The sequence below is a fragment of the Eretmochelys imbricata genome, chromosome 1, assembly GCF_965152235.1.
Source record: "Eretmochelys imbricata isolate rEreImb1 chromosome 1, rEreImb1.hap1, whole genome shotgun sequence".
Classification (NCBI taxonomy): domain Eukaryota; kingdom Metazoa; phylum Chordata; order Testudines; family Cheloniidae; genus Eretmochelys; species Eretmochelys imbricata.
The window spans coordinates 205,704,431-205,848,609 of record NC_135572.1 but is presented as its reverse complement, the minus strand read 5'-3'; the positions used below and the strand labels follow the sequence as shown (position 1 = coordinate 205,848,609).

At 44.7% G+C, this 144,179-nt stretch overlaps 2 protein-coding genes and 1 long non-coding RNA gene across 11 annotated transcripts; 1 reads left to right on the top strand and 2 right to left on the bottom strand.

The window, feature by feature from the left end:
• Nucleotides 1-29,753: 29,753 nt before the first annotated feature.
• On the bottom strand, nt 29,754-66,372 carry MAB21L3 (mab-21 like 3). 4 transcript variants are annotated; one of them, XM_077822720.1, is made up of 8 exons: nt 66,202-66,372; nt 53,257-53,433; nt 49,899-50,039; nt 46,262-46,333; nt 43,024-43,315; nt 39,920-40,101; nt 38,431-38,625; nt 29,754-37,468 (listed from the first exon to the last, which is right to left on the bottom strand). In XM_077822720.1, exons 2-8 carry the CDS (start codon nt 53,302-53,304, stop codon nt 37,235-37,237), a joined length of 1,164 nt encoding a protein of 387 aa, XP_077678846.1. In that variant the 5' UTR covers nt 53,305-53,433; nt 66,202-66,372; the 3' UTR covers nt 29,754-37,234. The 4 variants fall into 4 exon arrangements, with proteins under 4 accessions (XP_077678846.1, XP_077678835.1, XP_077678864.1 ...); XM_077822709.1 differs by lacking the exon at nt 66,202-66,372 and adding an exon at nt 53,806-53,981; XM_077822738.1 differs by lacking the exon at nt 66,202-66,372 and having other exon boundaries at nt 29,754-34,518; nt 53,257-53,981.
• Nucleotides 55,371-88,481, top strand: LOC144268129 (uncharacterized). Its single transcript, XR_013346710.1, has 2 exons — nt 55,371-55,629; nt 88,366-88,481. It is a non-coding gene; the product is annotated as an uncharacterized LOC144268129 (long non-coding RNA).
• On the bottom strand, nt 82,860-125,055 carry SLC22A15 (solute carrier family 22 member 15). Of its 6 annotated transcripts, none has more exons than XM_077822655.1 (12): nt 124,826-125,055; nt 115,662-115,874; nt 109,516-109,648; nt 108,034-108,198; nt 106,502-106,631; nt 104,632-104,847; nt 101,240-101,380; nt 100,040-100,125; nt 97,266-97,386; nt 96,370-96,442; nt 89,065-89,253; nt 82,860-84,233 (listed from the first exon to the last, which is right to left on the bottom strand). In XM_077822655.1, exons 1-12 carry the CDS (start codon nt 124,910-124,912, stop codon nt 84,147-84,149), a joined length of 1,641 nt encoding a protein of 546 aa, XP_077678781.1. In that variant the 5' UTR covers nt 124,913-125,055; the 3' UTR covers nt 82,860-84,146. The 6 variants fall into 6 exon arrangements, with proteins under 6 accessions (XP_077678781.1, XP_077678790.1, XP_077678815.1 ...); XM_077822664.1 differs by having other exon boundaries at nt 89,128-89,253; nt 124,826-125,030; XM_077822674.1 differs by lacking the exons at nt 82,860-84,233; nt 89,065-89,253 and adding an exon at nt 94,357-94,878 and having other exon boundaries at nt 124,826-125,030.
• Between the last annotated feature and the right edge of the window lie 19,124 nt (nt 125,056-144,179).

Sequence of the window (144,179 nt, the reverse complement as noted above, 5' to 3'; positions counted from 1 at the left end):
AATAAACCCAGTGACACACTAGTTTAATTAATAAAAAAAAAAAAAAAGGAGAGTCTTTGGGGTTGGGCTGAAGAATGTAACAGACCAAGAAGGCACAAATGTCCATCCCAAATGAGCTGGTACAGTATGTTCTCCGCAGAAGTTAGATCTGCCTTGACAAGGGAGGCACCCTGCAGGTGCAGGTGCGGTCAGGTCATATACAAAAGGCCAGTCACTCCTATTAAGAGAGCTAGACTAAAGGAGAGAAAAGCCATGCCTCAGGTTAGAACTGGTTGGAACATTGTGAACTTTTCACGAGACAAAAAAACAAACAAACTGTTCAGGAAAACCATGGGGCTCCCCTACCGCTTCCATCCAGCTGGTGCTCAGGTAGAAAAAGCAGCTTTGAAGATGATGTCTGGGATTACATTTCCCAAAGGGTGGCTTTCTTTCTGCAGGCACCACTTGTGCCTGCAAGACTGTGTGCGGGCATTTTTTGCACCTGCAATTGAATTTCTGGCATACATTTAAGCTATCTGATTGTGAGTGCCAATTCAGGCATGAGTAGCACAAGAATGCCGCTTTCTACCTGGAGCTTGGTTTTGTGGTTTTTAAAGAAGGGAGAGTTGAAACTCTTAAAGTTTATCAAATGTCACCAAATGAAATTAATAGGCAGAAGGTTTAAAAACAAACAAAAGGAAGTATTTTTTTCACACAACGCACAGTCAACCTGTGGAACTTCTTGCCAGATGATGTTGTGAAGGCCAAGACTATACCAGGGTTCAAAAAAGAACTAGATAAATTCATGGAGGATAGGTCCATCAATGGCTATTAGCCAGGATGGGCAGGGATGGTGTCCCTAGACTCTGTTTGCCAGAAGCTGGGAATGGGTGACAGGGGATGGATCACTTGATGATTGCCTGTTCTGTTCATTCCCTCTGGAGCACCTGGCACTGGCCCCTGTCAGAAGACAGGACACTGGGCTAGGTAGACCTTTGGTCTGACCCACTATGGCCGATCTTATGTTCTTATCCCTTGGAATCAAGAAATTCCATCAGCTTCTGCCTGAGAGGATTTTTGTAATTAGGGAGGCAATTAATTAAAACAACGTGGCTTCCTCAGATGGTGCATAATGTATGGATTTATGTACAGTATATCCTAAATATAAATCCCAGACAGCCAAAGACATGGCCCAGTGTTGCTGAGTCTCATGCATTTATTGGAAATCTTGTGATATTTGGTGTTTTTTTCCCAAGCTCAAGCTCCTGGTGTCATGTGATTAGATGAAAATCTCAGCTTTTAGGGTTTTAAAAAAGTTTCTAGTGCAAATGGTTTCAGAGAAACGCTTGAAAACAGGACCCAGATGTACCCCAAAGGCTCCAGAACCAGAAAGCAAAGAAGAAAAAAAGCCACCTAAATCTCATGGTTTTTTAAGCCAATCTTGTGAGTTTTGGGGCTTGGCTCATGACTTCTGAGCACTTCAGAAGGGTGGGAGGGGCAGTACTGATAGTAACAGGCAGGCCATGGTGGGAGGGACCAGAGGGAGAGGCGATTAAGGCGATGTATTTGCATTGGCTTGTAATTTACCTCTGGTCATTTTCTTGCAAAGCAGCCATGCTAACTCTGACCCCATTAGCACCTCGGAGCTGGAGGCCCTTGAGCACGGTTTACAAATATAGGTTTCAGAGTGATAGCCGTGTTAGTCTGTATCAGCAGAAAGAAGGAGAAGTCCTTGTGGCACCTTAGAGACTAACCAATTTATGTGAGCATAAACTTTCGTGGGCTAAAGCCCACTTAATCAGATGCATGGAGTGGAAAATATAGTAGGTATATACATATTAGTTTACAGGGACCCTAAATAAATTAGTTGAGAGAATAAGAGAGAGATAGAAAAAAAGTGATTGTTGCAAGACTAGGATCTAATGTAACTGGGCTAAACTTCTACTGCCCTCGTGCGGCCATTTCAAGCACCAATTTACAGCTGCAGTAATGCAAAACCATAATCCAGCTTCTCCCCTCAGCTTTCTTTACTTCCTGCTTAACTTGTTTCCTCACACAATAAATAGCTTCATTTCCATTCCCTAGTGTCTAGTTCTGCTTATCTTATTCTCAGGCAGTTTTGTTCTGACGTCAGTACTTGAAACCGCTGGCAACGGAGTTTCTGGCTAAGTGGATTATGGAAGAGCAAAGTAACTCAGGCTTTAACAAAGGGAAATGTCTCCAAACAGTGCTGAGGATTTCCACAGCTGCAGGAGTTTGGCTAGGAATGAACTCCACATATCCCCCCTACACTTCCACTTGCTGTTCTCATTTTACAGCATGAAGAAGATCAGGGGACCCATCCCTGCCTGCTCCCCCCACTCTCTAGTTTCAAGGGGGACATCCTCCTCCCCCCCACAAAGTGGCACTCGTTTGACAAACTCTTCCTTTGATCTACCTCAAGGTGAGCCTGCTGGCCATCTTGGCTTCTGACAATGAAATCAACGGTTGCATGTTCTACAGGAGTTCCTGCATGTTCATGCAGAAGTAAAGAGGCCTTAGTTGATATTAGCTTAATATTCCTACCCAAACCCTCAATCTTCTCTTGCTCCCATGTTATGGCCGGAGGGCAGAAGGAAGAGGCAGACAGAAGAGGAGACTTGGTTAGGTTAGGTCTGGTTAGGTCTGAGCTACAAGACACCACACCCCAGCTTTGCTCCTGCAGCCCCTTCCCCAAGTCACTTGGAACCAGCTGGCCGGGAGTTCTGTTTTACCAAACCAGAGGTGGCTTGTCAGGCTGAGGATGGTAAAGGCTCCCACAGCTAGAGGATACTGAATGATGGCTGCAGAAAGGCAAGCTTATAACGGAAATTCAGCGGCAATCTTATGACAGAGTGACTCCATGGCTGTAATAGTTCACGGGTACAGAGGAGCACTCAGCTTTGCTAACGAGTCAACAATGACACAAGAGGACAAGGGAATTCCCCATGGTCTAAATGTGATGTTCATTTTCCTCCTTTAGCTTTCTGTGTAAGAAATGTCACATTTGTCCTTTTAAAAATTAATTTCCCCAAAGAAACAAAATAAAAGGTAAGTGACCTGGCCCCCAGCTTGATACTTGGCAACACTCCAGCAACCTTTCAACACTTTATGAATGATATATTCTGAGATATGCTCCTTTCTCACTTCCCTGCCCGAAGGTTTAGTTGGCTCTAGCTTCCAACTACTGACTCTGGCTCCCCCGACGCCTGCTCTGACCAGTGGGCCTGAAACTGCTACCTGCTCCCCCTTATTAACAGGCTCTTAGACCTGCTATATGCAGCGCATATGTTCAAAGTTAGATCTACGCCAGACCTATAACCTGGTGTGTATGTGTAAGGGACATGAGTGGAAGACTGCCTGTCATACCTGATACGGCCACTACGGCTACTTAGTCATGCCATTCAGCCTACGCAACACTCCAGCAACCTTTCAACGCTTTATGAACGATATATTCTGAGATATGCTGGATCACTTTATTGCCTACCTTGAGGACATTCTGATTTTCTCCAAAGACCTGGCTCTTTATGACAAGCACATGCTTAGTGTTTTTGAAAGACTATGCCAGAATCATCTATATGCCAAGCCAGAAAAAATGCAAGTTTGACAGGGACACCCTGGAATTTCTTGGATATATTATCTCATCCAAGGGACTGGGAATGGTCCCCTGCAAGGTGATGACCATCACCAATAGGGTGGCACTGAAGAATGTCTGCAGAATCCAATGCCTCTTGGGTTTTGCTAATTTTAGTAAATGACTTATCCCAGGATTCTCTGCTTTGGCCACTCCTCTCACTGCTTTGCTGTGAATGGGAGTCCAGTTTCCATGGTCCCCAAAAGCACAGGCTGCCTTTGATCATTTGAAACAGATTCATCGCCGTTCCCATCTCAACCCGCAGAGAGTCTGCCAGACCATTTACGGTGGAGGCAGATGCTTCAAACTTCACCCGGGGAGGGGGGTGTGGGGGGGAGAGAGATCAGCGCCAATCCTTTCCCAACCCGCTGCTCCCAATGATCAGCTTCACCTGTGTGCTTTTTATGTGTGAACACTCACTCCCACAGAGAGGAATTATGACATCTTGGACAAGGAACTGCTGGCCATCAAAGCAGCCTTTGAAGAATGGCACCATCTTCCAGGGAAGGAGTGGGACTAGGTTCCCAGTCCACATTCTGATGGATCACAAACATTTGCAATACCTAAAAAAGACCAGACACCTTAACCAGCAGTAGGTATGTGTCACATGATTCAAGTTTGTGGTTATCTACCAGCTGGGGACAAGAAACAGGAAGGTGGATGCATTGTTGTAAGAGGATGAGTACTACAAACCTGGTGAGGAGACTATGGCCATAATTCTCAAGAGGAGCTCAGCCAGCAGCCGCGCCCTGCTGCTTCCTCCTCCCTCGCACTGCATGGACACAGAGTGCTGTTGCCGGAGAGAGTGCTGCCCCCTTGTGGCTGGACGTCCCCACCAGAGGCCTCCCAACAAATCTGGGGAGGAGGCATGTGACCCCGCCCAGAACCTTTCATTTCTGCCTCCCACTAGGCACCAAACAACCACCAAACTTGCTAGCCATTTGCACCAAAGAGATGATTTGGCAGGGCACTTATAAGCCACATCATTTAAGGTTATGACTAGCTCAGGAGAACGCTTTGCACCAAGTTAAGGGGAAGCTTTTAGCAAACCCTGAGTTCTAAAGGTGCTTGTGTGGGAGGGAGGATTAGGAGGGTGGAGGAAGAAGAAGCAGATACCCCAACAGGCGAACCCAAACATCTGATTGACGGGAATATGAGATGGAACAGAATGGGTTTTCCCTTCAAGAGAGTACTTGTCTCCCTCCTGGGGGACCAAACCTCATCCTCCCACACAACAGGTGGGGACATACAAGGTGCTAGAGACAAGGAAAGAGGTGGTTTTAGGGCCCACACAGAGACCTAAGAAACCAGCAAGGGCAGCTACATGGTCCCCACCAGGCAAGAGCGCTCGTTTCTCACTTCCCTGCCCAAAGGTTTAGTTGCAGCAACAGCTGCATAGCAAGGCAGGTATTGCTTCACTCATGCACACAATTTACTCCTTGGGCCATCAAGTGGCTGGACTGCACAGCATGCCCCTTGGAGTCAGGAGGGCAGCAAAGATCATGTGCTTGGTTCCTGGGAGAGCACAGGGCCCTGTCTTAAGCATCTTCTCCTGCTGGAGCAGTGCCCTGGGAATCAAGCTCTCAAACACTGGAGCAAGGCTCTGGGGTGTGAGCACTCGGCCCCTCTTGGAGGGAAGGGCTCTAGGGTCAGTGGGGTCACACCCTCCAGCATGGGAAGACTCTGCAATCCACAAGTGGTGTCACAGAGCACTCATCCTCCTGGCAGGGGAAGATTCTGGTCCGAGTTCAGCTCTTGGCAGTGGAGATAGCTCTGCACTCACCCCCTGTGGGAAGGGAAGACTCTGCTTGCTGCGTTATTGTAATGCAGAGAGACTGCCACCATCTGAGGGTGGGATGAAGACATAATCACTATTGGGAGACACTGCCACCTAGTGGTGAGTTTGAGACACAAACACACAAACTACCATCCCATGCGGGATTAGACACTTTCAGCATTTCTCAAATGCAGCCACAGCCTCCTGAGCTGTGATGGCGGCGGGCAGGGGGAAGCAGTGGCCCCTCCCCCTCCCTGGTGCTCCTGGATACGCCGCCTTGGTGTTGGTTGCTGGGTCCACCAGCAGGGGTTGGACCCTGCCCCACTCTGGAGACACTCAGGCACAACACTCAAGGAGCAGCTGGTGAGTTCCCCACCTTCCAAGGAGCAGTGGTACTCAGGCTTTGGGCTTCAGTCCTGGGGTGGCGGGCTCTGGCTGTGGGGCTTCAGACTCCAGCAGTGGGCTGTAGCTGCATGGTGGCAGGCCCCAGGCTCTGTCCTTCGGCCACGGGGCTTCAGGCTCTAGCCCCCTACTGCCCAGCCCCAGCTGCCCCCCCAACCCCCCATCCAGGGCTTAATTTGTCCCCAAACTTGCTAGGGGTGAGTAAGTCTGCTGTGAAAAGTGATACCTGTATGCAGTGATGAGCTGCCAAAATCTGAAGAACCAGTTCATAGATATTAAGATCAGAAGGGACCATTATGATCATCCAGTCTGACCCCCCGCACAACGCAGGCCACAGAATCTCACCCTCCCATTCCTGAGATAAACCTCTCACCTATGTCTGAGCTACTGAAGTCCTCATATCATGGTTTAAAGACTTCAAGGAGCAGAGAATCCTCCAGCAAGTGACCCGTGCCACAGAGGAAGGCAAAAAACTTCCAGGGCCTCTTCCAATCTGCCCTGGAGGAAAATTCCTTCCCGACCCCAAATACGGCGATCAGCTGAATCCTGAGCATATGGGCGAGATTCACCAGCCAGATACCCAGGAAAGAATTCTCTGTAGTAACTCAGATCCCACCCCATCTAACATCCCATCACAGGCCATTGGGCCTATTTACCATTGGGCCTATTAACCAGTCACTCCGGGTCTTCGGCGGCACTTCGGTGGCACGTCCTTCACTCGGTCCGGGTCTTTGGCAGCACCGAAGTACCTGTCGCCGAAGTGCCGCCGAAGACCCAGAGCGCTGCCGGATGAGTGAAAATTGAAAAGGGGAGCCTCCCTAGCCGGGAGCTCAGGTGGGCTGGACAGGACGGTCCTGCGGGCCGGAGTTTGCCCACCCCTTTAACAACTGGTTCTAAACCGGCTTCAAAATTTAACAACCGGTTTGTGCAAACCGGCTCCAGCTCACAACTGCTTGTATGTTTGTTAGTATCACTTTTCAGAACAGACTTGCCAGCTAGCAATAAATAAATTACAATGATTTGGACGTGTAGATGTGCATATGTATTTGTTTTTCCCTACAGCTAATTAAGTATTTTAGGAAAAAGTGTGAGAGCGGCCACCAGCAAGAGTTGGTGGCTACACTCTGAAGCCACCAAATAATTGGTCCAGAGAACCCCTGGATTAGATACAGAACAGCAGTGCAGAGTCACTCTCCCCATCTGGGTGGATTAGAGTAAACAGCAAGGCAGAAACTGCCCTCCTGAGACAACCACAAACACAGGGAGGATGGCCTCCCCATGGCGGATTAGAGACGTTACTGCCATGCAGAAGATGCACCTGCTTAGAAGGTTAGGCACAAAGCACTAATGCAGAGATAGGGCCACCCCTTGGTGAGACAATGACATTACAGTAACACAGAAACTGCCAACAAAATGCTGGATTAGATGTGTCACTGCAATGAAGAGACATTGCCACCCTGTGGTGAGTTAGCAAGATAACAGCTATTCATACACTGTCGTTCTGTCACCACCCTTCCTGTCTGGCTAGATCCATGACAACAGTGTGGGGCTTAGAGAAATCACAGTAGTGCAAATACTCCTCCTGTGTTGTTGGATAGAGACATAAGAATGAGGCAAGTACACCATCCTCCCCCTCCCAGTTTTAGGTTAGAGACATAACAGCAATGCAGATAATGCTCCCCTCATGAGAGCATTGTGTTTGCAACCAGTTTAAGAGCTGCTTGCCAAAAACCAAATGAAGGGCACTCGTATTAGAGACATGCATGGTTAGGGCTCCCAGCAGTTCTGTATTATAAGGGATGTCCCTTATTTGTATAAAAAATTGCCTGTCCCTTATTAAATCAGTGCAGATGTCTTTTATCCCACATGTCAAGCAGGGGCTAGTAGCGCCAGAGTGGTCCAGAGAGTTGCTCTGGCAACTGAAGTCGGGGAGAAAACAGTACACCACTTTGCAAAGTGCCGCTGGGTTGATACTCACTCCCTTGTCGCAGACTTCAGGGTCACCCATCCCAGACATCTCTGGTGCTCCTGCTTCTGGCAGCTTCCCAGGTTTTGTCAGCTCTGCTCCCTTCCCAGGGCTGCTTCCCTGTGCACCTGGCCCCTTACTCCAGGGACCCACCACCGGACTCCACTCCACTCCACTCTGGCTTCCCTTCCCCATGCAGAGCATGTCTCAATCACTCCTCCCTCCACCTCTCATTTCCTGCCCTTCATAGGCCCAGGTGCAGCCTAGCCCCCTTTAATTGGCTGGATTGGGCTCACCTGCTCTGACATACAGCACAGGGTCCAGCTCGACTTACAGGGACCAGGTTTTTTCTCTCTGTTCTTTTTACGCAACATTCTTTTTAACACTCCAGGACCCCAACGTTCCCCCAGACCAACCAAAACATTCCTCTTAGTGTTTTAACATACCACGGTTCTCCCAGTCCCAGGAACCCTAGCACAGTCCCTCCATCACAATCCCATGGCTCCCGTCACCCCGAGTCTAATACAGTGGGGGCAAAATCACATCCCCAGCCTCACCGGGCACATGCAACATGCAGTCTTATCTTTGCTGCCTGGATTCAAGGTCCCTGCATGCTTAGGCCTTTCTGTCTCTGCGCACAGAGTTTCTACCTCAGCCTCAAGTTCATGAACCATGAAGAGTAAACGTCCTTTTTCCTCCTGGGTGTACAGAGGATCTGTGGCAAGTTGTTCTTTCTTGAACTTGAAGTATTGTAATTCATGGTCTGCTGCTTCTAATCACTCTTTAAGTTCCCTGGCCCTCCGGACAGGAGACATAAAACAGGTACCCGCTATCTCCTTCCCCATACCAGAGCCCTAGTTTCACTGCTGGCCCTTCATCTGGGCATCTATTTGTTGGTGTGGGCTGTTTGAATCCCCATGCTAGTTTGCTTAATGGGACGTCCAATCTAGGTCCTCTCAGCCCACTGCCTTCATCCCCTCTCAAATATTCACAGGAAGGCCTCAAGGTTCTGGTCTGAGCTTTGCTAGGCCCGGAGCCAGTCACCTCACTGACTGCGTGTCCTGGTGCCTGTTGGCCCAATCATTTCTGCAGCCACTCGTAGGGTTGGAAGTGGACTTCTTGCCACCTCTGTTGTGCTGCAAATTGGGCCTCCTGCTGCTTTTCCATTAACAGCACGAGCAGGGCCCCAAGTCTGCTGTTGCTGCTGCTGCCCAGTCACTAACAGGTGCATTACCTCCCCATTCTGTCCTTTACCTCCCAGACTAGATGACGTCAGCTCAGCTTTCTTCTCCACACTTCCCTTATGTCAGGGCCAGTCTCTCCACCCATATGTCACAGCGCAGGGCTTCTCCCTGGCTTCCAAGCACATGCTGCCACACCTACCTACGCTGCCACACCTATCTCTTCTTTAGGGAGATTTATTTTCTTAAACCAGGCAAGTAAACAAAGAGAAACTTAAAAAGAAAAGGAGTACTTGTGGCACCTTAGAGACTAACCAATTTATTTGAGCATGAGCTTTCGTGAGCTACAGCTCACTTCATCCGAAAGCTCATGCTCAAATAAATTGGTTAGTCTCTAAGGTGCCACAAGTACTCCTTTTCTTTTTGCGAATACAGACTAACACGGCTGTTACTCTGAAAAGAGAAACTTGTAATTCAGTCCTTTTTCTCTCAGGCTTCAGGATCACTCCTTTCCCCCATCCATGGCTCTGCTGCTCCTGCTCCTGGCAGCTTCCAAGTGTTAGTCAACGCCGCCGTCTTCCTGGAGGAGCAGACCCAGGGCTGCTTCCCTGTACACCACACCTGGCCCCTTGCTCCAGGGACCCACCACTTGAGTTGACTCGACTGCCCTGCACTGTGGCTTTTACTCACAGGGACCAGCTTCCCTGTGACACTGTTTTACTCACGGGAAGCCTTTGCCAATTAGACATTCAAAGTGGAATGTCAATCCAAATATCACAGCCAAAGCATGGGTTTTTCCTGGCTTGTGCACCCTAAAGCCAGGTATACGTCTGTAGCCCAGCGATCACATTGCTTTATCTTTGGCAAAGAAAAATGTTTGTGATAAACACGTGATGTATTGCGTCACCCTTTGAAAGACATGGGTGTGTTATCAATCCAGAGGAGCCCTTGTGGAAAGGCAGTAACGAGACCCATACGTATACCAGATAGACAACCTTGGCTTGTGTTTATGAGGCAGTGGGTACTGCTTGAAGGCATTTGGAAATCAGACATGACATATTTAGATGATGGCTTGAAAAACACTTTTTAAAAAACGATTTATTTCAAAAGTTTTAACAAGTTTACAAATCCTTGCCTTGTAAATATCAGAAACAAAACAATCATTACAGCAGTTAGCTTTTGCTTAAAGAGGCATTACACAGGAATATAGGCATCAGAAGATCTTTCTATTAGACAGGGTGTTATATTACATAGTGAGTGTCATTTCTAGTGATTTTATTATGTTGAGTGAAATCTCAATATACACAGGTTTAACAGACCAGGCATATCTAGCGAATGTTAATATTAAAGATAAAATTGGATAGGTGTGCTGGGTTGTTTTTTTTTTCTTTGCAGGTGAATGTACTTTTCCTGAGTATTGAATAAAAGGCAACCAGATATCTAAGTATCTATCTGTCCTCTCTTTATTTTCCTGGGTTTCTCCCTTTTTTTTTTTTTTTTTGAACCTTTTGTCTCGCTATGGACTATTTTTCTTTTCCCAGTGAGAGGCTATCACTAGCCAAGCAGTTACCCAGGAAATTAATTCTTCATTTCCTTTTGTGTGATCATGTCCAATGGCAAACCCCAGGAGGATTACCATGGGATCATTTGGTAATAAATGTCCACTGATGTGTGATATTTGGTTACAGATTGCATCCCGATACTCTCTGACTGGACATGTCCACCAAATATGCACAAAATAGCCTCTTTCACCGTATATCCCCATTCAGTCTCTCAATATTATTTAATCTGATGGGTGTAAGGTAACACTGAAACAGTATCTTAAAAAAAACGAACAATTTTTTTATTGTGCTACAGACTCAGGTTGTTGATCATCTTTTCCAGATCATACCCCACCCATACTTTGGTACAATTTGTCTATCCACATCCTTTCCCCCAACATGTCATATATGGACATTTTTTGTTAGGAAAGCGATCTGCAAACATTGATATAAATTAGCTATAATTTTTTTGGTTTCTCAGTTGACTAGGTGCCATTTTTTTAGTAGAATGAGCTTTCTGTAGAGAACAGATTTTATAGTAATAAATAGAAACGTAATGCCTTACTTGAATGTACTGGTACTAGGGGAGAGTCAAAGTTCATTTTGATTTCTAAGTTAGAAAAATTTCTTTACTGGGTAGTTGGCCAACGATGTGTATTCCATGGCTCTGCCAATCTTCGAGGCTCTCTGCTTCGCACTTTGAGTTAAGATCGGAATTATTTGCAATCTGTGTCACTGGGGAGGGAAAAGCATTGATCTATCTGTAGTTCTATCCCAAACTCACAGAGCAGCCTTTGTTAAAGGATCTGGGTAAATTTCTGGAGGTGAGATTTTTTATTTATCTATGGTAGCCTTGTGATATTTACAGTGCCGCAATTTTCTTGTTCAATCAAGACCCAGTGTTTGTCTGGGTTAGGGCGCTCCCAGTCCACTACTGCTTTGAGCTGGCTGGCTTGATAGTACCATAGAACAGCTAGTCCACCCTGTTTAATGGATCTGTAAAAAGTATCTGCATACACTCTTGGTCTCGTCTTATTCCATACAAATTCTAACATCCTCTGTATTCCTGCTATGGTTTTATATGGGATAATCACAGAAAGATTTTGAAACAAGAACAAGATCCTTGGCAGAATGGTCATTTTGAATGTGGCTTTTCCTCCTACTCGAGACATTACATATTTCCCCTCGCACTCCTAGTCTTTTTTCATTTGCTGAAACAGCGGATTGCCATTTAAATCATAGAACTCTTCTAGGATGTTTGAGAATTGAATTCCCAGATATCTTATAGAATGTGTTGCCCATTTGTATCCAAATGTTTTCTGGATGAATGCCTTCTCAGAGGCCAGCAAATGTATAGCTGGCATTTTAGATTTTGCAAAATTTATTGTACATCCAGGCACATTCCCGAAGTCCTGGATTTTCTTAGCAACTAACTCTAAGGAAATATTTGGTTTAGATAAAAATATTACATCATCTGCATATAATGCTCTTTTCTGATGTGTTCCTGCAAGTTTTATTCCTGTGATGGATCCATGGCTCCTTATCCTCTGAGGCCATTGCCAGTGCAAAAAGTAGAGAAGATATTGGACATCCCTGCCTAATCCCTCTTTAAAAAGAAAAGGAGTACTTGTGGCACCTTGGAGACTAACAAATTTATTTGAGCATAAGCTTTTGTGGGCTACAGCTCACTTCATCGGATGCATGCAGTGAGACGATTTTATATACACAGAGAACATGAAACAATGGGTGTTACCATACACAGTATAACGAGAGTGATCAGGTAAGGTGAGCTATTACCAGCAGGAGAGAAAAAACAACAACCCCTTTTGTAGTGATAATCAAGATGGGCCATTTCCAGCACTTGACAAGAACGTGTGAGGAACAGTAGGGGGAAAATAGTTTTACTTTGTGTAATGACACATCCACTCCCAGTCTTTATTCAAGCCTAAGTTAATGGTGTCCAGTTTGCAAATTAATTCCAGTTCAGAAGTCTCTCGTTGGAGTCTGTTTTTGAAGTTTTTTTGGTTGAAGAATTGCAACTTTTAGGTCTGTAATCGAGTGACCAGAGAGATTGAAGTGTTCTCCGACTGGTTTTTTGAATGTTATAATTCTTGACGTCTGATTTGTGTCCATTTATTCTTTTACGTAGCGACTGTCCAGTTTGACCAATGTACATGGCAGAGGGGCATTGCTGGCATATGATGGCATATATCACATTGGTGGATGTGCAGGTGAACGAGCCTCTGATAGTGTGGCTGATGTGATTAGGCCCTATGATGGTGTCCCCTGAATAGATATGTGGACACAGTTGGCAACGGGCTTTGTTGCAAGGATAGGTTCCTGGGTTAGTGTTTTTGTTGTGTGGTTGCTGGTGAGTATTTGCTTCAGGTTGGGGGGCTGTCTGTAAGCAAGGACTGGCCTGTCTCCCAAGATCTGTGATGAGTCGTCCTTCAGGATAGGTTGGAGATCCTTGATGATGCGCTGGAGACGTTTTAGTTGGGGGCTGAAGGTGACGGCTAGTGGTGTTCTGTTACTTTCTTTGTTGGGCCTGTCCTGTAGTAGGTGACTTCTGGGTACTCTTCTGGTTCTGTCAATCTGTTTCTTCACTTCAGCAGGTGGGTATTGTAGTTGTAAGAATGCTTGATAGAGATCTTGTAGGTGTTTGTCTCTGTCTGAGGGGTTGGAGCAAAAGCGGTTGTATCGTAGATCTTGGCTGTAGACAATGGATCGTGTGGTGTGGTCTGGATGAAAGCTGGAGGCATGTAGGTAAGTATAGTGGTCAGTCGCAATATTACAACAAAAAATCTTCAAAAACAGGCTCCAACGAGAGACTATTGAATTGGAATTAATTTGCAAACTGGACACCATTAACTTAGGCTTGAATAAAGACTGGGAGTGGATGTGTCATTACACAAAGTAAAACTATTTCCCCCCCCCGCACTGTTCTTCACACGTTCTTGTCAACTGCTGGAAATGGCCCATTTTGACTATCACTACAAAAGGGTTTTTTTTTTCCTCTCCTGCTGGTAATAGCTCACCTTAACTGCTAACTCTCTTTATAGTGTGTATGGTAACACCCATTGTTTCAGGTTCTCTGTGTATATAAAATCGTCCTACTGTATTTTCCACTGCATGCATCCGATGAAGTGAGCTGTAGCCCACAAAAGCTTATGCTCAAATAAATTGGTTAGTCTCTAAGGTGCCACAAGTCCTCCTGTTCTTTTTGCGGATACAGACTAACATGGCTGCTACTCTGAAATCGAATCCCTCTTTGTAGGTCAAATAGGAGAGGTTTAACCCTATTAACTGGCACAGCTGCTTTTGAGCGGTGTGAAGAGCAGTTATCCACAGAAGGAACTGTGGGGAGGGGATCAAAATCCATATGGGACAGAACCTGAAACAGAATGTTCCATTCTATTCCATCAAAGGCTTCCTCTGCATCCAGTGATAACCAAAGAAATTGATTATTTTTTTTCCATCTGGCATTACAGAGGATTCCAAGTACTCTCTGAATATTGTCTAACATTTTTCTATCCTTAATTAATCCAGTTTGATCTGGATTTATATAAACTGAGAGCACAGACTGCAGTTGGCTAGCTAGAATTTTAGCTAAAATCTTTTATGTTGTGAGTCTTCTCCATCTTTAGAAACAACAACCACAGTAGTTGTGGAAGTGCTTTCCCTAACAGAATAGTGTTGAAGGTTCCTCTCAAGGGACCCACTAATACCTCCTTAAATACCTTGCAAATTCAGCTGGAAAGCCATCAGGTCCTGGAGTTTTACCACTTTTCACACTTGCTGTTGCCTCTCTGCTTTCGTCTTCAGTTATTTATCTGAAGTTTCTTTATCAATTTTGCTTGTCTTTGGCAAGCCTGCTATTTCCAGATAGTTTTGAATAACTTCAGAGCTTGGACTACCTGCAGTGTAGAGGTTTTTATAATAAGCAGCAAAAATGGCACATATTTCATTAAGGTGTGAAATAATTGTTTGCTGATTATTCTTGACTGGTGATTGCTCTTGATTCCTTTTGTGCTTTCGAGCCAATAGCCTATCACTTCTATTTCCTTTTTCATACAACTGTTTTGTATATCAAAGGGCTTTTTCAAGTGGCATCTGTGGTCAACATATTCAGTTTCCCCCTAATATTAATTAACTGTTGACATGTTTTTTTAACCTGTGTTTTTATTATTGTCTGGTATCCTTTTTATCTCCTGTTCTAGTCCTATTTATTCTGTTTCCATTGAAGGGCTCTGCTTATTAACTGACCCCTATATCCTGCTTTAGCTGCCTCCCAGAGCAAGGCTCTTTTTATACTGTCTGTACCATTTATTGTCAAGTATTGAGCAATGTCCTATTTAACTGCTGCAACCTGAGCTTTGTCTTGGAGAAACAAACAGTTCATTTACTAAAAAAGTGATCTTTGGGACTGTAACTGTGACTTTGCGGGTCACAACTGAGAATGCCAAATTCAGGATGAACTGCTCAGAAATAGGGCAAACACAACCCAAAACTGGTGGTTATTTCTCCATAAGATATACCAAACCAGCCACAAAAGTAAACTCCTGTTTCACCACACTGGCTAACAAGAAAACATAAAGGCGGTTTCCTCAGGCATTCTAGTTCTTAGATCACCACAAAAAACACTGGATTCAGAGCTGAGTGGTTCTTTACAACCAGACTCATCAAATAATAGGTTCTTCTGATCCTAAAGGACCAGCCACACACCCAGGTCAATATATAACTGAGATCTTACCCAAAGAATCATGCGGGTGCCAATCCTTTAATATCTAAAATCTAAAGATTTATTTATAAGAAGAAAGAAAAAGGTGAGAGTTAAAATTGGTTAAATGGAATCAATTACATACAGTAATGGCAAAGTTCTTGGTTCAGGCTTGTAGCAGTGATGGAATATATTGCTGGCTTAAGTCAAGTCTCTGAAGTACATCTACAGCTGGGATGGGTCATTCAATCCTTTGTTCAGAGCTTCAGTTTGTAGCAAGATTCCTCCAGAGGTAAGAAGCAGGATTGAAGACAAAATGGAGGTGTTTCCAGGGCCTTTTATAGCTTTTGCCATGTGGAGGGCATCTCAATGTTCTTAGTGTGGAAAATTCTAGCAACAAGATGGAGTTTGGAGTCACATGTCCATGCATTTCACCTAGTCACAGCAGGAAATTTCATTAATTGTAGATAGGCGTCTCCCATTGTCCATTGTCAGTTAAATGTTCTTTCCGCGGGCCACTCAATTTGAATAGTCCCTCCAAGATGCGCTGGCTAATTACTGGGCGTTACCCCAGGAGCAAACATTTGAAATCCAAGTTTAGAGCTTACTTATAACTTCACATACAAAAATGATGCATGCATACAGATAGCATAATCATAACCAGAAAAGTGTAACCTTTTCATGGACACCTCACTCGACAACCTTTGTACAATATTTGCTGCAAATATATAACAGTGGTTGCAACAATGATCTATATCAGAGGTGGGCAAACTATGGCCCGTGGACCACATCCGGCCCACGGGTCCATCCTGCCCGGTCCTTGAGCTTCTGGCCAGGGAGGCTAGCCCCTCTCCCCTGCAGCCTCAGCTCGCCATGCAGCCAGCGCTGTGGGCGGCGGGTTCTGTGAGCTCCTGCCAGGCAGCGCGGCTGTGAGAGCCACCAGGGCTCTAGACTGTGTGGAGGCATGGCTGGCTCTGGCCGGGCAGCGCAGCTGCCAGTTCTGGTGCTCTGAGAGGCATGGTAAGGGGGCGGGAAGCTGGGGGGTTGGATAAGGGGTAGGGGGTCCTGGGGGATAGTCAGGGGACAGAGAGCAGAGGACGGTTGGATAGGCGTGGGAATCCCAGGGGGCCTGTCAGGGGGTGGGGGTGTGGATAGGGGTCAGGGCAGTCAGGGAACAAGGAGCAGGTGGGGTTGGATAGGGGGTGGGGTCTGGGGGTGGTGGTTAGGGGCAGGGGGTCCCAGGAGGGGGTGGTCAGGGGACAAGGAGCAGGGGCGGTTGGATGGGTCGGGAGTTCTGACGGGGGTGGATGGGGGCGGGAGCCAGGCTGTTTGGGGAGGCACAGCCTTCCCTACCCGACCCTTCATACAGTTTCGGAACCCTGATGTGGCCCTCAGGCCAAAAAGTTTGCCCACCCCTGATCTGTATGGTTATACTGTAATCTGATAACGTCACAGGGACCCATCCCAGCTATCAAAATACACTGTACCCATAAAGGCTCTTTCACATCCCTTCTCTCCTTTCTCCAGTATCCTTCATCCTTGGAATTCCCCCCTATGTTCCCCCTTTATTGTCCTTTATTCCCTCTACATTTTGAGATACAGAACACAGCTATTACAGATCACCCCAGTTAAAGCAAATTTCATACGGTTTTCTTTATGACGTTAATATAGCTACTGGTCAACTCTTCATTCCTAGTGACTCCTTTCTGGCTAGTCTTTAGGTTACTCCTCAGGTATCATAGAATCATAGAATATTAGGGTTGAAAGAGACCTCAGGAGGTCATCTAGTCCAACCCCCTGCTCAAAGCAGGACCAACACCAACTAAATCATCCCAGCCAGGGCTTTGTCAAGCTGGGCCTTAAAAACCTCTAAGGATGGAGATTCCACCACCTCCCTAGGTAACCCATTCCAGTCCTTCACCACCCTCCTAGTGAAATAGTGTTTCCTAATATCCAACCTAAACCTCCCCCTCTGCAACTTGAGACCACTGCTCCTTGTTCTGTCATCTGCCACCACTGAGAACAGCCTAGATCCATCCTCTTTGGAACCCCCCTTCAGGTAGTTGAAGGCTGCTATCAAATCCCCCCTCACTCTTCTCTCCTGCAGACTAAATAACCCCAGTTCCCTCAGCCTCTCCTCATAAGTCACGTGCCCCAGCCCCCTAATCATTTTCGTTGCCCTCTGCTGGACTCTCTCCAATTTGTCCACATCCCTTCTGTAGTGGGGGTCCCAAAGCTGGATGCAATATTCCAGGTGTGGCCTCACCAGTGCTGAATAGAGGGGAATAATCACTTCCCTCAATCCGCTGGCAACGCTCCTACTAATACAGCCCAATATGCCGTTAGCCTTCTTAGCAACAAGGGCACACTGTTGACTCATATCCTGCTTCTCGTCCACTGTAATCCCCAGGGCCACTGTATCTAAGGTCTCTTGTTCAGCTTCACTTCTGCCATTGCCAGTACAGTTTCTAGTCTTTTGTCTTTTCTTTCTTACCTTCTTTTTCCTGGGTTTCACTGTTTGCCACACAAACGTTTTTCAGAAGCCTATTTGAAGTCACGACTTCTGGAGGGTCTTTTTGTAGAGCCGAGGTTTGAATTTCTCTCCCAAGTGAGTGGACTGGACTTTTTCCATGTTTAAAGTCTCTTACTGTAGAATACTGATTTTGGAAGCCGAATGAGAGTTTCAGTGGGAATCCCCATCTGTAGCAGATATCTGCCCTCCCATGTGTTGCTGTAATTTACTCTAGCTCTCTTCTCTTTTTTAAAGTTAGGGCAAAGAGGTCAGGGAAAATGTACCACTTGTGGCCTTTGCGTATGAGCTCTGAATGCTCTCTGGCTTTTTTCATAATTTGATTTTTCTGCGTGTATTTGTGAAATTTCACAGTTGGGTTTATAACGATGATGACGACGACGCGGCCCAGGTAGGGGAAGCAGTGCCCTGTGTGCTTTCTGCACTTTTACCTCTTCCAGGGAGCTCAGATGTAACAACTCCACAATTAAAGTGTTTACACATCAGTTTGGGAATCCTCCTTCAGCGTTTTCAGGCCATCCCCTGATTCTGATGTTGTTCCTTCTCGGATTGTTTTCTTGATTATCGAGTTTAAGCTACATCTCTCTCTCCTTGCTCCATCAGCGCCACACAGCTGTTTCTCTCTCACTTGCTTCTCTTAGGCTGGTCTCTAGCAGTGACTCGCTCTTCCAAATCAGCACTTTCCTTCTTTACTGTGAGAAGTTTGGTCGTCAGCTCATCTCGCATGGCCTTCAACTCAGAGGTCATCTCCAGAATGTCTGCTTGTAGCCATTTGATTTGCCAAACGTTTCTGCCTGATTTGGCTGCCTTGTGTTCATGTGGGGTCCGAGAGGTCTCTCCATGCTGTGAGCCAGAAACACTCTTCTTAGTGAGGTATCTTTAAATTTCTGGGTTTTCTTGGAGAATCCATCCTCTGCAACTCTGCATTCTATTTTTTGGGAGAGTTTAATAGGTTTAGAGGAGGGGTGGCCAACCTGAGCCTGAGGAAGGAGCCAGAATTTACCAGTGTACATTGCCAAAGAGCCACAGTAATACGTCAGCAGCCCCCTCATCAGCGCCTCCCACCCACCAGCAGCCCCACTGATCAGCGCCTCCCTCTCCATCCCCACACCTCCCAATCAGCTGTTTTGTGTCATGCAGGACGCTCTGGGGGGGAGAGAGGGCACAGCAGGCTGAGAGGAGGGGGCGGGAAGGGGTGGAGTAGGGGCAGGGCCTGTGGCAGAGCCAGGGGCTGAGCAGTGAGCACCCCCTCCGGCACATTGGAAAGTTGGCACCTGTAGCTCTAGCTCTGGAGTTGGTGCCCATACAAGGAGCCACATATTAACTTCTGAAGAGCCGCAAGTGGCTCCGGAGCCACAGGTTGGCCACCCGTGGGTTTAGGGGGTCAGTGGAGGCAGATTGCTTTGCTATCCCTTTGGAGCTCAGACTTCAGGCAGCCATGTTATTCTGGCCCCCTGCTGCTCCACTGAAAATCAAGAAAACACTTTTTTTATTTTAACAACAGACCGCAGCATTGGCAAGGAACAGGATGTGGAGGACACACCCCTTAAGGTGAAAGTCCAAACAACTGGAGATTGTATGCAAATAATTTAACTTCCTCGTTTGCATATGTCATTATGTTTTTCAGCTCCCTCCCCCTTTTAAAATTTCTTCTGCAGTTTTAATGGGCGTCACCTTCCCCTCCCCACATTTCTTTGTGTTCCTGTCATGCTGCATCTCCCGCTTTTGTGTGAAACACCCACACCCACTCAGCGATCCTCATTGCACTCCAGCTGCTGCTGTTTGTATTTGCTGAGCCCCAAGCGGGGCTCTTTCCCTTCCCGTTCCACATCTGTGGCTCTTGGCTCTTTCGTGCTGCAGGGACCTTGCTGCCATTGTTCTATGCTTCTCTAAGGCCAGGGCCGTCCTTACCCATACGCAAAGTATGCAGCTCCGTAGGACACCAGGAAATTTGGGGCACCAAATTTCCTGGTGCCCTGTGCAACTGCATGCTGCTCCAGCCCCTGCCCTGCTCTTCCCCATGGCCTCCGTCCCAGCCCCGCTCCTGCCTCTTCCCCAAAGCCCCTTCCCTTCCCACTCCAGCCCTGCCTCTTCCCGCCCCTGAGGACTACAGCAGGGTCGGGCCTGCACTCACCAGCGGCGGGAAGTGCAACAACCTGGCCCCAGATGCGCCGCTGGTGAGTGCTGGGTGGCGGATCCCCCCTACCCCCCAAGCCAGCCCCTGTCCATCGTGCGAGGCCTACGCTTGGGATCATTGTCTGTCCACAAGGGCGATCTAGGCAGCTAGTAGAGAGCCCTTCAGCAAGCACACAATGTTGGGGTGTCCCAAGAGACTGAAAGAAAAGGAGTACTTGTGGCACCTTAGAGACTAACGAATTTATTTGAGCATGAGCTTTCGTGAGCTACAGCTCACTTCATCAGATGCATACCGTGGAAACTGCAGCAGACTCTATATATACACAGAGAATATGAAACAATGTGCGGGGCACCAGAGCACACAGCGACAGGGCCGGATTAACTTTTTGTGGGGATATATTTGTGGGCTCCCATGGGGCATGGTGCAGGGGGGTGGGATGCTCAGTCTCGGGAGTGAAGGGTGGGGCTGGGAGCAATGATGAGGCACAGCACGGCGGGAGCAGCCCTGCTCTGCGCAGCCCAGCAGGAGGGCACTGTTTATGAACCTGCAGCTGCCAGACGCACGCAGGCCTGCTCAGCCCTGTGCTGCCAGCATGTCCTTTCCCCAGCACCCCCTCGCCCAGAGACCTTCACTACAGATTTCTATGCCCAGCCCCCACCCCTCCCAGAGACCTCCCCTGCTGGCCTCCCACCACAACTGCACAGCACTCTGCACACCACACCGCTTGCCCAGTGCCCCCAGCCATAGACCTTCCCACTGCCCACCACCTTCCTCACAGTCCCACCATGACAGCTGCACAGCACCCCATATTCATGAGGGGATTCTGCACCAAAAAATTAAAAATTCTGTGCACAATATTTTAAAATTCTGCAAATTTTATTTGTCAATAAATAAATGTGGAGGCTCCAACGTGGCAGTGGGGAGCACAGGCCACTGGTTGCATGCAGGTGGGAGATTACCCTGCAGCCTCCCCCACCCCACCCCGGGACAGGGACTCGGCAGTGAGGCTGCACCTGACTCTGACACAGTGCAAGGGCCAGGCCTGCTCCAAAAATATCTTGGGGCCCTGCCCCCTGTGCCAGGCGCACCATGTGTGTGTGAACAGGCTCAGCCCAGCAGCAGGATCCAAGAGCAGAGGGACTTAGTGTGGGGAGATCCAGGTGGGGGTAAGAGAGTTCTCTGTGGGGCAGTCTGGGTGCAGGCGGCTTAGTGGGGGATCTGGATGCACAGAAGCTCATGGAGGGTTCCCGGTGCAGGGGCAATGGGACTCTGCAGGGGATCCAGATGAAGGTGTGTGGGGCTCAGCGCATGGGGCTAGGTGCAGGGGAGGTAGGGTTCATGTGAGTGGGGGTCCAGGTGCAGGTGATTGGGGCTCAGTGGGGAGGGTGTCTGGGGGGGCTCACCGGGATGGTACAGATGCGGGGAGGTGGGGCTTGTCAGGGTGAGGGTTCGATGGGCCTGCTTAACAGGAGCCCCAGCTTCTGCCAAGGGGATGCCACATGCTGGGCTCCAGCTTCCCCCCTGCCCCCGCTTCCCCCATCCCCTTCTCTTCCCCACCCCACCCCCTTCCTTCCCCACTGCCTCTTTCCTCCTAGCCCCAGCCTGTCCCTGCCCTTCCCTTCCCCACCATAGGCACTCTCTGTTGTACAGAAAACAAGATGGCTCCCAGCAGGCAGAAAGGGAGCTCAACCAGCACTAGGACTGTCATAAATATAAAGGGAAGGGTAAACCCCTTTGAAATCCCTCCTGGCCAGGGGAAAGCTCCTCTCACCTGTAAAGGGTTAAGAAGCTAAAGGTAACCTCGCTGGCACCTGACCAAAATGACCAATGAGGAGACAAGATACTTTCAAAAGCTGGGAGGAGGGAGAGAAACAAAGGGTCTGTGTGTCTGTCTTATGCTGGTTTCTGCCGGGGATAGACCAGGAATGGAGTCTTAGAACTTTTAGTAAGTAATCTAGCTAGGTATGTGTTAGATTATGATTTCTTTAAATGGCTGAGAAAAGAATTGTGCTGAATAGAATAACTATTTCTGTCTGTGTATCTTTTTTGTAACTTAAGGTTTTGCCTAGAGGGGTTCTCTATGTTTTTGAATCTAATTACCCTGTAAGGTATCTACCATCCTGATTTTACAGGGGGGATTTCTTTATTTCTATTTACTTCTATTTTTATTAAAAGTCTTCTTGTAAGAAAACTGAATGCTTTTTCATTGTTCTCAGATCCAAGGGTTTGGGTCTGTGATCACCTATGCAAATTGGTGAGGCTTTTTATCCAACATTTCCCAGGAAAGGGGGGGTGCAAGTGTTGGGAGGATTGTTCATTGTTCTTAAGATCCAAGGGTCTGAGTCTGTAGTCACCTAGGCAAATTGGTGAGGCTTTTTACCAAACCTTGTCCAGGAAGTGGGGTACAAGGTTTTGGGAAGTATTTTGGGGGGAAAGACGCGTCCAAACAGCTCTTCCCCAGTAACCAGTATTAGTTTGGTGGTGGTAGCAGCCAATCCAAGGACAAAGGGTGGAATATTTTGTACCTTGGGGAAGTTTTGACCTAAGCTGGTAAAGATAAGCTTAGGAGGTTTTTCATGCAGGTCCCCACATCTGTACCCTAGAGTTCAGAGTGGGGGAGGAACCTTGACAAGGACCCAGAAGGTGGCATCCTCTGAGCAGCACCCTCTTTTTTCAGGTGGGCAGCTCTGTGCTTGGAAGAATCCATTACCAGAGCCTTGGTGGGGGATTACTAGGTGAATGGGATGCCCTGGGCAGATGTTTTGAAGATCTTTCCATCTAAGGATAGGACTTCTGGGGCATTATGATAGGTCTTCCGGGGACCCTTATTTCTGGCAGCAGTAGGTTCTGTAGCACTAGATGTGTTTAATAGTTTTCAGTCAACTCAGGCAGAGGAGGCTAACGATGAAATTATGGTACAGAAATTTGAGGAGTATTGGGCTCCATGCAAAAATAAAACATCAGAGAGATGTTTTGATACGATATTCCTGCTGAATAAACTCTGAGAAGACTGAAAGTCCTGAATACTTCAAGGATAATAAATAGTCAGGAATGGATGTCTTTAAGGATTGAAGGTCACACTGAGCTGCCAAAGCAAAAAACCTTTCCCTTTGGATCTACTTGTGACTCTTGTAGAAGCCTTTCTGCTTTGAATCAAAGTATCAGAACAGCTCCTGTCTAAAGCACTTAACCAGCTAGCATCCAGGCGGTCAGATACAGAGACAAGGGGGTACAGGTGTAGGATCAGGCTCGGATTCTGTGACATAATGTTCAGGAGATCCGGAAGAGCAATGGGCAACTGAATCGATAGATGCATCTGTTCTGAATACTGGAACGGACACACCCACGCTGATGCTATCAGCATTAGTAGGGCTTTGTTCCATCTGACTTTTCTGAGGCCCTCTGGGGATTAATGGGATTGGCAGGAAGACATACATCAGGTCTGTATTCCACTAGCTCAAGAATGCATCTGTAAGGGAGCCTGGGCTCATGCTGTTTCAGAACAAAAATGTGTGGCTCTTGTGCAAATTGGTGGCTGTATGTCGGGGGACCAGTACCCCCCATCACCCTGGGGTGGGATACGTGTGTGGTAGCCCCACGGTTAAGTCAATATGGTTGTGCTCAGCCACTGGGCTGCATAGTCCAATGGCCAGAGTCAACAGGACTCCCCTTAACTGCAGGGGAGTGTGGCCCAATGGCTGGAGCCAATACAACCACCCTAGACTGTAGGGAGGTGTGACCTAGTGGCTGGAATCAATATAATCATCCTTGGACGCAGGGTAGGGTGGCGTAGCAGCCCAAGTCAATACAGCCACCCTTGGAGGCAGGGCAGGGTGACCTAGTGGCTGGTGCCTGGGAGCTGTCACCGGGGGGAAGGAGCGGTGGCCCCGGTAGGGCGGCCCGGGGCCACCCGACTCTATCGGGCCCTGACCCAGGGCCCTAACAGCAGTTGAGCAGCCCACCACTGGGTAGGCAGGGAATCCCACCGAAACATGCTGACCTCCTGAGGGTGGGAGGTACCACTCCCTTACCCTTCCTGGGACACTTCCTACCGGCTTTCCTACAGCAGAGGTATCAGGGCCTCCAGGCTCCTCAGTGCCGGATGCTCCCTGGGGTTCTACTGGTGGCAGGCCTCCGGTTTGGGTCTCAGGGTCTTTGGCTCCTATTGGTAAGGGCTCTAATGGCTCCTGGGCTGGAGCCCCTACCAAGCATCCTTCCTCCTCAGCAGAGTGCCCAGACTGAGCTATGCTGCTCCCTTTTATGCTGCAGCAGCAGTTGGAGCATGCCCAGCAGGGTCAAGGGGGTGTGGCTTTGGCTGCTGAGAGCACTGCTTTAACCCCTTTTGCTCCAGTGCGGGGCCAGTCTACCCGGTCACACTGTAGTAGGAAGAGAGCCTGAGACATAAGCTCTTGTATCAGAGGCCTGGTATGAGGCAGGACCTGCTCACACAATCTGGCAAGAACAGGGCTGAAATTGCAGAAATACACATTCCTAAGACGTGCTAGTCACAGGTGCTTGTGCAAACGCGTCCCGATATCAAGTGGTATCAGAACATCCCGGTATCAAGGATGGTACAAAAACATTCCCCAAGGATAACAGGATCACACTGATCTCTCCTAAATGGTAAGATCAGGGTGACAGTACGTAATAAAGATGTTTTGATCAAACCAACATGTACAAGGTGATGGGTGATCACTAGCATTGTCGGGAAGCAGTAACTAACTATGTCAAACGGGCAATACTAACTTGTTTGTATCAGCTGGAACAAAGCTCTGTCCTTGTCTCCGTGCGTCCCGCGTTTCCTGGTGGATTTCGCTAGCCTCAGAGGCTCACTGTGACCCTCCACGTAACCCTTCTCTCTCTAGAGCAGTGGTTCCCAAATTTTAACAACCTGTGAACCCCTTTCATTAAAATGTCAAGTTTCACGAACCCTCTCCTAAAAATGAATATTTCCAGAAATTTTCTCCTTTACCTGAGTATAAATTATAAAAGCAGTGATCTTGGAAATATAAAATTTGTTTTTATGACATGCTTATTACACACTATTTATTAATTATGTATAATTACAGTATTTTTATTACATTATGAAAATGGCAACACTCTTCCAAGATCTCACTTTCGTAGTGTGTATCATTTTGAATAAGCCTGTTAGAAGACAAGGTTCCTATGTTTCATCAAGGAGTATCGGATGTGAAACAGCAGGACTGTATTTAAGAAGCCAACTCAAATAGTTCCTCCTACACAAGCATTCAAGTCTTGAGCAGTCCAGGCAAACAACACACGTTACAACAAAGCTTAAACTTGTTCTTCATAATAATTTTAAAAACAATACTAGCTGCCTATTTAATTTTAAAAGCAGAAAAATATCCACCTCCCTTTTTATTTTGTATAAGGACTCTTGAAGTTTAAATCTCCTCAGTGTGATAGATATGCTTGCTTTGAGCTGCTTAGCTCTTGGAAATTCAGGGCCTCTGGGCTGCTGGCCCCATGCTGCCTGCAGTCCCTAGAGACAGCTCTGTCTGCCATTAGGGAATTTTTTCCCGAGAACCCCTGTAACATTTCGCGAACCCTCAGGGGTTCACGAACCCCAGTTTGGGAACCACTGTTCTCGAGGCAAGGGTCACAGCTTACTGAGCCATTTTCATCATAAGCCAGCAAGGGAGATAAGGAGAAGCAACCCTCCCTCACACAGTCTTTGTTGTCTCCCAGCCTCAGTGATTAATCAGGGAAGGGAGGGGAGAGCCCGGGCCCGCCCTCTACTCCGGGCTCCAGCCCAGGGACCCTAATAGTAGCAGCTATGGTAGCTGACTTTTTGGAAATAGGATGTGTACAATTCTCTGGGCCACTTCCCCACGGCAGCCGCCACTCAATATCTTCTTCACCGTTACCTCAGGGCCTCCTTCCTTGTGCCGGATATGGATTTGTACTGCTTAGTTCCTCCAACAGCACGGCTTCCTCCTACAGCTCCTGATGCGTGCACCTCACTGACTAACTGGGAGGCTTTTAACTAGTTCTAGCCAGCCCTTGATTGGCTTCAGGTGTCCCAATCAACCTAGCTATCTCCACTGCTTTCTAGAAGGATCTTAATTGGCCCCAGGTGTCTTGATTAACCTGGAGCAACTGCCATTTGGTTACCATGGTACCAGGGATTTGTTTAGCCTGGGGCTAACATACTTATTCCTCGCTACTTTACTATAGCCATCTGGCCTTGCCCCGTCACACAGGGTATAAAGATGCATCTCAGAAGGAGTATCTTTGTCCAGCCAAGGGGGGAATGGAAAGTCCCGCCATTCACTGAGCTGCGTCCGCTGTCACTGGCATTAGGACCTGCAAAGTTCATGCTGTGGCTGCCTGGTTGACAAACTAATTTCAGCTGCCCCGGAAGAGGCCAAAGATAAAGTCTGGATGTAGCAAAAGTACAAGGGGCCACGTGGCCCAAAAACCCAAGACAGACTTTCACTGAAGTCCTTGAGTGTTCATGTAGATTTGAAATGAGTGCATTACACTGCAAAATCTGTCCTGTGGAAAATAAGCTCTCACGGGCCTTGAACTGCACCTATGAACAGTTTGAGGGGGAGTGAGAGTTGACTTGTCCTGATTGATCTGGAGGCCTGAAATGGCAAAGAGGTGGAGAACCATTCATACTGCATTGTGTTAACTAATATATGCTAGCTAGCATGTATATATATCGTATTAATAATATATATTATTTGTTCATATAAGGGATGTGAACATTGGTTAAAAAAATTAATTGGTTAAACTATTAAAATTATATAATTTAACCGGTTAACCGAGGTCACTCTGGCGGGCTGATGCAGGACAGCAGGGGCTGCGGTCCTGCTGGCCTGGCATGGCCGGGCCTGGGGCAGCTCCAGCCCACTCAGCATGGCTCAGCAAGGGCTAGGGCCACTCCGGCCAGGCTGAGGCTGAGGTCCTGCCAGTCTGGCCTGGTGCGGCTGGGGCTGGGGTCCCACTAGCCGGCCGGCCCGACTCGGCCGGGGCTGCTAAGGCTGGGGAGCTTTTGGCCAGCCGCCAGGGTTAACGGTTAAGGTCCGGTTAACGGTAAGCCTAATGCTTAACCATTTAACCTTTTACATCACACACACACACAGAGTTAATAATAGTTATATAGCCCAAAGTGGCCTATACCTTTTATAATTGTGTACAATTGTGCTAAGTGTCCCATAATAACTGGCATTAGCTGAAGTAAGTTTTGGCTTAAGTAGATAGGAAAATTGTCAGAATCAGTATATATGAGTGTTTTACCATAGCAACAGCTAGAGAGTTATTCCCACAGGCCAGTACTGGAATGTCCCAAAGGAAATGGACAAGATATATGTGTTTTCTACCCTGGCACAAATCAAGGAGATGCATTCACAGACTGGTACCTGGAATGCTAGTATCCAAAACAAACAAGGAAAGGAACATAAGTCAAGGAACTGGGATGGACTGCTGGGTTGGATTTTAGTGATGTGTCAAGAGTTTTATAACTTTTAAAATATCTTGTAACTAGTCCTTGCTGCACTGTGTAACTTTGGGAGCTCACTTTCTGTGTAAGGTGAATGTAACATTGCTGTACAAGATGGTTTCCCAGAGACTGGTATCAAATAGAACTTTTTTTCTGTACAATATTATTATTGGCTTAGAGCAATAAACCTGACTGATGTTGCTTATTTGGTCTCTTGAATGTATTTCATAATGAAGCAAAGTAAGGTCGAGCAACTGACTACACAATTTATCAACAACTAAGAACCCAAAGAGAGGATTAGGAAAAACCTTTTCAGTAGGAGGGTGCTGAAGCACTGGAATGCGTTACCTAGGGAGCTGGTGGAATCTCCTTCCTTTGAGGTTTTTAAAGTCAGGCTTGACAAAGCCCTGGCTGGGATGATTTAGCTGGGGATTGGTCCTGCTTTGAGCAGGGAGTTGGACTAGATGACCTCCTAAAGTCCCTTCCAACTCTGATATTCTATGTTTTGCCCCAAATCAGCCAATCTTTGAGATATAGGTAAATGTGCAGTCCTTGTCTTCACAAATGAGCTGCTAAGATTGATAGGCATTCAAATAAAAACTCTTGGTGCCATGGAAAGGCCAAACTGTAATGCTCTGAGCTAAGTAGACAAGCACTTCACTGGGTAATGTACTGACTTTTAAGCATCTAATGGATGAGGCAGACAAGATTTTCATCGGGTGTCCTCTTGTTCTTGCTGTTCATCTCATTCTGTGAAGGTGCTGTGTTGTAGATACAAAACAGAAAGAAAGATGGCTGCCAAATGGGGGCGGGGGAGGAAGGGATTTATGTATCAATCTAGGACTCTTGACTGTGGACTCAAACTTGCTCCTGAGGCCAGGTGTCATGTGATCAGCAACGGTAGGTGAGGCCTAACTTCTCCTTCTCTGGTTCCGAGGTCTTTTCTTGGGAGGTTTTAAGGACTTTTTTGGGTAATGATATAAGGAGGCTGGTCTTTGCTGTGAAAGGTTTGAGGCCTAACCCACCTCTTCTGGGCTGGAGTGTAGAGGCCTAAACCCAGATACTCAAAGGTCATGTTCAACTTCCATTGGTTTCAAGAGGAGTGGAGTGCTTTGTCAATACTGGAGTTAAAAAGATCATGACCTCCCAACGGTAGGGTCTCAATTGTGCTGTGAATCTCATTTGGTTTGCCTAATACTGCAGGCAGGATGCCTTGTGCATGGTGACAGAAGTAGCCCTTGTCCTTGTGGCTAGGTCAAAAGCATCTAGTGCTACAGACAATACTGTCTTGGCAATCAGCTGACCTTCAGTATAAATGGACTTCAGTTCATCTTTTTGAGTCCTGTGTAAGTCTATCCACAAACTGGGAGATTTTGTCCAATCTGAGGTGATCATATTTCACTAGCAAAGCTTGATAATTTGCTATGTGAACCTGGAGGCTAGCAGAACTGATCTTCCTTCCAAACAAGGAAAGTTTCTTTGGCTATTTATCATCAGGCATCAATTTAGAAGGCTGGAACTATTTTGTTTTCTTGTGTACTGCAGCCACTAGTAGAGATCCAGGGACAGGGTGGATATAAAGACCCTTTTGGAGGGACTTGATAATTGTGATTTGTTCTTTTAGAAGTGGCTGCAATAAAGGCCAGGGTCTGACACAGATCCTGGCCAGCTCAAAGATGCCCTTATTAATGGGCTATTACTCTGCCTCCTTCACCACTAACAGGTACTACTGTGAGGGCCAAACTGTGCCCTGAGATACACAGGCCTGGGCCACCACTTCAGCTCATGTCACTTAGCATAGCTGTGTTGATTAACACCAGACATGGAGCTAATCCACCCCCTGAAGCCATAACAGCATAGGTTGTAATCTAATCAAAAGTCACATACTAAGCCAAGCTGGGCTTGGTAAGATTTTGATTCACTTTCAAGAAAAGCCCAGCAGCTGCCTGCAATAGTGCTAGGAATTCCTTACTTACTCCTCCTGCTGAGTGAGTACAGAACCACTACCCCAGAATGGAGCTCGTGGACAAGCATAATTGGCCTCTTTCAGATGTGAGGTAAAATTAGGGTCATGACCAATTGTGTTCATGGGTTATGTGACCCAGGGTGCCTGGGCAGCCCTCACTGAAAATGCCAAGGGCAGGGCAGGCTGCAAAAAGGAGAACAGATTCTCCCAAAGATGTGTGGTTAACACTGAAGTTAAATTCACTAACCAGTCACAAACTGTGCTCCTGATCCCCCACATTGTTTATCAAGAAGCACACAGGTCCAGTACAGGCAGAAGTTATTTGAAACTCTGCTCACTATACAAAATGTTCTTCTGACCCCAAAAGGCCAGCTACGTAACCAGGTCAATATTAGTTTGGATCTTACCCAACATACCACGCTGCCAGCCAATCCTTTAGTGTCTAAAACTCAAGGTTTATTATAAAAGAAAGAAAGAACAAGAAGAGAGTTGTTAAATGGTAAAGCAATCACATACATAGAGACTTCAAAAGTCCATACATCAGATTCTTAGCAGCATTGGTGAGAGTTTGCTGGCTTGAAAGTCCCTCTGGAACACACCCACAGTTTGAAAGGGTAATTCAGTCCTTTGAAGTGGTGCAAGTAGGACCCATTTCTTACCGGTACGGGGGTGGGGGGCACCAGCTAAAGGGGGGATGTGACTTCTCTCAGCCCGGGGCCCCCATGCTCTCCCCATCCCCTCCCCATGATTCATCCCACATCACTGGGGTGGGGGCTCTGTCCTTCTCCTGCTGCCGGAGGAGCTGCCGGCATTCTGCAGAACCCCCAGCCCCGCCCCCTGCCCTGCCACGGAGCTGCATCTCCTCTGGTGCCATCTGTACAGCAGCAGCCCTGCTGGAGGACAGGGCTGGGGGTTCTGCCCCTTTCCCCGCTGGGAGGGGCAGCAGAGAAAGGAGCACAACTCCAGCAGCAGTACTGCCCCCAGCCTCCCCCTGCCAGCCCCGTCCTCCAGCAGGGCTGCTGCTGTACAGACGGAGGAGATGCAGCTCTGTGGAAGGACAGGGGGCGGTACAGCCACGCCAGAGGAGCTCGGCTCCTCCTGTGTCTTTCCGGTACACCGTACCGGCTATAAATACCCTGCTGGCATGGCGTGCCAGACCGGACCGCCCTACTTGCACTGCTGGTCCTCTGTTCAGAGCTTCAGTCTGCAGAAAAGTTCCTCCAGAGGTGAGAAGCAGGAATGAAGACAAAATGGCCTTTTAATATCCTTTGCCATGTAGGGTGACCAGACAGCAAATGTGAAAAATCGGGATGAGGCTGGGGGGTAATAGGAGCCTAGATAAGAAAAAGACCCAAAAATCGGGACTTTCCCTATAAGATCGGGACATCTGGTCACACTATTGCCATGTGGCCTTTGTCCCAAACACAAGCCTCACAGCACGTGGCATGGAAAAGCCTTAGAGTTCTGCCCAGAGGCATGCCCCTGCTTGTCTTGATGACTCATAAGGTATACTCCTTGGCTTTTTCAATGGGTTCATTGTACAGCTGATGACCCTTTATGGGCCATCAAACCGGCTAGGCAGAGCTGATGCCAATCTGTCTGGGGGTGTCACCCAGAAACAAGCACAAGTTTGGAAATACAGCAATACCCTATGTATCTATAACTCAGAATACAAAGGTGATAAAAATATATAAACAAGATTATCATACTTGGCAAATTGTAACATTTTCACAGATATCTTACACAGCATATCTGGTCCGATTCCTTGCAATTTTATATTACTGGCACCAACAATATCCTGAAGTGTCTCCCATATTCCATACAGCATCACAGGTTATCCCACAGTTACTTTTCATAAGAGTAGTACAATCAAATCTCGTGTCCTGGTCAGAGTCCATTGTTCAGGATGACATTCTGCATACCTCAAATCCCCTCTGCAGTTTCAGGTGGATTCAGTCTGCTTTACTTCCTGTCATAAATTACCATATGGCGGAGGTGCGTATTGGTAAACCGCTGCTGCGTACCGTAGCAGCAGAGGCTCCATATGAGTGGTGGGGGAAGAGAGAGGAGCACCACTAAGCCCTTCATCCACAAGATGTCACGTCCATCTTCTGTGGTTGGTGGTACGGTAGGTACGAGGCACCTGTCCCAGCTCCGTGGCTCTCAGAAGTCATTCCTAGCACCAGAGATGTGGGACAGGCCCTGATTCCCTCCACACAAACCCCTACTCTGAGCTGCCTCAAGGGACACTAATATAAACCTTCCTTGACCTGGGACCAGTGCTCCCTGCACAACAAGCCTTCCAAACACAGGTTTCAGCCATGTGGCACCCAGGCAGTCTTCTAAAGGCTAACGAGTGGGGGCTGGTCGGGAACTTTTGAAAAAAATTTTGTCAGAAAATGATGATGCATCAAAACTGGCACTTTTTGCTGAAACCTATCCGTGTCAATGCAGCTTCCATAGGGAAGGCGCCTTGGGTCCAGGGTGGAATTTCTGGTCAAAACCAGAGTTCACCTCAGAGATTAGACAATACCCTGTAATTATAAGCCTCACCTGGGAGACCTTCAAGTTCTTCCTGTCAGTCAGACAGAAGAGGGACTTGAACCTGGCTCTCTCCTAGACTGGGCTGTAGTGGGGCCAGATTGCACTGCAATGGCATACCTGCATTTTTGCTGCACGGAGAACAAAATGGCGTTCTCCAAATGGCATCCTCCACTTAGCATGACCTCTCATGCACTATTCAGGACTACACCACTACTCTTATGCCAGGGGAGTGCCCTAACCAAAAGGCTATTCTGGAGTGGGGCCTAATCAATCACTCCTGTTGGAGTTGTTCCATTTTGTATAAATTAAATATTCATTGGGACACAAAAAGCAATAGACAGACTCTGTAATCCAATGGCTAAGGTACTCACCTGGAATGTATGAGACTCATGTTCACATCCCTGTGCTGAATCACACTCTGATGGGGTGGTGCTGGGTGTCTTTTCTTTTTTTGAAACTTCTTGATTTCATCCCAGGGTTGAATGGAAAAAGTTGTGAACCTTTTTGAGAGTTCAATGGATAGGAAAAGCAGTTCCTACCCAGCTCTGAGAAAGAAGCATGGGGCAAACCTCAAAGGCTAGGGATCTGGATTTGATAAATAGCCAAACTCCCATCCCTGTGCTCTGGACCATGAGACCTGAATAAACTCAGAGATGTGTTGCTTCCATTTATAAAATCAAGGAGAGAGAAAAGGCAGACTATAGAAAAAGTATTCGTGGCCATACCACAACTTGATGCTAGAGGGTGCTGCAAGTCCACAATTACCAGTATAGGTGGAAACTTGGCATTCCCCAGCCCCTTCCATCACTTTTCAAGTTCTTTGCAGCCCTACTGTCATCTTCTCTTCATCTTCACTGTGTGGGTGACCATAGGATGGGGGAAGAGGCCAACCTGGAGAATGGACGGGTCTCTTTATAGCCATTTTGGAAGCTCCCCATTTCCTTTTTTCTCTCCATCTGGGGACTGGGCAGAGAAGGGGTTGTAACTGAATGCAACCCCTCTCCCACCTTTACAGAATTATAAAGGGTGGTGGAGATGACAAGAGAAACAGTGAAGGAGCAGTAGTGACTGCTGTACAAGCAGAACCTGCAAGCTTGCATGAGATTTGCATACCATGCATGCTGAAGGGGGAAGGTTTGAAAAGACCCTCAGGGAAGGACCTATCATGGAGATGAAACAAATTTTCCCTGAGTGCAGTGATCACATCAGGCAGAGTCATCTTTGTTGGTGCTGCTAATGGAGACCTCCTATCGAATTCATATTGAATTCCCTTCCCAGCATGAGTGCTGAGAGGAGGTGAAAGACAGGCAAGTGCTATAGGGGAACTGCCTTAAACAAGACAGTAAGTTCTGGGGAAAGGAGGAGAGAGGGGAAAGGGGCTGGAGGTGAAAAAGAGTAGTCTGGGGCAGGAGGATGGAACTGGAGGACAGAGAATGATGGTATCCTGCTACCAACTCAGAAATGGACAGGGATACAAAAATGAGCCTATCAAGTCCACGAGACCTCCTTCGAGACAGACACTCAGGCTGTTAGCTTGGATGACACTTGTATTCCTTGTCATGTCAATAATGTTATTGAAGTTAGAGCTTGGGAGAGAGAGTATGAGAGGGCCAGACATGGGCAAAAAGCATCCTTGGATATGAGAGAGAACTGGGACAGAGATGGCCTTTGAGAAGGAGGGGCTGGAAAGAGACACGGGGAGGGAGCTGGAAACAGATTATTATTATTAGGGCTGTCAAGCAATTAAAAAAATTAGTTGTGATTAATTGCATGATTAATTGCACTGTTAAACAATAATAGAATACCACTTATTTAAATATTTTTGGATGTTTTCTACATTTTCAAATATATTGATTTCAGTTACAACACAGAATATAAAGTGTACAGTGCTCACTTTGTATTTATTTTTATTACAAATATTTGTGCTGGAAAAAAAACAAAATAAATAATATTTTTCAATTCACCTAATACAAGTACTGTAATGAAATCTCTATCATGAAAGTTGAACTTACAAATGTAGAATTATGTACAAAAAATAACTATTCAAAAATAAAACAATGTAAAACTTTAGAGAGTCTACAAGTCCACTCAGTCCTACTTCTTGTTCAGCCAGTCACTCAAAAACTAGTTTATTTACATTTACAGGAGATAATGCTGCCCGCTTCTTGTTTACATTGTCACCTGAAAGTGAGAACAGACGTTCACATGGCACTGTTGTAGCTGGCGTTTCAAGATATTTATGTGCCAGAGGCACTAAAGATTCATATGTCCCTTCATGCTTCAAGCACCATTCCAGAGGACGTGTCCATGCTGATGACGGGTTCTGCTCGATAATGATCCAAACTGGAGTGGACCGATGCATGTTCACTTTCATCATCTGAATCAGATGCCACCGGCAGACGGTTGATTTTCTTTTTTGATGGTTCGGATTCTGTAGTTTCCGCATCAGAGTGTTGCTTTTTTAAGACTTCTGAAAGCAGGCGTCACACCTCTCACCCCTCTCAGATTTTGGACGGCACTTCAGATTCTGAAACCTTGGGTCAATTGTTCTAGCTATCTTTAGAAATCTCACATTGGTACCTTCTTTGCATTTTGTAAAATCTGCAGTGAAAATGTTCTTAAAATGAACATGTGTTGAGTCATCATCCCAGATTGCTATAATATGAAATACATGGCAGAATGTGAGTAAAACAGAGCAGGAAACATGCAATTCTCCCCCAAGGAGTTCAGTCACAAATTTAATTTACACATTATTTTTTTAACAAGAGTCATCAGCATGGAAGCATGTCCCCTGGAATGGCTGCCAAAGAATGAAGGGCATAGGAATGTTTAGCATATCTGGCACGTAAATACCTTGTAATGCCTGCTACAAAAGTGCCCTGTGAACACCTGTTTTCACTTTCAGGTGACATTGTAAATAAGAAGCCGGCAGCAGTATCTCCCGCAAATGCAAATAAATTTGTTTGTCTTAGCGATTGGCTGAACAAGAAGTAGGATTGAGTGGACTTGTAGGCTCTAAAGTTTTACATTGTTTTGTTTTTGAATGCAGTTCTGTAACAAAAAAAAAAATCTACATTTGTAAGTTGCGCTTTCATGGTAAAGAGATTGCGCTACAGTATGAGGTGAATTGAAAAATACTATTTCTTTTGTTTATCCTTTTTACAGTGCAAATATTTGTAATGTGACAGGGTCAGGCCAGATGGCTACAGGAGAGTGATAGAAGACATATATTAGCCCCAGGTTGAGTAGGTCACCTTTCCCTGGGTAAGGCAACAGGGAAGGTTCCAGAACAATCAGGAACTTTCTGGAAACAATTAAGACAGACAGGTTGATTAGAACACCTGCAGCCAATCAAGAAGCTGCTAGAATCAATTAAGGCTGGCTAATCAGTGCACCTGAGTTTAAAAAGGACCTCACTTCAGTTTGTGGCGTGCGCGTGAGGAGCTGGGAGCAATAGGCACTAGGAGCTGAGAGTGAGAATGCGTACTGCTGGAGGACTGAGGAGTACAAGCATTTTCAGACACCAAGAGAAAGGTCCTAGGGTGAGGATAAAGAAGGTGTTGGGAGGAGGCCATGGGGAAGTAGCCCAGGGAGTTGTAGCTGTCACACAGCTCTTCCAGGAGGCACTCTAGACAGCTGCATTCCACAGGGCCCTGGGCTGGAACCCGGAGTAGAGAGCGGGCCCAGGTTTCCCCCAAACCTCCCAACTCCTGGTCAGACACAGGAGGAGCTGACCTGGACTGTGGGTTCACGAAAACGGCCAAACTGAGGGCTGCCGTGAATCTCCGAGGCGAGCAAATCCTCCAATAAGCGCAAGACCCACGAAGGTAGAGGAGGAACTTTGTGACAGTTTTTTAAAATAATAATATAAAGTGATCACTGTACACTTTGTACTCTGTGTTGTAATTTAAATCAATATATTGAAAAATGTAGAAAAACATCCAAAAATGATTAATAAATTTCAATGGGTATTCTATTGTGTAACAGTATGATTAAAACTGCGATGAATCATGATTACTTTTTTTAATCACGTTTAATTTTTCTTTATTTAATTGCATGAGTTAACAGCGATTAGTCAACAGCCCTAATTATTATCTATATTGTGGGAGGCCTCGCTGCCCCAGTCAAGGATCATTGTGTTGGGTGCTGTATGCACTCATCATGAAAAGACAGACCCTGCCCCAAAGAGCTTATAATCACATGAAAGGGTGTAAGGGGCTAGAGCAGAGCTCATGATGATCCCCTGGCCATGATAGCTAAGAGAAGGTGTCTTTTTAAATTATGTGAGCATGTTATAATCCAGCCAGCAATTTACGGTTCTAGAAAATAAAACACTTGATTTTAAATTTGAGTCATTTAAGAACATTAAACACAACATTCACTTTAGAACTTTTTTTGTTTCTTTTCTCAAAACACTAGCACTTTATTTTTTATATGTTATTTATATAAAGCTCTGGAATCCTCTGCAACTAGGAACCTTTGACAAATTCTCCTTCTGTCTCTAACAGCACTCAAAAATATACAGGTGCTAAAAGGTGGGAGATCAGTTCGTCCCCCAGACAGCGGGGCAGAGCCAGATGTGCTAGAGAGCTCTGTCACAGCAAACACCGCCGGGGGCTGACAGCATGGCACTACACAGGTGGCAAAGGCAAACCCGGGAAGCCTGCCCCAAGCAAAATGTGACACAAAAAGACCACGAGGGAAAGGCAAAAAACAGTATCTGAACTATTCAACACTTATCAATTAAACTCTCTTTACCATGAGGGCGGGACCCACATTTAATTGTGGAGGGAGGTGAGAGAGACTGGCTCTAACAATAACACCTTGTGATTGTACCGAGGTCTCCATTTGAGTATCTCATTGCACTGTACAAACATTCATTCAGTCTCACAACAATGCTGTCAGGTAGGTAGGTATTAATTCCATTTTACAGATGGGCGAGGAGGCAGCATAGAGGAGTCAAGTGATGAACAGAAGGCCTCACAGCGAGTAGGTGGCAGAGTAAGGTCTCCTGATTGCTAGTCCCCTGCTCTTACCACTAGACCACTCTGCATTTTGGCCTATGAGCCATAGGACTAGTGACAGACAGTGGGGCAGTATCTAGTCTGGTTTGTTTTGGGGATCTGGATGGCAGTGGCTCCAAGACAGGCAGCTCAAGCTGTAGAAAGCAAATTGCAATGGCTGGGCATCAAGAAACCCTCTAGTTTTGTCCTCTTACTGCTCTCAGTTTGACTCTTCTCTTCCATACTGCACGTGCCACATGTCTCACGTTCAAGGTCACAGCATCTACTGAAAGGTCAGGAAGAACAACTACAGACAACAAGAAGGGCTAGGTAGTAAAACAAGATTGGGATAGCAGGTTCTCTCTGCCTCAGTCCAGGCAGAGCACGGGGTTCTCCAGGAAGACGGCGAGCTTGCCTGCCACTAGGTCCAGGTCGCTGGTGTTGGCATACTTGAGCAGGTTGGTGCCCCTGACGAAGTAATGCTTCAGGAAGTGCTGGCTCACGCACTTGTGCAGCTTCTGCACCATGCGCAAGAAGCCTTCCCGGAAGCAGAGCCAGTCCTTGGTGCGCGGGTACTTCTCGCATGTCCAGAACAGCACCATCTGCAAGAGGCAGATGGGAGGGAAGGAGGAAGGAGAGATGTTACAGGGATGCTGCCAAAGATTCACACAATTAGCGAAGGTAATTTTTCTGCTGATGAAAAGTGCTGTAGTGACTGCCCTGACGACTGAAGGCAATGGCAACGCAAGCGTCTCCTGCCACTTTACCTCCCCCCTGACACAGAGGGATCGTGCTAAGTCAATCCTAGCCCTCCTCTCTAGTTACCATACCAACAAGGATACCAGTGGTTTACCAGGGGCTGGGGAGTGAGACCCACCAAATTCATTTCAGAGAGGCCACCAAACAGCCATCCATTGGGAACAATTTTCAGTCACTACTGACCTCGGCGGGCTTGGAACCAGTGACCACCACCAGCATTCACTGTGTGACCCTGGACAAGTCACTTCCCCTTTCTGTGCTTGTTTCCTACCTCTGTACTTACCTTGCTATCTCAGAGATGGTTCCGAGCATGACCGGGTAAAAACTTTGAGCTCCTCAGACAGAAGTCTCAGTAGAAATGCAAAGTGGGTTAGGTTGTAGCAGGCAAAGTAGAGTATAATATAGGATATTGGTCAAGAAATAGTGTGTGATCATGCAGTTGAAAGCTGTACTGTGATGCATATGGGGACTTAAGGTAGCATGGGCAGCCTTATCTCTGAGACTGCCTGACTTGTGTGTGTTTACCTGTAACTGTGCAACCATAATGTCCTTTTAACAAATCTTTTTGTATGGAATGTAGACAAACAACAATTCTCACACCATGTAAGGAAAATAGATTAATGTGATGAGGGTCGTTACCTTTGGTGTTCGCTAGGGGGCACTATAGCCACTTAGGCCAATTATTGTATTGTAATTGTTGCTACAGGCCTCCCGGAGGAAAGACACTGTGGCTGCTGCTCTCTCCTGATGACAGTATATTCCCCTGCCCCGCTCAGACCTCACCACTCTTGCCTGCTATACACACCTGTAGGTGATAGGTCGTCAGGACTGGCTTATTTCCTGTACACCAGACATCCTCCTTCATTTGTCTCATGACCCGGAAGCACTTCATGCGGCAGCCACCGTCCTCGTCAAGGCCCTCTATCAGCATGCGCTCAGCTCGGGAGAAGCCCAGCTGCCAGTGGTAATTGGAGCGGGCCAGGAGATTAAAGCCAAATGACTGCAGAAGAAAGGGGGAGAAGCTACAGAAGGGGAGATACAAACTTATCTTCAGAGCAGCATGAAGGGAGGATAAGGGAAGGATCCACTGCACCTGCCTTTTACCGCTTGAGATCAGGTTGTGCATTATGGACTGAGTTACAAGGGACAGCAAGTTTGGGTTTCCTAATTCCCAGTGGACGTCTGTCCACATCAAACCAGGCCAGTTCCTCACACATGGATATTACTCACTCCAGAGAGACCCAGCTCCAAAGCAGAAGGGGGAGCTGCAAGCAGTGCTGCACTGGCAGAACTGTCTGGGGATGTGGTAATGGAACAGCAGGGCCCACTGCACATCAGGATGAAGAGGCAATTGAGTTACATGGGAAATCCCTGTACTAGAACAGCAAGAATCAAGCAACATTGTTCACTATGTCAGGATCGAGGTGGCCAGAGCTCTGCCAGGGGTGTAAGACCGGACTTACCATGGACAGGGCAAGATAAGATGGAGGGGCATGTGCAGAGAGGGGTGTGTGTGGGACAGTAAGAGGCAGAGTGAGAAGACCAGAACAACAAAGATGGTGCTGGTCAGGATTGAGTGGCATTCGCAGAGCTGAGGGAGAGGCGTGGGGAGTCTTGCTCAATATCTGTCTATACAGTACCATACATTATCAAACCTGCACAGGATTCACAAACACTAATATTAAGAAACCTAGTACACTTAAAAACATCTGAATACTTAGAAATGCTTATACTAAAGAAAGTAGCCCTTCTGGGCATTTAAGAAGCATGACTCTTTCTCAAGCTCTTTCTAGGTCTGATTTCAGGTCAGGAAGATCATTTTAGATGGATACAGAACAGGGAGACCTGAAACCTTAAAACTGACCCCCCTAGAAAGAGAATGATGCCACTAATTGGAAATCCAGTACTGGCTGCTTGGCACGCCTCCTCCTCTGGGGAGCAATATCTGCAGACTATGGAAGTCAACAGAGCTCTCAGTGCCTGATGGAAAATGGTCTCTTCCTCCCCATAAAGGGCCTGGTTCTAGCATCTTGCACCTTGTGTTATTATTTACATCTGTGCCAAATGAGTGACAAGTGGGTAGAAAATGCTGCTGTTCTGATTTGGGTCAAGCCACCCTGACAACAGTGTGCCTCAACTTTTGTGCTTCTCAGAAGCATTTGACGCCGATGTCGTCTGAGAGTTCCAGCAGGTTTCCCAGCTCTCAGTTGGGAGAGGTTTTCGACAATATGGTAAGACCTTTCACAGCGTTACTGGCCCTTTAAGTCGCCCTCCTGTGCCAACCTGCTTTGTACCTTGATGCACTGTACTTTCTCCTGGGAAGGCCAGCGCTTGAAGCAGCGGGGCCACCGGGCTCTCTCAGGCCAGCAGGTTGGGATTTCCACAGTAGGGACCAGCTCCACCTCTACCTGGGAGTCTGGTGTCTCCACAGCAACTCGGACCACTGAGCTGAAACTCTCCAGAATGCTGACTTTACCTGGGAAGGAAAGACGAGAGGAGATGATAAAGACAGGGCTGACCTTATGCATAGGCCAAGCAAGAGGCCGTTTGGGGCTATGTATCCCTTGCAAACCCTGCCCCTCATGGACCTGCTTCCACTCTCACTTTCCAACAGTGGGACCAAAGAAAACAACTCACCACCTGGATCCCCCCCGGGGCACCAGGACAAGAGGAGGAGGGGGCAGCAACTCAACATCTTGTTTCCCCCTCAGCCTCAACCCTTTGTCTGTGTGGAGCCAAGCACATCACAAGACCAGCCCAAGATAAAGAGGAGCAGAATTGCTGCAACCTAAATGTCTTCAGCAACCCACTGGCACAAGAGGCAGCAAGGGAGCTCAGTGAGCCTGAGTGGAGAAGAGTCTCGATTGAGCCCTCGGCTTCAAAGATCCCCTCCTCTTTAGGGGAAGTCCAGATCCATGAAACTCTGTTGTGAGGCGTATCTCTGCCCCTAGTGGTTAAGGCTATTGGGAGAGTTAGGCATACTCTGGTCTGGCTGGGAACTCACAGGGAAGCCAACTCCTGTGGACAGTCTGACCAGTCTGAAGTGACGATGGCAAACTGAGGCACTGCAAAGCCTCCAAATCTGCTACTGTGTGGCAAAGAGGCAACAGTGAAGTCAGGGAAGTGTTCAGGTAACTTAAGCTGTCTTTGACAGAGTTTGTCCTATTTGAAACAAGTTAATCACACTGTCCTACTTCATTCCCTTTCTTCTCCCATCTGTTGTGTTCCAGAGGAGTCAGCACCATATGCCCAGACATCTTTGATGAACCAAACAGTTTTGGAGCTGTTGCTTTATAGAATGCTAGGTTTTCACCCTGACCCCTTGCCTTCCACATAAGTAAAATATCTGAGGCAAGAAACCAAAACATTTGACTTTCTGCCAAGCCATAGCATCTGCTTGGTGGTGGGATTTTTTTTTTCTTACCACTCCATCTCCCTCAATAGTAATAAATATTTGCTATAGGAATGAGTTGCTAAATGAATTGGTTGAACACTGAGTTTGATGTTAACAGGTCTCTCCAGGATCTTGCAAGACCAAAATCCAGAGTTACATTTGGGTAGGGAAAGTGGAATCTGTGTGTTTGCAATGCTGGGATGCAGTGTCATCCCACTGAAAGGAAAAGTTGTCCTTAGAAGAGAGGCATCATGGTCTGAGGTCGGCCTTGGACAAGATACAACTGATGTGCCTCAGTTTCCCCAGCAAAAGAATGGAGATAATCATACTTACTCACACCAGAGGGTGTGGGTTTAATAAGTTGAAGCCAGTAAAGTGCTTCAAAGATGACAATTGGTAAGTATGATTATTATTATTATTATTAAGGTGGCCTCCCATAAGCTAGCAGTTAGAGGTGTCTGCAGCCACAGCTCTAAAGGAGTGTTTAAAACACAGCACAAAGCACATCAAATCTGCAATCAATTCTTCAATTTCTTTTGTATGGAAGGCTGGGATGTAAACACATATTTTGGAGCTGCCTATGAGAGGTAGCAGCAATGTTGCTGAAAGTGACCCTGGGTGACATTACTTCGAAGCAGGATGGGGTGGGAGCAGCCTGGGCATAGCCAATATTGGTCTAAAGTCTGAATAAAGATAAAGGGTTTTGCACAAGGAGAAGATCTGCCACCCAGCCACTCAACTCTACAAGCCGCAAAGCTATGAAAGCCTGGGGCTTCTCTAGGGGAATACTCACCTCCAAGCAGTGGTGCCTGCAGCCGAACGTACATTACACACGGTGCAGGCCACTGGCAGGGGTGGCAAGTAGTCAGCGTTGGGTCCTTCCCAGGGCAGGAACAGTGCTGGCTGCCCCACCGCCCACTCAGGTTTGACCCCGCCGGCCCTGCATCATGATGGGAGGGCAGCAGTGCCAAAACAGAGTGAGCGGCATTGCAACATGGTGTACGGGGGTTGTAGCACTATTCAGGTTTGGCACCACAACCCCTGCATCCAAACCCGAGCGGCACGGCAACCCCCATGCACCAGGTCGCAATGATACTCACTCAGTTTCGGCCCTGCCGCTCTCTCGCCCCTGCCATAATTGAGCGGTCGTGGGGCCAAACCTGAAGGGGCAGCGCGGCAGCCGGCACTGCTCCTGCTCACCACTGCCATGGGGCTGGCTCCTGCACCAGGCTCCCTACCCAGCCTCACCCCACAGCAGCCCATGTCCCCTCTGCTCTGCCCACAGGATACACTGAGTGACAGCCTCGAGAGCTGGCTGGGAGTGGGCAGCAGGGAGTCTTGGGGCGTACCATGTCAAAAAATACCTGAGGGTGCCCCTGGCTCCCAGTACCATTCCCAGTCCTCTCTCCGTTCACTGTCCTAACCTTCATCCACGCCAGAGAGTGTCTTTCTGGTTGGTCTAGGCCCACAAAGGAATGGACTTAAACACCAGCTGGTCATGGACACAGGTTTCAACCTCAGCTGCCTTCATTTAAAGACATTTGTAGGCAAGAGGTACCAGTTCTTGCCCTCTGCAGAGGGCACAAGGACACCCCATGGAAGCTCTGCAGCTTGGGCTGGAGAAGCCTAGAAGGCCTATCGGACCCACATAATTTCTGGCCCAGCAGAAAGAGGTTATTTTCTGAAAATTTAGGCAAAAGAAAATGTTGATTTTTTTGGGGTGGTGCTGAGGGAGGACGGGGTCCGAATTCATGACAGAATCCAAACATCCCTGAGCACTGAGAGCTTGTAATCTGAACCTGGGTCAGGAGGTCTTACTTATGCAAATGGACCTCATCTTCATCAAGGGCCAGTGTCTCCTCAACTCTGGCGTGTGTGAGCCAATCTCTGCTCACAAGGAGTGAGGCAAGTGGCCTAACACCCGCTAGGGGTAGTGATCACAGTCCCGTCAGAGGACTGCACTTGAGAGGCAGACTCCCTTCACATCTTTCCCGCTCAACTCACTGGAGAGGTGACAGGAGGTAATTGACTTCTCCATCAGCTCCCTGAAGATGGCAAGGACCTTGGCTGGAACGAGATCACCTTCAATGTTCACCTCTGTCTCATGCCACTGCTGCAGACTCTTTGAGAACTGCTCCACCTCCAGCCACTGCTGCAGCTCCTCTGGGTCCCGTACTGGGGAAAGGAGCTTTGCTCCATGCACGGTGTAATACCGCCAGTGCCGTACCTGGTGCTCCCGGTACCCTGTCAGGCCGCGCAGTGGGACTGTGATGAGAAAGTGGCTGGGCGCTAAGACCTAGAAGAGTTCAGAGAGATTGAGAGAGGAAATGAGGGCAGATTTACAACCTGGATGCGGGAAACATGGTCACAACAGGTAGAATCACTGGGGCTTCTAAGCAAAAGGGAAAGTCACGCTGGAATGGAAGCAGCTCCGTGCAGATAGGTCCTACTCCAGGCCTATCTGGCTAGGACGCGGTCTTAGAATAAGGCTAGAGGCTAGAATGTGGCAGCCATGTGCTATTTAGGTTCACAAAACAAGAAAACTGTCATTAGAAGGAAGCTGAAGTGACCATCACAGGCAATGCTACCAGCGTCAAATTGGAACACCATTGGCTGATTTGTTACCTCTCCCTCCACCTTCCCCTCCTTACCCTTCGTTGGATCCATAATCTTCCATGGTTAGCTCTGCAATTGCAAAAGATGCAGTTACAGAGAGAGATGCTAGGATGGAAGGCAAGATATGTGTAAATTATTGCCTGAGTATTCTTTCTAGAGATGGGCCGAGAGATTGCTAGTAGTAGTAATAATGTCAATGCTCACTTCTCTAGCCCCTTTCACCCAAGAATCCAAAAGTCCCTTAAAGACATTAGTAAAATAAGCCTTTTACAGCCTGCTTTGTGGTGGGGAAATATTATCCCCATCTTACAGATGGGGAAGCTGAAACAGAGAAAAGTGAAGTGACTTTCCCAAGGCCACAGAGTGAGTCAGTGGCAGAGCCAGGAAGAGAATCCAGTAGTCTGGTCACCTATGTCACATGGAATTGTTTCTGCTCTTTGATTGGGTGACAAACTTTTAAAACATGAATGTAATAAACAAGGTGATAAATAACAAATAGCCACTAGTCTTGTTTGCATATCAATACGGTCTTCATATGAAGAACAGCCATTCTCCAATAAAAAACTCTTTGTGAATAGTGAATGAGCAGGGGAATGAACATAGTCAAACCTATTAGCTACTCAGAATTTGAACAAATGTTTCCTAACACTGTTTTTGGAGATTTTAAACCGTCTCAGCTCTCTCGGTCCAAACAACGTGGCTAAAACATCCAGATGTTTACCACTCTGAACTCTGAAGCTTTTCAGCTTTGCTTATCACTAATCATAACTCACCCTGACATTATTAGAGGAAAACCTATGCGAGAAACAGAATCTAAACTGACAGCAATTGCTGGAAGGTGGTTACCCCAAGGTAAACAAAACACTATGCCATTCTCCAGTAATGGTCCAAAGCACTGTAGTAACACTTTTGGTAGCTCCACTCACTTAGGGTATTGCTACTGAACACGGTAGGATTTTTTTTAAACCGAGACTACCAGCAGGAAGCATAGAAATGGCAAATGCAACAGCGGAAACCTTTGCTTAGTCAAATCCAGTTCACCGTTTATATAAGGGCAGGAGGAGGAAAGAGGACAGTCACCACAGGAAATTTCAGAACAAAATGGACCCCACAAGAAATTTTTTTTTTTTGTCTCTGGATGTTGAGAAATAAGCAAAGCCAATCTAGGATCTACATGCTACACTCATTAAGAACAGAATACAGCAGTTTTCATGGGATGACTGGCTTATTTTACAGTGCATCTCCTTAAAATCACATCTGCACAGAAAAAATCATGCAGGACAGAATCCATTTTTCCCCCAGCCTTTTCCTGTTCTAAGATGTCTGCTTTTACCTGCTCACCCTGATTGTAATGTAATTGTTCGGATGTAACCTGGGAACCACAAATGCTCCCCTCCTAGTGAATTACTGGTGATCCACAGGCTAAGAAACACTAGTCCAGTGATCCGAGCCAGATCCCAGGCCCTAATGCGAACTCAGCCATTGCTTAAGCCTTGCTCAGACTGAGATTCACTTGTCACTTCGAATTACTGTTAAAGTGTTGTAAGGCCTCTCTCACTCATGATGACTGATTCTCCTGCAGTGTGTTTCAAGGAGATATTTTAAAATCTCACTTCTTCAAGCTGTCCTGGCTTGGGAGAGAATCTCTGTGTGGCCTCAGGGCAGGGCTGCTTTGTGCCACATGATCACTCCTGCCTCAAACATTGGGCTTAAAACAACAGCAGGGCCTCAGTGAATGAAATATCATTGAATCTGTGCTGGGTAACGTCATACATGAATCTCACTTTTCAGAAGGCTGGAGATGCGGTGAGCAAGCCCCAGTGTATTGAACAACCACGTTGCCATTCCCCAACTTTCAAAAATCATGAGTCGAGCCATAAGAGATCATGAGATTTAAACAAAATAGTAATATTCTGGGGGGTTCTTTATATTCACCTTCTGGTTTCTGAGCCCCGGGGGCTGCACTCAAGTCGTGCTTTCAAACTTTTCTCTGCAACCGTGAGCACTAGAAATGTACTTTTTTGTTTTTCAAATGAAACCTGAGATTCTCATGGAATCACAAGACTCCTTCAGATGGGGCTTTAGCAGAAAACACCAAATATCAAAAGACTCCAGACAGAATCACGAGAGTTAGCAATAATGGAAGAGGTACATTCACATTGCAGCCAATTGGCTAAATAGGACTCACACCCACCTTTGTCTTTCATATGGACATTCTGTGCCTGCTGAATTTACTACAAGCCCCAGCATGCCATGTACCACTTTTATCTGAGCAAAGCCACTGGGAGCAAACTAGAACAATCTATGCTGGCACCTGTAGTCTGCTGCCCATTCTCCTGTATTAAAAACAGTTGGTACAGTTATGCAAATTAGGTGTAGCCCAGCCCTTGGGCTCCTGGCAAAATACAAAGCATTCCTTAGATGGGTACCTCAGTATAGCAAGAAGGAAGCAGTAAGTTAGAAACAAGAGTCCTGTGCTCAGAGCTCCCTTGCAAGGAGGCTGGGAAGGTCAGAGGGGAGATTAGCTATGCGGGTGAGGGATCTAGTGTTTGGAGAAGAGGAATGGATGAGGATGAAGCAGGCATGGGGGCAACTGTTTGGAGGAGTCTGTGTGAGGTATTTGTACCTGGACAGATGGGTGAAATGGGCGTTTCCCCCGAAGCAGAGCAGACCACTTGGCCAGTAAAGCTAGCTGATCCTGAGAGAAGCAGAGAGGAAAATAAGTAGTACATGGAGAGAAAGCACGTGCCATACAGTTAGTTCTTGCGGCATTTTGGAGTTTCCGCTGAGCCTAATAATAAAGAAAAGGTTGCACAGCTATTGTCCACAGAGAAAATACACTATAGGCCTTATCAGTGCTGGTGGGAAGTGCTACAGCTCTGGAGGGGGTGCTAAGCTGCCCAGCTCTGCCTCACCAACACCCCTCAAGCTGTCCCACCTGCCCCGGATTGACCACCCCTACTGCAGGAGGGGAGTCCCATCTCTACAGCTTGTTTAATCTGTAGGATCTGTGTTGAGGCCACCAACATGGTGTCAACTGTGTGATGGTGGTTTTGCAATCTGGAATCTCTCCGCCAGGAACTGAATTGAGACCCCCTAAACTCCTTTTGTACAGGCAATAATATTTGAATCAGTGACCTATATGTGAAAGGCTTGAGACCTGATTAAATCTCTCCCTGTGTAATCTACCAGCTGGACAGATATTGCCACTAGAGTACTGTTTCCTGATGACAACCATGGGGTATGTTCCCTTTTCATTGGGTGTAAGAGGTATTACTTACCTGTAATTGTTGTTTTCTGAAATTCTGACCTGTAATATAAATTCACATTCTTGGGCCTGTTATAGCTGCTATCTCTGAAGAACTCCCACTGGCAGGCATAGGAAATAAACAGTGCAAATACTGGGCAGGGAGATGAAAATAAAGCCCTTTTCTGAAGAATAAACCATGTCCACACTGGAGCATCTGGCTACCAGGAGCAGGTAGATTGGCTTTGGCAAGAGCCTTTGACATACTTGCACTAAACTGTTTCTGGGTAGAGCTGATCAGAAATTCTTCAACAAAATGATTTTCTGTCAAAAAATGCCAATTTGTCAAAACTAAAACTTTTTGTGAAAGGGAAAGGGTCAGTTTCGACAAATTCCTCCTCTTGACAAATTGAAAAAGTTTTGAAATTGTTGAAATGAAAAAAGTTCCATTTTTTTGGTTCAACATGGACTTTTTGTTTCCGAGTTTAAGTTAACGTATACTAAAAATAGTTTTTAAAATAAAAAAGGTCAAAATCAAAAGAAATCTTATATTTTATCAAAACAAAATGTTTCAGTTGACCTAAATTGATTTCCCCCTCCCAGGTATTTAGTTTGTGAACATTTTCAAAACGTTGACTTTTTGTCCTGATTCAGGATGAGAAATAAGAAAAAATCTTCCCAAGACAAGGAAACAATTTCTTGCCCAGCTCTATTTCTGGAAGAACACAGTTAGGAATGCCTAAAATACAACATGGATGTCTGGATCTTCCCAGCAATTGGGATCCCACAATATTAAAATGATTCCTGTTCCCAAAAGCAACACCTCAAAAGTTCTACTGCAAGGACCATAAGAACGGCCATACTAGGTCAGACCAATGGGCCATCAAAATCCTGTCTTCCAACAGTAGAAGGTGCTTCAAAGAGAATGAACAAAACAGGCAATCACTGAGTGATCCATCCCATTGTCCACTCCCAGCATCAAACACAGACTGGCATGTGCTCTGATGTCTTTTCCACCACATTACTCTCCCAGAGGCAGTCACAGCAATAACTTTATGGGCTTTGTTTTGGAAGCAGGAGTAGCTAGTGCCCTGAGCTAACTGTCATTACCTATAAATACATCTTTTACAACTCCATTCCTACACAATATAGTTAACAAACAGATACAGTCCTTCCGTCCCCCAACTTGAATATAACATGCATATTTTTAGCACTGGATTTAGTTAAATATGGATAATACACTAGCCACTTTACAGATAGTTAAGTTTTCAGAGTCTTACTTGGGCAGAGATTATTCCTGATTATTCCCTCAAAAAAGATTATCTTGCTTTTTTTGCAGGCCTCAGCAGCCATTCTGTCTTGGACTGGGATCTTGCTCAATCTTGCATGCTAAGCGGAATTCATCTAGGTCAGTATGGGGACCAGTTGAATGATGCACCAAGTGGTGTTTGTGGTTTGGAGTGTGGCACTCTTTGTGGATCAATACAGTAGTACTGTGCTGCTGGAGATGCCATATTTCAAAAATGGCCTAAGAATGACTAAGACTGCGTGCCCCAGAGCATAGCCAAATGCCAACTCGGGTAATAATGTTCTGCCTCCCCAAATACCCACTGAAGCTTCAATCACATATACTTATTTTTTTCAACTTTCTGCCCCAAACTCTTGCAAAGATTGCTCTGTGGTTTTATTCAGTTGCTTTGTTCCACCCTAGAAGTGACTGCATTTCAGTAATGGGGTCTATAATGCATAACTATAATAACACAATGCCCTTCAGGTGAAAGGGTCTGTTTAAATTTATTATTCTTTCATTATTAAACTAATTTATTTTGGACTTAAAGAGCCACATGAAATAACCAATCTTCACACTGGCAGAGCTGAGAGTGAACATTCTTATTCTGGTGGGTATCTGACAGTGTAATCCAGGGGGAAGTTTCACTTCTCCCTCCAGCAAACTTACACCCTCATGATGAAAATGGAGAAATTCCAGCTTATGAGTAAAGTCTCTGAAACCTCCCCTGGTGACAGAAGTCCCTTAGTTATCAATATTACACACGGCAGCAGTAGCAAGGCAAACTAACCAACTCTCTAATCTTGCCTTGCCAGATCCTCCTGTAGCAGTAACAAGGGAATTCAGTCACCACGGTCCCTTCAGACCTTGGCTTCTCTGCCGAGACTGCCAGTAAAGATGACAATGTGCCAACTAGAAAAGGAGTACTTGTGTTACCTTAGAGACTAACCAATTTATTTGAGCATAAGCTTTCGTGAGCTATAGCTCACTTCATCGGATGCATACTGTGGAAAATACAGAAGATGTTCTTATACGCACAAACCATGAAAAATGGGTGTTTACCACTACAAAAGGTTTTCTCTCCCCCCACCCCACTCTCCTGCTGGTAATAGCTTATCTAAAGTGATCACTCTCCTTACAATGTGTGTGATAATCAAGTTGGGCCATTTCCAGCACAAATCCAGGTTTTCTCCCCACCCACCCCACAAACCCATTCTCCTGTTGGTGATAGCTATCACCAACTAAGCTATCACCAACAGGAGAGTGGGTTTGTGGGGGAGTAGAAGGGGGTGGGGAGAAAACCTGGATTTGTGCCGGAAATGGCCCAACTTGATTATCATACATATTGTAAGGAGAGTGATCACTTTAGATAAGCTATTACCAGCAGGAGAGTGGGGTGGGGGGAGAGAAAACCTTTTGTAGTGGTAAACACCCATTTTTTCATGGTTTGTATGTATAAGAACATCTTCTGTGTTTTCCACAGTATGCATCCGATGAAGTGAGCTGTAGCTCACGAAAGCTTATGCTCAAATAAATTGGTTAGTCTCTAAGGTGCCACAAGTACTCCTTTTCTTTTTGCGAATACAGACTAACACGGCTGTTACTCTGAAATGTGCCAACTATGGGTGTTTGTTTGTGATATGGACACCTGCCCACTATGAACAGGGGTGAACCACCAACTCATTGCATGCAGCTCACCAGACGGTACACTAAACCCTTCGCCCTTACCCTAAAATTCTCGTTGTGAACACCAGAGTTGGAGATGGCCTGAAATCGCGTGTCCCTGTAGCTGATTTCTGCGGTCAGCTGTTGGATGATCTTCTGCACCTCGTCCACTGTCTTAGACACCAGGTGGTGTCGCCGTTCCACCTGTAGACATCAAGCAAGTCACTTTACATCATGGTGGACTGCAAACAATCTCTGTCTCCAGCCAAGAGATCACCTAAACCTGGGGCATCTTGAAACGTGTGTGAACACATGCGTATGTGTACAGAACTCTGGGCAATAAAGGTTTAGAGTTCTCCTCTTGATAATTGCCAGCTTACTCCATCTGGTAATAATGGAGCTCTGCCTGGAGGCTCTAAAGCAGATGAGGCCATTCAGGAGTGTACTACAGCATGGAAGGGTAGGTAGAGAATTCATTATTTTGGAATCTCCGACACCTGGGTCCACTCTCATTCTTTGGCCGATTTTGGTTTTGGCCCAAGACTATGCAGCTTTTCCTTTGTGTAGGCTAGCCAGTCACTGATCCAGGAACTGTAGCCTCCTAGGAACTTGTGTGGCTCAGGTATTCTCTGCTGGGTCAAGCCCATTGTGACAGAAAACACTGACTCAAATTCATTCCTGGCATAGGCTGACGCAACTCAACTGACTGGTCTGAATTTGGTTCAGTGGCCCTATATGTGTGAAGCATAGGAGCAATTCCATTCCTAAAGGGTGCTGAAGTTCCTCCTCTGTGCTGATCTCAGCGGTAACCACAAGCTCTCACGAGAAGTTCATGCCTTGCTGTACCCTCCCTCCAGTCAAGCAGTATCAGCAAAATATTGATTATCACGAGTTTCAGTGGAACGGAGGAGGTGGAGGATGAACTGAGGTGCAGGATGGGCAAACCAGATAAATAAGAACCAGCATGAACTGTCCCACACCAGCACAAGTGCAAGGCTCATACAGGGATGATACAAGATACAGGCATGAGTCAATTATTTAGGGTTTAATCAAAGGAATATACAAGACCATGCCTAGTGAAGGACACTGGCATATTCCACACATGCTCCTCACACATTTGTCAATATGGGATGCAGGCTTATCCACACCAAACCATTCTGAGGCTAGTTCATTGCTACTACTAAGTAAGTTAATTAACATATGCCTAATTACTCCTCCATCAAGGGATCGCTATGCAGGATGATGAGTGAGGACTGTTCAATGCTCTTCCGTTCATCCCAGTGCCTGATCTTATATGATGAGGATAGAGGCAGTGAGGAAGAAACCCAACGGAAACTCAACAGCCAGCGTTAGCAAAACTAATTGGGAGAAAATGAAACTCACCAGAACCTGCAGCCAAAATCCCAACCAAACTATTTGCAGATTTGAAATCGCAACATTTTGAAATAACAGCACTGAGGCTCAGCGAGGGGAAGTGATTTGCCCTTAGGCCACACAGTAAGTCACTGGCAGAAACAAGAATAAAAGCCAGGTCTACTCCCAGTCACTTCCTCTGACCTCTGCACCTTAGTTGCCACTGATTCACTCTTCATTAGAGTACTGTGTCTCTGAAAACTCACCATTGCCATGGTGGTTACCACTACATCTAGTAATAGATGAACCTCAGGCCCCAGAATATCTTAGGTCTGCAGAAACAGGATGGAGGTCTTGGGAGAAGTGGCTTTCCCATGAGATCTCTGATGTTTGCCACTTCCCATCACAGTTATAAACACTGTGCTGAACAGCCTCTTTTGCCATATACTGGTGTTTCCCTTTCCAGATCCCAGCTTTGGAAGTGTCAAAGCAAATGTTAAAAACTGAACACCAAAGTATTAATATTTTGAATATCAAAAATGGGTTTGGTTTGGGATCTGGAGCCAAATGTAGGTCAGGTCTAATTCGTCACTCTATCTCCATCCAGTACATATTTGGATTTTTTCATTGCTACAGGAGTGGGTTAACAACACTGATTCAGAAAAAAAAGCAGGCAATAGCTTACAGGCAGGCTGGTGGCTGGCTGCTGCCCTGCCTCTCTTGGGAGGAAGATCAATGACCGAGGAGTGGATAGAAGAATCCATACACTTAATAGACACAGTTGTAAAAAACCGTTTAAGTTAACATGCATAAATTATTACATGGTATCTGTGCTGGTTCATTATATGATTATAAGTTTTAACAAACAGGCTGTAAAGTGACATGCTTTAATACAAAATAATAATGATTAATAACTGGAACCTTGTCTTTCTCACTTAGGCGGATGCTGGAAGAGAGTCGCTCTCTGAGGGATGGGAAGCTTCTGATGGAACCTAAAATTCTGGTGGCTCCGGGCCCCATTTAAACGCTACTTCTGGTGCTCGGTACCACTGCAAATGAGGCAGCACACTACCACAAATCTCTCTATGCACAACCATGCCCTCCGGTTCCTGTGTCACCCTGCAACAGAAATCTTTACAGCGAGAAGTACTAATGGGCAGAGTTGGCTGGAAATTTTCGGATGGAACATTTTTCCATTGGAAAATACCAATTTGCCAAAAGTGAAACATTTTGCAAAGACGTGTTGATGTCAGTGATCTTGAGTTTAGAAAAAATGAACAAAGTTCTGATAAGGGCAAAACATTTCCACCTTTTTGAAACAGAAGCCTTGATTTTCTGTTTAATATTACTTTTTGTTCAATTTTGGTATTTAATAAATATAAAACATAAGTTGAAATTGGAACAAAACATTTTAGTCGACCTGACATGATTTCTCTTTGTGCAGACAATTTCAATTTTTTTTGGGTTTTGGTCCATTTCAGAACAGAAAAGAAAAAATTCAAAATCGGAGCAGTTCCCATGAAATTGAAACCTGGTTCCTGCCTAGCTCTCTTAAAAAGGTTAGATGGCTTGTTTAGATAAGCATCCAAAGTTTAGGAAAAGGATTAGTATTCTAGTATTATCCACCTCTTCCTAATTATTAAACACATGCATTATCTTTCCTAGAGACAAACTTGCTGCTATATTTTTGGTCCTGCTTCTACCAAATCTGGGTCTTTGGCTCGATAAAGATGAACCCTAGAATCTCTCCTAGTTCTAAACACAAACAACTCCAGCTGTAACCACATTTGAAATTCCAAGTTTGGAGGACAGAGCCCAAAACACAAACTGGTTCTGAAGAGGGACAGGATGACCATGTAGGAAAAAGCTAAGAGGCCACCAAACCAAATCCTTTGCTAAGGTTCTGAAAGGGAAGCATTGGAAATGTCACTAGAAATCTTATGATACTTAAGACCCATTTTGTCCCAAGACTCAAGACTCAGACAAGCATCCAACCCTTGATTTCTGAACTTTTCAAGACCATCCCTACTTGTGGAGATAGAGAAGAGACATACACACAAAGACTTACCTTATTCTGGATGTAAAATTCCACATCTTCTTCAGTGAATGGTTTCATGGTAGGAGTTCTTCCTTGTGCTCCAAAATTTAATGTTATTCTCTTGCTTGGTTCTGGGTGTTTGAGAACCACTTCCAGCTTTTGGTCTGCAGCCTTCCTTGCCTTGCAAACCCAAGACACCTAATTCCTCTGTGGATGGAGAAGAGGGGAGACAAGCTGGGAGGTTTGCTTGTTTTTTCCATTTTGTGTTACAGTTTGTTTCAACTTACTAGGAAAAAACATGTCCAATTATCTTTTTCAAGCTCTGGTTTTATTAATTATTATTATTATTTTCAAATGGTGATTCTTAACATATATAAAAAATATCCCAGACACTGCTTTGCCTTTGGTCTGAATTCGAAGCACCTTTCAGACTTTGTTGGGGATTCAGAGCTCTCTTGCCCAGCATTATTTGCTGATTGCCACAAACACTTCCCTGTTTTCTAACTCTTATAACTAGATCGTGCATAAACCCTTTCAAAACACAGAGAAACACTCCCTTGTAGAGGTCAATCCACCCACTTTCCTTCTGTAGCTGTACTGCTAGGTTTACGTTCAGATCACTCATTTGGGTTGCAGTCCACGGCCTCTGCTCCTTATATTTCCTCTCTCTTTCCTGCTGTATTGACAGTAAACGTCGCACCGCCTGTCCCCAGCCTGCAGTTTGCTTCGCCTTCTTTACAGTAAACAGATATAAAGCTTCCTCTTATTAGCTGCCAGCTGCCCAGATAATAAACCCAACACATCGTTAGAAGGGAAAACCATTGATTGGGCCTTATTGATCTGATAAGAGTTGGTGGCTTTTAAAAAAAGGGTATGTCATCCTGGGGGAGAGTGGCAGAGCCCTGTAGAGACGTGCTGCAAACTGTCCCTGGTTAGGAAGAATGGGCTCACTGTTTAGCAAAATAGTTATTTTGGCCCAGATCCACAAAGGTATTTAGGCTCCTAAACTTCCACTGATTTCAGCGGAAGTTAGGAGCTTAAACACCTTTGAAGGTCTGGGTCTTTTCCACTCTGTGTTCTCCCAGCCCTCTTTTGTGTGTTATTACTTGTACAGTGCCAAACGCAATGGGGCTCCTGTCCTGACACTACCACAATACACTTATTATTGTTCATTATTAGCCAAATGATGATAATGTGCTTGGTGCTGTACAAGACCCAACAGAAAATATGGTTCCTGCCTCGAGGAGCTGATAGTCTAAAAATCAAACCTGCTTCTGGATCTCCCAGGGTATTTTCTATTGTCCGTTTATTTAAAGCATTAGCCTCCCAACCTTCCCGCCACTCATTCTCCTACTCCTTTTGGGGCCCTTCTTTAAGGTGATGGCCCAAAGGATTAGCAATGTTGTGAGCTTTGCAGGAGAAGTCAGGGTGCAGAGAGAAGGGAATGTGGAACAGTGGGCTAAGGAGGGCACTGCAGGAACCAGGGATAGAATGGAAGAAGATGTAAGGAGAGGCGGGACAGGACACACTGGCAGAGCACAGGGAACGAGGGAGGGTAAGGAACATTTTAAATATTCAGACTCAATTTAAAAAAGTGTGTCCTTATTTCCCCTCTCCACCCTCTCCGTTCCTAGTTAGAGATTTCAAATCCAGGAAGGTATGAGGACGACGTAGTCATTTTTCTTCACCTCATACACCCACAAGGCTTGTATGTGTGTGGTGGATTTCAGATTCCCGTTTTCCCATGCCCACCAGCTGTCTGGTGCTATAGCAGCTATTGGACAAACAGGCATCAAGGGATCTGGTCCCAGTCATTTCACATTAAACAATAACACACAGCACTTGACGGTTCGAAAGCACTTCACAAAGAGGAATTTAATTCTCACCTCCCTCACCCCATGAGGAAGGCGAGTATAAGCAGTTTGGGCCCAGGACCCTCTTTTTGTCACATGCATGCACAGCACCTAGCACAGTGGGGGCCTGACCTTTCTTTGGCAGCCTCTAGGTGCTACTGCAGTGCAAATAATAAATCATCATTAGGATTATTACCCTCCTTTTACAGATAGGGAAGGAAGACTAAGAAAGGAGAAGCGACTTGCCTGAGCAAGCGTCAAAGCTAGGGTGAGAACGCAGGAATTCCTGACTCCCAGACCCCTGCTCTAACCGGTGGCTTTTGCTGCTTTATTTGCTTAACTTTAGTTAATTCCCCTGGAAAACAAAAAAGCCAGGGGGCGGTGCAAGAGCTGACCCCAGCAGCCAATGGCAGACGGCGGTGTACCGGCCCATGGGGGATTCCAGTGGATTTTGACATGCCTATTTTGGAATCACGGTGTTGCTGAAGGAGAGCCAGGAAATACTGTGTACAACGAAGGGAAAGCCTCCGACGCAGGCAGTAAAAGTCAGGTAAGCCCAAGGAGTGTCAGCAGCTCCTGCTGGAAAGTGAAAGTGTCGGGTTTGGCCAGAAGCAGCAAAGCAGCCTGGGCAGCAGGTGCTTACTTGTCCCTGGCCTTGTGTCAGGATCAAGAAGTCAGAGGCAAATACACCAACTTGTTGTTACAAACTACGGGAGGGAGGGAGAGCACTCTAAAGGGGGAGAGAATAAGAGGGTTGTGGGAGGGTAGAGAAAAATAGAGAGAGTGGGGTAGAGAAGGGAAAGAAAGCAGGGGAGAGAGCGAGAGAGAGCTCTGTGGAGAGAGTGGGAAGAGAACAGAGAAATGGAAGAGAATATAATCTAGGGACCCGCAATGAGCACTTCTGGGTGGGCTGTACAGCAGTTTGTTACAGCAGTGCGGTGAAGCCTCCATCAATCTTCAAGCCGTGAACCTTGATCTCCAAGCCAAATGCAGGATTTCCAGAGGCTTTTTTGACCAGCTAAACTAAAAAAGCACACCTGAGCTCCAATCTGGCCTCCCTATGGCTGCTTCAACCCTCATCCCATTTGTAGCTGAAAATAAAACTGGAGAGGGAGCAAACACTTAAGAAGGAGGGAAAGAGAACCAAACCACAAAGGCACCTAGACTGATCAAAGCAGCGGGGTACATAACAGGGATGTGCTGCCAGAATGATAAAAACAAACTCCCACAAAAGTACTTCCCCCGAGTTTATGAGCAAGTCTGTCCCAGGAGACATGGGCATCAGAGAGAAGTGGCGAGGGAACAGGGAAATCGATTCATTTGTTTGGCTACTTGAACAAATGGCTCTCTCAAACCGCTAACCAGGGAGTGAGGCAGCACCATGCAGCAGATTCCTCATGAGTACCCTTCCTGGGAAATACTTAGACTTTGTTTCTAAAATAGAGAGTCCGCTCAGTACTAACTGTAGCTCTTTGAGTGAATTATCTGTATGGATCACACTCTTGCAATGGGGCGGCGTCCTGGGGCTTCCATTCAGATCTTGTTAGAAAGCAGTATCAGTCAGGGCCACATGGATTCTGAGCAGGCATGGACCAATGCTGAGTGAGGATGATAACAAAACTTTATTTAAGTAATGGGGAAAACCAAGTTTCACTAAGGGAGTTCCCAAAGTACTAGGCCTCTGTCATAAATATAAAGGGAAGGGTAAACCCCTTTAAAATCCCTCCTGGCCAGAGGAAAAATCCTCTCACCTGTAAAGGGTTAAGAAGCTAAAGGTAACCTCGCTGGCACCTGACCAAAATGACCAATGAGGAGACAAGATACTTTCAAAAGCTGGGAGGAGGGAGAGAAACAAAGGGTCTGTGTCTGTCTGTATGCTGCTTTTGCCAGGGACAGAACAGGAATGGAGTCTTAGAATTTTTAGTAAGTAATCTAGCTAGGTATGTGTTAGATTATGATTTCTTTAAATGGCTGAGAAAAGAACTGTGCTGAATAGAATGACTATTCTTGTCTGTGTGTCTTTTTTGTAACTTAAGGTTTTGCCTAGAGGGATTCTCTATGTTTTGAATCTATCTACCATCCTGATTTTACAGAGGTGATTCCTTTACTTCTATTAAAAGTCTTCTTGTAAGAAAACTGAATGCTTTTTCATTGTTCTAAGATCAAAGGGTTTGGGTCTGTGGTCACCTATGCAAATTGGTGAGGATTTTTACCAAACCTTCCCCAGGAAGTGGGGTGAAAGGGTTGGGAGGATTTGGGGGGGAAAGACGTGTCCAAACTACTTTTCCCAGTAAATCCAGTTAAAGTTTGGTAGTGCCAGTGGAAATTCCAAGGGCAAAGGGTAAAATTAATTTGTACTTTGGGGAAGTTTTAACCTAAGCTGGTAAAAGTAAGCTTAGGAGGTTTTCATGCAGGTCCCCACATCTGTACCCTAGAGTTCAGAGTGGGGAAGGAACCTTGACAGCCTCAAACTGGAGCAAGACTTAAGCATATGAGATGTTTCAGATGGAAAAGACCTTTTATATCACATCTAATCCACTTCCCCTTGGACACTGCAAGATTGTGCCCTACAATATTCTCTGGGGCTGTGCCAATTTTTAAATACCCCAAGCAACGAAGCTTCAACCCCTCCCTTTGGGATTCCACAGTAGAAAAGATCTCACTGTCATGATGTTTTGCCAGGTGTTCAGCCTAAATTTTCCCTTTCTCAACTTCATACCAATATCCCTTAAGAAAGCAAGACAGACAGAGAGCTGGAGCTTTGTTTTGAAACAGTTTAGTTCAGGATGGCTGGGAGTAAGCAACCAAGTTCCTCCCACTGGAGTAACACATCCAGTCAGATAGATACTAAACCTAGGTACATTCTGGAATGAAAATAAGCCCTAGCACAGCTAAGTGATCAGCAATGGGGACACTGATGGCTTTGCAATATCAGGGTCACCACAGTCTAAGTAGGTTAGGCCAAGACATCCAGCTGGAAATAGACCATAGAAAAATGCCAACTGCCCCAGCGTTTCAGCCTTAGTGAGCTAGTTTGCTAGTCCATGAAACCTTCCATATTAGCATTTCCTGGTAGCGCAGCTCACCAGCATGCCACCCAAGCAGGCTTGGTCATTGGTACTCTCTTGCCATTTTGTGATTGCATCAAGTCCCACATAAGAAAGGCCATATCAGGTCAGAGCAATGGTCCATCTAGCCCCGTATCTTGCCTCCTGACAGGGCAATTATCGAGTGGTCCATCCCTTGTCCTCCACACCCAACTTCTGGCAGTCGGAGGTTTAGAGACACCCAGAGCACGGGGTTGTATCCCTGCCCATCCTGGCTAATAGCCATTCATGGACCCATCCCCCAAGAAGGTAGCTCATTCTTTTTTGCATCCTGTTATGCTTTTGACCTTCACAACATCAAGCAACAAGGAGAATGAAGAGACCCTTGTGTGGGGCTAGCAGGTGGAGTTAGGGATCTTTAGAAATACTGTGCAGAGTAGCTGTCTCTAGCAATGACCAACTGCTTCTCAAGCCGTTTTTCACGCAGGCTGCTCTGGGACAAGACCTGCACTTGATCGGTTTACTTTGGGCAAAAAGTTCTCTGCATTTTACTTTTTCTTTCTTTAAAAAAAGCCCAGATTTGGTCAAAAGCGATGTTTAAATAACAGTGCCCTGGGAGCGTTTAGAGGCGAGAGGAGGAAGGTTTTCTGTGAGTGCTGCTAATTCATTGTGACAGTATCGAAGTCACACACAGCTGCCACATTGACATATGCTCCCCCCATCCCCATCTATTTCCTGTCCACGGCCTCCCTTCTCCCCCCACCCTCCCCCTTACCAGGGAGCCCACAGGCCACTCGGGGTCTCGTTCAAATCGGGCACTGCATGATGTCGTCATTGGAGGGCGCCTTCACCAGCGCTCCCCCCACCCCCACCAGCACCCTTTGTTGGCCGCAGGGCACAGAGTGGCCACTCCACCCATGGGGGTGGGGCTTGGCCCCGCTGGAGCTGGTTGCCCGCTGAGGGGAGAAGCTGGAGCCCCTCATGCAAGTGTCAACCTTGCTGGGCGGGGGCAGAAGGGGGAACCCTCCTCTGATTGGCTGCCTGCCCCACGGCCCTGTCTCCTGGGGGAGAGCAGCCACTCAGAGCTGCTGCAGGAGGCTGACAGAGCTCTTCCCCCCTCCCCTCAGGGGATGAGATAGGGCTGCCAACCTTCCAGGATTGTCCTGGAGTCTGCAGGAATTAAAAGATTATGGTCGTGTGATGAAACCTCCAGGAATACATCCAACCAAAACTGGCAACACTTGGCTGAGAGGAGGGCATGGCGGGGAAGGAACAGTGGCACCATGCTCTCAGGACGGGAGAAGGAGCCAAAAGATCCCAGGAGCTCAGGGTGTCTCCGCTGCCCCCTCCTGTGAACAATGGGCAGGAGCACCGGGCGAGCAGAGCGGTGCAAGCCCCCCAGTGCCACTCCCTGGCAGGAGCATGGGGGGTGTATGTGACAGGGGGGAGGGGAGGAAAGACTACAGGAAGAAGGGGTGGGGAGGGCCCCCCACTTGCTTTGGCCCAGGGCCCCCTAAAAGCTTAATCCACCTCTGAACGCACCATGTGTGTTGAAAGGGGGGAGGTTTGTGAAGTTGCTGTGTGGTTGGGGTTGTAGTGGGCTTGCCTTGGGGCCGGGTGGCTGCCAGGTTTTTCGCATTTCAAAAGTGCTTCCCCTAGCTACAGTACTTACCTAGCTCCCATCACCCTAGTATTTGAGCACTGCGTGTGATGTATTCATCTTCCCCACATCCCTCTGAGCTAGGCTGAGCCATCATCCCCATGTCACAGACGGGGAACTGAAGCACAAAGAGATTAAGTGACCCACTCAGGCTCATCACACACGGGAAGGCTGTGGCAGAACCGGGAACCAAACCTGGACTGCCCACAGCAGGTCAATGCTCTGCTTCCTCCCACCACCAGGCTTGGAAAGGAAGAGAACTCCACTCCAGCTGCCTGCACCCCCTTGGGGCCTAGGAGAGGGGTGAAGAGCCCTTGGAGCTTCAGAAAGAGTCAATATGAGGGACTGGAGGAGCAGGCAGATGTGGGGCTGGGGGTGTGAAATTAATAGCTGGGCTGTGGGGGCAACACACAGTTAGCTAATTAGACTGTTGGGACCTGGGGAGAAGGTGGCAGCTCTGCTCCATCAGCAGCCCCGAGCGCTTCCGTAGCAGGGCCAGAATCACCTCATGCTGTACAGGCGGGGGAGCTGGCAACAGCGTAACTGCCACCCCTGGGGGGTTCGAGAGACCAGGTGGGTGAGGTAATATCTTCTGTTGATGGTGGGCAGGGGGAAAGACAGGCCAGAATACTATATAGGCTTTCAAAATGTTATGCTTTGAGGGGAATAGCTCATCAGTTTTGAGCATTTGGGGGATGGGAAGACCGGCAGCAGCTCCAGCTGCACAGGATCAGCCCAGATCACATGGCCAGGCTCAACCTATGTAAAAGCCCAGCCCCAGCGCTGAACTGGCAGGCCCACAAGGCAGATTTTATAAAGTTACTTTTCACACTAGAAGCGCATTTGGGTAGTGCTCAGTATTACTTCCCCAAAGGCAGAGGGAAGGCCCCATGCAGAGGGAAGGCAGCCTCCTCACCAGTCGTCAAGACTTCTTCCTACAGCAACTTGGCTTTTGCTTGCAGGTTACAAAGTGTTGCCAGTGCTCATGATATTTGGTGTTTGTCTTAGAGAGCCAGGTGTTGAAATCAAGTGATTATATGAGAACCTCAGCTTTCTTTTTATAAAAGCCTCATAGGATATGGCTACAGCTATGTAAGCCCAGGGTCAAGCCTAACCCCCACTTGCGTCCACACTCCCATTGTGCTAACTTAGGGCTCAGGCCCAGGGCCCTAGGACCGTGCAGAGCTGGAGGGTCTGAGCCTGTGTTAATCTGGGACCTAGGGTCTGAGCCCTGTTGCTTTCCTGTGTGGACGAAGACCCAGCTTGACTCAGGTCCCAGAAGTCCTCCAAACGTATCCCAGAGTTCCCAGAAGCAGAGCAGCAGCACTACAGGCTGCAAGCAGGGGCTGGAAGTGCTATTGCTGCCTGGCTGAGCATGGTGCCTGTAGCAGCTCTTGCTCCAGCTCCTCCCCACTGCTGGGTAGGGTTCCCATATTTCAAGTTCCCACATGTTAGATGTTGCTTGTAATCATTAGAACTGGGAGCACTGGCTGTTGGGAGTCTGAAAGGACAGGAAACAGGAAGGAGGGGGAGGAGTTGAGAGGCTGGAGAAAGCTACAGAGGGTGCAGCAGTAGCTTGGTAAAGAGATTTCCACTTTGAAAATAAAGTCCTGGTGAAGCTTGTTAGTAACTTGCCTGGTTGATGCAACATTTTGGGGACAAGGATGGGTCTTCTGCCTCTGAACCCACCTGCACCCTTTCTGCAAAGCCCAGGTGAGCCTCCAATTGCTTTTACTACCTGGATCCATACGTTTGAGACTTTTGCAAATCCGTGCTACAGAGATTTCTGAAGAAATATGTTTGCAATCCGTGCTACAGAGATTTCTGAAGAAAGCGTGCTCTGCTAATCCACTGCATTGGAACAGAAGGGCAACATATTTTTTACACTTTTCCCCTTGCAGATGATAAATATGAGACTGCACTCACTGCATTAAAGAACTTTTTTGTACCAAAAGTTGTAGTAGCTAATTGCTACAGATTTCGCCAGCATGAGCAGAAACCAGGGGAAACTATAATGCAGTATATTGCTTCCTTGATGAGTCTGATTGTAATTTGTGACTTTTGGAATATGGCAGATAAGATGATTAGAGACCAGCTCATTGAGAAAACAACCATGCTTCATGTAGGAGAACGCTTACTTCTAGAACCACAACTTACACTAGAAAAAGCAATAACCATTGCTACTCAGACTGAGTCAGCTACAGCTGAAGCCAAAATAATGAGCATGGATACAGGAGGCACAATCCAGGCTGTGACTCCTTTGCAGAAAAGTTCACTACCACTGCAGACACACAATTGCAAGAGGAAAACTAATGAATCAGCAAATCAAAATACAGTAAAAGCATGTTTTCGCAGTGGATCCCCACAACACCTTGCAAGCTACACAGGATGTCCAGCAAAAGTAACTCAGTGCAATCATTGCAAAAAGATTGGGCATTTTGCTAAAGTATATCGCAGTAGCCAGTTCAATCAACAGGTGCATGCAGTTACAATACCAGATGTTACTGTGCTGAGCGTGGGCAAAATCACTACTGCACATATTCCAGAACAGATAAAGTGCACGGTAAACGTTTCTGCCACACCCTCAGGCAAACCACACTCTATTCAGCTAATGTTGGACACTGGCTCAGCAGTATCTATACTACCTGATTCCATCTATCTGCATTACTTTAAAGACGTGCCTCTTACTGAACCCAAGCTTCACTTGGTGTGCTACTTGAAAAACCATATTCCAGTACGTGGCTGCCTGCCAGCAATAGTTACTTTTGGTGATTGCTGTGTAACTGCAGAGTTCTACATTGTCCAGAAGGTCACGCCTATCTTTGGCAGAGATTTATTGGCTGCTTTACATCTCAGGGTAGTTAATGGATGACTTGATCTTTCTCAGCAAAGCACTCTTGTGGTACACAAGAGTTTCAGCTGGGACCCAACACCAGGTTGAGGAGAAACTCGGCTGTGCTTATGGGTTTCTGCATAAAGTTAAAATGCGGAATAATGTGATGCCTGTACGACAGAAGTTATGGCGCTTACCATATTCAGTCTGTTTCAGAGGAACTTAGAAAACTTGTTCAAAAAGGACATTATTGAAGAGATCGACTCCTCAGAATGGGTTTCACCTATAGTCGTGATGCAGAAGGGTGGAGGCATTCACCTCTGTGTGGAGTTAAGGGAGCCGAATAAAGCTATTGTGATTGACAGCCATCCTCTTCCTCACATAGAAGTATTTGCAGAACTCCATGGAGCAAAGATGTTTTCTACTCTTGATTGGCAGAGCGCATACCACCAGGTTATGTTGCATGAAGATAGCAGAGACCTCACAGCATTTATTACACGAGGGACTATTTCATTTTAAACGTGTTCCATACCGTCTCGCATCTGCCCCAAGTGCCTTTCAAAAAATCATGTCATTGATACTGAAGAATCAACATGGAGTTCAGTGCTATCTGGATAATATTATCATGTTTGGAAATACTTCTGAAGAGCATGACAATAGCCTGCAGTCTGTACTAAACTGCATCAGCTCAGCAGGCCTCCAGTTTAATAGGTCCAAATGCAAATTTAGACAAACTGAACTCTTTCTGGGGCATACAATTTCACAGGCTGGACTAAAGCCTATCCAGATCATATCCTGGCAATTTCAAATGCTCCTCCTCCAACAGATTTGCAAACCTTACATTCCTTCTTGGGTCTTACCTCCTGGTATGCAAAATTCATTCCCAATTATGCTTCTGTCATTCAATCGTTACAAGAATTACTACAGGGAAGTTCAATCTTAGTGTGGACAACGGATGCACAAGCTAGTTTCAAAACAGTGAAAGACTTGATTGTCCATAGTCCAGAACTTGCACTATTCAGTCCTGCATTGCCCACAATTGTAACTACTGATGCTTCTGATTATGGACTTGGGGCAGTTCTCACACAACTGCACGAGGACAACACAGAGAGGACTGTTGCATTTGCTTCAAGGACATTAAGTAATGCTGAGAGAAAATATTCGACAGTCGAAAAAGAAGCACTTGCTTGTGTCTGGGCTACTGAAAAATGGAGAACTTACCTGTGGGGCCACACGTTCAAGTTGCGCACAGACCACAGCCCTTTGACGACGTTGCTCACCACAAAAGGAGTGGGAAGAGCAGGATACCGTATTGCTCAATGGTCTGCAAGACTACCCTCTTTCAATTATGAGCTGGAATATAAGCCTGGAAACCAAAATGTGGTCGCTGATTGCCTTTCTCGCCTGCCTTCGCCTTCACCAGATGGTCCACCAGAGGATGAGGATGTAGTGGTTGCGCTTATTACAAGCACTCTCACTGCAGTTACAAGAGAACAATTTCAAGCTGCTTGTTCAGCATGTCCAATTCGACAAAAACTATGGGAATTTCTGACAAAGAGATGGTCCAGTCACCCTAAAAATCTTGACCCAGTTTTGCTGCCTTATTTTAGGGTTTGGGATGAACTTTGTTTGATGGCTGTGTGCCATGAGGTACACACCGGCTCCTTGTGCCAGAAGAATTACAGTCAAAACTCATACACCTGGCACACGATAATCAAGGAACTGTCAGAACCAAATGACTATGGGATCTGTATTGGTGGCCAGGGATGGACTCTCAAACTGAAGCACTCATAAAATCCTGTGTCACTTGCCAAATGCATGTGAAGACAGCAGTGACATGTACCCCTCCATTACAGCCTGTTCCTCTTCCTGAATCTGCATGGGAAAAAGTGGCGATTGACATTGTTGGACCCCTTGATACTGCTCCAATTGACTGCCGTTATGCCATCACTTTAATAGACTATTTCAGTAAATGGCCTGAGGTAGTGTTTACATCGCAAATCTCTTCTGCTACAGTAATTAAGTTCCTCTCTTCAGTTTTTAGCAGGGAAGGTAACCCCAAAGAACTGGTTTCAGATAATAGTAGTCAATTATTTTCCCTGGAGTTTGAAACTTTTCTAGCACAGAGGAAGATTTTACACAGAAGGTCATCCCTATATTACCCTCAAGCCAATGAGGAAATCAAACAGTTTAACAGAAGTTTGAAAGAGTTTGCAAATAGCTAAACTGGAAGGGCAATTGTGGATACCCTTCACTACTGATTTCTTGCAAGCATACTGGGCTACACAACATGCCACAACGCAAAGATCACCCACAGAGTTACTGCATGGAAAACAGATGAATACTAAACTGAACACTGCTGGATTGTTAAAGGCACGACCTGAGGCCCCAACCGAGGATGATGTGAGAAAAACAGTTGAACAGAACCAAGCAAAGTCTAAGGCTTTCACAGAGAAGCGGTGGGGTGCTAAGAAACCAAAGTTTGAATGTGGTTCCTTCGTTAGAATACGAAAACCTGGAATTTTACACAAAGGGGACCATATATTTACAGCTCCTTTTAAAATCATAGAGATGAAGGGGCGGGTATGGAATGCTTCTTATCTTGCACCTGCCTATGCACCAAGAGGAGATTATGCCAACAACCAGTCTGCACTGGATGACTTCACCGTAGTACCAACACAACAAGACATTGCACTGGAACCAGGGCTTGAGAGACGGCCTGTCAGACCCAGACGACCACCTGTCTGGACTAGAGACTATTTTATGTAGTATCTACAGTGTTTTCAATGTAATATTTCTGCCAACAGTATAGTGTCTTGTTTATATTTGTTCCTGTGATTAGAACAATAATGTTTATTTTAAGTGGGAGAGTTTCTTAAGAGAGGAGGGAATGTGGTGTTTAGATGTTGCTTGTAATTATTAGAATTGGGAGCACTGGCTGTTGGGAGTCTGAAAGGACAGGAAACAGGAAGGAGGGGGGAGGAGTTGAGAGGCTGGGAGAAAGCTACAGAGGGTGCAGCAGCAGCTTGGTAAAGAGGTTTCCACTTTGAAAATAAAGTCCTGTTGAAGCTTGTTAGTAGCTTGCCTGGTTGATACAACACCACACAGAGGACACTGCCCACCCCCACCCCCCACTGTTCCTCAGACATTCTTGTCAACTGCTGGAAATGGCCCACCTTGATTATCACTACAAAAGGTTTCCCCCCCCCCCCCACTCTCCTGCTGGTAATAGCTCACCTTACCTGATCACTCTCGTTACAGTGTGTATGGTAACACCCATAGTTTCATGTTCTCTATGTATATAAATCTCCCCACTGTATTTTCCACTGAATGCATCCGATGAAGTGAGCTGTAGCTCACGAAAGCTTATGCTCAAATAAATTGGTTAGTCTCTAAGGTGCCACAAGTCCTCCTTTTCTTCTTGCCAGGAGGAGAGGTAGCTGTGGGGGATGGGACTGGGGGAGGGGGGCGTGGAGGGACACAATTTCTACTGTACAGTTTCTTTCCACTTTGACTATCTAACATTTATAAACAACAAGTATTATGGCCTCAAAAATAAATGTAAATCAAATTTAAATGTACCTTTTTACATATAGTCAGCCCTTTCCTACTGCACTTCTTGGGCCCATGCACATTTCTTTGAAGAGCATATCTTGCTCAGCAGTGGTTGACTGCTCATCAAGTAGCCATGAAAGTCTTTGCAAGATGTGTGCCTGAAGTTGTACAGTACAAGCAGGATCCCATTCAGCGATTCAACAGTCAGTACCATGCCACCCTTCCTTCTGCGCTGCTCCCGGCTGGGGTGTTGCCTTCAGAGCTGGCGGCCGGCCAGCAGTTGCCACGCTCCAGCGGCTCTGAAGGCAACACCCCAGCAGCAGCAGTACAGAAGTAAGGGTAACAAACCAGTGAACACGCACACTGCTATTAAGGCTTGCCGGGAATTGCAGTTCTACCAAAATTGATGTTGGAAAAAAGACGAGCAAGGAAAAGTGACGGACATTTGTTCATATTTCAAAAATCTGCCCGGACAGAAATTGGAGGACCAAAAAAAGAGCTCATGTCCAGGAAAACCTGGATGTATGGTAACCCTGTGGGCGGAGCTTGCCTGGAGCAGGGAGCAAAAGCTGACAGGCAGGAGCAGCATCCCCTTCCCCAGCCATGCTGAGCTGGGAGCTCTGCTGCTTCTCTTCCCTGCAGGGCAGCTGCATTGGTCCCTCTCTGCTTGCTGCCCCTTGCTCTCAGGTCCGCCCTGCCCTCCCTGGGGCTGTGGGGGCATCCTGCATTGTGAGGGCAGTGAGTGACAGCCAGCCCCAAAACTTCCCCACAACCTCCCAGGGATCCCATATCCCTGCTTCCTGAGCTGCGGCAAGGGCAGGGCTAAGGGATCCCGAGGGTGCTGGAGCACACTACACCCCAGGCCTGAGTGATACATTTCACCCTCTGCAGCCGACACCAGCCAGGCTGGGTGGGTGTCTTTTCTCTGATACCTTCATTTTATGTCAAACTTCAAAACAGACAAAAACAAATAAAAACCAACCAACCAAAAACACCTTCATTGAACAGCCCAGTTTAAAAATTAAGAATTGCAAAGTTTCATTATAATTTGACACCCCTAGAGACTGATGTGCTAATTATCCTCAGAGCAGGTGCACATGGGCATTGTCCTGCCATGGGACTCAGCCTGGGGAGCCCAATTATCAGATTAGATGGTAGTTCAGTATAAAGCCTTCTCAAACTGCCGTCATTTGACTGAGATAGTCACCAAGGGAACGGATTATGTACTTGTGTGTTCTTTACGGGCACCTGAGGCCTATCAATAGCCCTGCCACAGTTCGGAAACAGGGTGGGCAGTAGAGTTTTCCCACAGTGCACCACATTCCTAGGGCTAGAGTGTCAACATGTAGAAGGTGGTAGGCACTTTGGGATATGTTTACTGTGACTCGGATCTGTGCACTGCAGTGTAGACGCCTTCAAGCACAAGTCAGAAAATTCTTAATCTAGGGTTAAAATGCAATGTAGACGCTCAAGCCCAGGGTTCCTCAATCAGATGACTTGAGTCCCACCAACTTTAGGTTTACATTACTGTGTAGACATGATACCCTTAGTTGCAGAGACAAGCTTGAAAACATGAATGCTAAAAGCTCAAAAAACTCGAAAGCAAATTGACCCCCGCATTTATTTTTCACAATCTCATGATTTTTGAACACTTGCAGTTGGAAATACACAGTATCCTAACAAAATGTTGTCCAGACCAAATTTATGAGCTCTTACTGAAACACAATCTCAGGTAGCCCAGGATAGTAGTTTTATAGCCAATCTGCTTGTAACCATTTCTGCTGGCTATTAATGTTTCTGCCCTGTGTTTAAGAAAAACTAGGTGATCTCTTAAATGACTGCAACAGAATACACCAAGCCTCAGCAGAACAGAGTTAAATGGAGTGTTTTCTTCTTAATCATCAGGGAATTACAATTGGCAGCTCATCTCTCCTCCTGGCTATTGCAAACATTCAAGGACAAGCAAGAGGGTTAAGCAGACACCAGCAAGAAGCCCAACTGATGGTCTCTAACTGGGTGTGTGATGTGGCATGTTTGCACCCCGTACATTTCAGTGTAATGGAAAACCACATGTGCAATTGCTTCAAGCAGGATTTTGTCATGATTTCCTTCTGTAGGAGATGTCAAGGGCTATTGCCTCAAAGGAATAATAGCAAGAGCAGAGATGTGTGGCAGATGTTAACTGGGGCTTGATGAGTGCTAGTTAATATTCAGCTTTGCAGAGTAATTGGATCATAGGACTTGGGAGGCAGGCACAAAGATATTTGTCTAGGTTCACATGCATTGAGAGGCACTGGGTTTTCTAAAAAAAAAAAAAAAAAATAACGAGGCATCTTAGAGACTAACAAATTTATTTGGACATAAGCTTTTGTGGGCTAGAACCCACTTCATCAGATGCATGGAGTGGAAAATACAGGAGCAGGTATAAATACATGAAAAGTTGGGAGTTGCCTTACCAAGTGTGAGGTCAGTCTAACGAGACAATTCAATTAACAGCAGGATACCAGGGGAGAAAAAATAACTTTTGTAGTGGTAATGAGAGTGGCCCATTTCAAACAGTTGACAAGAAAGTGTGAGTAACAATAGGGGGAAATTAGTATGGGGGAAAGTAGGTTTTTAGGTTTTGTAATGATCCAACATTAGAAAAGCAATGGATTTTCTGTAACTAAGTGAGGCTTTTTATGGTAAAGTTTGTTATAATGCATTATTACTCATCTAGTGCATAGGCAATTTACCGATAAATCTTTCCCTGAATAGCTTGCAAGCTAACTCAACAATGTATAGATACAAATAGACATACCTGCCACTAGGCTAGGAGTGTAGATGCTGGGGTGTCTGGAGAGTTCTTGAGAGTCACAAGTAAGCAGATAACTGGGATTTGTCTGGGATGCTGGGTAGGGATACTGGAGGCCAGCTGAGAATCTGGGGTCTTATTGCGGGGGCTGGTGCCTGGGGACTCACTGGGTAATACCGAGGCCTCTGACCTTCTGTCCCTGCATGCTGACCACCTGTTCCTACTGATGGCTCTTGTTCCTACTAAGTGCTCCTTTCCTGCTCTGAGTGAGCTGGGGGAAATAGTGAGAACACTAAGCACCACAGCAGCTCCCTAGAGGGAGAAAGAGCAACTGCTACCCCTGGCTGGAGCCCAGCATGATGGATGAGAATTCAGTAGAGCTGGGGGTAGGTGTGACAGGGATGCTACATTTGTGAGTGGCATGGAGATGCTTAGCACATAACAGCCTTGGACAGGGCATGGGAATGCAAACCCAACCCAGTGACTGAAGGGGCTTAGAATTCATGATTTCGAACAGATTCCACCCCACGATTTGTTAACATTGCTTTGAGGTGAGGACTTGGGGCAGGTCTACTGTATAATTGCAGCGGCTCAGGGGTATGGATTTTTCACCCCCCTGAGTGACGTAGTTATACCGATATAGGTCTATAGGATAGACTTAGCCTTGAAATTGGAGGCATCAGACGGATTCAGGAGTGTGGTCCAGGCATACATTAGAAGTCACTTGGAAGAGGGCCCAGACTCAAACAGCAGTAAGGACACAGCAGGGGCTAGGTAGCTGCACATTTTGAACAGAGAAGGGAGGAAGCAAAGGAAAAATGAAGCAGGCAAGGGCTATGTTATGCAGGGGCTTGAAGATCAGACAGCAGTTAGGGTCACGGTGGAAAAAGGTGGACATAGAGGAACAATTAGGGTGACCATATTTCCCAAAGGGAAAACAGGACACCACATGGGGTTGGCTCAAGGCCTCCCTGGCCCCAGCTGCTCACCCAAGGTGGCCCTAGCTGTCACTGGTCACTCAAACCCTGCTGCCCCCTCTCCCCCCCCCCCCCCCAAGAACCCTTCCTCCCTCCCCCTCCAGCCCAGCCTCCCCCCTGCACAGGGGGGCGGGAGGGGGCGAGCAAATGGGACAAATGCCCACCAGTACACTACAGTAGAGGATTAAAGTTAATGAGACACTTTACTAGAAATAGGTTACAAATGGAACAAAAAGAAAAGGAGTACTTGTGGCACCTTAGAGACTAACCAATTTATTTGAGCATGAGCTTTCGTGAGCTACAGCTCACTTCATCAGATGCATACCGTGGAAACTGCAGCAGACTTTATATATACACAGAGAATATGAAACAATACCTCCTCCCACTCCACTGTCCTGCTGGTAATAGCTTATCTAAAGTGAGCATCAGGTTAGGCCATTTCCAGCAAAAATCAGGTGAGAAAACCTGGATTTGTGCTGGAAATGGCCTAACCTGATGCTCACTTTAGATAAGCTATTACCAGCAGGACAGTGGGGTGGGAGGAGGTATTGTTTCATATTCTCTGTGTATATATAAAGTCTGCTGCAGTTTCCACGGTATGCATCTGATGAAGTGAGCTGTAGCTCACGAAAGCTCATGCTCAAATAAATAGGTTAGTCTCTAAGGTGCCACAAGGACTCCTTTTCTTTTTGCAAATATTTGTTAGTCTCTAAGGTGCCACAAGTCCTCCTTTTCCTTTTGCGGATACAGACTAACACGGCTGCTACTCTGAAACATACATTTGTTTTGCAAGCAAACATATTCTCAATCTCTGTCAATAGACAATTCAAGTTCAAGCTGCTCCCCACTAACAAGATGCTTGGCTCTTCCCTCTTTATTGGCTGCTTTGTGCTGTCACAGCCAAACAACCTCAGGGAACAGTTCAATCATTTGCATTACACTGGCTCAAGGTTGCAGTGGAGCAAGGGTAGATATGTAGGGCCAGAGCTGGTCAAATGGAGAATTCACTGCAGAGCTCCTGAGAAATAGAAGGAGCAGGAGAAAGTGGAGCACAAGCTTTTAAAATTAAAAAGCATTACAATTTTGCAGAAATAGGCTTGTGTCATTTGACTGGTAGGAGGAACAAGAGCCTTCATCTACCTGTATCCCCCCCAAACAAATTAAGAACACAACATGAACATGCCTGCCAATTTAATGACAAAAAAGGGCAGGGCTCCTACCATCCATGCAGAGAATCTGGATGGGATAAGGAGTGGAAATTCAGACACATTTCAAATGACAGGAGAGGGCAAGGGCAAATGCCAATTTCAAACTACCCAGCCTCTGAGAACTGATCAAACTTAGCCCCCACATTCACACTGCACAAGGGAAAGGCTAAGTCACCCCAAGAGTTCACGCCACCAAGTTTTTGAAGATACTAGGACAAAAGCATAACAGTTACTTCTCTATAATACTCTGCCTTTCTGCAATACTTCTCATCCAACAGAGAAGGATAGGCTAGTGGGTAGGGACTTGGGAGACTTAAGGTTTAATTCTTTGCTCTTCCACAGACTTCCTGTATGACCTTGGGCAAGTCACAGTCTCTGTGCCTCCAATTACTAGCTGTAAAATGAGAATATTAATACTTGCCTACCTCATGGGCCTGTTGTGAGGTTTAGTACATTGAAGACCAGAGGACACTCAGGTATGATGGTAGCGGGGGATGACAAATATTTTAGGTCAAGATAACTTTACAAACAATAAGTGTCATACCCTGTGATGTAGATAAACTGTATTGGTTCCATTGTATAGATTAGGGAATTAAAGTTTCAGAAAGGGTAAGCCTCAGGAATAGAAATCTGAGATTCAGCCCTATCTACTGCACTACATGATCTAAGAACTGTAAAAATGTAAGTAAGTATTAATCAGACACTCCCAAGTGAATGCCAATGAAATAGAATGAAAGCTGTACCCAAGGGGAAAAAGGGCTCTGGTAAACAACCACCACCTGATACTGTTTAAGCAATAGCTCTCATCCAGGGAGTGCATTACATGACTATTTTGGTGAACACTGCAGGTATATTCTTAGCCCAGCTACACACCCTGTGATATGCCTCTCAGGTTTACAAATAGAAGAAAAAACCTCAAGCATTTGCTACATCAACAGAAGTTTATAGTAATGAAAACCAGAAATTGAAACTATCCGCACAGCTGGGGAAGGATGGTGCCTCAAGAAGAATACATTAGAACTTAAGTGTTAGGGGGGCAAGCTGCAGCTCAAAGTGGCCATCAAAATGATAAAGGGATACTACTAATGATAAAGGATGGTAAAGGGATACGATTATATGGACAGCTGCCACACTGACCACATTAAGTTAGAAGTCTTACATTTTAGAGACATTGACCCAAATTCTGCTCCCACTTACATCAGTGCAATTGGAAGCAGAATTGGACTGCTTCTTCCCTAGTGTTTAAATACTGCCTTCACTTAACTTTGGGGGTCTGCTCTGCTAAGGTCTAGGGTAAAAGCCAAGGGAAAGACCACAGAGAAAGTCACTGCTATTAGGCCGGGACTCTTTTGCTTACATGGGAGTGACATAGATACTCCCACCATCCAGGAGCCCATTTTGGAGGAAGAGCAGATTGGGGGAAATCCCCACAAACCCCAGAGCTGCAGGGGTGGGATGAGCCTGAGCAGAGATGTGGGGCCAGAGAGCAAGTGACAGTTCAGCAGCAACTGAAGTGCCCTGTACTGAATGGCTTAATCTGCTGCCAAGGCTGCAGCAGGTTTTATCCACATGCTCCTTTCTTGAAGCATCAACATTCTATACCAGACCCACTACTGGAGCAGGTTGGTAGGGATGCTAGTGCTGCTCCCCACCTCATGCTGGCTGAGCAGATGAATGGAACTTCTGTTAATCCTGCCAGAGGAAAATTTAAGGGCCTTGAACTGTGGTGGAAGTTTACACTTGAAATTAGACGAAGGTTTCTAACAACCAGAGGAGTGAAGTTCTGGAACAGCCTTCCAAGGGAAGCAGTGGGGGCAAAAGAACTATCTGGCTTCAAGATTAAACTCGATAAGTTTATGGAGGAGATGGTATGATGGGATAACATGATTTTGGCAATTAACTGATCTTTAAACTATTCATGGTAAATAGGCCCAATGGCCTGTGATGGGATGTTAGATGGGGTGGGATCTGAGTTACTACAGAGAATTCTTTCCTGGGTACCTGGCTGGTGAGTCTTGCCCACATGCTTGGGGTTCAGCTGATCGCCATATTTGGGGTCAGGAAGGAATTTTCCTCCAGGGCAGCTTGGAAGAGGCCTGGGGGGTTTTTGCCTTCCTCTGCAGCATGGGGCACGGGTCACTTGCTGGAGGATTCTCTGCACCTTGAAGTCTTTAAACCATGATTTGAGGACTTCAATAGCTCAGACATAGGTGAGAGGTTTATTGCAGGAGTGGGTGGGTGAGATTCTGTGGCCTTCATTGTGCAGGTCAGACTAGATGATCATAATGGTCCCTTCTGACCTTAATATCTATGAATCTATGGTGCTGCTTACACTGAACAAATACAATCTGTGAGTGATTCAAAGGACATCCTGAAATAAAGCAGATGAAAGCAATCCAGCCCTACATTCTCAGGGATCTGGTCCATGGCTAGCTACCATCTCAACAAAAAAGGTCAGTCTGGATAAAGGTAAGCAGTATTTTTAATGTTTATCCAGTCTCTTAAACTTGCCCAGTCTCAAGCAATCCCATTATGCCACACATTCTGCATGGAGCAGTCACTCAGCCTTCCCCTGAATCCATCAGAATGGTATCCAAACAACATACCACACATGAGCAGTTGGCAAAGGAATTTTGTGTGCAATGGGAGAGTGGCACTGTGCATTAGGACAAGAGGAAACTGCACAACCCCCCCTCCCCCCAACATAATCACACTACCCTTACAATGTCACTATACCAGGACAGAGTGGGAGAAGGGTGCCCACAGTGAAGCCCAAGACCTCTCCACATCTATCCTCTCCACTTCATGGTGAGGACGAAGCTCAGGCACCTCAGCTTGTCAGCTGTCAAGAGAAATATGGATACAGACCAACAGGCTGCTCTTTTAATTTGGTGAATTATGTACATGACCTAGGAGAGAGCTGCTGTCACTTCTGTACCAGGTTGTGTTTTCCCCCCCAAAAGAGTTTAGAAGTTACTCAGCGAAGATGCTCTCACAGCAGCTCGTCAAGACGGTAGTTGTTTCCTTCAGAAATTCAAAGACAATTTGGCCACCACTGTCTCATCTCCAACCATCAAAAAAAGATGCAAACTGATAATTCTGGGAAAAGCATAGTTGAGTGTATTTCAGAAATCAACTTTTTTTAAACCAATATAGGAGGCTGCAATGGGAGAGTTGTTTTTACTTTTACCTTACTAGCTTGAATCTGGTCCAGGTTAGACATAACTAAAAGTTGTTACTGTTTGATGGCTGTTTGGCAGTCCATAGGGAAAGGTGTTACTGCTACCACAATTAGCACCACTGCTGGAAGTTTTCACAGAGGGTCCAGTATACCTCTCAAAGTGTCCATGATTTCAAGGAATGACACTGATGTTAGTCCCAACAGGGGTGGGGGAACCTCACCTTTATTATTGACTATTTACATCAGAAATGGAGAATGAAGCAGCTGAGACAGATTGTTCCTTATTGTGAATAACTAATACGTCAATACTTTCAAGTTTTCCACATGAATAGTTTGTCCCCCTCATTTCAGGTCTTTAATAAATTGCATTTCTCATTTGGGCCTGGGTGACTGAAAGGTATGAGGGTCAGTAGTTAAATGGCACTTGTTCACAGTGGGAATTTGTCCTAGTTACAGCCATTGATGTTAAAACTGCAGTTTGTGGCAGGGCATCTTACTGAGTTCCAAGCAAGAAAGGAATGCATCAGAGAGAGTCACAGCTTTGTCATCACTAAGGGTTTGTATGAGTGCAGATAAACCAATGGCTGGCCACAGATAACTAACTTGGACAAATCCCCACGGTCACAAAGGATAGACCGAGGCCTGGTCTACACTAGAAAATTAGGTCAGCTCAACTACCCCTGAGCAGCACTGTTAAGACAGCCTAAATCCCTGCATAGACAGCAGTAGGTTGATGGAAGAATTCTTTTGTTGAGGTAGCTACGGCCTCTCAGAGAGGTGGATTACTTACACCAACAGGAGAACCCCTCCCGTTGGGGAATGTAGCATCTGCACTGAAGCAGCAGAACAGGTTTAAGTGCACACAAGCGCCTACTGTCTCAACTCAGCTGTTCCTTCCAGGGCATAACTGAGGCAAGTAGTGGTAAAGGATGTGGAAGTTTATACTGATGTTAGCTGCACTGTATGGATTCTGTAGACAGAGACCTTAAGTAGCAGGGCTTTCAAGTCTACACCTTTCACCAACACTACATTGAAAATTAAAATAAAGAGAGAAAGTATTAAACCATTATGATAGAAGAGACAAATGTAATGTCCACAAGAATGGGGAACAAAAGGTCAGTTTTGTTTAGTAATTCTAAACAAAGGTACCAAATTAATTGGTCATTTGGTTGTTATGGACACTTCAACTGTTTGTAAAAATTCACTTAAAGACTACTGAACAGGAAAAACGTCTTCAGCTGTAGCAGTACTTTGTTTTGAGAGATTTCTTTTATGCTGTAAGAATATAAAAGGAGGTGAACCCAAAGACAGATGACTATTTTAAACAATGAAGCAATGTGAGAGCAGACGGACTTCTTCCCATCCTTGTCAGTGCCCAATGCCAGAGGTGGGAATACAAACCAGGAATCTTGCTGGTCACTTTCACTTAGCCTCACTTTGCAGAAAGGAAAATGGCAACATACCTCATAGACTGTTATGTACATAACTTAGTATTGGATACATGCTCTTTTCTATTTAGTTTGTATAAATCAAAAATATTAACCTCTGAAGTGTAAAAAAAGGAGCTATTTAAGGGGAAGTTAAAAAATTAAATCAAAAGATGCTTTACTTACAGACATGTCCAAAGAACCTTACATTTTAAAAAACCTTCAATTACTATGCAGAGGTGGATATATCACAGTGAAAAACCTGTTGCCCAATATTTAGAGAGGAGACATTATCTCCAGTATCCCTAAGCCATATTTTTTCAGGTATATAAAGAGACTCTCTCTCTTGACATGATACAGGAAGTGCACTTCAGCTATTCATTACTTTTTTCTCAGTTAATGAAAACTGGTGTTAAAATATTGCCAGTAGCTGTCACAGTATTTCATAAAGTGGTATAATTTTAGACTGAACACTTTAGGGCAGGGACCATATTTTCATGTGTTTGTGCAGCACCCAACACAACAGGAGCCCAAGTCCCAATCAGTGTCTGTGCATACTACCATAATATAAATATTAAAAACAACTGCAGCATTGACATTTTACTGTGCTAAATCCCCAAGAGTGTTTCCAGTCTTTCAACATCAAGCAACAATTGAGGCTGGTAGTAAATTGATTCTCACATTCCACTTGCTCCAGTTTGTTTTTATTAGAAATGATCTGTGATAGATATAGTGGAATATATTGATTAGTACTGACAGTCCCAGCTTCCCAGGGGTTTTGTGGCATTGCCATTCCACAATGACCTGCTTTCCACCTTGTCAATTTCCTCTTGAACAATCAGTTATAAATATCTGTTCTATTAGAGATCACTTCTCACCCTTCGGAAAACAAAAAGGGGGTCATGCAAGTAAAATCAGTACAATAAAATAGGCTTGCAATGGTCCAGAACAGCTGATGTTTATTGAGAGAGCTTGCATTAGTGAAAGAAAAGGCACAAAGTAAGCGACAAAGACATTTATATGAACTGTATGAGTCAGAGGCCGTTTCAGAGTTTTTACAAATTACTTAAAAGTTACCATGCCGTGGCAGACAAATATCTTAAAAATGCTCAAAAGGTCACCCAGAAATAAATTAACATCTCCTAGAATGTAAAGCATATCCCATATTGATTTCTGGCTAAATAGTGTTATTACATTTTGAGAGAAAAGTAGCTTTAAAAATGTGTAAAATTTTAATGGAGTCCTTTTTTTAAAATCTCACATTGCAAAAGGTTCCAAACTTGAACCAACTTGCTGGTTTTACCTTGCAGAGCTCCAGTGAATTACAGCAGCTATAGATCAAACAATGTGCATCAAATACAGAAACAACCCAGACAGAAGACGAGAGTCTTAGTTGTTCTGAATATTTTTACATTTGTTATAACAGTTTAGTCCTCTGTGGCAAACACATCTTAAAAGGAGACGGACCCAGCACTTAGTCACACTGTGTAAGTGAATGCCACCATTACAAAAGACATATGTTAGGGAAACAAATGTTTTGAGGCTTGAACAAATGGTGACTTCTTGGTGTTCTAAAAAATAAACACACAAACAATCCCACAGGCTTTAACCGTACAACTGAGAACTAGAAATGGCACTCAGAGGATGATGACAGAAGGACAACTTCCAAATTCAATAAATCCACATATTTATGCTGAAAGGCCTTGTACACACAGTGCTCAAGAAGTCCAAATCAAGGATTAAAAAAATATATACCCACACATTGCATAAAACAAACATCTAAAACTTTCTGCCTGGGTACATGGCCCAAGCAAAAACCCAACCCCTCTAACCACCAGACATCTTTTTGCTTAACCAACAGGCTGACAAGCACTTCTGAATGTAGGATCAAATTCCATCCTGGTATAAGCAGGTACAACTTCACTAAAGTCAATGGGAGTTATACTGGCAATGAACTTGGTCTTATGTTGAAAAAACAAAGTTCAGCCACTTAGCTGCTCCTCTGTCAGGGTAATGTCCAAATTCTGACTGAAGTTGAAATCAGTGGGGTTGTGTAAAGGTAACTCAGGGCAGAATTTGATCCTCTGTTCGGGAATTTCATTTGCTTGTCCTATGCGAATAATTAACTGCTTACGAAAGGCTAAGAGCAAGGAGAAACAAGACAGTGCGAGCGTACAGTCTTCTGCCCAACAGATGGGTTTCAGCACAGTAAAGGCCTGGTTTGCAGAATAGCAGAGCATCACCAATGACAGCCATGGTTGTTCCACCCTTCTAAAACTACCCGCCACTCCACCCCAAAACAACCCTTGTACTTACATTCACTATTCAAAACTCACTGTAAAAAGCATTAAAGCCATAAGTCCTTCCCCATTTCAAGTTAATCAGTGGATCACCAGCAGCATACAAACAAAACAATGGAAACTATTTTTTCCCATAGTTTCCTAAAATCTCTTTAATGTAATATTCAGTACCAAATAAAGATTAATGGAAAGAGGTAGCTTAAAAAAAATCCAATGTTATTAACTCAAGGAAGGAAAAGCTGCTACCATTAAGTATGCTGTGCAATAAAAATTTTCTTCATAAAGCAAAAATTATACCTGCACAATGACTGCATCTCATTCAATCTTCATCAATAACATATAAAAAAGGTTTTGATTTCACTTTTCCTTGGAATTAAAGACTGACCATTTAGAGACTCACCTGAAATTCTAAGGGAAGAAAATAGGTTATTAGCATTTCCCTAAAGTATTCTATTCTTCGATATACTGTAAATTGTATTTTTAATGTGTTGACAATACCAAATCTTTCCATAAAGTTCTGCTCTTTTCAGATTATACACAGATCCCAACTAAATCCTTAGCAGCCTTTCAACTTTTATTGATCATTTAAAACCATTTAAGGCCAAAATCTGAGCAACACTTCATGAATTTAGAAGGCTTCATCGATACTGCACCATTCAAATACAGCTGTTTAGTATTTCTGTAAATATAATCTATCCATTTAGTAATCAGAAATTCTGATTACTATTGTCGTCACACTTTATCTGGCTCCTGATTGACTATGAATCCGAGCAGTATATCAAAGTTGGCTGGGAAGCAGTAATATTTTGTTTTAGAGACTCATGCACTATTTGTAATTGAGGGGCAGATATACAAAAGGGAACAGTGATTGGTCCAGGCAGCCATGTTATATGTATCCACATAAAGGTGTGAATTATGCCACCTCATGGCTTTGTCCCATTCCATTTACCAGCCTGGAGGTACAGAATCTCTTTACAATCTTTTGGAGACAGGAAGCAGCCAGCTCCTGCTGTGCATTCCAGCAGTTGTCTGCATTTTTGCTGGCATACATGCTGCCACCAGAATTTAAGTTTTTTTTTAAAACTGAGTTCCAAAAGGAAACTGAACTCTCTTGTAGACATTTTAATACTTAACACTGCCCTTAATTAAAATATACCAGTTCAACCATCTGCTTCATTCTATAAACTCCATGTGGCCTTCAATTAACATTTCTTAAAAGTCTGATGAGTGAACTAACAAATTCTAGCAAGTGGTCTTATCTTGTTTATCCTGATCTTGAAGAGTGAGCTTTGATATTTACAATAAAATAAGACCCTGCAGACTTGTGTATGATATATGAGACAGGCAACGGTTTCATATTATGCAAATTCTATACTTTGTTTTTTAATATTAATCTCTTTGGCTAATTACTGTCTCTGCAAGCAGTGAGAAGGGTTTCAGAAACAATGGTCATTAAAGTGCAAAGAGCATTAAGGCATGAACAAAGGTAGTTCTCCCTTTTCCTGTCCTAAAGATCCATGGAGAGATGCTTGTAAATCTAGTTTTATCCGGTCACATGGAAGAATTCCAAATGAACACACAGAATTAGTTTTAGACATTATTTCATTCCAGCTTAGAAATCTGGCAACTGCTTATACCAATTCCGTAGAATTACCTACGGATAGCACCAGTCCAAACTGATTTGAGGACACTTAAAAAGCACTTTAGCACTAGGGACACTTCAAATGAATCAAAGTAAACCAAAAATCAATTCCCTATTTATATTTTCTTAGTATTTTTCACTAGGTTTGCAATCAAAGCTATTTTAGGATGATTCAAGAAGCTATCGGTAGGAGAGAGGGGATGAAAAAAAGTAAATTTAGGCTGACTTTCAAGGTAACTTTTTAAAACATCTATTAGACTGGAATAGTCCTACCACATGGATCATCTGAAGGTTACAGTAGATTGGAGTAGGCACTGGCAACTATATGGTAATGAAGAATGCTGCACTGGATGCTAGAGGTGAAAGAGCTACAATATCAAATAAGCCCTTTCCCTATGATTTCTATAATAGCAATTTCTCCATCTAAGAACCTTTCTTTCACTCTTTATACCCTACAATGAATTCATAGAGTACTGAAACTCAAAACAGTTACATGGATAGTCCTGCACTAGAAATAATTAATGTAAGAAGAGCTGTGCATAAAGACTTAGCTGGTCCACCCAGAGGCATGCATGTACGTGCTAACTTCCACCATACAATCCTTGTGTTGCCCACAGATTTTTTGGTGTATGTGCTGCCAGCCAGAATTGGGCCCATAATACTGATATACTGACATGAATGTATTACAGTTTTAAAATAAACAAAACTGAGAAGCTAACGCCATAGCTTCCATAACATTTTTCTTTCTCGAATTTGCTTGACCAAGTCAACATGGTCTAGAACTTAGAGCACATCCCCTGCCACACCCTGATAACAGAGTTGGGAAATGGTAAGAAGATGGGTCTCGCTGGAAGCAGTGCTGACCTGATCTCTGCTGTGGGAAAGTCTCAGTTCTCTCCAGTAGAGCCCCATAAAGAGACCCAGCTGAAAAACAACTTCTACAAAACAAGGATATATAGGTAAGAGACTGACAGCTACCAACTTGGATTTATTCTTATGTCTACACAGGACCAAGAACCCTGAATAGTGCAGATCACTTATGTAAAGTTAGCCTAGCAACAATGGAATAAAATAAGCATGGGGAGAGCATTTGTCAAACTTCAATCAAGAATTGCAAGGATTAAATCTGTCAGATCATCAGTGCTATTTTAGTGTCACTAACAGTGATACTTTTCTTTTTGATCTGGTGTATATTCAAGTTTCCCTGGGCAGATGTCCAATATGTGCTGCCCATACATGGGAAGAATCAGAATAAGGCCAGCTCTGAACCATTAGATTATACCTGGAGGTAGGGTAGCCATACAAATGTTGTGACCTGGGGGTCTAATTAAAACAGGCACTAGCTGCAGAGTTCAGAACAGCATGCACTGTCAATCTGAAGAGTTCTGCTTAGCAATATTGGTCTGCCTAGATACAGTGTATGCTGTCCATACTTGCCATGAAATGCTGTGCATCATATGTGCACAACAAATGCTAACTAGGGCAAAGTATCTGATGCCACAATGGCTTAGGACTTCTCTGTATGAAACAGGAATCTTCTTCTGTTCTGTAGCATGTGGTCAGCTTGTACCACCCCCAACTTCTAAGCACAAACCCAAACACCAGAGGTGCCAGACTGAAGCACATGGAGTGCAAGAGTAATAAGTCATTTGTCAGAATCCTTCTGTAAAAAACAAAACAAAACAAAAAACAAAAACAAAAAAACCCCACCTCAACGAACACTGAGCTTCCACCTAGGAAGATCCTGTTCTAGCAATTCACTGGCCCAAAAATAAATAAATAGCCACTCAACAGCCTCTATGGCAGACACAGTAGGAGGTCCTCAACCTTTGAATGTGCAAACCCAGGACAGACTCAGTATAAGGGTCTCCAAAAAAACTGCAATTAATTTATTTCACATAAAAGTTTCTTCATCCTTGGTTTTGCAATCATATGGATAAGAGGGCTTGTATGAAATGGAGGTTCATTTAACCTTAAATTAGGGGCTGTCACAAATTTTGACCATGATCCTACAAAGAAATCCACCCACCTGAACCACTGCAACCACACGGAGTAACAATGGAAAGTTACATGGATGGATCTCTTTGCAGGTTTGGGACTTTTAGCAAAAACAAAACCAACAAGGCCAAGAGCGCTAGTCAGTCTCACAAAGGAGTCCCTATTTCCACTGCTTAAAGCCAGAAAGAGGCAGTGATTCCATTGTGGAGATTGATCCCCTAAGAAATATAGGGTTTGTGACAACATCAGTACAATTCCTAGGTACTGCAGCATGAATTTCAGTAAGAACTATTGCACATGTAGAACCTTTGAGGAAAAAAATCACCAAGAACCTAATGAAAAGAAAAAAAACCCTTTCCCTCCCATGTTTCTTATAATCCCCATATTTTAAAGTGTCAGATGTCAAACTAGAAAAAAAAAGCACAACACAAACTTAATTATAACTCCAAGAACTCCACTCAGTCATTTTCCTATGTATAAATAAGGCTGAAAACATCCAGATTAGTTTTAAAAAGTTCTATTAATTTTGCTCTCTCATCCACAAGAGCTGTGCAAGAGTCAGGAGAGATCAAAGCGTGGGCTGCTGGTCAAATGTCCCACTGTTGTCTACAATGCAGCCAGCAGTCCTCTTCATCTTCCCTACTGATGTGCTACCTGCAGCGACCACTGAGCCCCACTACAGCTCACCGTTGTGCTCATAGCACTGTATCAATCTGTGCAGATCAAGATGGAGTACTGCATGCTAGAACATGTAGTCTTGTGGGCTTCCCCTCTGCACTGAAGATGAGGATAGCAGCACTACATTCCACTCAGGTAACAGAGATACAACTCTTGGGCTCCTAGAAAGTTGCCTGTGCAGCTCTTGACTGGACAAAGTTTAGATAGCCTGCTGTAAGTTTCAGATCCGATCTTCTGCTTCCTTCCGGAATAACTGAGTTTTTCGCTCTGACTCTGGAATATGTTCAGTAAACACCCTTCTCCCCAATTATTTGATCATGTATTATTTTCCAATAGAATAACCAGCTACCTTTACACTTTTAATATGAAGTTTGATCCCATAAACTGCAAAGAATTATATAGAAGTCAACTGTAACAGCTAGGAATATTGAATCCGTACCAAAAGGCCACATCTATTAGTTGGCAAAACACTCAACATCCTTCTCTTTCAGTATACTTAAAAAAAAAGTTTAGTGTAAACAAAAGAATACAGTTCTCCCTCAGCAAGGTCAAGTAATTAATTGAATGTGGGCTCAAGAAACTTCCAAAGAACTTTATCTACATACAGAATTTTAAAGTAAATACTAGCATCCTCTTGCAATGATCCCCAAGACACTAGTAGCAGCCTGCACAGGCAATTTCAGTACTCTGTACCACTGCATGCAGATCTCATTTTTCCTCCATAGCCATAATCATGGAAAGCCCACAATAATGCAAAACATAGCTAAGTAAAATTACTTCCCGTAAGACATTCACTCTATGCCATGGAAAAACAAGTCCCTCAGTTTACATGGCAAAGTGACAAACACAAAATCAATCAGAATATGCAACAGAAATTCAGAGCCATCCTGAGATTTACAGACTGTCATGACAAACCTGTGTGAGAAAGAACCAAAATAAAAGGGAAAAAAAGGAAGTTGTTTTGAGAGGTGCAAGGGCTGGGTGGAGGAGACAGGTAGGGGGAGAAGAGATCAGCAATAATGGAGATTTTGTTTTACTTAAGTCCCTCTGCCCTTTCCTATTAGCTGGTCCCTCTAACCTTTGATGGCCCCTCTAGACATCCACCCTACAACATCAATGAGTACAGCTATCTTTTGTTGGTGTTCCCTAAGCACTTGAGGTATGAAATTCCATTCCAGTGAGTGTATGCAGAACTGGTGGAGATTCCATAGTTCATTCTTTCCAGTGTGCTGCAGGTTACTTGAGAGGATTTCAGGAATTTGTTCCCATCATATTGGCCTATAGTATCTTCTGTGTCCAGTTTAACTCTTTAGGTTTCATCCATCTGAAGAAGCCTAGTTGAAACCTTTCCAGTTTATGGATTTCAGCTGCTTCAAAATCAACATGAGCCCACCTTGAAGGAAAAATGCGAACACATGCAGCGGAAGTCTGCAAGTTGAATCAGTTCTCAAGTTCAAGTTTCAGAAATACCTCAAATCCCTCCCCATCATCTTTGGCCTCAAACCTAGCCTGCAATCATAAGTTTGAGCCACAAACATTTGAATGGTTTTCACGAGTAAGAAAAAAAAAAAAAATCAGCAGTGGTCACCAGTCAAACCACTGTAATGCATCTGAGTAGTACTCTAATTCCTCCCCCAGTGCTGGAAAGGCAGAGGCACTTGCCCTGTTATAATTCACCCGCAGACAGTTCCAGTTTTATTTTTTACAGGTGGACCTGGCTGGACAAGTTTAAAAAAAAAAAGGCATAAAAAGGAAAGCTTCCTCTTGTTACTTGATCATTTGGGTCTCTTCATCAGCATCATAGAATTCTTCATCTTCACTTTCACTCCCCGCAGAGCGATCTTTATCTGCAGACTAGGAAAAAAAATGAAATTGTTAACACATTCAACAGTTAACATTGAAAAAATGTACTTTTGCAGCACCTTCAGAGCATCTCAAAGTGCTCTTTACAAATAGGAAGCATTACAACCCTACTGAGAGGTGGGGAGGATTTTGCCCATTTTACACAGGGGAAACTGAAGTACAGAGAAGTTAAATGACCTGCCCAAGGTCAGTTCCACTTGGATCTGAGGATTTTAGATTCATACTTCTTCGAACCCTCTTAGCAAATGATGGACTTTTATCCAGCATGAACTCCTGTACCCCCTTTAGCAGACTAAGGAGGTCGGATGCAAGACAAGTGAACTGACTAGGATGGCTTGATCTGGCATTCTACAAAGCTTTCTGAGTTCAGAAAGCAGTAGCAATGTTCCTGTCCCTCTGTGATCTACTAGAAGCAAAGGCTCAGGAAGCAGAGTTTGGTGGAAATGCCTCTTCATCCCTATTTATCATGAGTGGACATCTTCCTACACAAGCTTCACATTTAAAAAAAAAAGGGCATTTGCCAGGATTACCTGCCATGGAGATAAACAAAGCTCCAACTAGCCAGCAATATAAAAAGCCTAAACACAGGTGAAGAGAGACTCATGGGACCAGAAAGCTTTTACAAAACAAGCTAACTACTAGAAAAAACAAAACAGCAAAATACTAACTATGCCTGACACAAAGGGAAAGAGGTTCTGCAGGCACTGAAACTGTTGGAAAGGGAGAAACTGTGGGACAAAAGGCTATTCTGTACTCTTGCAATCTACAATGCAAGGGTGTGCAACATACATACCTGCAAGCTATTTTCACTACTTGAAAAGTTTCTGGCTTGCGATCCAAGTCAGGTGACTATCTGGGGTAGAGAAGGGAACTGCAGAGACAATTTGCTAAATGAGAGCTGAAACTAGATCTCCCTACTCCCAGTGCCGTACTTTGGCCACAAGATCATTCTTATCCTCCAAGCAAAGGAAGTTGCCCTACTTGCACTAATTACATATAAGAGGGGAATTGTTTCCCGCCCCCCCCCCCAAAAGGTTAGAGTGGTGCAAGTGCGAAAATACACACATTTTAAATTTTGTTTGGATGAACAACATTCTTTCAGACAGAGCATTTCCAGCAGTAAGCACCCCCTAATACCTTGGTAGGGAACTGTGCTCTGCACTGACTAAAGGAATGGGTGATAAATTGTGAACAATAATAGAATCATAGGACTGGAAGGGACCTTGAGAGGTCATCTAGTCCAGTCCCCTGCACTCATAGCAGGACTAAGCAATATCTAGACGATCCCCAACAGGTCTTTGTCTAACGTGCTCTTAAAAACCTCTAATGATGGAAATTCCACAACCTCCCTGGGCAATTTATTCCAGTACTTAGCCACCCTGACAGTTAGGAATTATTTCCTAATGTACAACCTAAACCTTCCTTGCTGCAATTTATGCCAGCTGCTTCTTGTCCTATCCTCAGAGGTTAAAAAGTAATTCTTTCGCTCTACTCTGCGCTGATTAGGCCTCAGCTGGAGTACTGTGTCCAGTTCTGGGTGCCACGTTTCAGGAAAGATGTGGACAAATTGGAGAAAGTCCAGAGAAGAGCAACAAAAATGATTAAAGGTCTAGAAAACATGACCTGTGAGGGAAGATTGAAAAAATTGGGTTTGTTTAGACTGAGAGGGGACATAAGTTTTCAAGTACATAAAAGGTTGTTACAACGAGGAGGGAGAAAAATTGTTCTTCTCGTGTCTTGCTTACCACAGTCCTGCTAATACATCCCAGAATGATGTTCACCCACCCCCCCCCCCCCAACAGTAATACATTGTTGACTCATATTTAGCTTGTGGTCCACTATGACCCCCAGATCCCTTTCTGCAGTACTCCTTCCTAGACCGTCATTTCCCATTTTGTATGTGTGCAACTGATTGTTCCTTCCTAAGTGGAGGATTTTGCATTTGTCCTTATTGAATTTCATCCTATTTACTTCAGACCATTTCTCCAGTTTGTCCAGATCATTTTGAATTATAATCCTATCCTCCAAAAACCTTGCAAGCCCTCCCATCTTGGTATTGTCCGCAAACTTTATAAGTGTACTCTCTATGCCATTATCTAAATAATTGATAAAGATATTGAACAGAACTGGAACCAGAACTGATACCTGTGGGACCCCACTCATTATGCCCTTCAAGTTTGACTGTGAACCACTGATAACTATTCCCTGGGAACGGTTTTTCAACCAGTTATGCAACCATCTTATAGTAACTCCATCTAGGCTGCATTTCCCTTGTTTATGACAAAAATCACAAATACCATTTCCTAAAATATCCTTTTGATTTCCCTGAATGTCTCATCCAAGTATTGACCCAGCCCAATCCTGTTCAGCTTGCAATATCTGTCTTTCATAGATTCTGAAGTGCTTTAGAACCCAATAAACGAAGCACCCCTGAAACACAGCCCTCTGGGATGGAAGGCAGCAACCAACCTGTGCATTACAGTTTTATAATACACTGCTACCTTGATATAACATGGTCCGATATAAAGCGAATTCTGATATAACGCGGTAAACGAGTGCTCCAGGGGGTGTGGCTGCTCGCTCTGGTGGATCAGCACGTCACGTGTGTGGCTTCGATATAACGCGGTTTCACCTATACCGCGGTACGATTTTTTAACTCCCGAGGACCGTGTTATATCGAGGTAGCAGTGTATCACAGTGATTTATGGGTCTTCCTTGGCATGGAGAATTATCGCACTCAGCGTATGTAACTTACAGACCTAAAAGCCCACAAAGCAACTGCTCCCAGAGAAGAGGGGAAAACATTAACACATGTATTGTCATAGAACAGGGGCCAGCAACCTATGGCATGCATACCGAAGGCAGCATGCGAGCTGATTTTCAGTGGCACTCTGCTGCCAGTCTGGGGTTCCGGCTGCCAGCCCGGATCTCAGCCACTGGCCCGCTCAGCCCACTGCCTGCCTGGGGACATTGGAAAACTCAGCAAGGAAAAGCAAGGGCAAGGATCACACTAAACTGATAAGATCTGCATTTTAATTTAATTTTAAATGAAGCTTAAACATTTTAAAAACCTGATTTAATTTACGTACAACTGTAGTTTAGTTATATAATATAGACAGAGAGAGAAACCCCTTCTAAAAACGTTAAAATGTATTACTGGCACACAAAACCTTAAATTACAGTGAATAAATGAAGACTTGGCACACCACTTCTGAAAGGTTGCCAACCCCTGGCATAGAATCAGACAAGTCTTCTTACTTTGCCCTACCCAGACTAACAACATTGGACACGGTCAGATTTTCTCTGCAAATCTTTGAGCACAGTGGGAGATTATCCAAATATTTCAGCTCTTATGAATCATGTAAAGTGGCTATACCCAGTCCTTGTCGATAATTAAGGGGTTTGCCAGTACAGTTGTACCAGCAAATCCTCCTTGTATAGATGCAGTTTTTACCAGCAAAAGAGTTGGTTTAAACTGCATCTATACCAGGAGGGCGAAAAAAAAGCTATTCCAGCAAAATGGCTTTGATGGTATAACTGGGGTATAACACTACACTGATGGTATAACACTAGGGCATTTGCTAACACAGCTATGTCAGGAAAAAAAAAATCACTCCGCTAATCGAGTCTATGACATAGTATGTTGGCAAAACTTAAATGTACACTAGGCATCAGTGGGTATCCAGCAGAAAAATGTATTAAGTAATCCTAATGGCAGCTCCACCAGACTTTTCTATCACCTTTATCAGACAGGGTTAATGTTTAACAGCTTTTCATTTTCCATATGTTTTACCTGTGATTGTCTTAAAAAAATGTATAATGTGTCAGAGGCCATCTTGGGTGTAACTTCACTGAAGTAGACAGTGTCTCTGCAGACATGAATCTGACTCCTTTTGTTTTATCTGGATTCAAATCAGATGTATATCTGGGGAAGCGTGTTCCTAAAGACTGAGTATTTTTTCATTTCGTTTAATGTGACAAGATGTACCTTCTAGTGCTCCAAGTCAATCTATAATCTTTATAAACCCTACAATACTTATACGTTTTGGACCAGTGTTAAGAAACCTAAGATCCCTCCCCAAACTTAATCACTCTTTCCACTCATTTATTTCTCCCTCCCCAGGAGAAAAAAATAGATGGAAGAACTCTCACACCAAGACATGACTGGAAGGTCAACAAAACCTGATGAATGAACAAAGGGAAGCAAACTCAGCAGACAAGTAAACCTCACTGAAAATACCTTGCCTCCAAGTCTCCTCATTATTAAGCCTGGGAGCTGTTAGATCATGCATCTCAAGTAATCTCAGCTACTACGGTCAGGTGTGAGGTAGACATCAGAGTTAACCAGGTTCTAACCAATTTAAGGCTTTGTATGTTAGAACCAACATCTTAAATTGCACCCAAAACCAAAAAGTGGAAGCCTGCACAGATTATAGAATACAGGCACAGCCCTCCCTCATAAACCAGCTGCTGCATCTTGTGCCAGATAAGGTTTTTGAAAGGTCTTAACGGACCAGCCTTATAGGACCCAGCAGACTAGAGGTGACAGAGGCAGAGATCTCTGTGTTAGGGTCCTTTATCCTAAAAGGAAAGTTGTAACTTTCTCACCAAGCATGAGAGGGATGAGTTGACCTAGCTAGGATCTGAGCCTGCACTTGCAGAGAGTATTTCAGATATGATGGTAAGATCACTAAACTATCCCCAGTGTCCCCTTGGAGCCTGTCATCCACAGACTAAGCACCATCTAGTTCGGCACTCCTAAAGTTGACAGCCGTAATCGATGCACTACAATGGTGGAGAAGTATTAAGAAAAGTGATGTACCCGTGAGCCGCCTAGTGCTTGCAATGACATAGCTTCGTCCCCCAGTCTCCAGTATGAGCGCACCTGCAGGTCTGATATCGTCTCTAGCAAAGGGCTGTTCAGTGTTTCTGGCAACAACAAACTCAGGAGCCCCGACAACACGCCAGTCACTCCAAACACGATGTATGGCAGAGACCACTGCACAGATTTCTGGAAATTAAGAGCAGAGATAGTTAAGGAAAGGGGGGCAAACATATGGCATTTTACATATTCAAGCACTTAATTTTCAGCCACCCTGTGAGGTAGGTATTGTCACACTACACCACGTTCTTCATAGAGATATTATGAGATAATTATGGCATAACTATAATGTATTTTATGGAAGATTGATCATGTGAGATATTGAAAAGGCTATGATTTACTGAATATAATTATACTACTTATATGCATGTATCATTTTGGTACCTGAAGTTAGGAATATTGTTTATGCATCTATTACAAATGTGTTTACACCTGGGGAACGCCCATTAGGCAGAATGCACGCAGTCTAGATGGCTGGCCGGAAAGGGCCATTATGGAGAACAGGTCTTAGAAAAAGTTAATCTCCCACCAGGGAGCCTTCCTGAGGATGCTACAAACAGACTGAGTCATTGCTGCTGTGACCCTACAGACATGTGACCAAGTCACCTGTACTGGACTCCATCTTGGAATACCAGTGTATTTCCACTGAACAGGCACGGGAACCAAGCTTGGAGACAAAGCTATTTAAGGCAGAAGAGTGACATCAGGGTTCTTCGCTGACTCCCCACCCAAAGGAGACGCTTGGAAACACCTGAGAAACAAGGACTGGACTGGGGGAGAAGGGTTGGACCCAGGCTAGAGGGATTTCTAGCCTGTGAAAGCAATATCTGGGGGTTTTAAGCTGCAAGCAAGGGCAGCTGGCCCCTTAATCTCTACAAACTGCCTGAATCAACAATTAGGGTGAGAATTTGCTACTCATATCCAATCTCTTTAGTATATTATGCTTAGATTGTGTTTTTGTTTATTTGCTAGGTAATCTGTTTTGATCAAATTTGATTTGATCCCGAATCATAGAATATCAGGGTTGGAAGGGACCTCAGGAGGTCATCTAGTCCAACCCCCTGCTCAAAGCAGGACCAATCCCCAACTAAATCATCCCAGCCAGGGCTTTGTCAAGCCTGACCTTAAAAACTTCAAAGGAAGGAGATTCCACCACCTCCCTAGGTAACGTATTCCAGTGCTTCACCATTCTCCTTGTGAAAAAGTTTTTCTTAATATCCAACCTAAACCTCCACACTGCAACTTGAGACCATTACTCCTTGTTCTGTCATCAGCTACCATTGAGAACAGTCTAGATCCATCCTCTTTGGAACCCCCTTTCACGTAGTTAAAAGCAGCTGTCAAATCCCCCCTCATTCTTCTCTTCTGCAGAAGAAACAATCCCAGTTCCCCCAGCCTCTCCTCATAAGTCATGTGTTCTAGTCCCCTAATCATTTTTGTTGCCCTCCGCTGGACGCTTTCCAATTTTTCCACATCCTTCTCGTAATGTGGGGCCCAAAACTGGACACAGTACTCCAGATGAGGCCTCACCGATGTCGAATAGAGGAGAATGATCACGTCCCTCGATCTGCTGGCAATGCCCCAACTTACGTAGCCCAAAATGCCATTAGCCTTTGTTAGGATATAGATATTCAGGCCTGTCTGTAAAGGCCTATACTCTAAGAATTTAGGTGTAATCTTATCCCTTGGCTAGTTATAGAGGTATAAAAGAATCAAAATCACTGTCTGCCAGTGTAAGGTCCTTCTCTTACTGCGACAGTCTGAGGCCCTGTTCTTAGGCTAAGGCCTTTGGCTAAGCAACAGACGCAGCCATAAGCTGGGAAGCGACCGGTCACCTCCTCACATTCCAAACTAGTCACATTGAAATAAGGTGCTATTGGGCTGTTAGGAATACAATCCTGTCCTGATAATGCCTATGCCTCCAGCGAAAGGGAAGTGCCTAGAAAATGTAAAAGGAAACTTAGTTTGATAGCTTCCTGTCTGGCAAGAACTCACTTATCAATAGCTGGGATGTGAAATCCTCATTTCTGTGTTTGTTCTATCACTGTAGTCCCCATTTCCCCACTGTTTATCTGTATAATCTCTGTCTGGTTCTGTGATTGTTTCTGTCTGCTGTATAATTAATTTTGCTGGGTGTAAACTAATTAAGGTGGTGGGATATAATTAGTTAAATAATCATGTTACAATATGTTAGGATTGGTTAGTTAAATTTCAGGAAAATGATTGTGCTCATCCAGCTTTTCTAAATAGGCTTGAACCACTTCTTTCTCCACAGAGGGCTGGTCACCTCCTCCCCATGCTGTGCTGCCCAGTGCAGTAGTCTGGGAGCTGACCTTGTTCGTGAAGACAGAGGCAAAAAAAACATTGAGTACATTAGCTTTTTCCACATCCTCTGTCACGAGGTTGCCTCCCTCATTCAGTAAGGGGCCCACACTTTCCTTGACTTTGTTCTTGTTGCTAACATACCTGAAGAAACCCTTCTTGTTACTCTTAACATCTCTTGCTAGCTGCAACTAGAGGTGTTATTTGGCCTTCCTGATTTCACTCCTGCATGCCTGAGCAATATTTTTATACTTTTTCCTGGTCATTTGTCCAATCTTGTAAGCTTCTTTTCTGTGTTTAAGATCAGCAAGGATTTCACTGTTAAGCCAAGCTGGTCACCTGCCATATTTACTATTCTTTCTACACATCGGGACGGTTTGTCCCTGTAACCTCTATAAGGATTCTTTAAAATACCACCAGCTCTCCTGAACTCCTTTCCCCCTCATGTTATTCTCCCAAGGGATCCTGCCCATCAGTTCCCTGAGGGAGTCAAAGTCTGTTTTTCTGAAGTCCAGGGTCCGTATTCTGCTGCTCTCCTTTCTTTCTTGTGTCAGGATCCTGAACTCGATCTTCTCATGGTCACTGCCTCCCAGGTTCCCATCCACTTTTGCTTCCCCTACTAATTCTTCCCTGTTTGTGAGCAGCAGGTCAAGAAGAGCTCTGCCCCAGTTGGTTCCTCCAGCACTTGCACCAGGAAATTGTCACCTACACTTTCCAAAAACTTCTTGGATTGTCTGTGCACCACTGTATTGCTCTCCCAGGAGATATCAGGGTGATTGAAGTCTCCCATGAGAACCAGGGCCTGCGATCTAGTAACTTCTGTTAGTTGCCGGAAGAAAGCCTCATCCACCTCATCCGCCTGGTCCGGTGGTCTATAGCAGACTCCCACCACGACGTCACCCTTGTTGCTCACACTTCTAAACTTAATCCAGAGACTCTCAGGTTTTTCTGCAGTTTCATACTGGAGCTCTGAGCAGTCATACTGCTCTCTTACATACAATTCAACTCCCTGACCGTTTCTGCCCTGCCTGTCCTTCCTGAACAGTTTATACCCATCTATGACAGTACTCCAGTCATGTGAGTTATCCCACCAAGTCTCTGTTATTCAATTGCATCATAATTCCTTGATTGTGCTGGGACTTCCAGTTCTCCCTGCTTGTTTCCCAGGCTTCTTGCATTTGTGTATAGGCACTTAAGATAACTCGCTGATCATCCCGCTTTCTCAGTATGAGGCAGAAGCCCTCCCCTCTTGCGCTCTCCTGCTCGTGCTTCCTCCCGGTATCCCACTTACCTCAGGTCTCCTTCCCCCGGTGAGCCTAGATTAAAGCCCTCCTCACTAGGTTAGCCAGCCTGCTTGCAAAGATGCTCTTCCCTCTCTTCGTTAGGTGGAGCACGTCCCTGCCTAGCACTCCTCCTTCTTGGAGCACCATCCCATGGTCAAAGAATCCAGAGCCTTCTCTGCGACACCACCTGCGCAGCCATTCATTGACTTCCATGATTCAAACGGTCTCTACCTGGGCCTTTTCCTTCCACAGGGAGGATGGACGAGAACACCACTCGCACCTCAAACGCCTTTATCCTTCTTCCCAGAGCCACGCAGTCTGCAGTGAGCTACTGAAGGTTATTCTTGGCAGTATCATTGGTGCCCACGTGGAGAAGTAGGAAGGGGTAGCGATCCGAGGGCTTATAATCACTTAAAAAAAATCTCTTTTGTAGTTAATAAACTTATATTTGCTTGGTCTAAAACCAGTGTGTGGGAGTCATAACTGGGGGCAGAAAGTTGTGTATATTCCTCTCCACATTGAGGGAGGGGGCGAATTTCATGAGCTTAGGCTGTACAGTTCTCTGCACAGCGCAAGACAGTATAATTTTGGCTTTACCCTCCAGAGGGGGGTGTGTGCAGTTGAGTAATTGGGAAATTCCCTTACTGAAGCCTTCCCATGCAGAACTGATCACAGCATCTGTATGTTTCTGAAGATGGCTGTGTTCCTACCTGTATGTGTGCTGGTGAAGGTGCAGACTGGAGCCTGGAAGAGGGCTTGACAGGCTGGTTACAGCAGTACAGTGTAAAGGGAACCCAGGCTGGTGGGTCAAGTGGGCTCAGTGACACCCCAATTCCAGGTGGCACCCCGTGGGGAACCCATCACAGGTATGATACGTAAAGCTGCATGTCTGTCACTGAGGTCATGGAAGTCACGGATTCAGCCCCTAGGCCAGCAGCAGCAGTTTGGATGTGTAGGAGGGGGCTCAGGGCAGGAGGGTGCACTTACCGGGGGGGGGGGGGGAAGGAGGAGGGCACGAGAGGGAGGGGTGGGAAGGGGGAGGGTGGCTCCCTGGCTCTCACTGGCATAGGCAGAAGAGGGGATAGGAGGCGCCACGCGTTGGCCATGCCCGCAGGCCCCACCCCCACAGCTCCCATTGGCTGCGGTTCCTGGCCAATGGGAGCTGCGCCTGCGGAGCCAGCACCTGGGGTGGGAGCAGCAATTGGAGCCCCCCGGCCACAACTGTGAGGACATGTGGAGCCCGGCAGGGAGCCTGCAACTCCTGCCAATCCTCCCCCACTCCCCCCGAGCACCAGCAACGCTCCCCCCAGCACCAGCAGGGTCCCAAGCATCCCCCCACCCCCAAGTTTTAGTTAGGGGTATATAGTAAAGTCATGGACAGGTCACAGGCTATGAATGTTTGTTTACTGCCTGGGACCTGTCCATGACTTTCACTAAAAATACCTGTGACTAAAATGCAGCCTTCATGATACATAAAGATCGGAACAGATGATTTCAGAAATGCTTGGAACCTCTGGATCCACAGGTTTTGGAATGAATTTTAAATAAGTGCCTGCTAAATTCATGTTTCAGAGTAACAGCCGTGTTAGTCTGTATTCGCAAAAAGAAAAGGAGTACTTGTGGCACCTTAGAGACTAACCAATTTATTTGAGCATAAGCTTTCGTGAGCTACAGCTCACTTCATCGGATGCATACTGTGGAAAGTACAGAAGATCTTCTTATACACACAAACCATGAAAAAATTGGTGTTTACCACTACAAAAGGTTCTCTCTCCCCCCACCCCACTCTCCTGCTGGTACTAGCTTATCTAAAGTGATCACTCTCCTTACAATGTGTATGATAATCAAGGTGGGCTACTTCCAGCACAAATCCAGGGTTTAACAAGAATGTCGGGGGGTGGGGTGGGGGGAGAACAAGGGGAAATAGGTTACCTTGCTAAATTCATGCATTCAAGTTCTTGGCTATGAAATTTTTCCACAAACGCTGATTTGTGCACACAAACTGAGTAGATGTCAAATGCAAAATCAAATTTGGGGGAGAAAAAGTGTGAGTTGCCTAAAATGGAACTCCAGAAACTTGAATGTACAGTTTCAGGCAAATTGAGAAGCCAGGCAAGTTCATTTTGAAAATTTGAACCTTTAGATGCAACTGTTAACTGATTTTTTTTTTTAAGTTTTAAGTCTCACTTTCATTTGTGAAAAAATTCTAAATCAAGATAGGAGAAGTTAACACAATATTAGACTATGACCAGGCATAAAGGCACAATGTTTTATCACCAATATATACAATCTCACAACTTTCTCCCCCACCAAAAAGACAAACCTTATTTACAAATGTGCTCGGGGGAACTCCCAAAACAAACAGTTTTTCTCCCCAATTCAACATTTATTTGTTCCCATATTTATGCAAAGCTGACATATGTTAAGTTTGATGAAGTCTCAAATTGATGATTTGTTTAAGATCGTTTGCTCAGATTCTCCACAATGCCAAGTTCTTTCCGGACACAAGAGAATGGAGTGCTCCCCATATACTCACCCGATCACCACCACTACCCATGTCAGGGAGCTTATGACACTTCCTCAGGTAGATCTACACTGGCCTGAGCCTATCCTGGAGTACACTGGGGGCTGTATAGTCTACACCATCTAGCAATGGACTCCCTAAGGCCAGATAGTCAGAATACCCTCAACCCTGTCTTCCGGACAGACCCCTTTGCCCGAGTCAGGTGGGAGGGGATGCAGAAGCAAGAAAGCTCCACCCCACAGAGGGAATTGTCACCTGGTCAGAGTTGGCAGTTTCCAGTTCCTTTCTGCCAGAAGAAAATCTGACCATTTATTTTTATACAAGTACCTCAGGTCACTATACCATACATAATATATGTAATTCCCATCACCCTGATTTCTCATTCTGTTTAGGGCCTACTGCAAGATTCAGGCTCAGGGATTTTAAGTATCTCAGGTCTCTACACAAATATCCACATCTAGAAATATGACACTTAGCTACGAATTTTAATTTGCATGTATCTTGTGAGAGTGAAGCCAGTTGAGGCTGCCTCTCTCTTCTCCATTAAGATATTAAGGTTAAACTGCAAACCTCACATTTCAAGGAATAAACTGATCACATCATTCCTTCCCTTTCCCCTATCCATTTCCAGAACTACATGTTTGCTGAGGCAATTTATATGAAGGGATTCATCTCTAGCATTAGCCACAGACAGAGTGGGGATAACTACTACTAAAGAGAGTACAACAATCTCATCTGATATGGCAAATCCTACAAGCCAGCTTGGGTTTTAACTTCGCCTATCCAGGGTTTTAGGAGAGGCTCACCACCATAGTATCTGAGCATCTGAAAGTGGTCAGGCTGTTGCAGCGTATAGGCCAGTTCATGAAATCATTACATGGATAAAACACAGACTGAAACAAGTGGTGGGAGTTTTGCCTACATAAGGGCTACATCCTGCGGTCCTTCACCGTGTATGGAGAATCATGATACTATATTGACATGTCCTCCATGTTGATTATATTTTACAGATCTTGAATCATACACAGTTTATCCTATTTCCCCCATCCCTGCAAACATCTGATACATCAGAGCTAAGCAAGATATAAAGAAATAAAAATGTAAGTGCAGACAAACCAATGAAGGGATGAAGGGAGCAATAATCCCACCAACCCGGGAAAACATGGAGCAGGAACCCATTCCAACGTTCCTAAAGAAAAATACAGGCATTAATCAACGGTATTTGCAGGAGAGGAATTAAGGAATTTTTTAAAAGATGTCCGCAATAAGAAAGTTCTTGGTCACGGTACTATGCCTATGACAAAGTTTGTTGGCAAGGGAGGTATTGGAATGCTGCTAAAAGCATTTCAGTAATGGAATTGTACACAGTGCTGAAGAACAGAGACCCTGTTCACAAACAGAATTTCAGGCATTAGTGTAGCTGCCACAGCAGAGACAAAACCACTGTGAACTGTGATTTGGACTAGCGCACATTAACCTTTCTTGAAATTGGGGATAAATGGCACTAATGCAAAATCACACCACATATCAGATTTGCGTGTCTACACTACAGGTGCACTGTATGAGCTACAGTGGCTGGCTGGCTACTAATGGCTGTACCTGGGGGAACTGCCAGTACAAAGTGCATCTATACGCTACATTCATCTGTCCACTCTCCTACAATGAGCATGTGGCTCCACTACTCCCTACTGGATCAAATGTCAGAGCTGCTCAAGTGTTTGTGAATGATCAAGTTGCACTAAACAATTGCAGCCTCCTGAAGGTATAAGCCCCAACATCACTGGCTACACTAGCATAAATACTTAATGGAGTTGTCTTATATTTACCCAGCACCTGGCAGATTTCAGGTGATACTGCTATAAGGCCCTATGACTAATCACACAAGTTTTCCTTTAATTAAGGGAAAGTCTCTATGAGAAGGTGCCATTAACAGGACAAAAATAAAAGTGGAAGTAATAAGGATTAGGGAGATGGGCAAGAGAAACCACCACCACAAAGTGAATTCAGATTACCTGATCACTGTAGGATAAAGCTCTGACGTGTAGATATAAACAATGTTAAATGCTGCACTGATTGTCAGTTTCCCCAGTAAAGACAAAGAACGGCTGTTCACAACTGCAAACACTCCTGTGGCTGATAAAGAAAGTGTGACCCTTGTAAGGATCCATAGCATACAGAAATGTCCTTTAGTAATCACTTCAGTAACAAACGGAATGAAAGGGAATCTGCTGAAGAGTTTGTTATGCTGACAATATCTGTTGGAGGTGCACACAATTATATGTGGCTTCAATAGGGCTCTCAAAGCTCAGAAGAATTCAAAAGATCCATCCTTCAGACAACAGTGGCAAAAAAGTCACCTATCTGATTTTGTAAGATGAGGAGGGAAAATGCACCCATTTTCTTTAGCTATACTGTCAGATTGTACAAAGAGAAAGAACATCTTCCTTTGAACACCCTGTGAAATGTATTTTAGAATTAAGTTTTACATTGAAAAAAAAGAGACTTTCAAATCTGGCCTACAATTTTTTGGTGTGGACGGGGGAGGAGGAGGAGGGAGAATAATTTAACATCTAATGTCAGTCCAGGTGTTTCTATTAAATTAAGAAATCCAGTAGATATAGTTTGTTTAAATTACTACAGCTCCCAGCACCAAAGCATGAGAGCCAGAAAAAGCAAAGTCATTTTTTCTCGTTGACCAAATTATAAAAATAGTGAAGTTCACTTTCGTACTTAAATTCTGTTTTTAAATTGTTATAATAGGCATTAGAAGTAAAAGAGAAGAAGACTGGTTTGAACATTTTTATGACAATTTCTGAACATTTGCTGAGAGTACCGTTGGCAAAAGCAATAAATGTTGAGTAGAATTTGTACTATTAGTAAGCTGGTGGAAAGGACAACAGAAAATTTTTTCAAAAGTTCTTAAGTGACTTAGTATCTAGGTGACTTTCAGTGGGGCTTTGGTTCCTATGTGATGGGTGATCTAAAATTGCCTCATTAGAAAAAAAGATAGGAACTGCCATATAGGATCAGATCAGTGGCCCACCTAGCCCAGTATCCTGTTTGACATTGGCCAGTACCAGATGCTTTAGAGGAAAGCATTAAAATCCTATATAAAGGATAATGACAAAAGACCCAGTTTCTATTTCAACCCAGGCAGTCAGTGATTGACATATTCTCTGAAATTTGAGTTCTATCCCTTTAAAACAAATTACATTCACCACTGTCTAGTGTAACAATAGATATTCATCCATATAAATGTTTAATCCTTTTAAAAATCCTGCTAGGTTCAATAGTCTAAAGCCTTTGACTAATGCTATATAATACAAGTATGAAGTATCATTAATTTTATGTGCCTAGCTTTGAAAGGAAGGAGAAGTCTTTTCTCTTGCTAATATTTTCTGTTTCTATATCTGTGTACAATAGTTGAAAAACAACCTAGCATTGGACCTTTATATGGCTTCCTGAAATAAATTAAAAATTAGGGCTGTCAACTAATTGCAGTTAACTCATGCGATTAACTCAAAAAAATTAATCGTGATTGCAAAAATTAATCACGATTAATCCCACTGTTAAACAATACAATACCAATTGAAATCTATTAAATATTTTTGGATGTTTTTCTACATTTTCAAATATATTGATTTCTATTACAACACAGAACACAAAATATACAGTGCTCACTTTATATTAGTTTTATTACAAATATTTGCACTATAAAAAGGATAAACAAAAGAAACATCATTTTTCAATTCACTTCATACAAGTACTGTATTGCAATCTCTTTATTGTGAAAGTGTAACTTACAAATGTAGAATTATGTTACAAAAAATAACTGCACTCCAGCCGGGGAACAGGCTTGGGGTAGCGCTTACCTCATGCAGCTCCTTGAAGCAGCAGCATGTCCCCCCTCTGGCTCCTATGTTTGGGGCAGCCAAGGGGCTCCACTCCACACACTACCCCCGTCCCAAGCGCCGCCCCCGCAGCTCCCGTTGGCTGGGAACCGCAGCCAATGGGAGCTGCAGGGGCGGCGCCTGTGGACAGGGAAGCATGCAGCAGAGCAGCAGGGCCGCACCTCTGCGTAGGAGCTGGAAGGGGGACATGCAATTGCTTCCGGGAGCCGCTTGAGGTAAACCTCACCCCAAGCCTGCATACGAGCCCCCTCCTGTACTCTGAACCCCTCGGTCCGAGCCCAGAGCACCCTCCTGCACCCCAAACCCCTCAACCCTAGCCTAGAGCCCACACCTCCAGCTGGAGCCCTCACCCCTCCTGCACCCTACCCACCCCCCGCCCCAGCCTGGAGCCCCTTCCTGCACCCTGAACTCCTCATTTCTGGCCCCACCCCAGAGCCCGCACCCCCAGCTGGAGTTCTCACCCCCTCCTGCACCCCAACCCCAATTTCGTGAGCATTCATGGCCCGCCATACAATTTCTATACCCAGATGTGGCCCTCGGGCCAAAAAGTTTGCCCACCCCTGACGTAAGGTACATTTCCCCAATTCCTAGTATAAAGCAGAGGCAGCAATATGTTGGTATGGTGATTAACAGCATAGGACTGGAGGCCTGGAAATGGGTTCCATTCCAAACTCTTTCCCCAACTCATCACAAAGCCTTCAGAAAACCAATTTCCCCTTACTATGCCTCAGTTTCCCCAGATGTACAATGGAGATAATAATTACCTACATCATGTCAATGTTATGAACCTAATGTTTGTGAAATCTTTAGATCCTGAGTTGGAGGGGGTTATATACATGCACAATACTACTATAAAATCCTAAAAAGGCATTTACCTTTCTTTTCTGGAAGAAACATGACAATAAGACAGGCCAGTCCTCCCAGGAACAGGAACGCTGCCAATGTCCGTTTTCGGCCGAACCTAACAGGGTCCCCAAAAAGGATAATACTTAACTTTTCTATTCTATTTTTCATCCAAGGACTTCAATGCACTGAGCAATCTAAAGTCACCCAACACCACTCTACTCACATGGCATAAATTACTGAAAATCTCCTGCAGAGTCTTTACTTTCTCACTCTTTACATTTTCAAAGAGAAATCTCTGGTCCTCTCATAGTATGGTCAGTGCATGAGCCTGTCAAGGATGCACTACGTAGTGCAGATTGTAAATCACTAAGAAATCTCCAGACAGACTGGCTGACTATTCCTATCTTTTTAATTTGTCTCCCATTGTGTGTGTGTGTACACGCGCATGCGTGAGGGGGGTTGAAAGAGAGAAGAGGGGGCAGAGAATGGGCGCATGCAGGAGGAGCTATTCCTCAAACACAGAAGGAAAAGGGAGAAAAGCCACCTATTAATAAAGTTCTGAGATGAGCTCTACTGAAAGAGAGAAAGAATGGAGTATTGCACATCAAACATAGGCTAGATGGCCCAGTGTTCAGTAAGGTTGCCAATCCTCCAGGACTGTCCTGGAGTCTCCAGAAATTAAAGATTAATCTTTAATTAAAAAGATTAGGTCATGTGATCTAACCTCCAGGAATATAGCCAACCAAAACTGGCAACTCTATTGGTCAGCCCTATGAGGCACAATGCACATACACCAAGATGGGAGCTGCCCCCAAGACAGCACTCTAGTTCCAAAAGAATTCATCTTGGAATAGCATAGAAAGTATTATGGGATTCTTCACTGTGGTGTCACAAGATCAGAAGTCTGAAGAATGCCATCTTGTGTATTAGTAGAGAGTCAGAGCAGCTAGACACTACAGAATTCTCCTTGAGAGCTTCAGTTTAATCTGTGTGCCAGAACTAGAGTATTATTTACTGCTTGGGAGTGGTTAGGAAAGATTGCTCTCTTTCATGAAAATTTATTAATTTTTTTACATAATTCATTCCCCCAGGAGGCCAGAGTAGGTTGGGACTGTTAATACTTCCTATAACATGACTAAACTGAGAATAAGCTAAGAGCAAACTGGTGTCCAGGAAAATTACCTCTGGAAAAAAATTAGATATTGAGCTTCATTCTATTTGATACTTACCATTTTTGGTTAATCAAGTAGATACAGATTGGGTAGGCAGGTATCTCTATCAGCCCAGAGAGAGCCAAGTTGGCATAAATACTTCCACCTAAGTCACCTGCATTGAGAGTCAGACCATAGTATACCAAGCTGCACACAAACCTGGGGGGGGGGGGGGGGGGAGGGAGGGAGGGAGGGAGAAGAAGAGAAAGAAAAACCAAGTATAAGACTTTGAAACTGAACAATCTTTATTGGAACCTTTCACAAAAGGAGGACACACTGAATTTTTCAAGTTTTCTATTTCTACTACTTCTACTATTTCAATTTCTACTACTTCAGTTCTCAGTTTCAGGAAGTAGTCAATTAACTCATTTTGGTCACCACTCAAGAGAAAGTCTGTGTGTTACTTATCACTAGAACTTGCTCAGAACATCAGCTCAGTTACTGTTCACAGTAGGAGTTGACGCTGCAAACAAGTGAAGTGAACGATGACATGAACAGTCTTTTCCAGATGCATTAGCAGGCAACCTGAATTGCTGGAAAACAGAAAGACAGTTAAAAATGTCTATCCCACATAGGAACTTGATGTCATCAAGAGGACTCCCAGGTGACCAGTCCAGGACCTCTGTCTTTTCCCCTCCAGGTGTCTTCAGTTTTCTGGAAGGTGACAGGCTGTTTTGTCCCATTTCTGCTGGGTGGTCCAACTTGGTTGCTCTTTTTGGAGATGTTGGCATGGACCAATCAGATGCTGACCCATATGTTTGCTGAAGATTCAAAATGTCCAACCACAAAAAGTTGTTTTTGCTCCACCATCCAGTCAGGGAACAAGGCATCACCTTTCAGCTCTTGCAACTGGGGCTGGAATTTTCCTCTCTTTATGCAACACATTTCATCAGCTAGCTTGTGTAAGATAAGTTAGGATATAGATGTTGGTACAGCCATCTTGGGACATACGCTGAACACCAGCTTGTTTGCTCCAGTCAGCAACTTTCTTCCACAAGTAGTTTTCCCTGGGCCCCTCTGCGGTGCATCCCTTGGCCAACTTTGCAGTTATGCTTGCTCAAGTTGCGGTTTCACCATCAACACTCTGCTAGCTCCTGAAACATCCACTTTAAAGTTTCTATAGCATACACAAAGTCCTCCATATTCTTTGATAATCTTTAAAATAGTTCTAGCAGTCCATTATACAACAAAGTCACTTCAAGAGCTGTTCTCCAGCAAGCTGGAACCACTGTATAAATCTTCCATGGTACGTATAGCTGAGCTGTATTACTGATTGCATTATTGATCAAACAGTTGCATTTCTCATTATTCCACTCTACAATCAAGTGTCCTTATAAACATACTATTTGGTTTCAACTCCTCTCATTAACTTTTTTCAGCACAGGTTAGATAATATTACTAACCTGATAGCATAAGCATGCTTGATTACAAACCTCTTCACTTTATCACTAAAGTGAAAGTAAATAATATGAATGTAACCACCTTCTTTGCCTACCAGGGACAATCCAGAGATAAACCTGGTCATTAAAGTTTACAATAGTTTGCCCAAGGCTGCATCACTTATAGTTAAGGCCAAGATTTTGTCACGGATATTTTTAGTAAAAGTCACGGACAGGTCACGGGCAAAAATTCACAGGAGCCTGTGACCCCCGTCTGTGACTTTTACTAAAAATATCCGTGACAAAATGGGGAGCTCAGTGTGGAGTCCCCACACCGCCCGCAGCGGTTAGGCAGCTGTGGGGGCCCGCTCGGAGCTCCGGAAGCCCCCACCGCCTGCTGCGGGCAGGAACTCTAGTGTGCTCCGGGGTACCCCTGCCACTCAGTAGCTGTAGGATAACAGTGGACTGTTCATTTGGCTGGTAGAAGTCATGATGGGGCTGCTTCAGAACTCTCTGGATGCCAATGCCATCCTCACTGTGGCCAGCTGTGCACTGCAGCGTGTTTGCCAAGCGAAAGGAGAATCATTTCACCAACAGTGAACTCAAGACACTATTGGATTGCAGGAACATTAAAAGCTACCAGCAAGTGCACCTATCATTACTGGGGTGGAATCCACACAAGCAAGGGAAATAATTTATTCTAGGAATCTATTGTATCAGACTATGCATGTTTAAGCACATACTATTTGATAATATTTGAAACCGTTCTACCTGAATTTCTAAAGTACCAATCACCTGTCTGTCTAGACATCATCACATTCATAAATCAGTTTTTCTTTTCTGCTTACAAAACGAATTGGCCTTACAAAATACATTTGTTAGTGGCTGCCCAGATCTTTAAGAGAGCAGATGACACTATTATTAGATGGAAAGTTTCAAAAACCTGTTTAATAACTTACTTTACTTTTCTTACCCTGTTTATCCCAGGACATTTGCATTAAAACATCTTAAATATAAAGATAATGTCTCCTTTTGCTGATTATTCCTCACCTGAAGTTAGAAACCCCAACCAATAAAAATCTACTCTAAGAAAAGTCAACCTAAAAAAGGTTAATGAAATTTAAGAAGTCAAAAACAAAACCCTACTCCAATCAGAATTACTACCCTGAAAAGGGGGTAGTGCCAAAGACTCCATGAAGTCCACTTTTACATGGAAGGTACTCTGATACCCTGGTGATGGGCAGCGGTATAAACCACTAAGACAGAGAGAGAGAGACAGACAGAGAGAGAGAGACAGACAACTCATTGCTGTCATGGCAGTATTACAAAAGGAAGATTTTCTATTTTTAAAATAAACAAAGTATTAGCTAGTGGTTTGTACAGGGGACTGACAATTGGAGACCTGGATTTTATTCCTGAAAATGCTATTACGTCATGTAACCCCTCAGCTTTTCCATTTGAAAATGTGATCTTAACCCAACTTTGAGCAGATCCTGCAAAGAATGTACACATATGTTTAACCTTAAGTGTGTACATCTTTGCAGGACCAGGGCTTTTGTAAAGAGTTTTACGATCATTTTATGAAGTGCTAGATATTTATTTTTTAAAGCAGCTCTCCGAACAGGGCAGTATCTTGAATACTAGAATAAAACTGGCTTACTATCCAAAGGGACCAAATAATTTGGGCACTAAAAAAGAATCAGACTAAAAACCCCACAACCCTGGGCCAAAGAACTAGGACATGACCAATCTCAGCAATTTTGGAGGGCTGTAGGGAAAGAGTTCTCAACTACTTTTGAGATTCTTGGATGACAAGCATCATAAAAGTGTCAAGATGAAGTACCTCAGGCCTAGATTATTAAAATGACATCAGGTGAAGAATAAGCACCAAGAGCTAAGGAACTCAAACAAAGATTCTGTTCCATGCACAATGCCCATAGTAATAAAGAGGCAAAAAGCATGACGAGCTGTCTCTCAACACGTTTTTCAAATACTTTAAAAAGAGCTGAACTTAAAAAGAATTGCAAATACCAGATGAACATCATGATCAAAGTGCGCCCCAAAAGGATCTTGTATCGGAACAGGTCCAAGAAACTGCTGGTCTCTCTGTGACTCCTGTCAGCTGGGAGCTTTAGTGAAAAAGTACATTTCTGCTTGCAGTTCCTCTTTGCAATGAGATAGAGGGCATTTTCTGCTTCTCTCAGCCGACCTTGTGAGTATAACCAGCGGGGGGATTCAGGAATGAATCTGAAACAGAGATTTCATTGATGCTTTAGGGCCCTACTCTTATAGAGGATTGGATTTGCCTGTTTGGAATAAAGCTGAAGGACATTTCAATGTCACAGCATGTTTTTTCAAACAACATTTCATCTCAGTTTTGGAATTCATCTGTAGTTGCAGGTAAACTACACTTTAATAAAAAGTGGGGCGAATAAGAGCATCTTTATTTACCAATTTTCTGAGTATCTAACATGCAACAACTTTGCTCTGTATTTTAAAATTTGACTCAAATGTTAGGAGTCTGCATTAGAGAAATACAGAATTAAGGATGTGTGGATTAAAGCAGTTACAGTACACAGGCAGCTGCTGGTTATGAAAAACTAAACTAGTTTAGCTGTCTCACATCTTCTCCCCAACACAGTTGAAAATTCTCTCCTGCAGGCATCAGAATAGTCACTGTAAAACAGCTCTATCACTCCCTATTGGCAGAATCTGATTCTTACAGCTGAGATTGCTGCCTACAAAAATCCTCCTGTGCCTCTTGTTTTCAGTAGCTTATAACTTCCTGAAGCTTTCACCTTTCCAGGTTGTAGTCTCTACCCAAAGTTGATTTTTTTAAACACATATTTAAAGTGATCCAGCCACCTTTGCATAAAAAGTTAGAAAAGGAACATTTTCTCCTATCTAACACAGAACTTCCTTGCAACCTTTTTTGAACAGCTCCAGGGTCAAACAGCTGGAGGACTGAGATTTGGTACAGAAATTGCACTTACTGTAGAGAGGTACTTTTGAGCAGAGCTTTGAAGTCCTGAGAGGAAAGCATTTATATTTTTTTTATTTTTATTTATTTTGCTTCAGAAAGACAAGCTGAAAGGTTAGGGTGTTTTTAACTAAAGATTTTTAACCTAAAAATATCAGGAATGTCAAGTCAGACTCTTCACTAAGGGAAGAGCAAAGTTCTCATTGGGATTTATATTTTAAACACCTCAACTGAAGGTGTGAATGTGTTGCATCTCTAATAAAGGTTTCTTTTATTTAAAATGTCACTGAAGTTAAACAGCAACTAGAAATCCCACTCTTACAAATGCTAAATTTTTGCTCGTGATGTCTTCGCTGAAAGGCTATGACAAATGAACAGCTAGTCACAAGATCCAAAACATGAAAGAAACCAACAGGAAAAAACAGTGCTTTTGATAAAAACCTTTTAGGTCTCTTTACCCATTATGTAATAAAAGAAGATGGCACCAAACTAAATTTTTCCCTTTTGCATACCTTTAAGAGTGTATGCACAACCTCAATGCCGTCCCTTGTGTGCATACATTATAATACTGCCCTTGAAACTGAGAAATAGCATGTGACCATATAGTTACATATATGCAGCATCTTGTAGTAAATGTGTAAATCCAGCACATTCAGGTATATGACAAGTGCAGAGTAAGTGGCTCTTAAACATCATACTAGAGAGTAATAAAAATATGGCATATCTAGGCCACTTAAATCTGCAGATATGTAGGCACTGCAATGTAAGGGAGACATGGGATTTCTCTCATACATCACATAGAAGTACCACTATCTTCACCCTAGTGCTCCATTTGATCCTTGGAGAACTCTTTGACCTACTTTCTCAATTCCTACTCTTCTGATGAAGGCCAATGAAACAGTTTTAAAAACAATAACTTACAGAGAGAGGAGAAAGACTACTGTTCCCTCCAGGTTAACCACAACTGCCAGAGTCCTCCAGGAGCGAATGAAGTACCCTAACATAGCATACTGGGCAATTCCCACTGCAAAGAACAGGCCACCAATCGATCCTAACACATTGGAAACATATAGGAAAAAAAAAGAAACGTTACAAACCATTTCACTACATTGCTCATCCCCATTACGTGCGATCAGAGAGACAAGCACTTTACCAGGAAGGCAGGAAGTATGGACAAAAAGGCTACTTGACTCAAAATCACGGAAAAGAGATCCTTAACAGGGAAGAACTGTTAAAAACCAACAACAAGTAGGAAAAGAACAGGACAAAAGAAAAATGCTACATAAATAATCATTTGGCCTTCCTACAGAACTTTTCACCCATCAATTTCAAAACATAAATAATTAGATCTTATAATCCCCACATGGCTTGTTGCAACCTCCCACACTCGAAAATAAATACTACTAATTAATGGAAAGCTGACATTTCCAACATAAAATGTTAGTTTATAACCTTCATGGTTCATGAGATATTAAGCTTTAAAACTGTCATTGATCCCTTAGCCAAGCACTTCCCTGGAATTAGGCAAAGAGTAAATGTGTCAAGTTCCAGACTCTGGAGAAGTGTAATTTGCAGGCACTGTACTGCATGACAGCTTGCATGCTAGCAATGACTACAGTTAAAGGTGTCTAAATATTTCCATTATATGTTCTTTGCAGTGTTGTTGCAGCCACATTGGACCCCGGATCTGAGAGAGACAAGGTGAATGGGTGAGTTAATATCTTTTGTAGGACCAACTTCTGTTACCTTTTCCAGACCTGAAGACCTCTGAACAGCTCAAAAACTTGTCTCGTCCACCAACAGATGTTGGTCAAAGAAAAGATATTGCCTCATCCACGTTGTCTCTCTTCTATTTTAAGTTTTTAGGTTGATTTTTATCACAGGGTGATTTTTTTTGGGGGGGGGGGGGGGGGCAGTGTAAACAAAAGTGGTCCAGCCACTTTTGAGTATAAGGAGAATAACAGGGAAAAAAAAGGGGGGGAGGGCGCGGGGGGCAGAAATGGTTTGTTTGATAAAAAAAATTGTGGGCTTTTTTTGAGTCCTGCTACATCAAAACTGCATGAGGGAGGAAGGAATTGAAATTTGGCAGCCAAACAGCTCCCCTTGAGAAGTGCCTTCCTGGGTCCAAAGTTCTAAGTGAAGGAATGCAATATCATGCATACATGCGTGGCTTGTTCAGCTGTGTAGCGTGCAGAGGAGAGTAACTCAACTAATGTGCATTTGCCAGTGTCCAGTCTTAGTGGTGCAGAAATCTGAAGTGGCCCGAAGTCATTTACTGTGTTCATCTAAGGTGTACATTAAATGTGGCAAGGCTCAGAGACTGTATGATCATGCATATGCACAAGGGAACAGAGTCTGCAACATTAAATTTGGCATTTCTTGGCACAAGTGCTTAAACTGAGATCTCTAGAGCTGAATAGTTTTCTATAAAAGTGTTGCAGCTAAAGCTGTACCTGCCAATGCCCAATAGGCAGTGCCCACACATTCATTCAGTAGAACAAAGGCCACCAGAGACATCCCTCCATTCATCACCCCCACCAAGAAGCGAGAGACTGCAAAGAACTCATATGAGGGGGAGAATCCATTTGCAATGGCAAACAGGATGTCAAGGGCAAAACCTGGAAGACAAAGCGTAAGATTTAATTTCAGAAAAATACCTGAATGAGAAAGACAGCATTTAGCATGAGCATTACTTGACATTCAGTGAAACCTGTTCTAATCAAATCATATTCAAGAGCTACAAAAGTCTGTCGCTTAATGCGGATGATGGGGCAGAATTGTAATAAGCACCCTGGGGCAATCTCTTAAAGGAGATTGCCTTAGAAAGGTGGTGATCTTCACAGGATTTACTGGTTTCAGAGTAGCAGCCCTGTTAGTCTGTATCCATAAAAAGAAAAGGAGTACTTGTGGCACCTTAGAGACTAACAAATTTATTAGAGCATAAGCTTTTTTGAGCTACAGCTCACTTCATCGGATGCATGCATAAATTTGTTAGTCTTTAAGTTGCCACAAGTACTCCTTTTCTTTTTACAGGATTTACTGCACTAGTATCCAACACCAGTTCATAGACAGCTGTTTTTCCTCTTCAGAAAAGCCACCATCACATTCGACAGTAACCAAAATATCTTGTTAGTAGTTTCAATAGAGAAGCCCAGGACTGAACAGGCCATGAACAGATTTTTCTTCTCAACCCTAGAAGTTCTCTCTCCAGGTCATAACTCCTCCTTGTTGTCAGAAAACAGTTTGGAGGAAGTTTGCATTGCTGTAATCGTCCCTGTATCTGTTCTGTGACTAGAGGGTTTCAGTGTTCGGGGTCAGACATATTAACTCGGTGCTGGTAAAAGGTAAGACTTAAAAATATGTCATTTTTTTTTTAAAGTGTTAAACTTTAATATGTCCTGTACATGAAATCCCCCGAACAAATTTATGGTATGAAAATGGTACATGATGTCCATGGGTTTTAAAACTCTGCTAAGTTCACAAATATCTAGCAATGCATGCATGATTTGAGAAGTGATGACAAACTCATCTGGAACTTTTAGGAGTCTTGACAATTAAGTGAGAGGTTAATGAATAATCTCGGATACTCTGAAGTTTTAGTTTCATTTTGTGGAACATTCAGGGATCATGAGCATCATGGCAAACAATGTGGGCCCAACTTTTAAGTTTAAGCACGTGTGTTGGGGGTCCAAACTTCACAACTGGTTGCTTAAACACTTCAGGCTTTTAAGTGCTGAACTGAGCACACAAATATGGATTATTTGTCCCTAACTTGGGCTCCTTGTGTGTAGTGGAAGATGCAAAATTCATCTCTACGCCTTGGTTTTCCACAAAACTTGGATAACTGCTACTGTGTCTTCTGAGACAGACATGAAGCCACTAACAAGACAATGACATTTCTCTCCAGTCATTTTGTTAGGGCTGCAGTGGGTTACCTGTGAGATAGACTTTTTTCCTCCCAAAGCGATCTGAGAGCTGGCCAAAAGAGATCACTCCAACAAAGACACCACTGAAGAAAAACGAACTGGCAGCACTGACTTTGTACGATGTGTTCCCAATTAAAAACCACTAGGGAGAAGAAAAAAAAGTTTTAGTCAAAGTCCAAGAAGTGAACAGCTTGGGCAGGAAAAATCTTTTAAAAAGAAAACTCCAGCTCAACCTCCACTTCAGTCACCAAAATATCACCCCCCACCCCAAACCCCCTAAAGACTTTGGCCCATTGTACAATTCCTCCCCTCCTCCAAAACAGTAATGCCTTTCACATCTGAAAAGAAGGTTAGGTTCCCCAAGGGAACATTATTTTTTGTTGGCTTTGTTGTTTTTTGTCTATGTACCTTTCATTTACGTACCTGTATGTACATGACCATTATATCTAGGCAACATACACAGAGTTAAGAGTCACAATTTGGGTCCAAAGATGACCCTAGCTCTCCTCATCATGACCTACCTTGTAAGTGAGATCCATTTGGTTGGCTTCTACTTTTCTGCCTTTGTAAGCACTGGCATTTTAATTTTTTTTTTTTTTTTTTTTTTTAGAAGAGCAGGCAGTGGGGGGTGGGCTGGGGGGGCACAGAACCTTTCCCAAGCACTGTCTCTATTGTACCCGTACTGTGGATAACGTGAGTCTCCAGAGCTGTTAATCTAGGCAGGCATAGTCAATTATTTTTTGTGAAGGTTCAAATTTCTTGATCAAGGTATAGTCAAGGTCCATACGCTCCCCACTTCCCCTGCCAAACACGACCCAAGTGCACCCTAAACACTCAAACCATGTAACAAACAAAAATCTCATGATTTTGGGGTAGGCTAACTCACGATTGAGTTCTTGGGGTTCGCAATACAAGAAGTGAGACTCTAGAAAGGATTTGAAATGAAAAGGTGGAGACCTAGAGCATTAGGTGACATTAGGTGTTTATTCCAAGAACAGGATGCAGCATGGAAAGAGGCATTAATGAAGGACTGGGAGAAGGAAACACGTGGCCTCAAGGCTGACACTGATGGCTAAGAAGGGAAACACTGGGGGAGAGTTGTACAAAGCCTTGAAAGTGAAGATGAGAAGTTTTATTATCTTTAGCAAGAAATTGTTCTGCACATATTCACCTCATATGTCCCCTAATTCCTGAATCCTTCATCAAAATAAAAAAAAGTTACCTCGGTCAACTTTACAATCCATTTTGTTATTATGAACATTTCTACTTGATAACATCCAAGTCTCTTATAGGGCTGGGTTTGTTCTTGGAATTGAAATCAGATCCAGTTTCATTTTTGTAGCAGGTCTATATACTGCAGCCTCTACAAGGCAATAACATCCAACACAAAGGAATTCCAGAATGAACCTAATAAGTGTTCCATACTGTTCAATGATACTATCTTCTCTTGTGTTCTCTCCACTACAACCATCTTGTTTATCTTTCCGTTTATTGCTGCTGTGTTCACTTCCCAACAACAACATACAGATCCTTTCCCTGACGTGTTGGCTGTATGATTGTGTCATTTTCCCCCACTCTTGAAACATCTGTGCACTGACCTTCTGAATTCCCTTCTGTCCTCTACTACCCAGATGCTCCAAACACTGTTACATATAGTTTTTCTAGCAGAGCTCAAAAAACTGGTTTGAAGCCCAGTAACGAACAGCCTCATCAGAAGCAGCAAAAGCATGTAATCAAAGCCTACAGAATATTTCAGGAACACCATGAAAATAACTTGATTAGTCTTACTGTATGTGTCATTCTGAATTACCGCTTAATGGGCGATATGTGCATGCTGTTATAGTTAGTAACATGGCCATAAGGAATCCAGATGCTTGAGAAAATTAGCTTCTAAAGTTAATTATTGCCATGCATTTTTCAAATTTTTTTCCCACTGTATGTGGAAACATCTAGAGAACAGGACTCCGATAACATATACACACATTTCAATCATCTAAGCAGTTTTTTTCCTCTAATATCACAAGAATCATATTGTAATTCTTGATATAAATGTTAATTAAGCCCGATAATCATGTGTCTGAGTAAAACTTGATGCTTTCTGAATCAGTCACAGCTCAGGGAATAATTCAGTTACAGCAAATTTGCTCTTTAAATTCACCCAAACGGTTAGAAGAACTTCATTTTAATGTAGTCAAGACATAGTACTTCTTTCCCCTGGATAAGGCCCATTACATCACATCAATTCATGAAATACTTGGCCTGTGAGTTAGTTGATTTTTTTCTAGCATGAATTTGTGACGGCCACATTAACGTTTACAACAGCATGCAGATCATCCCAAATAAATGCAGATCATGTCTTTAGACCACTCCATCATGAATTAAAACATATTTTACAGAAATTTTTTTAGGCAGTTTTTGTACATTTGACAGTATTTTAATAGAACTATACTTTCCACCTGTAAAGCCAGGTACCACAGTTATTAGAAGTGCAACTGAACAGAACTTAAAAAGGAAAATTATAACTAATACCTTTTAGCTACCTCATAACTTTAAAGCCTACTACAGCAGAACCTTCCATGCAATAGGACAAGTACTGCATCCCACACTGAAGTCTGAGAATCTCCCCATTCCAGTAGTTTAAAGCTCCAATTTCTAGTATGGCATGGTGTCCAATATCTCATGAGAAACATGATCATTCAGAACTTGTCTACAAGGGTCTAGATTTTGAGAAGAGGTGATTTTTCAGTGCTCATTATGACATGCCTAAAGAAGGAGGCTTTTCACAGTGTGGTTGTTCAGCATCTCTATAAATCAGGCTCCTTTAAGATGTTGCAAGTTGGGCACCCAAAAATTGCATCACTTTTGAAAAATCTAGGCTAAAACCTTTAGAATACCACACAGAATCATAGAATATCAGGGTTGGAAGGGACCTCAGGAGGTCATCTAGTCCAACCCCCTGCTCAAAGCAGGACCAATCCCCAACTAAATCATCCCAGCCAGGGCTTTGTCAAGCCTGACCTTAAAAACTTCTAAGGAAGGAGATTCCACCACCTCCCTAGGTAACGCATTCCAGTGTTTCACCACCCTCCTAGTGAAAAAGGTTTTCCTAATATCCAACCTAAACCTCCCCCACTGCAACTTGAGACCATTACTCCTTGTTCTGTCATCTGCTACCACTGAGAACAGGCTAGATCCATCCTCTTTGGAACCCCCTTTCACGTAGTTGAAAGCAACTATCAAATCCCCCCTCATTCTTCTCTTCCGCAGACTAAACAATCCCAGTTCCCTCAGGCTCTCCTCATAAGTCATGTGTTCCAGTCCCCTAATGATTTTTGTTGCCCTCCACTGGACTCTTTCCAATTTTTCCACATCCTTCTTGTAGTGTGGGGCCCAAAACTGGACACAGTACTCCAGATGAGGCCTCACCAATGTCGAATAGAGGGGAACGATCACATCCCTCGATCTGCAGGAAATGCCCCTACATATACATCCCAAAATTCCATTGGCCTTCTTGGCAACAAGGGAACACTGTTGACTCATATCCAGCTTCTCGTCCACTGTAACCCCTAGGTCCTTTTCTGCAGAACTGCTGCCTAGCCACTCGGTCCCTAGTCTGTAGCGGTGCATGGGATTCTTCCGTCCTAAGTGCAGGACTCTGCACTTGTCCTTGATGAACCTCATCAGACTTCTTTTGGCCCAATCCTCCAATTTGTCTAGGGCTCTCTGTATCTACCTCTCCTCCCAGTTTAGTGTGAGGTGATCTTCCTCCAAATATGCACTATACCCCTAGCAGACCCGAAACATGCTGTAGTTTACATTTATCTTAGTAGGATGCAGAATTTTTAAAAAGATGAATCCGTGCTGCACATCCAATTCTGAACTTTTCCAAAATATGAGGGTTCAGATACAAACTTTTTGTGTAAGTACTTCCTTAATTATTTTTCATTTGTTCTTTCCTTACATCTCCTATCTACAGAATGAAGCCACGTGAAAAACTCTATGGAGAATTTAAGTCCTAAGACATTGGTTGATGACACATACACAAACGTACTTAAGGTTAAAAATAAGGGGGAAGAGTTCAAGAGGATGAATACAGAAGTGTCTACAGAAGATTTTAAAATGTTATAGCCAATTTAAATTGTCTTAACTTATGCACTAAAGTTATTATACACAATCACATTTTAAATTTAGAGTTAAGAACATTACATTCTTTTTTACTCTTCATTCTTTTTGCTCTATAATACAGGATGGAGCAGCACAGAAAGTATCTCTGAAAAAGTTAGTCGGGAGTGTATTAAACTGGCAGTTTCTATTAACATGCTCGTAACTAAGGCTGAGAGACTGTCGTGGAAAGTCACAGATTCCGTGATTTTGCAGCAGCCGATGTAGCTGGCTTGTGGGTCACCCGAGCAGCTCGGGCCGCTGCTGGGGCAGTCTCGGGCCGCTGCGCCGCCCCCTGCCCCCCCCCAGCGGCAGCAGGAATTTGGGTGCAGGAGGGGGCTCAGGGCTGGGGTGCGAGAGGGGGGTGAGGGTTCAGGGCAGTGCTTACCTTGGAGGGCTCCCCAGAAGCGGCAACATGTCCCTCCTTCGGCTTCTAGGCTGAGGGGTGGCAAGGCGGCGCTGTGGACTGCCTCTACATGCAGGTGCCGTCCCCGCAGCTCCCATTAGCCATAGTTCCTGGCCAATGGGAACTGTGGAGCTGGTGCTTGGGGCGAAGGCAGTGTATGGAGACCCCTGGTTGCACCTCTGTCTAGGAGCCAAGGGACATATTGCTGCTTCCAGGGTCCCAGGCAGAGCCATGTAGGGAGTCTGCCAGCCCTGCCAAACTCCCCATCCAGCACCAACAGGGGTCCCAGGCCACCACCTCCCAAAGTATGCATGGCACCTTCCACAGAGCACTCAAGATTTAGTCATGGGTATTTTCAGTAAAAGTCATGGACAGGTCACGAGCCATGAATTTTTGTTTACTGCCCGTGACCTGTCCATGACTTTTACTGAAAATACCCATGATTAAAACATAGCCTTACTCAACCAGTGAAGTTTGAGTTTTTTTAAAAACACATGTCCAAGCTAAATTAATACCTCTGGACATTGACCATACATTTATAACCACTAACAGTTGGCTAAACTGCACAGGTCTAAATTCAGGTCTTACATTTACAAGTAAATGTGCTCAAAATGGGCAACTACATATGCTAATTTAGTGTTAATGTGTATCTAAGGCAGGGGTCGGCAACCTGCGGCGTGCGAGCTGATTTTTGGGGGCACTCTGCTGCCATTCGGGATCCCGGCCGCCGGCCCCACTCAGCCCGCTGCCTGCCTGGATGATCGGAACCCCAGGCAGGCAGCGGGCTGAGTGGGGCCAGCGGCCAGGACCCCGCCTGGCAGGGGCTGGCAGACAGAATCCGTCCACTGGCCCCCATAAACGTAAAATGTATTACTGGCAAGCCAAACCTTAAATTAATGAAGACTTGGCATGCTACTTCTCAAAAGGTTGCCAACCCCTGATCTAAGGCCTAGCTCCACAGCATCTCATGCACTGTCCAAATCCCCACCCCAGTACAGACCAGAGTAGTTTATATGGGGAATTACGTAGGCACCATGTGAGGGATACTTGCAAAAACTTAGTCCATACCTATAAACCCTAAACCTCACCCTGGAATACCTTAAACAGCTCCTGCTATGGAGGAGCTACAGAGCAGCCTGGGGTATATTTAAGCATAGCACTATTTATGAATTAAGCCCCATCATGAGAATGACAAAAATTACAGAGGAAGAACACAGCCACCATGCAGAACTTTGAACACTAATGCCACTGATCCTTTTTCTCAGTTCCAATCCACTTCTAGAAACATGCAACAGTGTAATGTACAACTCCCATACGGGAAACTTACTAAAGTTTTGGAGGAGACCCAAATGAGCACGGTCTATACAGCAGAACAAGGCTGGTTTGTTGTTTCCACGCATACATTTGAACAGACAACTTGTTCTCCAGTTGGACTAAAGCACCTACTTCTTTGATAATCAAAACACTCATTGGTTTGGAAACCAAGACAAGAAAATTGTACAACCAGCTCCTCTACTCCTCCCACTTTGTCCCCATGAGATGTATTAATCTCACACTGGGCTGAGAAACCCATTTCATTATTTAATACCTCGGAAGCTATTGATGTGAAGCTGCTGCTGAAGTGTACATGCTTATGAACTTCACTCCCATTGGCTGTCAGAAGCCATTCCCCAAAGGCTCTCTCTTCATTAGTTGACTGGTTGCTATGGCTTTGATTAGCTGAGAGCTCTTCAAAGTCCCAGTGGTAGGGAGGTGTCGCCCCTACTAGCGCAATGAGGATTGCTTCAGTAGCTGCATAGAGCTGAAACAAAACAGACAACAATCAAAGATGTTGCTTTTTTGGTGTTGGGTTAGCATTTCATCCACAGAGATTTCAAGTCAGTTTTAAAATGCCCTTCCTGTCTTTTTAGATTCTCTTATGACTTCAAGATGCTTTGACTGGTCCCCAATATCTAACATCATATATTCCAGTATCATGATTCCAGACGAGTGGTTCACATGCTTTTAGAGCGTGGATCACTTATTGAGAAACCCTCTTTGCGGATACCTCCTTTCCCACCAACCTTAAGAACCCAGTGACAACTACAGGAAATACAGGGCTTGGATACATAAAAGAGTATTTAGAAGAGTATCAAGAAAACAAGATGAAAATGCATTTTAATGGAACTAGATTACATTCTTTTCCATCTCGTGATTTTATGTCTGTACTGTTCACTTTGTCCCCTTTGGGGGGACATTTTACTATTTGAACCACATATCCCCCCATTGCCTACAGCAGACACCCCCATCACCAATCAAATCTCTCCAGATCTCATTGCAGTTTGATTGTGTCCTCCTGTTTGCTACATTCCCAACACTGGTGTCTTCTACAAACCTGATCAATTGATTTATTTATATTAATACACACACACGCAACTGTCACACCCCCATGGCCCCCTCTTTCAAGGGGTCCCCTGGGAGAGACAGATTAGCATTGTATATTGCTAATGCTGTTGCAAGCTTCGCAAACATTTTGGGAAGGGTCAAAGGTGTGAGTGTGGGGTGGAAGATTTCTTTGCAGGTTGCGAGAGGCCAGAGGGGGAAGGAAGAAGAGAGCAGAGCACGGGTTAAGTCGAAACTACAGCTAGCTAGCTCAATTCGACAATAAGACACTGGCCCCAACCCAAGGTCACAGCACTCGACAAGATCTCACTCAGCCCCAGCCAGCCATGAGAAAAGAAAAAGTAAACTGAATCAGGGCTGCAGAGATTGCAAACAGGTGAGACGACGGGTGGGGGCGAAGCGGAGTTTCATGTCCCTGGAGCCGGTGTGTTTTGGGAAAGCTGAGGCGGCCACAGAAAGTTGGTTTGGACTGGTACAAAAAGCACCAGAAACAGAGGTCGTTGAACGAAACGCCCCCAAAAGAACCCAGAACTTAAAAACCCTTCTAAGAGCCAAAGCGACCTGGAGATCAACAGTGGACCCTTGATGACCCAAGCACGGGACAAGAACTCCCGTCCACCCCACCCCACCCCACCCCTTCTTCTTACATTACACCTAGGCTTGGCCAGCCTTGAGTAGTGCAGGTGTGAGTATGAAAGTGGGTTAGGGCTTGGGGCACTAACGCTTTCTTCCTTCCTCAGTGATGTGGGGAACCCCCCTCCTCCCAGCACTCTCCACTATTATTTTATCAATAAAGCTTTAAAACTTAGATGCTTGGTTTGCTCCTTCATCTCCTCCCCTAAAGATCCTGCAGCCTCAGCCTGATCACCTGATGCCTCAGGCAGACTGGTAACAAAAATCCGTCACAACCTGACAAAGACGAGTCAGGGATCAGACAGATGCTTTTTATTTAGTCAAAAAGCCCACTGAAAATCCAAAGCGCCCTAGTCTGGCCTACAGCAGGGAACATTGCTGCTTGAAGACTGAGGCTATGGCTACACTACAGAGCTTACAGTGGGGCAGCTGCCCCAATGTAGTGCTGCTAGTGCAGATGCTCCAAGCCAACAGGACAGAGATCTCCTTAATCGACTTATCAACTTAATTAATCCAGCCCCCCGAGTGGTGGTAGCTATGTCAGTGAGAGAAGCTCTCCTGCTGACACAGCGCTGTCCACACCGGTGCTTAGGTTGGTGTAACTTACGTCGCGCAGGGGGGTGGCTATTCACACCCCTGAACGACATAACTTATACCGACGTAAGCTGTAGTGTGTACAATAGCGAGTTGTTTCCCCATTAACAAAGAAGATCCACAGACCCCAGTCTACAAATTCAAGGTGTCCAGACTCCAGGTTGAAAACTACTGTTCTAAGACTTTCTGTAAAAATGGAAATCCCCCAACTGGAAATCAGAAAAAATAAGGGAAGATTTTATAAAGTTGTTTGTGGCATTACCAGATATATCTCCTAGGTTTGCTGGATTGTGTGATCTTATTTAAACAAAAGATCAAATAATGCTATCCTGGTCTAAACAACACTTGAGGATTTAAGGGTTCTTATAAGCCCAAAATACATTTATTACCAAGTTAACAGGCAGCACCCTTAAAATTAGTAGAATATTTTGACACATTTGGTTTGGGGAATGGAAGCACAATACTCATTTTTCCTTTAAAAGAAATCTACTCCACAGAGCACTCAATCCAAAAATAGATAGATATTTTGGTATGGAAAGATTTCAGCTGCAAGTTTTCTACAGGTAACAGCATACACAGAGAAGAACAATTTTTAAAAGCCTATTTTTAAAAATAGGTCCCTTGAATTGGTCCTTTAAATTAAAAAGTACATGAAATATTCAGGACATATCTTGCTGCTATTAAATATAGAACATATTTCTGCATTACAGCTTATTGGACTCACTGTTATAAGACTGTTTTAACCCAAAGCTCCTCAGAGCTTTTTTGCCAACAGCAATGTTGCCAACTCAATTTTGTCATAAGCCTGGAGACATTTAGTGTTTTCGCAAAGCCTTAGCTTCTGAAATTAAGTGAGAATCTCACCTTTCATTTAAAAACAGATCCTGGCCCTCATAGTTGTAGAGAAAAGCTTGAAAATATGACCCAGATCAACATCACAGGTAAAAAATCCAGAAGGCAAATAAAAGCCAAATTTCTATTTTATCATGATTTGGGGTGATGTGATGTTACACAATCAGAACACTAATGTTTTACATTAATTTTGCAATGGGTAAATAATTCTGCAAGGTAGTAGAGAACCAGGCCTTTTATTTTCAATTTGGTATTCATCCTATACAATAAAATAAGTCAAAATCATGCCATTTACACTCTGCCTTATAGTCCTATAACATTTGAATTTGCTCCACACAATGATGCTATTGTTTCGACACAGATAAAGCACTGATTTATATTAATAGGTGACCATCAAAAGGGAAAAATAGCCATATGCCCTTTTTTCTTCTTTTTGATGGATGCAGTAGGCTTCAAAGATGTAGTTTTTCTAATGTGCTTAACACAAAAAACAATCAAAATTCAGATCCTGTCTTGCCCAGAAAACTCTGATGACTAGCAAACCTGTGAAATTACATCACCATAAGAGCGAAGAAAGTGCAAGCTGACCAACTGAGAGGGTGTGACCCTGGGAGACCAGGTGCCAGCTCATGCCCAAGTACCCATGTCTCAACTGAACCCTGACAAATGCACAGTTGGAATCAGTCTGGCTCACTTGTGTGTTAGTATTGTTAAAATAGGCATTAGAATTAAAAGAATGTTCAGTATTTAGGCTTTATTGACTGCTTGGGCATTGCTGTATGCAATAGTTTCATTTATAACACCTGAATCCCATATTGTAAGGTAATATTTGAGCCATTGCATTGTGAGCCTCTGTGACTGTAAGTCACCAGACAGGAAAGACATTAATTAGTGTGAAAGGCTGATCTTCAACAGAAGACATTATGTCCTTCCCAACAGGAAAGGTCCATTGACATCAGATGGACTATTGTGGGATCTTAAAGAGGACAAAAGACATTTGTTGTTCTGCTGTCTCCATCCACCTTCCCTGCCTGTGAAGATGAGTCATGCAAGTGGATTCCTCCTATCAGCTGAGTTTGCAGCTCAGAGCACATGGCAGCAGGGTGATTAAAACCCTGTATAAAAGGGATTAGGTATCTCTATGCTATTTGAACCGGTGGGGTGGACCCGGGGGGGGGGGGGGGGGGAGAGGGAGTGTTTCTAGGCATAAGCAAGAGATACCCAGCTGCTTAGGGATAGCCCTAAAAGAGATACAGAGTTTGCTGATTATAGAAGCTTTTATTACCTTTTGAAACCTACACAAATAAATTACAATCTTATCTACATGTACCTGCTTAAACCTTGTAAATAACTCCCAGGTGCATTTCCTTCATAATAAATCTTTATATAATTTATTATAGGACTGACTACAAGCATTGTCTTTGGTGTGAGAACTAAGTGCAACTGACCCGAGGTAGAGTGACAGGTCCTTTAAGACTGGGAGTAACCTCAATATTGCTGTGATTTTTGGTATAAGGGACCAATCCAAAAGGTAAGTTCACCTGGGTGGCAACACAGATTAGAGTATGCAAGGGGCCTCTCTGACTCCATGCTAAGGCTGTTATAGAATCTGAGGAATTTACACTTGATAACTGGTTGGTAAAATCTAACTACAGAATTCACAACCAATGTTGGGTTTGTGCCCTGGTTCCTAACAGTCAGCCCTGAGGTTGATATTCTCGCTCTTGAGCCACTTCAGGCAGCGTTACAGAGGGGAATAGATTTTTAGTCAGACTGTTTAAAACTAATCTGTTAAAGTTTTGAAGTTAATTTCAAAAATATTAATGTGTTAAGTTAATATCTAACAAAAATATCTCATCACCTCTGCTCCTGATACCAAGGTGTCTGTTCTCATCATAAAAAAAACTCCAAGACAACCTGGATATCCTCCAATAAAACAAAGACAGACCAGAGTTGGCATTTCTAATACTACTGATGTAAAAGTGAACACACACACAAAAGAACACATTTTAGAAAAAAAATTACACATTCTTTATCATATAGTAGTCAAAAAGAAGCAAGCACAATATTTTTGGGTTGTTTTAACAAGGCCTCTCTTGGTCACCTTTAAAGTTGTGGTTTTTGGTTTGTTTTTTTAAACCAATTATTAGAATTGGGGTGCTCACCACGGGGTGCAGCAGCAGCACCCTCTGTCTACTCATCCTCATTCTTGGTACCTGGGGGATGAAGGAGAAAGTTTCTCAGAGTATTGCTCCTAGATGGCCCAGGAAGCCTCTAACTTCCATGCTGGCATGGCACCTGGTAAATTTTTCAAGCACTGTGTGGTCCCTTTCCTGGGTGGAAGCAGATTTCATGGTCTTATTGGTCAGTTTCCAGTTTGGAGCAAAAACCACCTACATGAAGTCAGGTATTTTCTTAGGCCTGGTCTACATTTAAACTTTTGCTCACATAGCTATGTTGGGTAGAGTTTCATTTCCCCCCTCTTCCTCCCCACTCATAAGCCCTAGTGTAGACTTAGGCCAGGTCTACAATACAAACTTAGGTCGACAGAAGCCACCTAATAATGTATGCATCTATACTACCAGGTCATTTCTGATGACCTAACTTGCCTGTAATGTCAATTTAATTACTCCACCTCCGTGAGAGGTGTAGCACTTAATTAGATGTTGATGGGTCAACAGAGAGGCAGTGTAGAAGCAGCATTGTGTAAGTTGATTGAATTGGCTTCCAGGAGGTGACCCTCAATACTCCATTATGACCACTCTGGAGATCATTTTCTACTCTGCTGTAGAGCAGCCAGGTACACAGGAAACAGTTCCTCCCCTGTTAAAGCCCCGGGAAGTTTTGAATTCCCATTTCCTGTGTGATCAGCATGGAGAGCTTGCCAGACCAGCTGATCATGGCAACTCAATGCCCCAAATGCACTCCAGCCTGAACTACACAGGAATCATAGAATAGGACTAGAAGAGACCTTGAGAGGTCATCTAGTCCAGTCCCCTGCACTCATGGCAGGACTAAGCATTATCTAGACCATCCTTGACAGGTGTTTGTCTAACCTTCTCTTAAAAATCTCCAATGACAGAGATTCCACAATCTCCCTAAGCAATTTATTCCAATGCTTAACCATCCTGACAGTTAGGAAGTTTTTCCTAATGTCCAACCTAAACCTCCCTTGCTGCAATTTAAGCCCATTATTTCTTGTCCTATCCCACCTGTCAATGCTTATTTCTCCGTACCAGAAACGGCACTCCACCATGTTCAGCTGCTGCGTGACACTCCAGCAGCAACCAGGAACTGTTTCATTCTATGGCTTGCAGCAGTGCTGCTTGAATGACATCACAATGTTACACACAGCGGCTCCTGTCCTGGCTCTGGAAATAACGCAGGATAAGGAGCGAGGCGTTTGTAATGCTCACAACAAGAGTGCACAGCTGAGCAGGGTCCATGCTTCTCAAGCTATGGCATACGCACAGCTAAGCCAGGCTTTCGAAAGAAGGTGCAAGAAAGTTGTTTGCTGCTGATATCAGGGGAGGGAGGGAGGACACTGCATCATGGGAGGCCAAAGCCATGTTCCCATTCCCCACTGCGACAATGTTTTGGTCCCATGAGGCATTGCAAACCCTTGCCCAAGCCCCCTGCAGCTACTTGTACCATGGGATAGATAGCCATGGTACAACTGCTCTGTGCATCAATGCAAGCGTTGCTAGTGAGGACGCTCCACCAACAAGAGCATGGTGAGGACATTCACGACCGACTTAATTACTGTGGCAGCTGGATGTCGACTTAACTTTGTAGTGTAGTTGTACCTTGAGTTATATCAGCAAAAAAAGTCCTTTTGCTGACTTATTTTGTTTGGGAACCTGGTGTATACTATATTGGCAAAAGAACTCTTTTGCTGTTATAAGCTGCATCTATTCTAGGAGACTTGCCGATATAGCTAATACAGCCAGACAAACGGCAACACATGCAACTCCTTCTCACAGAAGCCTCAAGTCCACTCCTAGTTAATCTCAAAAAGCATGTGTCTTGGGCATCAATTTCCAGGCAGTACCTGCCACCCAAACAAATCAAACTGATAAACATTCTCTGTGCCCCTTTTCCTCCCTCAGCCCCTGCCCTTTACATATGATAAACCCTTGGTCCTAGTCATAGGAAAGCCTTGAACCACAGCCTTGAGAGGTGGCCTACCCATTAGCCCCCCATTTGTGCAGCTCCTCTGCAATGCAAAGGAAGCTCAGAAAGTTGTAATGACGCAACAAATGACCCATACAATACCCCCAAAACCTAAAATTATTTCTATGAAGTGTTTCATCCTGGATGCTTTTACATCCATGACCCCTATCATTCCAGCCATTACCGCTTTTTACTGTAGCTGCATTTCATTAATTAAAAACACAGTAATCAGCCCTTATAATGGAGTATTGATGAATTTACATTAGATTTGAATGATATAGTTTCATACATTTGACTATTATTGTTGCCAAGAGATCCAGTCCAACTGTCTTTAAAAAGAGAGAAAACAAGAACACTTTCAACACTGCTTTGCTGCCACTTGAATTGCCTTATCAACAATTCACAAGCAGCCTCATTGTTCTCAGCAAATAATAGGTGAAACACGTACTGTCAAACACAATAAGTAACGAAACTTTGACCTTTCTAGTACAAAAAGATTAAATCTGCACCTTGGAGAAAGAGATGAATTTAGCAAGATGAAAAAAAATGGCATTGCTGCAGTAGGACTCAATGGCAGGGGATTGTGAAAGGTACCCAATTATTCCTCTTGGCAATGTGAGCATTACGGTGCTGAACCGTCTTTCACAGAATAGATCACCCAGAGACAGGAGACAAGGTAACATTGTAGATTTAAGACTAAAGGTATTTGAGATTTGGAAAATGAAGGTTTTGAACAGCAGCAAAGCATGCTCCACCTTCCTTGCCCTGAAAAGCATCAATAACTTCTAGCATTTAAGGCTGACCTTATGAGCTGATTCTAACAAAATAGAAGCTTGATTCATTTGGTTGTATAAAAGATTTGGAATGGCTGTGAAGAAGGGAAAAGATGAAGCTTTATACCAAAATTATCTCATGCAGTAGCTTGTGACTTGAAGGAATTTATATTCTGAAAATGTGCAGGTGTGAGAGAGAGAAGAGGGTTAATGAAAACAGTTATAACCCCCATAGTGTGTGTGTGTGTATATTAGATATATTTTAACAAACTCTCTTCAACCATAAAATAAACTGCATATATCAAGTACCTTTCACCCACTCCCTCGCACTTCGCTCATTATTCCCTCTGAGTCAGGACTAGTACCTTTCCACTAACTGCCTTAAAAAAATTAAAATGTCACAGAAGTTATAATTCCCCTACTATCCCTCCATCCCAATGCAAATTTGATCCAGACTCCTGCTCTACCTGGGGGATTACTGACCCACATCCAGTCAGTCCTGCAACCAAAGATAGCTTAAAGGTTCAATATCTTTTAAATCAGTAGAGAAAGAAGCAGGTGCTTCAAGAAACTGGAGTCCAGCTTTTCCTATCTACAGGTACACCATGTTTTAAGGTCTGAATTTAAAGATAACTATTTTAAAGATTTTTTAAAGAGATACTGTAAAACACATAAAATATAGATATAAAGACATACATTTTTGTGGCAAAGCATTTTAAACATTCGAAAGTCAGATTATAATTTCTATAACCACTGTCACTGGGCCACACTATATATACACACACACACACAGCTGTGCAATTCCCACATAACTCTACCTGAGTTATCCACACCCACATAGAGACAAAGGTGAAATCATTGTGTATTGAAGATAGACTCAAAAGCATGACTAGTAATGCAGAATATTCCATCTGTGCAATGCAGCCAGGCTACAGCGAAGGAAGAAATCCTCAATTTGGAGTATACAAAATTCTAACCATAATAGTGAAGTGAGTTTTGCTATACAATTCTTGTTCGTTTTAAGGGGAGGGAAAAAAAGATTGAAGACTCAACTCTTCCAATTCCACTGAATTACAGGAAGTGTGCAAGCATAAAAACACGCACCTCAATGCACGGGTCCCTCCCCCGCCCCTCCCAGGCACAGGGCACCACCAGGGCAGGCCCCCTCACTCGCCCCCCCCAGGACAGGACACCCCCCCCCACAGACCTCCTTACCCGCGCCCCCGGGCACAGCGCCCCCAAACACCTCCTCACACCCCCCCAGAGCCCCACACCCGCCCTCCCCACAGGCCCCCTCACCCGCCCGCCCCCAGACCCCCGCACGAGGCGCCGGGCCGGCCCCCACCTGCAGCAGCACGGCCAGCAGCGCGCACAGATACACCTGGTAGGGCCCCATCTGCCCCACCAGCGCGAAGGCCTCCTCCACCTCCATGCCGGGCCGGGCCCGCCCCCTCGCACGCCCAGCAGTAGCACCGGGGGCCCGGCCAGCCCCTACGCCAGGGCCGCAGGCAGCGCATCCCCGGCCGGGCGGGAAGCAGCCAGCGGCTCTGTTAAAGCAACTGACACGACGGCTCGCTGCCAGGAGACACGATGCGCATGCGCGTTCTCCCTGGGTGGGAGAAGAGAGCGAGAGAAACCGGGGACGCATGCGCAACTTAGCGGGAAAGGAACACGGGCAACATGCAATGGAGGAACTCGACGAGACGGCGCATGCGCAGTGCGGCCCTTCTCGGACCCTTATTGGGATCCAGGAAGTGGGCGGGCACCCTTGCGGCCGTTGATAAGGAAGGGGCGGGGCTTGAGGGGTACAAGGGCGGAGCGAGAGTAGAAGTGGGTGGGGCAGGGTGAGTGGCAGAGTTCGCGCCGGCGCGAGCGCTCAGAAGGGGAGTGAGGGCCAGGTCCCCTGGTCTCTTGGGCGTCGCGGCGAGCGGGCTGGCTACTGGGGGTGCCGCGCTGTGCATGCAAAGTGCAGCCTAGCACCCAGCTTCAGAAGCTGCCTTCCGGGGGAGGGGTCGTCCATGAAGGAGTTACTCTGAACGTGCTGGACTAGTTCTGCACCTAGGCTTCCAGGGGAAAAAATCAGCTTTGTCTGAAGACCACAGAGAACTATCAGCCCCAAAGCAGCGTGCTGGGATACCGTAACGACCGGGCTCGTGTCTGCCTATCCCACTGCTCTGGCAACAGAATTATGAGCCCGTCTCAGGGCCTGCGCTGCAGGCACTGGGTTTAAGTATTTACTTAGCTCAAACAGTGAGACAGATCCAACTTTTGTAGCAGGAGGACCTGAGTTGTATCCTCAGTGTTGCCCCAAAGTTGAGGATGTTCTCTGCCTAGTGTGCTGCATCAAGGAAACCACAAATGGTCAGAGGCCGTGAATTTATTACAGTATATTTTCCCTTGATCTTCACAAGAAAACTCCTAAGAACATGAGGATACCAAGGTTTTAGCGTTTGTTATTCCATGAGACTTTTTTTCTGTGGTAGCAACAGCAGCTTCCACTTGGCAGCTTATGTAGCCAAGGTGGACACGCAACCAGGCCCTCACCCCGTTATGGCCAGGCCTTTTGCCTCCCTCTCTCCCCCTGTGCACTCTGGTCAAAACCTAATGAATTTTTGAGAGAAAAAAACCCTATTAATTTAGGTGAAGACTGGAAAAGCAGAAGAACCTTACTTCCACTAAAATCAGGCTTTTCCTGTTTTTTTTTGGCTGTTACAGTAATCAGGGGGTTCTGACCAGAGTGCATTTGTATAGTGAGAAGTGGGGGTAAGGAGCCTTCTTAGAGTAGGCAAGTCAGAATAGGGTGAGGGACCCACTAACCCATGCTCTTACCGTTACCCAAATCCTAAACTCACTGCCTCACCCCTAAATCTGGAGTGACTCTGGTCCCTTCCAATAGACCTGTGTGAGGTCTTGCACTCCAGTCTAAAGCAGTGGTTGTGGAGAGCACTTCAGCAGCATGCAGAAGTATGGATATCTACTGTTACTTCCAATTCCTACTGCTCATGACATTTCCACTATGAGCAAAAAGAAATAGAGAGGTTGGGCAGACCATAATATGATTGCCCCACTCTTGTTTCTTGCATGCTTTGATCAGCAATGCAATAGTTAAAATATTAACTTTTAAAATGCCACTATTACATTTCTTAGTGAACCCCCCACTGAGTTAACTGGCAACAGTTTACACTTACGATTACATCTGGTTCATATTTTGAAACTTATCTTCACAACCATAATGGCTAGAGACTCTTTTTTTTTAACTGAAAGCTTCGCCTCAGGAGTGTAAGGAGGCAGCCACTGAGGAATAATACCAGCTCGCCATGCTACCACAAACTGGCAAAAATTAATTAGCCTGTACACAAAACCCTTTACCAACAGAAAGACCAATAGACCCTCATTTCTGGCTTATTAGGAAAATTGTCCCAGAAGAAAAATGTACAGTGCTGGCAGCTAACCATAAATTCCCATATGAACGCCCAACTGTAGCCCTTATTCATGTGAGCAATCCATTGAACTCACTAGCATAACTCCCATGAGGAAAGGCTGTAAGCTCAGACCTCAGTCCCATAAATTACTAGATATGCACATATGGATCTAACTTGCCAGATACATTTTCCAAGTTCACCTCTCTAAGAAAATAGGTTAAACCACCTTATTAAAGCTGGGAGACCATTCCAACCCATCAGAATTTTGGTTCCCAGTTTACAATATCTATTCTAAATAGCTCTGAGGTCCCTCTCTTAGGGGAAAAACAGTGCTGGAGTTCTTTTGGCTTCCTTGTAGTACATGTTCCGCAGCAGCATGACATCAGCAGTCTGGAATGTCATCAGTGAGGTGGTAAAGATACCTGTCATGGTACTTTCCTTTGCTGGCTTTCTCTTACTGTACATGGAAGTTTTCTAACCAGACTAATCATCTGCATTGCAGCAGGCTTACCCCATAATGCTAAGGAAGCCTAGCATATGGCTAATTACTGTTTTCCAAACAATCCACTAAGGCCTTTTTGTTTCTCTAATGTACCATTTGCATTTTTTGCAGACAGTGAAACAAACCATTCCTTTGGAGGTGCTTTTCAATTTTAAATGAGGATCTAAGAAGATAAATTTCTGGCTGGAATTTGAATGATGTTACAGCCTGGCCCAGCCCTCGTTTCTGGACTAACACCAGTCTTGTAAATGGACCCAAATCCTGGACTCACATGTTTCTAAGCCAGCCTTCCAGATCTGGATAGTGACTGGGAAGTCACTGTTCCTAGCTCTGGGTCTCTTGGGCACACACCCAGGTGCAGACTCATGTCTGACACCCCTCTTGGGCAGTGTAACTACGTAGTCAATCCAATTTAGGATACGTCTACACAACAACTAGACACCTGTGGATGACACGGAAGTTTACACAGCAATGAAACAGCCCCACAGCCTGAGCCCCCGCGAGCCTGAGTTGACTGGCAAGGGCCAGCCATGGGTGTCTAGCTGCGGTGTAGACTCACCATTAGACCATGGAAGCAGTGTCCCAGCCTTCCTGAGCCCCCCCCAGTGGCTTAGATACATTTCCCCAGAGTCCACTTGGCTGTGGGAGCTCTAGTTCCTCAATTAACCCTTTCAGTGACAGCATGGCAGGCAAGCAAGGAATACAGGCTTAGCAAAGTAAGTTCTTACCCACAGATACTTTTTCTCATAACAAAATACATTAAAGGGTTCCATATCTTTGAAGATCAGCAGACAGTCCTAAAATGCATGTTGGTCTCACCTAAAGGCTTACCATCCCCTGATGCTAACCTAAGCAGGACTAGCTTCTTCAGACACCCCTCCTGTCTATCACAGGCCATTACTCCACTCAGCCATCTGCACACTAAACCCAACAACTGGAATTAAACCAAAATAGTGCAGCCCTCAGGGGTCTTAACTATTGTGTGTCATAGGCAGAGAACAGGAGGGACTGAGATGCACCAGTGCCTGAGGAACTGATTGAGACATACCCAGATGATACTCTGACTGTGGTCTGCGGACATATCCTAAGGCTACCAATGGCTAATCCTCTCAACCTCCCCACAACAGCCTAGTGGTGGAAGATTCTACTCCATTGGACACTCTTATCATATGGTGCCCCCAGCTGAGGAACAGAGACACAGGGACTTCTTCAGAAGCAGAGTTCAGAAACTGTACACAGCTTGCAGTAGAGCATTTCTCTATCTAATCCATGTACATCTTGGAGGATCTCCCTGTTGGAGGAAGTCTAGGAGCCTGTAATCCCCAAGGACCCATGGTTATCTCAGATAAAAAGGGCTACCAGCATTATATAGAGGGACTACAAAATCATCTTCAGGAGAAGGCTCTCATTTTACAGTATCAGGAAGAGACTGCACAAAATCCAATCCCTCCTGGCAAAGAAAGCCAATTGATCCTGCATCACTGGAAAAAGAGGGAAGAGAATTTCAGGTGATTCCTGATACCCAAGAAAACAGGAAGCTTCACTCCTTTTTGGATCTCAGCAATCTCAGTTTTTATGTAATGAAAGAAAAGTTCAAAAACTTTTCTCATGCACCTCATAGAAAGCAACTGGCTGTGCTCTGGAAATCATGGACACCCCTATGTCCTCAAGGGTATGTTTCAACCACCCAAGGTATTATTTATGATTGCAGTAATTATCATTATTATTACTGGAGTGTTCGGAGGATCAAGGTCCAAAAGTGTAGGATGTTCTACAAACAGAACTCTTGCCCTGAAGAGTTTACAATCAAATTTAAGACATGAATCAACAAGAGGAATGTGGGAGAGAGAACATAAGAACAGCCATACTGGGTCAGACCAAAGGTCCATCTAACCCAGTATCCTGTCTTCCGACAGTGGCCAATGCCAGGTGCCCCAGAGGGAATGAACTGAACAGGTAAATCATCAGGTGATCCATCCCCTATCACCCATGCCCAGCTTCTGGAAAACAGAGGCTAGGGACACCAGAGGACAAGGAAAACAGTGACATGAAACACATGGGTACATAGACTACTTGTATGCACTGTTAGATTGTTTTGACTCAATTGATTTTATTATTTATGATCAATGTTACAACATAAATAAGTAAATGAGATGAATATAAGAAGTCCCTACTGGCCCTCTGCCTAGTTGATATCACCTGGTAGTTTTCCATAAGCATCAGGGCAGCAGTGGGTTGGAAAGGATTTGAATAAGAACAGGGTAGTGGTTTTATAACTAGTTCAGGGAGAGCACAAGAGGAAACATAGAAGGAAATGTGCAGGAGAACAAACACCCATTGCTGGCATCATCAATGGAGCAAAGGGCGGGAGAGGATAAAGTGGGTTGTGAAGGGCCTTAAAGGAAAGGGCAGAAAGCTTGTATTTGATGTAGTGAAGAAGTGGGAGCCAACAGAGAGATTCAAAATGTAGATGGGTATAGGGATGACATGTTTAGCGCAATGGGCTGGAGAAATGACCTTCTGTACAAAACACAACTTCAAGAGACCTTCACATTCAATTGGGATTGCGGACAATTTGCAAACCACTCTAAAGTAGTGGCAATTCAGTCTGGGTCAGAATTTCTACCTGGCCCCATTTCTACAATTGGTCTCTCCAGAATTTTGGAGAAGTTAAGATCTGGATTTAGGCCTGCACCTCTATATTGGAACAAACCAAAACCCCAGGTCTGAACATCACTGAACTTTGGGAAAGTCAGAATACAAAACCAAATCTGAGCTTTGAAGCTCAGGCTCATCTTTGTTTACAAGCGTGTCCGATACCATTCATTTAATAGTCACTGTCAAGTGTTCGTGACTATTAAAATCATTCCCAGGTTAACAATAGTGATGTTGCAGAAATCAGCATAACTGAGTGTATTGGCCAGGAGGATAAGTATGATTATAAAAGAGATATTCACGGTCATAGATGTTGGCATTTGCACTGATGGAAAAGGAAATAAAAGGGGAAAAAACAGCATGTGCCAGTATGATGTGGTTTAGATGAAAGAATCAGTTTTTGAATGTTTCCCTGAGGCATGTGTCCTCTGAATAACACAGACCCATGAAGTGTAAGTTTGGTTGCCAAAAAAAGAATTACACAACTGAATAGAAGGAGATGTGTAAATCACTTTTGTGAAGGGGGAAGAACTGTATTTGTTTTTTCTCCAGATGTATAAATCTGGGATATTTTGGAACAAAGAATTCCAGAAGTTCTGTTCTTATCCACAAGGGGGAGCAGAGGTCCTATATAAAATTTGTCTAGTCCTTTCAGCACAGCACAGTTGTCTAAAACAACTAACTATGCAGCTGAGGGAGGGGAAGGAATTAAAGAGAAAGGGGTGATGGCCTGGGCCTTAATTCAGTAGTGGACATACATAACATAAATACAAAATAGATAGGAACATCAAAGTCTGTGGAATCATAGATGACTCATGAGGCTTACATAGCCAACACAAGGGAGGGGTGTTGCTAGTATCACGTCTGACTGCCTTTGACTTCCCTAATCCTACGGATCAGGTACCAGTTTTGCAGCCTTCCCATGTGAGAACAAGTGAGAATCAAACCTGCAACCTCTAGGATTGTAAGCAAGTGCTGGGCTACCATCCCTTTAGACAGTAATATTGACAGGCATACATCCACCAATCTGAACCACTGGAGGGAGCCTCTGTTTGCACTTTGAGTGATTTTAGTGAAAGGGATCAGATTGACAGCCCCAGAGAATAAAGTTCTCTCTTTATTCCCCCAAAATATACAACTCAAGCAGCAGCAACATGAGCTTCCTTCTCCTGCTCCCACCACCACCAGTGTCCCTGACCCTGGCTCTGCAGGGTCCCCCTGACCAAGTCACAAGATCATTCATTCTTCATCACCCATCCAGCCACTAATGGAGACGCCAACCCAGGTGTCAAGTAGCACTAGTGGATGGTGGCTTTTTTGTGATGTGGAAATACTAAATATCTATTAGGAGCTAGAGTAAGACTGCTAACTAATTTCATATAGGCCACTGAACAGCCATAGGATGACAACAGTTCCATTGAGTTTTGATGGTATGAGTGCACCTCCAGGCTTCAACAATATTAATATGCCTTGCTACTGACTATGTCATAGATTTGCCACTGGGTCTGACTTCAGTGCATGATATTCTAAGAGGATTTGGCATTTATGACTGGTTCATTGGCCTTGACACCGGAGGCATAGAGAAAAGAGGAGTCTGCATAAGTCTGAGAGTGTATCTCAGACGCCTTTAATGACTGCAGTTATTGGAGTGAATTGTGTTGAGAGTACAAAGGATTGTAGGGATGAAGGCATACCCAGGAAAGCAGAAGGTGAAGAGATGCCACAGAGTTCACTGTGGCTGGGTTACTCCCCTGACCTAGTAGTGATTGTAGAAGAGGAGCTCAGTTTATTGGCAGAGGTTAACCTGTTTGTTTCCTCACAGACCATTTTATGATCTGGAGAGTAGCGATTTTAATCAGAGATTCATCCTGGATCCCCTGCTTTCCCATGGGGAAGAACTGGGTGAGAATGTAAAAATAGTAGGGAAACTTGGAGCCAGTGACCATGAGTTAACTGATTTCATCAGAGTAGCAAAACAATATACATATACAGCCTCAGCAGAGTGTGGAAATAATAGTCCTTCTGTGTATGGCTCTGGTGTGATCATAGCTGAAATACTGCAGTCAGTACTGGGCACCGCATTGTCAGAAAGATATTGACAAATTGGAGGCTGTTTAGAGAAGAACAGCAAAAATAATCCCATTTCACTGGTCAGGAATTGCCAGAGCACAATGTGCTCTGGTCAGGTCCCCTCCAACAGGCAGAACTCTTCCTACAGGAAGGGCACCAGTAGTAGGAGGTATACAGCTTAAGCAGCATAAAGCAGGGATTGAGGATCTGACCCATGAAGTTACACTGGTGCAAAGTGAGTAAGTGAGAAGAGAACCAGCACCTAGCTCCCTAAAAAATGTTGGTTTTAATAATCCATGATGTCATTAGTAAATCCGAACAGGATTTGACAGTGTCCCTTTAGTGATAGATTGATTGCCTAGACAAGGACTTTCCCATTTAAGATGGTCTCAGATTTATTTTACATGTTTGCTTTACTGAATACAAAGATCACAGGAAACTGACTGAGTTGTGTTATTTATTTATATGTACTGCCCTATTAGATTTCAAGGCATCTGCTGCCTGCAGTGCAACTGCTATTTTGGGAGGCAGAGTTCATGCAGAATGTTCTAGCAGAGACACACACACCGTGTTCTCTGTAGGAGACTTTTCTCCTGTTCTTTTCTGTTTTGTTATTTTTTTCCTGATCAAAAATAAAAGCGCATTCAGACTTTTAAGCCTTGTTGACATTAGACATAGTATATTTTGAGAGGAATTCTGCCATTGTTTCATTGTTCTATCAGTACAAGCAATGGTGGGTGGTGGGAGCACTAGTATAGATAAGGGATGGATTTTTTTTTTTGCCAACAAGTCATCTAGACCTGCTCTGAGCAGGATTAGAGAACACAGTGGTAAAACTATCAGCAGTCTACACTAGTGCTTGCTGCATCATGGAAAGTAAAATAGTGGGAGATTTTGTGGGAAATGCAAGTGTAGCCACAGCTTTTAATGTTTGTTCCTTGTGCATGGAAAACAGCCTGGAAGTGATGAGACAAAAAACACAATACTGTACAATGCAACTTTATTTTGGACAGCATATTTTATTAACAGTATGCCAACTCCCTTACAAAGTTAAATCATAAATCCTAGCAGAAGGACAGAGATAGCTAATCAGTGATTAATATGGTGTAAAAGTCTACACAGACAGATAGATAAAGGAAAGTATATTCCTATTATTTAGAGGTGGACCCAAGCGGCAAAATTCAGATCAACATCCGGATTTTGAACTCCCTTGAAATCTATGGTATTCACATCTGGGTGTTTGGTTCAGCCCAATACAGACATAGGGAGCAGCTGGGGAATTAAGTTCCTGGATTTCAAACCTTCTCCAAGTTCAAAGGTGTTTTTGATTGAATCCAGAAGAGATTTCCATCCTCTTTTGCTGACTTCGGGCAGTGTGCACCTGCCACCCATCGTCATGACAGAAAAGCAAGACTTCTTTAAATAAACACTCATTAGTCACTGATTTCTTCTGAGTTTCAGTTGGAGTCGTTGAGTGAGTTTACATTCTATTTCCAATTATCTGTGAATAAAGCATAACAGCTACACAAACATGGAGGGAGGGAAGGGAAAGGGAGAATAGTCAGAAGAACTCTTTGGATTCGGTTAAAATAAATCAATCCTTAATTCATGTACAACCAAATCAGTTTTTGTTTCTTTGTTCTTTAAATTGAAAAGTTTCTCCTACAGGCTCTTTCTTTCTTCTATGTTTAGCTATAAGGTGTAGCACACTTCACATTAATTTAGTGAGAGGGTTTATATTAGTCAACAAGTGAACTGTCATTTATTAATCATGTATGTACTTAGCAGCAAATTCAGAGTCCCAGGCAAGTCATTGTACCTTTGTGCCTCAGTTTCCCCAGCCAGAAAATGAGATTAATAATACTTGCCTGCCTCCAGAAGTTTTGAGACGTTACACTCATGTTTTAGGGCCCACCCCAAAGGCCATTGAAACCAATGCAAAGACTTCAGTTGCCTTGATTTCAATGGGCTTTGGATCAGATTGTTAAAAAGCTTTGGGGTCTTTGGGTGTACACCACTGTAGAAGTGCTACATATTATTGAAGGGTCATATCCTGAGCACCTTACTTAGTTTATACTCAGCCCTTACTCTGGCAAAATTCCCATTGAGAAAGGACTGAGTAAAAACCAAGTAAGGAGCTCAGGATCTGCTCCATTTTCTAATAAAACAGTGGATACATAATACATATTGTGGAGCTTCATTCTGCCCATAACATATCAAGTCCCACAGAGCGTCTTTCCTCCCTGAAAATCCCAAAGCACTTTCTTGGTAGGCAAAATTTAGTTACACCAGGACATTGGGGTGAACACTCCTACTCTTCTGAAAAGTGCCAGAGAGGAGTTTTAATGACCACACGAGGTTTTACATTTCAGGACCTTGGTTTTACATTTCATCGTAAATACAGCCCTCAGCAGCAGAGTGCATCCATGAGCAGTATTCTCCTTATTGTATAGCCAGGGGAAGGGAGACATCAAGGAGGATTAAGGGCTTGATCCTGCCTCAGTGAATTCAATGGCAAAATGTCTTCTGTAGTGCAAGATCAGTCCGTAAGTGACCTGCCCCAGACCATCTAATGAATCAGAGGCATAGCCAGGAAAAGTACCCAGATCTTACTAATGTCTAGTCATGTGCATTAACCAAAAAATCATGGTCCCTCTTTAGCCTGCTCTAAGCTGCTACCACTCATTTAGTTCCACTGGTGACAGCAGCACCAGGAGCCATAGTGCAAACAGGCTGATGGCCTTTTTAGGATATGTCTTCACTACAAGTGAAAGTATGATGGGAGTGTAGGCAAGCATAACCATGCTATCTTTCGTCTAGCTAGCACAAGTAGTAATACTGTAGTAGTGACAATGCACTTCGGTGCACGCTAGCTGCTTGAGTACGTACCCAGAGTCCCTGGCAGGCTCTCTCTAGGGCGGTTAGTCCGTGTTGAAGCCCATATATTCCCTACTGTTGTTACCTTCCTATCCACACTACAGTTACACCTTAATTTGCCGTGTAGACGTACCCTTAAACACCAGTTGGTCTAACTCGGCTCTGCATAGGCCTTATTGATACAGTGCTTAATATCCCATTAGTAAAGTTCAGCCGCCAATAGCTCACCAGAGATTGCTAACTCTGGTGGGGCCTGACCTAGCAATGGTGGGAAATCCTACAAAAGTTCCTTTGTATAGACAAGGCTTTAAAGGTTTACATCTTGGCAAGATCCTTCCCTGGTGAACAGATGTGATCTACCCTGGAAATGTTCATTGCTTTGATCAGTGTATTAACATGCAACATTTCACTTACCAAAATTCTTTATGCATCCAAACATATTTCTCTTGCCAGGCAGCAGGAAGAAGTATTCTGCGTATCCAAACAAAGGCACTCACTTCTATCCAAGACATAACACCTCTTTGAAATATACCCTGTAATGATGCCTGTCAAATCAAGACAAAAATAGCAGTCCCTGAATCGGAATGATGTGTAGTTTGCACCAGCCGTGAGCATCATCTGTTTCTCTTTCTGGATTACAGGGTGTGAGCCACATGCAGAGAATTGCTTAGTCCACTTCTTTGTTTGCAGTCTTGTAGAGCTGCACTTCATGCAGCAATAGGTATCAGAACAACAGGCCTAGAAAGTCAAGTTCTCTGTTTCTCCAGAGCTGCCTCCCAAGCTTCCATCACACCCGGGTTGCATGAAGAATGGAAACATTTATTCCCAAATATTTTCCCAGGAATTGCCAGATTTCACCATGGATATTATTCATGAGTTATTCAGCCAGCTCTTCTTTACTTCCTGCCATAACAATGTGCCATAATATTCACCTTGAGGAAACATCTCTGGTGGCTAGAGGGGAGTTCAGTCCTCATGGCCAACTCAGTCCTTGGCCTTTCAGCTGAGGTTGCTGACAATCATGCAGTAGTTGTGCTGGTTTCTGTTCACATGGACAGCTGTCCACTAGGAACTTGACTAAAGCCTACAGTAGACTCATCTCATACAGGGGCCAGAGAACAGTGATCAAATGGTAGTGACTTTTAGTTATCACTGACCTGGGGTGTTGTTGAGCCACAATCTAGAGACGAAAGTCTCCATCTCCCAGTACCCTGTGCCATGCAGCTTCTTCCCTTGAATGGACACTTAGCACTTTGCTATGATAAACAAGTGCAAGGTAGTTGGCAATCAGGCCGTTGGAATTATGCAGCCAAATGTTCAGAAGTGTCCACTGATCTTACATGTCTACAGTTTTGGGTGCCCAACACGAGAGCCATTGGGCCTTGTTCTTGGTCATGCTGAGCACCCAGAATTTCAGCTGAAGTCACTGGGAGCCATGGGGTCTAAGTAGCTCTGAAAATCAAATACAAAGTACCTCAGGCTGGGCACCCAGAAGTCAAGGCACATGAAGTTAGTGAACATTTCTGAAAATTCAGGTTTGAGTGCTTGATTTTCCTCTCACTCATACTAGTGGAACTCCACTGAATTCCTCTCAGACAGAGACAAATACCTACAAGATCTCCATCAAGCATTCTTACAACCACAATACCCACCTGCTGAAGTGAAGAAACAGATTGACAGAGCCAGAAGAGTACCCAGAAGTTAGCTACTACAGGACAGGCCCAACAAAGGAAATAACAGAACGCCTATAGCCATCACCTTCACACCCCAACTAAAACCTCTCCAACACATCATCAAGGATCTACAACCTATCCTGAAGGACGACCCATCACTCTCAGAGATCTTGGGAGACAGGCAAGTCCTTGCTTACAGACAGCCCCACAACCCGAAGCAAATACTCACCAGCAACCACACACCACACCACAGAACCACTAACCCAGGAACCTATCCTTGCAACAAAGCCCGTTGCCAACTGTGTCCACATATCTATTCAGGGGACACCATCATAGGGCCTAATCACATCAGCCACCCTATCAGAGGCTCGTTCACCTGCACATCTACCAATGTGATATATGCCATCATGTGCCAGCAATGTCCCTCTGCCATGTACATTGGCCAAACTGGACAGTCTCTACATAAAAGAATGAATGGACACAAATCAGACGTCAAGAATTATAACATTCAAAAACCAGTCGGAGAACACTTCAGTCTCTTTGGTCACTCGATTACAGACCTAAAAGTGGCAATTCTTCAGCAAAAAAACTTCAAAAACAGACTCCAACGAGAGACTGCTGAATTGGAATTAATGTGCAAACTGGACACAATTAACTTAGGCTTGAATAAAGACTGGGAGTGGATGTGTCATTACACAAAGTAAAACTATTTCCCCATGTTTATTTCTCCCCACCCCCCACTGTTCCTCACACGTTCTTGTCAACTGCTGGAAATGGCCCACCTTGATTATCACTACAAAAGGTTTTTTTTTGTTCCCCCCCCCCCCACTTACTGGTAATAGCTCACCTTACCTGATCACTCTCGTTACAGTGTGTATGGTAACACCCATTTCTTCATGTTCTCTGTGTATATAAAATCTCCCCACTGTATTTTCCACTAAATGCATCCGATGAAGTGAGCTGTAGCTCACAAAAGCTTATGCTCAAATAAATTTGTTAGTCTCTAAGGTGCCACAAGTACTCCTGTTCTTTTTGCGGATACAGACTAACACGGCTGCTACTCTGAAATCTGTCATTCTGGGAACTGAGGTTCAGATGAACAGCATTTAGTATCTTCTTTGGTTTCAGAAGGCCAGATCCTGCGGCCCAGGTGAGGAACGCTTGTATCAGAAGATTATGAGAATCACAAAGGTGGCTTTCATCTGCTTTTGCATTGCCCAGTCTTGGGCCAGCTGAACGCTGGACCTGTCCCTTGGTGTAAATTAGAGCAGCTTCTGCAGCAACTGGCATGGAGTTTAGAGGAGGTACAAGGAAATGAGTCTGTCTGCACAGGGCTTGAATGTTAGCTGCACTTGCAGCACCCCTGCAAATAGTTTCATATAATGCAAGTTCCATGTAACACAAATTTTTAAATAAAATGTCACGTGGTACAAAGTTAGATGCCTTGGAGAAATGCAAGTATACTATTTCGACACAGTTGTCTTCATCAACTAGACCGTAATCTTGTCAAAAAAAGAAAACAGGTTTATATGACAAGACCTATCTTCCATGAAACCATGTTGACTGACATTAAGTATAATTTTAGCCTCTAATCCTTACACATTATGGACACATGCTTCAGGAGCATGTTCTCTAATGAGATGTGGTGGTCTGTAACAGATGCGTATCAGTTAGAACTTTAATCCATAATCATGCAAGGTCCTCTGATTCTGTAGTTTGTTGCAGCCCAGTGGGGGAATAATGGACAGAAGCAGTTAAGACAGGGGTGGGCAAACGTTTTGAGCCGAGGGCCACATCTGGGTGGGAAAATTGTATGCAGGGCCGGGGCAGGGGGTTGGTGTGTGGGAGGGAGTGTGGGGTGTGGGAGGGGGTGCAGGAACGGGCTCAGGGCAAGGGACTGGGGCAGAGGAGGGGTGCAGAGTGTATGAAGGAGCTCAGGGAATTGGGTTGGGGTGCAGGAGGGGTGCGGGGTACGGCAGGGGGCTCAGGACAGGGAGTTGGGGTGCAGGAAGGATGCGAGGTGCGGGCAGGGAGTTGAGATGCAGGAGGGGGTGGGAGCTCAGGGCAGGAGGCTGGGGCGCAAGGTGCAGGCAGGGGGCTTAGGGCAGGGAGTTGGGGGTCAGGGTGCAGGGGGGTTCGGGCTCTGGCCCAGCACTGCTTATCTAAAGCAGCTCCGGGATGGTAGCGGTGCACACCGGGGCCAGGGCAGGCTCCCTGCATGCCTGCCCTGGCCCCATGCCATGCCGCTCTGGGAAGCGGCCGGAACCATGTCCCTGCGTGGCCCTGGGGGAGGGGGGAACAGGGCTCCGTGCACTGCTCTTGCCGCACCTCCAGGTACCTCCTCCGAAGCTCCCATTGGCCGCGGTTCCCTGTTCCCGGCCAATGGGAGCTGCGGTGGGTGGTGCCTGGAGGCAAGGGCAATGCACGGAGCCCTCTGCCCCCTCCCAGGCCCCAGGGATGTGGTGCCAGCTGCTTCTGAGAGCGGCACGGGGCCTGAGGCACCACGGGGGCAATCCCGCAGGCCGGATCCGGCCCATGGGCCGTAGTTTGCCCACCCCTAGGATGCCAAGCTAAGCAGGCAGCTTGCCTGAGGCCACTATGCACAGGGGAGCAGGTCTGGGTCCAAGTGTTGAATAGCCACATAAAGGGATGACAAAAGACAACAGTCCCAGCTGCAGTGGGACACGGGTCATATGAGGTAGCTATAGACTCAGGACAGTGGTGGAGATGAAACCAACGACAACTGTGGAGTAGCAGCAGACAGCTAGGATACCTGGATAGATGGGCTAAGGCCAGGATCTGGAGGACTTAAAAAGAACCTCATCCAGCAGCTGGTCTGACACAGGAGAGTTGGAAGAAATGAGGTATATGAACAACACAGAGGACCAACAGGATGCTGCTCAACTGACTGGAGGCAGCATCAGGGTGGAAGCAAGTTCCCCACCAATAGCAATAACAGAAAAAAGAAGCAGGAGCCTGGTTGGAAGACCCGCACACTTCACAGAATATGAGGCCTAACAGGCTGCATGGGCTGGCCGTGGGATAGGTGCTAGTGGGGGTGTTCTAATGGGGGCATTGTACTAGTCACATCTGGCCCCAGTAAGTCAGCAAACACTTGCACAAAGACATGACAACAGAAATTGTATGGCACTTGGACGGAGGAGACGGGTGGAGGGAACCGTCTGGAGGAGGCTAGTCTAGGTGCATGTGGCTAGAATGCTAGTTGCAGTTGCAGCACTTCTATACATAGTTCTCTTAACAAAGAGCCTGTTTTGTTTTAGAAACATGGAGTCCTCTTCTCATGTTATTACCTAGCACCCAGTATATGAATCAGAGTAAAGGCTCCATTAAAGCCTAAAGGGGACAATACGGCAGTCAAGGATTGCTGAGCACAGGTATACCTTGGACATTCCCTCTTTTCTGCAGCCATACTCCCTGCAGCAGCTGTAGGGATGGGTGTGATTTAGGGGTTGCCTCAGCTGCACTACATCTCACAAGGATCACCTATCACCCATTAATCTTCCAGTTAAGCGGACTTAGGGTTGGTTAGTGTTGGTGGAATTGTGCAATGCTGCCCTAAGGCCCTGGAGATTTTGATCCAGAATTCCTGTCTCCAACTCTGTCAAAACAAGCAGCTTTTGAACCAGAGCAGAGTCTAGCCAGGCTGGATGCACAGCCAACATGGGCACATGCTCAGGACAGGTCAACATATGGCACGGGGACCTGGCCTGGTGAGAATAATGGAGCGTGATAAAATGTGTCAAACTGCTAGATCATTTGCATTGTATGGGTGTGCATGAATTCCATTTGTCACTGACATGCAAAGTGTTTTGAGTAAGCAAATGTATATTCAGAGAACCTTTCATCCCAAAACACTTAACCTCTCAATTTCTGAATTTCTACAGGAGAGAAGGAGAGGGGAAATAGGGCAGTCAGTGGTCCCATCCATGACTGCTGAGTTCAAACCAGGTTTAAGGAAATCCTGTGTGGCAACACTAAGGAGCACAGGCTGTGTTGGTCCAGGAGCTAGAGAGCCAGAGAGAACCACAGGCTCTGTCTATGTCCAGCAGCTTCATCGAAGAATCTCCTTTATGTTCATTTCATCTGATTCCTCTACTGCAACAGGGACACTACAGAGGAACCCAATACCAGCTGGTGGTGGGTGGGGTAAATGGATGCCTGGGAAGGGAAGAGGCAGAAAAAAAGGAGCCAAGAAGCAGGCCCAGAAGCCAGAGCAGGAGGAGGAGCTAGGAGAGTAGGCAGGAAGACACAGAAGAGTTGCTAGCCAGCTGGTCTGCCATTAGCAGCTGTGCTGTCTGAAAAACAGATGGGTAGGAGCCTGTCAGCCAGTATGTAAGGGGAGGAAGCTGCATGCCATCATCAGGAAAAAAGAGGTGAAGAGGCAGGTCCTTGTCACAGTGGGAGGAGCTGCAGAGCTGGCTGGCTCTCTGTTATGAATGGGCTTCGTTATTCTAAGAGTTCTGAAACTGTTTAATCTTTGAGCACTAAAGTGGCATGTCAGAACTAAAGGAATAAATGCAGGCATCACGTCACCACTGTATTGCATCCACACAGCCAGCACCAGGAGAGGAAAGTTAACGGAAACAGCCCCGTGCTAACGAATCGTCCTGGGATTTTTAACATCTGTGAAGAGCAGACAGGGATACAGTATGTAAAGTCTCATCCAAAAGTGCAACACTCACTGAACTGCATGTGACTCAGCGGTCCTGTTTCTCCATGTTAGGGGAGGAGTAATTGCAGGGAGTCCCACCAGTGTAAATGAGATCAGATTTCATTTCAAATGATCTGTCTGGAGAAGATGAAGGGCTGAGCTGATCTTACCGGCATTTGAACATGCTGCTCTAGAAAAGACAAATATTACAAACTTGGTGAGTCAACCAGGAGCTCATCTCCTCCCATGCGTGCTTGTGTCCTCTGAATTGGCCACAGTCTTGCTACCAGAGAACATCACAGGGGAATCCAAGAGCACTGCTTAGTTATTGCACCCTGCCATTTCAAACATTAGTCTTGGTCTCTCAAAGTAAATTCTGCAAGTGCCTCCTTTATAGCTTCAAGTACTTTGAATGTTGCTACGGCTGCTTAGGATGTCTGGGTGGTGATATCAATGGTCTGCATTCGCTGTGCTAAATGCACTTACACAGCCGCAATAGCAACAGTCTGGAATTCAGAAAGTCTACAAACAGGCAGCCCTGTTTTAATTAGTTGAGTACTGAGACTAATTAATATGCAAATGAGGAGCTTACCAATATTAATCATCTGTTTTACTAGGCTGCTTTACTAAAGAGTTTCTAACGAATTTGCAAATGAAGTTTCTGTCATTAAAAATCAGCTAAACGCCTATCTGAGAATACTCTTTACTTAATGTGTGTGAAGAGGGAAAGGGAGATTGGAAAGGGTTGTATTTTTGGAAGAAAAACAGCAGTGACCGAAACCAATTTTGTCTTTGGTAGGCACTGCGCTGAGTCAACTCTTTTCAAACTCTAATTGAAAGTGTTTCAGCAAGAGAGCAGTAATCAGAAAGCAGTTGGAATGGGACCTTTTTGTGTGTGTGTTTTTCTCAAACCATGACAATTCAAAGAGACCCCCCAGCAGGACAAAAATAATATCTATGTCCAACATCTGTAGATAGCACCCATCACAGTCGAATTTAAATTACGTGTATATACACATATATATCTTCTAAAGTTTCCCTGCTATATTACTATGATTGACGCCTTGGAGCACAGTAACTGAAGTCATTTACCTGAGCTAACATTCTTTATGCTGTTGATTTACATTTTGCACTTCACTGAGCGTACCGGTCAGTTTCACATTGTGTTTCTAGTCAGTTTCACTCTGATTTTCATGCACTAGTTCAATGTTTGGCATTCCAGCACTGCCAGAGGGAATATTTAGCTCAAATGAAGAACATTTTCATGTACAATAAGAAAATCCACCAAAGCATTTCTGATTATATTAGTTTTCTTTTGATACTTATTTCCCCATCCCCCCATTAAAAATAGAGCCTAAATTCTTGGCATTGAGCACCCCTTGAAATGACTGCATGTTTTGAAAAGCGAGAATGAGACTTGCAAATGTCTTATTGAAACACACGTGGGACCACAGAGAGAGAGACTTCAAAAAATGGAAAATCCTGCCTGAAAATGAATCCAAAACACTGGGTGATTCTCACTGCTAGTGCATGGAGCTTGGCTGCAGATTTGGATTAAAGAGGTTCCTGAGGTTGCAGAGCTGGAAAATGGAAAAAGCTTAGCAGCACCTGCCATCAGTTCTGAAATAGACTTCTCCCTCTCGGCTGACCATAGAAAGGATACACATTTCATTTATTTAGAAACAAGGCCTTAGCAGGGGCTGCCCCCACACCTCATTCAGCTGCACTTAAGTGACAGCTCGGGCATGTTTCCCTTTTGCTAGAAATTATTGAGCTCATTTTCCTGAGCACAGGAAAGGAGAGACTGGGAAGCAACAGAAAATAACTTAGGAGGATGCAGTTAGCAGCTGTGATACAGTAATGCTTACACACTCAAAACTCCCATTGAAATCAAGTTACCATTGGCAATTGGATAGGCCCGAGTGCTGGGCAAGACAGGGTTGAGGAGCTCTGCCTCCTCCTGGGTCAGATCTGGAGATCTTTACTCACACTGAATAGTACCTTGGTCCATGAGCAGTCCCACTGTATCCAGTGGGTCAGGTCCTCAGTTGGTATCAATCAGCATAGCTCCATTGGTAATGATGTAGATTTATCAGCTGAGGATCTGGCTCAATGAGCTTATTCATGTAGTGAGGCACTACTCATTACGAGTAAGGGTCTCTCAGTGAGTATGTTACTGCACTGGGCTTTTTCCACACACTGTACAGTCGATTAGGTATTTCTTCTCCGCCCATTATGTCTGTAGGTTAACCACACAGGCATTGGCCCTGCGGCATTCCCTCATGCAAACCATTGGTAAGAAGTGCTAAACATTCACTCCCCGATGACTGTGCATGCATGAACTGAAATTTTCACTTCCTCCTGGACAAAACAAACCCAACTTTTAGTGGAAGGCTCAAAGCCAGTCCTCATCAGGAAAGGTTAGTACCTGGGCAAACTGCACCTTTCTTCACCCTGCCATTTCAGCACAAAAGCTATTCCAAAAAGAGTTGCAAGAATTCACTTTTAAATAGGAAAACATGATTTTTCTTCAGTCTCTTCATATTCCAAACAGTCTAGATGGCTTTGTTCACATTAAAAATAATAATACCTTAGGGGAAGAGACCACACCTGGAAAATTTCAGCCGAAGTTTGAGAAAGTTCTGAGCAACTGAATCCATGGCATTCTAAAGGAAATACGTAGGCAAATATAAACGTGGCTTTGGTTAGCACTCCAGAAATTGAGCCTGATTCCCCATTGATGTGCACCTTGTGTCATTTCTCCCTATGCAAAGGGAGTGCAAAATGGTACCAAATCTGAATGCTCCACTCACTCACACTCAGTGTGG

Bases quoted from the DNA above. Each gene is read 5' to 3' on its own strand.
- MAB21L3 (XM_077822720.1), bottom strand. From the start codon at position 53,304: ATGAAACCATTCACTGAAGAAGATGTGGAATTTTACATCCAGAATAAG. The intron at 40,102-43,023 runs GTGAGTTGAGCG...TTTCCTTCCCAG, and splicing joins TACCTCCTGTCACCTCTCCA to GTAAAGTCAGCATTCTGGAG. The intron at 38,626-39,919 runs GTACAAAGCAGG...TTTCTTCTGCAG, and splicing joins AGAAAGTACAGTGCATCAAG to TCATTTGGCTTTAATCTCCT.
- SLC22A15 (XM_077822655.1), bottom strand. From the start codon at position 124,912: ATGGAGGTGGAGGAGGCCTTCGCGCTGGTGGGGCAGATGGGGCCCTAC. The intron at 101,381-104,631 runs GTATTTGCAATT...CCCCCCCCCCAG, and splicing joins TTGATCATGATGTTCATCTG to GTTTGTGTGCAGCTTGGTAT. The intron at 97,387-100,039 runs GTAAATGCCTTT...TTTCTTTATCAG, and splicing joins GTTTCTTCCAGAAAAGAAAG to CCACAGGAGTGTTTGCAGTT.